At 37.9% G+C, this 144,179-nt stretch overlaps 1 pseudogene; it reads left to right on the forward strand.

Annotated features, from left to right (window-relative positions):
* The first annotated feature begins 33,400 nt into the window (after positions 1 to 33,400).
* On the forward strand, positions 33,401 to 81,424 carry LOC149147156 (mitochondrial carnitine/acylcarnitine carrier-like protein pseudogene; annotated as a pseudogene).
* Positions 81,425 to 144,179: the final 62,755 nt, after the last annotated feature.

Here is a 144,179-nt window from a genome sequence, read left to right on the forward strand (position 1 = left end):
TCTTCTCAACAATTTGTTATTTATGAGTTGTTTCATATACTCCTTGGTCTATATGTTAAATATGTTTTATTCTATGTGATATTCAGGTGCTATTTAATCGTTTGATTGTTATTGAATGCAGGTTTCGAAGGGAAGGAGGAGCTCATCCGGATCAACGAAGCTGGACTACTACAACAGCGTTGGATTACAGGTAGGATCTAAACACTTGATTTCTCATATTGTAAAAGCATATTTAGGGAAGGATTGCTCTTATTTGTCTTGTTTGTCATTAGAAAGTCTTAGGCTTCTAGGAAGGTCGGTTGTGTCCGCACTAACGACTCTTTCCGCGTGACAAAATGGCGACTCCACTGGGGAATCCATGAATGTGTTTGAGTTCTTTTTTATTTGATATTTTGGTCTGAGAAAAATCGCTTGTTTTCTGATTTTTGGCTGTCTAGCTGTGTATTTGGGTGGGTTAGCTTAGAGTCAATTTAGATTTTTATTTTTCTTAGTTTTGCCAGCAGTACGCAGTCTCTGAGTTTGACACAGTGCGTACTTGTACACACTGCGTCTTTGTGCACAGGGCGTACCCGCGCCTGTGTCAACAGATCACCTGCGTACCCCTGTCAAATTTGAGAAAATTCCATTTTTCCTTTTTTGCTCTTTAGATTTTGTTTTTACTTTGTTTTTACTGCCCAGATCCATTAGTTTACTGTCAGAGATCTTCACCTGAACTTGTCCCGTTAGTGTCGAGGGTTTTGGTGGAATTCATAGGGATTTTGCCTTAGGGTTCGATTTTTAACTGGTCCTGTAGTGACTTTGGCGTTAGAGGTTGTCAAACTTTGGATCTCCCTGGTTTTGATCAGTCCTCTTAGGAGTCAGGCCTATCGTAGAAGTCACCCTTGTGAGAGACCTACCTTTGTGTCTTCTCTTTGCGAATCTCGAAAAGTTTGTTTGTTAAAGCCTTGAATTCCATTCTTGAGAAAAAAGAACAAAAAGATTTCGATTTTGTTTTTTGGTTAGTTTATGATTCTGCATGAACTGATCCTTAGTTGCATTTTGACTAAGTAAAACATCCGGGAATCATCCTTGTAGGCTTTTGTCCTCATTATTTTTTGCTTTTAGGTAAATTTCCTTTTAATTTGCTTTTGAGTGAATTTGATTTGATTGTATTAGATTTGTTAAATTTGATTTGATAAAATAGTTTTTACATGCTTTATTAATATAGAAAAAACACAAAAATTCTTTTGGAAAAAGTTTGCTTTGGTAGCATTTGTAGACTTTTGGGAGAAAAAGGAAATTTCGTAGAGTAATTAGTGGTCATGAGTTGTGTGTTTTGAAAAGATAAAGAGAATTGTTTCTTTGATTGTCTTTACTAAGAAAGTTGTTCTATAAAATTTGCATTTTCCAACTCTCTTAGTTAGGAGATTCATTGAAAAAAGGAAAAGTAGTGTAAATCATCTTAGGTGCATCTTTGTAGTGGTTGCGAGTCGAGTCTACACACCACAAGTTTCATCTCCACTACCTTTTGTCTTTAAGAAAAACCATAAAATTAACGCTTAAAGTAAAATCAACTTAGTAACTTTTATTTACTAGGGCTCTGAAACACCAATTTAGATCAGGCTAGTGTCTTGGAGTAGGAGAGTAATTAACTCTCCAAGACAACAAAACCAAACAAGTAGCTTATCTTGTGATAGAATAAATCCAATTGTTTCATTTGTACTCTGGGAAAGCTCCTCTTAAAGGAGAAGCACGAGCTCGTGTCCGAACCAGTGAGGGGATCAATCCTCCCTCGTTCGGAACGACGCCAGACACGCACGTATTACAAACGGTAAACCTCGGATTAACCATTATCGAGGAGCCAGGGGTCACTTGTCGGTAAACCTTGGATTATTGTCAAGGAGCCGGCAAGGGTATTGAGCTTGATACTCTGCCCTTGCGTGCTGTCGGAGTGTAGACGGTTCCCCCAGGTGCATTTGTTGCGGTTGGTAACCTTAGTGACCATTATCTTTAGGATTCTACCGAGGTGACGGTGGAGGGAAGATCCCACTGTACCTGGAGCAGACGTCGGCTAGACTCGTATTTTCCGGGGGGTTCACTTCACTTGAGACGGTTAAAGTGGAGGAACTTGTGCCGGTCTATTCATTAAGCAGGTTGCCGGGGTAACTGTTCCACCCGCCACTTCTGTACTGAATCCGGCGATGTTGGGTTTCATCTCCAACTAGAATTTTCGGTCTGGAAGGCTACTTTTTGTGCTTGGTTTGATGCCCTAGATTCTTTAGGCGTGTGATTCAAATTTGTTTGGTTCTTTAGAGACTTTAGGTGGTTTGCTTTGAGATTTTACTTTGTTTGCGTGTGCAGTAGTTAAAAGTTTTTAACTGTGGCGGAATTACCGAGACAGTCCCGTCGACTTCGGGGCAAGTCTCCTGAGGTTGTTTCTGTGGCCGAATTGTTGAGGAAATCCCGTAGACTTCGGGGTGAACCTCCTCAAGACGTCCCAAGTCATTACGAAGGTTAAAGGTCCTTGTAACTCCTCCTAGTGGCAGTAGAGTAGGTTCACCTGAAGAAGGAGAGTCTTCGTTGGTAGTCCATCAAGATTACCAAAGTCTAGAAACAGGTTATAATCCTGAAGCAGTTGCAGTTTCTGAGCTTGCTGGTAGTTTTTCATCTACTAGTGATATAGGCGAAGAACCTGAAATATCTGAACCTGTTACTCCAACTTCTAGTGTACCAGATTCACCTAGGGTAGAAAGAGTCATCACCGAGAATCTTCCTACTGGTTTGATAGCTATTGAAGAACTTGCTCCAGAGGAAGAATTAGGCGTATCTATCCTTGAAGATCAACCCACTATTGATCTAAGGGAGCGTGAATCTATCTTTTACAGTCCTCCTAGAAGTACTACTTGGTACCTTTCGTTAACCAATTATTTAGACAACTCAGGGGTAGGTTTTTCTCCACCTCGTACTCCTTTTCCACCTGGAGGTATTTATACTCCTGTAAATATGTCTGGTCAGTCGTCCGTGTTCACTCAATCTCCTGAATCTTTCTTACACGGCGGTCCTTCTGTTCCCACCGGGTATCAGTCACTTTCTGGTACCTTTGCGGGGGCATCTCCTCAACCCATTGATCATGGGTTATTAGCTGGAAACAATGGTAATAAACCGTTGGGTGTAGGGGACATTTACATGATGTCAGGTTCAGTTCCCGTTTCTCAACCTCAAGGTGGTCAATTACCGCCTGGGGGGCAACCTCAAGGTACACAAATTGTGTCTGGGGGGCAACCTCAAGGCCAGTATGTACCCATAGTACAATACATGCCTCAAGGTCAACCCCAGCCTCAATATGTACCCCAGGGTCAACCTCAGTATCAATATTTACCTCAAGGGTATCAACCCCAAGGGTATCAACCTCAAGGGTATCAACCTCAAGGTCAAGGTCAACCCCAGTATCAGTATTTACCCCAAGGTTATCAACCTCAAGGTCAATACTCGAGTCAAGGTTATCAACCACCTCAAGGTCAGTCATATGTTCAAGGTATGGGAACTGTACCTTTCAGTTATCAATCCTATCCTCAATCCGGTTATGGATCTCAGTATCCTCAACCTGTTACGGGTCAATACCCCGGAATGATAGTGTGGGATCCATCACAAGGTAAACAGGTGTTGCAGCCAAGTATATAGTTGTTACCTCAAACTGGACAACCCGTAGTTTCTGGTTCACCCCAGCAACCGCAACCTGTCCAGTCAAATGTTCAAACTTCTGTAACTTCGGTAGTTACTCAGCCGCCAATTGCACCTAGTACTCCATCTCAAACAACTGCTGCAACTACCGCAACATCTACCGCACTTACTTCTGGAGTATCGACAGCTCCGGTTTCTACTGTCTCTGCAACCACTCCTCAGACATCTTTACCGTTGTCCGGATCTACGATTCAAACCACAGTCCAGATGCCTGTAGGGCAGCCTGGTTTAAGTACTGTTGTAACAAGTCAACCTCAATTTACCTACCAACAGTACCAGGGACAGTACCAACTCGGTCCTGCTGTCCAGCAACCGGTTTACCAGTATCAACCGTATCCTGGGTACACTTATCAACAACCTCAGCAACCCCAGTACGGTCCGATTAATCCTGGTTTTCCAGGAGGATATAATATCCCGAATGCGATTCCTGTTCCAAGTTATCCTGGATATCCTCCTCCTGGGACTGGTCTTGTGACCCAGAGTTTTAGAGATCGTAACCGGCAGTTACCGTTTATCGCAACTTTGGATTTACCAGACTTAACGCGCCTAACGAACGATCCAATTCAATATCTTCCGTTCTAGCCACCAATGCCAAATAAGTTGCCCAGTGATATACCCAAGTTCGAAGGTAAGTCTGGAGAGGATCCGTCCAATCACGTGATGAATTACCACCTCTGGTGTGCTTCAAATTCTATCTCGGATGATTCGATCCGCTTACATCTTTTCCAGCGTACGCTCATTGGTCTCGCGGCCAAGTGGTACATTGAGTTACCACGGGCCTCTTTTTACAATTTTAGCCAGTTAGCTACCTCGTTCCTAACTCATTTTCAGTTGCCGGTCAGATACGATAACGGCACGGAGCTATTAACTTCATTAAAACAGTCGACCTCCACTTATATTTCTGATCATATTCACGAATGGAGACGTCGAAGACGTTTAGTGAAATTTTTTATCCCGAACCAAATCTTAGCTGAATGGTTTGTAAAATCATTATTACCGAAGATTACTGAAGATGTAGCTAAGGCCGGAGTAGTTACTGAGGAGCAAGTCATTTCTCAAGCTCAGTACCTTGACTTAGTTTACACTCAGTCGGGTACGTTGCACGAGAAGATCCCAGATCTTCCTAAGTCGAATCAAATCGTTGCTGCTCCTTCGGGGTCTCATGCTGCTGATGGCATGATTGGTACGGTGAATACTAAAAGTAAGAAGAAATCCTCAAAGAATTCTTCTCCAATAATAACCTTACCAGACTCCCCGACAGGAGAGTCTTCTCCTGAAATTACCGCTGACATTCACGCTGTAGAGTCATCTACGGCTAAATCAAAAAACGGTGGTAAGAAGAAAGGCAAGAAGAAGGATAAAGCAGACAAGGCTCCAAAGGAGAAAAAAGAGAAGTCGGAATCTAACGACGAAAAGCGCAAACCTCGCTATCCTTGTTTAATTTGTGAAGAAGATCATTTCACAAGAGATTGCCCTCATCGGGCGGAGGTTGTGAAAATCGTTAAAGGTTCCCCAACTCCTGCTGTTTTGAAAGATCCATTTCCGAAGCAGGAGAGTAAAATGATAGGTTCTTCCTCGAGTGCCAGTGAAGAACCCATATTGATGATGTCTCATGTACGGATTGCGACTCGATCGCAAGATTATGGTAGTAAGAATCCTGTTGATGGCAAAGAAGCAAAATCTTCTCATTCTAATCCATCAACCTCAGCTCCCGGTTCCGATCCACTACAGATCGAGAAACCTAATCCGGACTTGGTAATCAAACCGCCCGCCAAGGGTATACTTCGAAAGTCTGCTTTCAATCCACATGCGAGAGCAGCTCAGAATTATAACATTGTTGAGGATTTAGCTGTTTCACCCTCAGCAATGTCGGCTTTGGAAGTGCTACAATCATGCCCAGCACAACGAAAATTACTCTTGTCGGCTATAGGAGTTGTTGATACTCAGGACCCGAACCTGATAATCTTTGATCTAGAAAATAGTACACCGCGTCTCCCTCATCAAATGGCTTTCTAGATTCCAGTGATAGTCAAAAACAGGCCTATTCATCGGACTGTAATTGATGAAGGAGCTTCTACGTGTATTATGTCGATTCAGTGTTGGAGATCGCTTGGTTCTCCTTCACTGAACCAATCCCCGACGATGCTTAAGGCCTTTGATGGCCGTGGGTTCCATCCGTTTGGCATTCTACAGGATTTGCCTATAGGGGTTGAAGGAAAAACCGTTAGTCTGGATGTGGGGGTGGTTGATGCCCCTCTAGACTACAACCTTCTTTTGGGTCGCAGTTGGTCTTACGCTATGACAGCGGTCGTGTCATCAGTCTTCAGAGTTATAAAGTTTCCACATAATGGTAAGATCGTGACGATAGACCAGCTGGCTTACTTTTCATCCGACCCAGCCTCTTCAGAGAGTATCCAGCATGTCGGTAAAACGACTATCCCTTACAAGGATGTTGGTGTAGGATTAGTTAAAGATTCCGGTTTACTGGGAACTTTTCCTTTTCCTTCGATCAATGCAGACCCTTCATTCGCATCCGTTCATATGATTACTTCAGACACTATTACTTACGATGATCCTTGGATTGTCCCATCTGAATCTGAGATAGACTCATTCGGTAATGCAATGCCTTTGAGTCCATATGAAATTGCTTATGAGGCCGTGCAGTCTTTTTCCGACTCCAGTTCAACCCAATTCGACCAAATGAATGTGGTCTGTGAGGAATCACTTTTCACATCAACCTCAGAATGGATAACATTTCCTGAAGTCGTGTCATCTGATGAACAACTTCGCGAAATCCTAAGTGTAGACGATCTACCATGGGAAGATCTTCATCATAGATCTTCATTTTTACCTGAGGGTGATGACTTTGAAAATGATTTTTCATCAATTTTTACAGCTGAGTATGTCAAGGACGCTCAGAATCCCACGAAACATCCTGATTCAGAGTTGAATTTGGGAAACATTTCCCAAACTATTGCCATTGACATTTCAGTCAAAACCGGAATTATTGAAAACATTCATATAGGTGCCTCGTGTACAGATAACGAAATTCAAACATACAAGGTCCTATTTCAAGAATTCCGCGACGTGTTTGCCTGGTCCTATGAGGAAATGCCAGGAATTGATCCCTCCATTGTTGTTCATGAAATCAAGACTTACCCGGACGCTAAACCCGTTCGGCAACGTCTGCATCAGATACACCCTAGGAAAGCGGCTGCGATTAAAGCAGAAGTCGAGAAGCTGTTGAAAGCAGGTTTCATTTATCCGATCCCGTTAACGGATTGGGTATCGAATATTGTTCCGGTTAACAAGAAGCAAGGAACAATAAGAATATGCATCGACTATAGGGATATAAATCGTGCTTGTCCAAAAGACAACTATCCCACGCCCTATATCGATCAAATAATTGATGATTGTGCCAGCAGTGAAATATTTTCCTTTATGGACGGTTTTTCCGGTTACAACCAAATCAATATTCTACCTGCCGATCAACCAAAAACGGCTTTCATTTGTCCTTGGGGGACATTTGCTTACTGCAAATTACCTTTTGGACTTAAGAATGCCGGAGCCACTTTCCAACGGGCAATGTCTTACGCGTTTCACGACATCAAGCACATTGTGCAACCGTATCTCGATGATTTTCCTGCTCATTCTTTACATCGAGCTGATCACCTTGTCCACTTACGCACTATTTTTATGAGGTGTCGGCATTATCGAATTCGGTTGAACCCACACAAATGTGTCTTCTGCATAGAAGTGGGACGATTGCTAGGATTTGTCGTTTCAAAAGCCGGTATCCGCGTCGATCCCTCGAAGGTCGAAGCCATCATCAAATTGCCTCCTCCTTCGAGTCTGCGCCAACTCCAAAGTTTGCAGGGGAAAGCAAACTTTTTACGTCGATTCATTCCTAACTACGCCGAGGTTACAAAGGGTTTCACCCGGTTGTTGAAACAAAACGCTCAATTTTCTTGGGATGAGATAGCTCAGAAATCTTTTGATGCACTTAAGCACGCGTTAACCCATGCACCGTTGCTGCATCCTCCCAACTACAACCAGGATTACTTTTTGTATCTCGCCGCCTCCCACTCCACCATTGGAATGGTCTTAGTTCAGGAAGACGAATTCGGAACGGAACATGTGATATATTATCTTAGTAGGACGTTAAATCCCACTGAGCTAAAATATTCGCATGTGGAGAAATTGGCCCTGGCAGCTGTTCAGGCTGTCCAGCGTTTTCGTCATTACATTCTTCTCCGTAAAACTACAGTGATTTCGGATTGCAACCCTATGATCTATATTTTGACTAAACAATTGCTAGGGAGCAAGTACTCCAAATGGATTGTTATCCTGCAGGAGTTCGATTTGGAGTTCGAGAAGTCCAAGTCTAAGAAATCCTTAGTTTTTGCGGAATTGATGTGTGACTTCCCGCGTGCTGACACGGAAACTGTGGCAGAGGAACCCATTGCGGACGAATCTCTGTTTCTTATCAGCACTTTAGATCCGTGGTATGGGGATATAATCGTCTATCTCCAAACCCAATCCTTTCGGCCCGAAGCTTCAAAGTCGGAACGCCGGAAAATTCGATTCCAGTCCCAACAGTACAGAATTATTGGAGACACTCTTTATCGTCGTGGGGCGGACTTGGTTTTTCGTCGTTGCTTAACTCATGAAGAGGCAGAAAGGGTTCTGAATGACTGTCATTCTGGAGCATGTGGCGGTCATATGTCTGGGTATGCCACAGCTCAGAAGGTGTTGCGTGCTGGCTATTTCTGGCCGTCTATGTTTAAAGATTGTATCATTGCGGTCCGGAAATGCCACAACTGTCAAGTGTTTGATCGCAAGATGCGCGCACCACCTGCTCCTCTCCACCCTATAATTTCCGTTGGTCCTTTTGCTAAATGGGGTATCGATTTTATTACATGTAACCCTCACTCGGCCGGGGGGCATGCGTATATCATCCTTGCGGTTGATTATTTTACTAAGTGGGCCGAGGCGATGCCTACATTCGAGGCAAGCGGCAAAACAACAGCGATTTTCGTATTCAATCATATTATTGCTAGGTTTGGTGTCCCACAAGCGATAATCACTGACCATGGGCACCATTTTCGAAACATTATGATGACAGAACTTACAAGCCAGCTTGGTTTACGCCATGATAGTTCTACTCCTTATTATCCTCAAGCAAACGGTTTGGTTGAATCCATCAACAAAGTTCTAGTTATCATGATCCGACGAATCATTGGTATTCATCGGTCGAATTGGCATAACATGTTATTTTCAGCGCTTTGGGCGTACCGAACCTCAGTGAAAACATCAACAGGGTTCACTCCTTTCCAACTAGTTTATGGTTTGGAAGCAGTGTTTCCCATTGAATGCGAAATCCCATCACTTCAAATGGCTATCGAATTACTCCCAGCTACTTCCGAAGAGGAGAAGCGTCTGTTATACTTAGCTAAATTAGATGAGACTCGACGTGATGCTGCTTTGGCAATCGAGACTCACGCAAAAAGGATGAAAGCTCAGTATGATCGTAACGTGACCCCTTGTAATTTTTCGGAAGGAGACCTAGTGCTATTATATGATCAAGCTAACGATAAATTAGGTGCTGGAAAATTCGTTCCCATGTGGCATGGGCCCTACATTGTCAAGCGAAAGCTACCGAAAGGGGCCTATGAGCTGGTAGATTTTGATGGGGACTCTTTGGGTAAGCCCAGAAATCGACTTTACCTAAAGAGGTATTATGCTTAAATGGTGGGTATGGAGATTTAGTTAGCTCTAGTTAGGTTAATTTTTCTTTCTAGCTAGTATGTTTGCTTAGTTTAGACTGTGTGCTTAGTTTAGAGAGTGTGTTTTTCGTCGTTATTCTGGCTTATCTTGGTTTTACTCTTGATATTGCAGATGTCGACGGCTCTCCAAATGTACATTGGATTTGCTGATGGTGCTTGTCGTAGTACACGGAATATCTCTTCCGCAACTTGGGTTATCTATTCGCCCTCTGACGAGTTAGTTTCTATGCATGGGGTGAGCCTCGGTCAAACAACAAACAACATTGCAGAATACAGTGCAGTGATTGAACTATTATCTGAATCCATTTCATTTGGGATTCGGAGTTTGATAGTGAGGTTAGATTCTGAACTCGTTGTATTACAGCTTAATAGAGTCTATGCCATTAGAAATCCGGTGTTATTAAGTTTGTTTTTGAGGGTGCGTCTCTTGGAACGTGAATTTGATTACATTGAATATCAGCATATTCCAAGATCTTTAAATACATTAGCAGATGCAATGGCGTCTCGAATGTTAAATAGACATTTGTAACAATCATAAATGTAAATTTATAAACATTTCATCACACATGTTTAACAAAATAAGCCGGTAATAATGATATATATAGATAGGAGTGTGTCAAAAATATACATCGTCTTCGATCATAGGTTGAAAAACACCTTATGATCGGCAAAAATGATAAGTACAAAAAACCAAAAATGTCGCATGTGTCTACAAAAGTGGCTAGCCAATCACTGGTGGTGCTCTCTATACGAGACCACTACCCGCGCTACCCTACACAGGAACCTCCTGAAAGGTCCTGGGACTGCGACCACGTAGCGCTGAAGTCGGATAGGAATGTCATCTATAGTGGTCTCTAGTATACCCGTCGTCAGACGCTCTAGATCATGTTCCAGCTCGGCTAAGGTCTCTGCGGCCGCATCCTGTGGGGCCGGTGCTGGTACAGCTGGTACTCTTCTCTCAAAAGCCCGGAGATTGGCCGGACGCCGTGGACCTACATCTGCATTTTGAAAATTTGTGTTGTCAGTTTTGAGACGATATATAAAAAACAAAAAAAATATAGATAATTTAAAAAACTTGTGAAAAATGAAATACCTCTGTCGTCCCATTGTTCTCCCTGTGGAAGAACCATGTCCGGATCATTGCGAAAATCCATTCCGGCATAAGGAAAATCCTGAATCGCAAAGACCTGGCCCTCCAGCCAGTGAAAGTAACCATCAGGAAATCAAACAACTGCTGCTCCCTCATCAGGATGCCGGGCCATTACCGCAACCCATCTCGTCAACTTAGGCTCCCGAGGAGCCCCAACTGGAACTGTAAGATGCTGGGGGATCAGCATTGGAACTCTCTCTAGGGCAAAGCTCACAACTAAAGGCCCATATCCAAAAGTCTTTAGTTGTCCGTTCTTTGCCCTGGTTAGTTGGCCCTTCATATTGGCCAACACAGCATCGCACCAGTTGAAAATGGTGCCTCGGAAGCAATCTATAGCCATCCGCATTTGGGAACCAGTGGCTATGTGCAAAGCGGCAGCACCGCAAAGTCTGGTAACTGTAAAGGCAATTACCATAAGTTTAGGTTGGGATATGTATTTGATTTCTATCCCCTTATCCTGGTTTTGATTGTTGCACCACTCTAGCCGGAGACTAGCAAGGGATTGGCCACCCGGTCTAGTCCCGAATAGAGAGAGTTGCTCGCCCCTGTTAGGCAAGCCAATGAGAAAGTATATGTCGGAGGAATCTATCTCGAGCTGGTGTTCTCCGATGTAAAAGCATTGATCCTGAATGTTCCACCTTTCAACCAGCCACTCTAAGAATGGCACCTGGGCCCTCATGCCAGGTATGGCCCAGTACTTGTAGAGACCGCATGCCTTTAAAGCATCAATGGAAGGTTGATGACCTATTGCGGCCAAATCGACATCTTCGTGTTCTCTTTTACGCCAATCTAGCATGGTGGGCAATCTGCACACCAAAAAACATTGATTAGAATTCATAAAATTAAAATTTGATGGTTGATTTTTGTGTTTGGGGTTTGAAAATCCGCTTTGCGCGGAGTACGCACCCCACGTTCAGAAAACAGAGCGGCGGTACGTAGCTATTCTGAAGGTGGGTTGCGTACTCCGACCTTTTTCCCATATACGAAAAAGTCGGGGTACGCAGGTTGCCCATGGGGCACCTGCATCCCCCGAAAGGCGGACTCTAAAACCCTAAACCTCCAAAAAATCAAACTAAAACTTGAAATGAAATTCTAAATGGATGAAATTGAAGAGGAGGATGTTGTGAAATACCTGAAAGAGACGACGCTCGATTCTGACGGTCGGATTCTCCGCAAAGTCCACGGGAAGTTTCTTATCAAAAGCCCTTTTCTCGACCTCAACAGTAAAATGGTAAAAATGACATGGTAAAAAGTCTTTTTATAGGTTTTTTGGATGAATGAATGCTAAGTTTGTTTATTTTTCACCATGAAAGGATGTTTTTCAATGTATTTTTGCCCATCTTAAACAGGTATGAGTAATGTGTTGTTTTTGTGCAGGACAAAAAGGACTTTAGGTAAAATCATCATTTTTCACGAACCAAGACATCAGAGTCATCTTTTAAGCCCTTTTCTGACTCCTAAAACATGAAAAGATTGCCGAGCGTTTCTTTTACACTCGTTAAAACGGAATTAAAAGACGGTCCTCTTACAACCCTTTTCTGACCGTAAAAACACGAAAAGATTGCCGGATTTTTGTCGTTTCAAATTCGATACTGGAAATAAAACGACATGCCTCTGATCGCTTTTTACTTTTCAGGTCAAAGGCATTAATCATGAAAGTACTCCTTGGTCGCAAGACTAAGAGGTTCTCTCAGGTATTATTTTATACTTTTTCGGGCTTGAGAGACACAAACTTACGAAAAAGTTCACCTTGGAGTCTTCTTTAGTTTTTTCAGACTCTCTAAAAATGAAAAACGCCGAGTTTCTCCTATACTGGACTCGTTAAAATTTCACAGTAAAGGACCTGTTTGATTACAAACGGGAACGGACCACTCCTTCTTAGGGTCTGAAACTAAACTAAGTTGGTTTATAATCAAGCATATGTTATCCTCCTCAAGCTTGTAAAAAATAAAGAGGTACTTGCCAGAAATGGTGGGGGAAAAGAGAGAAGAATGAACCTATTTGTCATCCTTTGTTACAAAAGAACCTTATCACCGCTCTTGAACATGACACTTTTCATTCACCTGGGTTGGGAAATCCTTTGCCTTAAAGTTGATCAAACCACTTTGAAAGTCTTCTACCGTTTCCGGGTATTAACTTTGGGTCAATCGTCACCAAGCCATCTGTCGTGTCATTATGTGTTCAAGAGGTCTCTGCAAATAAACCATTCATATGCAAAATACTTGTCATCCATTTGGCCATCCCTGAGTCAGTCCTTACAGCAACATTTCTTCAACTTGAACAATGATTTCGTGTTGTGGGCTTGCCTGCAACGGGTCGCTTTCTATCGACATCATCACATTATCTAGAAAGATGACTTAGAAATCGTCAGTACCTTGAAGTCTGCATGCATCAATGGCAGGTTTCTCGCCTTTGATGACAGTTTACATCATTGACTTTCGATCAAAGGATTCCGTGACGTGTTCGACATCAACCTATTCATTCACATTTCATGGATTGTACTGGGTACTTTGAGAACCATTGACATTACTGGTGGTCTCTCTCACACTTGTTAACGGTTTACATCATTGACTGGTAATCAAGTGGTTTCTACCATGCTCGACATCAACTCATTTATTCGCATGGATAGAATCGTACCAATTCCGGAAGTAGAAATGAAGACCCTGGATCTAGTTTCCACCATCCAGGCTGCGAGGAGTTTTGTATTCATTATATAGTAGACTAATCATAAACAGATGGCTACGTCCATACTGTGTCTACAAAAGTCTATGATTGTGATGTACTGCAAAATCATTCTTGTATCAAAGCAGTAGTTAGATTGTTAGTTAAAGTTTTCAATCTGAGTATGGGAATGCCTACCTCAGCGATGATATCATCTTATATATGTATTTTGTGTTGAATATTTGCAGGTTCTGACCAGGTCCTCCGCAAGATACTCCTTGAAATGATAAAGTACTTCACCCTTCCTAGATCATAAAAACCCTAATCTACTACAGGCTTCGCACTTTAGGGGGCAATCTGTTACACTAAAAAATGTCACCATGACTATTTGCAGTTAGTATGGCTCCATCCACTGTCATACTATCCTCCTTGGCAAGTCTCATGCCTCTGCTCTCCATGTCAAACTTCAAGAAAGAGAGAAAGTCATTAAAAGTCAATTATCTCTGGTACGCAGTTTCTCTTAGCCTTACCTGCGTGTACACAACCCAAGTTCACAATACCTGCGTACTTGTACGCTCTGTATGTAAAGGGGTGGGTGTGTACTCCTGTAAAGGTCAAAAGGCGCAAGTTTCACTCCAAAAAAGTTACTTGTGGTCATTTCTAGAGTCTTCTAGAAGCTTGTTTGACGTGTATGAAGCGCCTCCAGATGGTTCATGTATCCCTACCTAAGAGGAACTTATCCCACCAAGAGGGGAGCTATCCCATCCAAAGAGGGGCTTATCCCATTGATGGTGGACCTGAATAACTTCCTCTAGAGCACTATAAATACAGGCATTGGGCCAAAGGGAGAAAAGGTTGAAAGTTGAACATTCCTAAGGGTAGATGTTGCTGGAATTAGGACTTCCTTGTAGAAGCTTGTGAGGAGAGATTACCATCTTTACTTGTTTCCATTGGGAGGTGGGTGAGCTGATCAGAGTAAGGGAGAACTCTTGTGGACCCTGGGAGGAGCTTGCACAACACCAAGGCTCAGGTTGTAATGGTTCCTTTTGTTACCTTTTAATACAAATTAGTCCATTCTTCTCAACAATTTGTTATTTATGAGTTGTTTCATATACTCCTTGGTCTATATGTTAAATATGTTTTATTCTATGTGATATTCAGGTGCTATTTAATCGTTTGATTGTTAGTGAATGCAGGTTTCGAAGGGAAGGAGGAGCTCATCCGGATCAACGAAGCTGGACTACTACAACATCGTTGGATTACAGGTAGGATCTAAACACTTGATTTTCTCATATTGTAAAAGCATATTTAGGGAAGGATTGCTCTTATTTGTCTTGTTTGTCATTAGAAAGTCTTAGGCTTCTAGGAAGGTCGGTTGTGTCCGCACTAACGACTCTTTCCGCGTGACAATGAATTATCGAGATTTCTAATTCTCTCTTTATATGGGAAACAATGTTTTATTTCCTTATATGGTTGATCATGTGGGATATTGTGCTAGTTGTCTAGGTACAAGCACCTCCTTTTCAACCATTGGTCCCACTATCAGTCCATCATTCCACCTTACCTCGTAATAATCTCCCACTTCGTTCCTCCGTAACTTAACCATTTTTGGCCTTATCTCCTTTTTATTCTGATTTGACTGCTGCCACGTGTGGAGTGGTCTAACTGTTTTCTCCTCATTGACTGGATGAAGGTGGCCAAGTTAACTGGCCACCTTCGCTTATAAAACCAACTCTTACATAATCCTACATTTTGTAGTATATCGTGCTAACAAGAGAGCATGAGTAAGATGACATACCTGTGGGTAATATGCTTTGATGATGATGCATGCTGGAGAATGATTTCATTTGTTGTGTATTTGTTGCATATCCTTCTTTGTATTGGCCTCTTTTGATGTTGGTTTCTTTTGATGTGCAGGTGCTGGAGAGTGATGTGGTGATCTTCTTGTTGTTGTTGAGTTCTGGAGGAGCTTCCTCAACCTTGGAATCTTTTTGCTAAAGATGGATGCAACCCTAAGAAGTTTCCTTTGTGGGATAGGCTGCTACAGGATTTCCTATAGGAAACCTACAGGATGTCCTGTAGTTGCCTCTCCCCTAAACTTTCATACTTTTTTTACTTCTAGAGCATGAGGATTGTTGACATGAGTAGAGAAGGGTTCTAGTGAATGGTAGGTGAGAGGTATAGCCTTCAGGTATTGTCCCTCTGTCCTCTATTCTCACCTTCTTCTATTTTTTTTCTTTTTTCTTTTTGAAAACTATATATTTTTTTAATTGACTTATTGGATGGATGCAGGGGTAACATGGTGTTGAAAGGCATGGGGATGATGAGGTGGAGTGAATGTTTTATTTTCTTGACATAGGCTTGTCATCCCCTTTTCTCTAGGATCACTTTTATTTAGATTTCAAAGCCAATGTAATTACTACAGGAAACTCCTGTAGCTTTTCAAGGAATCCTGTAGGATTACAGGGAATCCTGTAGAAAACACAAAGCCTGTGTAAACTGAGCCAGAGGAGTCCATAAATGGAAGGATGGATGAAATAATGAAGGATATGAGATGGAGAGATTAAAATATGGTTTTTGTAGGTCCTTATGTTCCTCTCAAGTTGCGCTGATCCTCCTCTTGCTGACCTACAAACAACATTTCCAAAATTTATCTTTTCTCTCTCTTTTTTTTTTCTTTTCTCTTTTTTGAAAACAACTAGTCTGCCTCCAAGGAGGTTTTTATCCTAGGTGCCTTCCCTAGGTGCCTCAAAAGAAATTTTCACCCAAATATCTTTTTATTTTTTCTTTTATCAACACCATTGGGCTGCCCCAAGAGTTTTTCAACACAACAGTGGGACTCAGGTGCCTCATAGAGGTTTTCACCTGAGTCTCTTTATTTTTTCTTCTTTTTTTCTCCTTTTTTTCTTTTTTCTTTTTATTTTTTCTCTTTTTTTTTTAGGGACTTGATGGGGTGGAAGTTGGGACTTGCTCCACCACCATCATTGTCTTGCTGATTCCATTGATAAATTCTTTCTTTGACAAGGGATTCTTGTAGACCTTCAATCTATACCTATTGACAAGTAAAGGGATAGCCTCTACATCGATGGTTCTTATATGTACTGAACCATTATCATGACATTTTTCTATCACATAATGCCCTAACCACCTAGTCCTTAACTTGCCTTTAAAATCCTTGTATCTATAATCATACAACACAGCCCAATCACCTTCTTGAAACTGTTTGTCCTTTATGTTCTTGTCATACCAAATCTTCCTTTGAACTTGAGTCACTTCTGTGTGCAGGAGGACCTGCATCCTAAATTCATCTAACCCATTCAGCTGGAGCAATATTTCTTGTTGTGCCCTAGTGAGATCTAGATCCAGTTGTGCTACCATTCTTAAGGTGTTGTATTTAAATTCAATGGACAATAGGGCCTTCTTCCCATAGACCAGCGCATAAGGAGTGAACCCAATGGTGGTTTTCCAGGTGGTGTTTTAGGCCCAAGTGGCCTCAACTAATCTATCGGCCCAATCCTTTCTACTACTGCTAATCACTTTGGTTAGAATGCCTTCCAGCGCTCTATTGGTTACCTCCACTTGCCCATTAGCTTGTGGGTGGTAAGGAGTGGATGTTCTATGCTTGATCTTGTGCTCGCTTAACAAATTTTCAATCATGTGAGATGTAAACTGACTACCTTGATCAGTGACCAGTTCTCTAGGGTACCCAAACTTATAAAATACATTTTCCCTTAAGAATTCAGCCACTTTTTCGTATGTTGCTGCTTTGATGGCCTTGGCTTCAGCCCACTTGGTTAAATAGTCAGTTCACACAATGATGTATTGATTTTTCCTGGATGAAGGGTCAATGGGTCCAATGAAATCCATGCCCCACTTTTCAAATGGCTCGAAAGTCACTTGAGGTTGCAGAGGCATTTCATCCCTTGGGGTAGGTTTCCCCATCCTTTAGCATCGATCACACTGACTAGTATACCTCCTCACATCTTGGTGAAGAGTGGGCTAGTAATAACCAGCTCGTAGTACCTTGAATGTTGTTCTTTTGGCTGCAAAGTGACCTCCACAAGGCCCATCATGATAGGTCAAAAGGATGTCAAAGACTTCCTCTTCCTTGACACATCTTCTTAGAATTTGATTCGAGCATAGTTTGAAGAGGTTGCCCCCAATCCAATTAAATGGGGCACTCTTCCTTACAATCTTGCTCTTTTCCTTGGAGGACATATTTGGTGGAATTGTGCAGACAACAAGTAATTTTCTATGTCAGAAAATGATTGAGAGAGAACTGAAATGGCAAATAAGTGTTCATCCAGTAACTGATCATCAACAATTCCTTCCTCCCGTGCAGGCAAAGTCAATATGGATAAAAAATCTGCAACAACATTCTCCTTGCCAGGCTTATCAATAATAGTTAAATCAAACTACTACAATAAAAGTAGCCATCTAATAATCTGGGCATTTACATCATGTTTATTCATCAGGTATTTAACTGCAGCATGGTCAGTATGTACAAATTTTTGGTAACCAGTAATGTAATGCCTAAATTTATTCCATGAATGCACAACAACTAGGAGCTCTTTTTCAGTCAGTATGTAGTTCAGTTCGGCTTTTGACAGATTCTTACTGACAAAGTAAATGGCATAAGGTATCTTGTCATCTATCTGGTCTAGAGTTGCTCCTATGGATTTGTGAGAGGTATCGGCATGTATATGGAAAGGAAGAGCCCAATTTGGGCCTCGGAGAATAAGTGTAGTAGTCAACTTGTTCTTTAGGGTGTCCAAGGCCTCTTGATAGCTTTCTGACCATAAAAATTCGGGGTCTTTGGCCAGTAACCCAAATAAAGGAGAATCCAACTTTCTAAAGTATTTTATAAATCTCCTATAGTATCTATCTAAACATAGAAAACTTCTGACATCCCTCAGTTTTTGCAGAGCTGGGACCCTTTGGATTATGGCTATCTTATTTGGGTCTACCTGCAGTCCTTTCTAGGATATTGAATGACCTAGAATAGTCCCTGCAGTCATCAAGAACTCACATTTTTCGGGACTAGGGGACAAGTTAATTTCAATGCATTTGTTCAGCACCTTACCCAAGTTGGAGAGAACCTCCTGGAAATCAAACCCATACGGTGTAAAATCATCCATATAAATTTCCACTGCATCATGGACTAGCTCGGCAAAGATACTCAGGACTGCCCTCTGGAAAGTGGCAGGGGCATTGCATAGACCAAAAGGAAGGACCCTATAAGAGAAATTACCCCAAGGACAGGTGAAGGTGGTTTTATCCTGGTCCTCTAGGCTAATCTAGATTTGATTGTACCCGTTAAACCCATCTAAGAAAGAGAAAAACATTTTCCCTGCCAGGCCATCTAACACTTGGTCGATGAAAGGTAGAGGGAAATGGCCCTTCTTTGTTGCTTTGTTCAACTCCATGTAATCAACCAAAATCCTCCACTTCCCATTTTTCTTTGGAACCAACACCAAAGGAGAAACCCATTCACTGTCTGAGATAGGGTAAATGAATCTTGCATCCAGTAGCTTTTGCAGTTCTTCTTTGACTATATCCTTGAGAGCTGGATTCATTCTTCTTTGGCATTATTAAACTGGTTTGGAACCTTCTTTGATATCAATGTGGTGAGTACACATCGAGGGGTACACTCCCTTCATTTCTTTGTAACTCCAAGAAAAGGCATCCAAATGTTCCCTTAGCATGTTGCATGACTCTTCTTCTTGGTGTACAGAAAGAGAGGGGTCTATTTTCAAAGTTTTGTCAGGGCAAAATTCTATTGTCTTGACACGAGTCTGGTTTGAATCATCTAAGCATAAATCAATCTGACGGTTGCTCTTGGTTTCCTTTACTACTTACTCTAAAGACAAGGTGTTGGGAGTTGGATTTTGGAGTATGTGTTCAATCAAATCATCTTCATCTGGATGTACTCCTCCCATGGCAACTTCTACGGTATAGAGTTGGGCTGATTAGACTTCATCTTCTTCCTCCTCTTCTAGACATAAAGGTAAATCATGTTCTAAAGATGGCTGAGTAGGAGGGTACAAGACCAACTGCTTGGACAGATGCCCATTTTTTATAGTCATGTTTCAAGCCCTGCAGCTGATGTAGGCATTGGCAGTGGCTAACCAAGGTCTCCCAAATATGAGAGGATAACCATTAAGCTTGGCCTTAAGATGGAGAACTAGGAAGTTTGTCGGGTACTCCCAGGAGTCAATGGAGACCATCACATCCTCAACAATCCCCTCAAGGGCCACTGTGGAATGGTTTCAAGCTGCAAGACTGTTGTGGTCTTTCTTAATGAACCCTGAAGATTTATCTTGAGCATGGTGTCCTTATTCATTACATTAATGGCAGCACCAAGATCAATCAAAGTGTGTGGGACAATGGTTCCATTGATGTGCACATCTACTATAGGGCTTCCACGGTCTAAATACTTTGGGCAAATTACCTGCCCCAGCATTAAGTCAGATAGTTGTCCAATGACATTAATGGTAGGGGTGTCTCTTTTTCGCCTCCTTGTATGTTTGAAACACTTCTCTTTAATCATTTTTTTGTAAATAGGTACATCCTTAATGGCTTGGAGAAGTGGAATTTTGATAGATAGTTTTTTCAATTCACCCAAAAGTTCATTCTCTTCTGGGTTAGGCTGGACTGGATGAGTTAATCTTTCAGGAACGGGTGGTGGATTCACTCTAGGTATATTTTCCTCTATTTCCTCCTCACTCTCCTTTGGTGGATATGGAGGTTGGATGTCCGGGAGTACTCTCCCAGACCTCAGGTTGATTTCTTGAATTTCCACAGCATAAGTAGGGTAGGATGTCTCTCCACTATATACTTGTTGTTTTGGTCTGTTGTTTAGGTTCGTATTTGGTTGGGCAGGCATCTGAGGTTGTTTAGGTGGAGCAGGGTGTACAATATGTGGTTGAGTAGGAGGTGAAGGCAATAAAGCTGGAGCATTGTTGTATGGGGGCCTCCACCCCTGGGGTGGTGCATTCCACTGAGGCTGTGGAGGAGTATATGGCTGAAATGGCTGATTGTTTGACTGGGAATGGTACTGAGGTGCAAGAGACCAATGAGAAGGTGTAGAACAGGAGGGATTAGCAGTGGGACCCCAAGAGGGAATGGATTTGTTTTGGTTAGGGTTGTAATATGCATAGGATGACCCTTGCATGCCCTACTGGTACAATCGAGGTCCATGAGGCCTCCTTTGATTTATGTAGTAGAGATATTCAGTCACCCCTTTAGTTCCCTGATACACAACTTTTAGTCCATGTAGAGAAGTGCACTTGTCTATGGAGTGGTTTTCTTCATAGACCGAGAAGATTTCTATAAGGTTTAATGGACAATCATTCCTAGGGTGCCTCTTTGTGCATCTAAGGCAAAAAATGGCTAATGCTCTCTCTACTTCCTCCTGCTTTCTCTTGATGTGCATAGTGTCCATATGTAGGGAAAGGGTTTGCAACATTTCACTCTTGAAATCTTCCAACATATTTCCAATTTCACCTTTTATGGATGTGTTGGAAGAGGATGAGCTGGCCATTGGTTGACTACCCCTACCCTTTTTCCTAGCTTCCATAGAATGGTTCTTAAAGACAATCTTGATATCTTCATAGGGTAGCTGGTAGATGTCCCCTCCTGCTAGCAGGTTTAGGGTATCCAAAAGATCTTCCCTGACCCCCCTGAGTAGGACTAACTTCAGTGACTCAAGATCAAGTGTGCACCTGGCCCTTTTGTAGCTAAGATAGAATATTTCCTCATAATATTCTAAGGACTCATCATGCCCTAAGGTCATTCTAAAAATTTCCTCTTTAGTGTCTTTGGACCTACATTAGTCCCGATAGTTGCTGTTAAAGTCTTACTGCACCTTAGCCCAAGTTGTGATGCTATCCTCAGGTAAACCCATGAACCAGTGTAGCGCTGCATCCTTGAGAGTGGATGGGAATAATTTCAACTTCTGATCATCAGTGGTGTAATCATAAGTTTTGCATATGATAGTGAACTCAAACAAGAAAGTATCTAGATCTTCTAAGGTCAGGCCATGGAAGTGAGGAAGAGAATAGGGGCTTATGTTTTTCATCTTAGCATCCCCATTGGTTTCTCTGATGGGAAAATCACCCTCAATTCTTTCTCTATCTCCTCTGTAATTTCTATTTTCAACCATTAGGTCAGTTGGAATGGGTTCTCCTTCTTCTTCTCCCCCTGTAGGCTCTTCAAAAATCTCTGGTTGTTCGCCTAAGGGGTCCTCCAATTCACAACTACCGAAGAAGAGGGAATGTTGGTTGTTTGAAGTGGTGGGGGTATTTGGTAGAAATTTTCCGAAGAAGAGGGAATGTTGGTTGTTTGAAGTGGTGGGGGTATTTGGTAGAAATTTTCCTAAGTTATCCATATTCCTACGAGGCATGAAAGAAGTTTTTTTCTTTTGTTTTATTTTTCAAGCTTTAAGACTAATTGCAGAATTAAAATAACAAACTGAATGGAAACTAACTGCTGAATGAAATCTTACTTGCAGAATGGAAAGGAAAGAAAACCAACTTACAATTACTTTTGCAGAAATGAAGCTAATAGCGGAATGAAAGAGATAAGAAATGGAAGAAATAAAGTAGAAATCACATCTACTCAGACACCTCCCCGACAATGGCACCGAAAAGTGATGAGCACAAGTATTGCAGCAAGAATGCTGCAACTCCTGGGGCTAACAACTTTACTTTATCAACCTGGGGTACGTACAAACTTGGAGGTGACATTGTTATATACACAAGCAGGTGCAATGCGTCCACTCTTTGTCACTGCTAAGCTGGCGATAAACCACTATGGTTTCTCAAACTAGCCTTTTATTGATTCAGAAGAAGTTTGATTACCAATGAAGAAAGGGAAATTTTACCCTAATTGGAAGAATGGAATTATTGTCTACTGCATTAATGAAAGACTGAAATAAATGATTTAAACACACCTTTCATATAACTATATGTTAAGAGATCTTGCTTCAAAATAATTCTAAGATAACATGTGTGTAATCCTAACTATCCTAGGCATGCAATTTGAAATAACCAAACATTTTACTATTGTGCATATGAACGAACACAATAACTCGTTTTTTCTTTTTTTGTCCTTTTTTGTGAAAATGTGAATGCTAAATATTATTGGTGATGTGGCAGGTGGATTAGGGTGGTTTTGAAAGTTCATATGGCTTGGGAGGCAAGTGGGGGTCTTCTCCTATCTTCCTGTATGCTTGTTCCACAAATCAGCCTCAAAACAGGCCACTACAGGTCATTCTACAAGATGTCCTAATGCTCCTAAAGGATCCCCTGTATTCCTATAGGATCCGGATGAGAGAAATAGGAGTGATTTGGAAGGTGGTATAGGGCTTAGGGAAGGTGAATGATGGAAGAAACAAGGCAAGGGAGTGGCTAGGACTTCCTCAGAACCCAAACCAAGGGTTGTAAGATGGTTGGATTTGCTCAACAAACCTGGAAAGTTGTTCTTATGGAATGATGAATTAGTTGATGGACTTAGTGGCATTTGATGATAATGGATGGATGAGGTTAGGTTGGGGCTACTGACATGAGATCTTCCTACACTATTGAAAGCTCCTGCAATACATACATCACTAGCATTTACCCATGAATCATGTCAAACAAAGAAGATTTCTAATCAACATAAGAAACAGAATTCCATTATTTATTTGCCTAGTTCATGCATGGGAATACTTGCAAAATATTTTGAAACACCATGAGATCTAATACAAAGCTGAAGATATCAAAAACAACAACTAAAACCTATTCTTGAAAACTGAAAAAGATGTTGGCCTAAGTAGCAGAAAACCCTAAATTCCATAAGAAATCAGAATTCTGTCTTTTTGGGGCTGAATAGGAGTTTTTCCTAAAACCATGGTCCCTAAAGGGAGAAGTGAGGCCAAATCCACCTACTATCAACCTTTTTGGTATTCTTTTGTCTCTCTAAATTTATTTCTAAAGCTATGTACAAATGGAAGCAAACTAATCAAATTCACCACTATTTGCAATGAAACAATGCTAAAATGAATTCAACAAACCTAAGAATACAAGTACAATAAGAGGACCCTTTGCTACTAGGGTTGGGCCCTAACCCAAGAGAGTCATCCCTCTTATTTAGCTCAGTGTTGGAGCAAGGAAATGCTCATTCTCATTATCGTATCAAAAATTACATAACAGTGTTTTGCCACAATCCTTTAACTCGAAAATGCTTAGTGCTCTTACATAAAAAATCCAAATCCTAATGAGGCTCTAGGCCTCATTATTTATACAACTGAAGTCTCCAAAAACTTCCTTAAATATAGGGATGCTTGGCTCCTAAACTCAAGATGAACTGGTTCTTAACTGTCACTAGCTCAGTTGCCCATGATCTCCATGACTCGGCTGCTTACAACTCCAAGCTAGTGTGATTTGATTAAGGAATATTCGAATGAGTGGGGATTTAATGAGAAGGATCTATCTCCTATAATCTCTCCTCCTTGTCTCATTCGATTTCATGCCCTTAATTAGCCAAAATTTCCATGATTTTCTCCCAAAAACCTGCAATCAATGCACATTAGACCACAAGACATAACATCTTACTTTTACTCATCTCATTAAGCACAATATAATTAAAACATGTAAGGAATTATTAGAAGAGTTTATTTTAGTAAGATTGGAGGTGTATTAAGGTCCATATAGTTAGCCAATGATGAGGCTCATCAGGATGTTAAACTGAAGTACAATATTCTAGACAAATAGGAATATGCTTTAATCAGAGCACTAAAATATTTTAGAGTTTTATTCTACATTCTCATGTGACTATGTATGTGTCAGATGCTTCAATAAAGAGTATTTTAGTACAGCCAGACAGTGATGGCAGAAGAGGCACTTGGATTGCTAAAATGATAGAGTTTGACATGGAAATTAAACTTACCAAGTTAATTAAAGGATAGGGTCTGGCTAGACTAATGACTGAAACAAATCTTAAGCCAAAATTCTGGTGAAGAATGAGTTATTAAGGCTTAAGATTGTTTTAAGCAATTTCCATGGTATGTTGATGTTGTTTACATTTTGCAGAATTTACAAGTACCACCAGGAATAGATAAGACACAGGCTAGATTTTTTAGATTGAAATATGTTAAGTATTGTCTTTTGAATGGTTATTTGTATTGGAAGGATCCTTAGGGTATTTTATTGAACTTCCTACTAGAAGACGAAGCTAAGAAAATGAGTAAAGAGTTTCATGAAGGAGCATGTGGGGGACATCATTACTAGAAGGCCATAGCAGATAAAATCTTGAGAGCTAGATTTTATTGGCCTACTTTATTTTTTGATATTAGAAAAGAAGTAGCAGCTTGTCACAAATGTCAGTTGTTTTAGGGTAAGTCAAAACTAATGTCTTTACCTTTGAAACCTATCTATGTGGAGGCACCTTTCCAGCAGTGGGGCCTTGACTTCATAGGTGAAATTCATTCGACATCATCAATGCAACATATATGGATCTTGACAGGGACATATTACTTCACAAAATGAATTGAGTAACTTCTGAGTAGGAAAGCTACTGATCTTGTGGTTATTCAATTCTTAGAAAATATTCTTTCTAGATTTGGTTGCCTGAAGAGGATTATTACTGATAATGCACAATGCTTTAAGTCTAAGAGATTAGTAAAATTCTGTGAAGACTACCATATCAAGCTTAGCCATTCCACAACCTATTACCCTCAAGGTAATGGACTTGCAGAATCCTCCAATAAGAGTTTGGTCAAAATTATTAAAAAGTTGTTAGAAGATAACAAAAAGGCTTGGCACACAAAACTCAAGTTTGCCTTATGGGCAGATAGAGTTAGTACTAAGAGGTCAATCAACACTTCTCCTTTCTAGTTAGTGTATGGTGTTGACACATTGTTTCCTGTTTCAATTGGAATGCATGTTATGAAATATTTTCAAGAGTTGGGAGAAGAACCAAATCAGCTACAGAGAAGGATAAATCAACTAATTGAAGTGAAAGAAACCAAAGAAAGGGTGTATGAAAAATATCGGGAAGTACAAGATCATATTAAGAAATCTTTTGACAGAAAAACTAAAGAGGACGACTTCAAATTCCAAGACCTGGTTTCAAAATGGGATGCCCGCATTGAGGATAAGGGTAAACATGGGAAGCTTGAGAAGATTTGGAAAGGGCCATACAGAATTGCAACTTTTCGGGGTAAGAAAACTTTCATCTTAGAAGGTCTGCAACGATAATTCCTACTAGGAGGTCCGGTCAATAAACGTTTCTTAAAGCATTATATCTCCTAAACACATAATGATTTTCAACTTTCATTGTACATATCCATATAATTTGAAAAATATCTTGCAGGTGTGGATGAATATTCGAAGGGACCTAAAGACTGAAGTGAAGGCACTGAGGTTTTGCCGATATTCATAGGAAAATAAAAGTTTTTTAGAAATAATTATATTTTTTCAAGTTCAGAATATGTAAAATCATCTCTTAAAAGATGAATTTCTTATTTTTGGGTCAATTTTATTTTGAGCTAGTGTTTGTAATGGATGCGGCAACTAGTCTATGGGGAGTTCTTGTTGCCATTATTGATCAAAAACATCCCCATGGAGCCAGTTGTTATCACAATAAACCTCATTTTTTAATTTTTTTAGGAAATGCTGACAGTTGTAGTGTCAGCCTTTAAATTGTAATAAACAATGAAAACTTCTGATAGTGGGGCTATCATCGTTTTTGGAAATATGATATGGTCTTGCGTAGGAATTCACTGACAACGAGTGTAGTAGCATTTTTCATTTTGGTTGATAGACCAATTGTCAGCACCAAAACCAATTTTTAAATTCAAAAATGATGATTATGTTGACCACGTCAATGTCAGCATTTTCACTTAAACGTGTCTGCATTTGGTTCGAGAGGGTAAAAGTATAGGTTAAATCATTTTTCCTCTGCTGCAATGAATGAACATCATTTAACATCACTTTACCATATGATACGAATTTATTCGTAATCATAACTTGAAATGATGTGATTATTCACGCGCCAACTATGTTATCTCAACTGCAGGCCAAAGTTACTTCACCTTGTCCCGTAAGCAATGTTTTGGTGTTAGTTCGGGATTCTTTACACTTGTCATTGGGAATTATTTTGTTCACAGGGATTTGGGATTGAATCCCGCGAAGAACATGCAATGAAATGGGAAGAGGAGGTCAGATGAACCGGTCCAAGCCCAAAGCACCATTTGCTGGACATTTACAATGAAATTCTTCAGTTGTTTTAGAAGGTAGGCTGGAGCGAATTTTTCCACTGTTGTACCAACTAACATGATCTTGTGGCTCAATATTTTTCATAGGGGTTTAATGGGAACCATGTGGAGGTGGGAGGCTTGTCATTTGCAGTTACAGAGAAAACCATTGCTGAGGTCACAACCTTACTAGCAGACGGTGAGAAGATTTTTCACAGACATATTTTGGTAGGGATTAATGTCCCTTTATTCTTCAAAGAATAATTCTAAGGGAAAACTTGGAGGGCTGGAGTTTGAAAGGAGTGGCTTTAGGACCAATTTCATGTCCCTCTACGCCTCTATCAGCAATATTTTACATGTGAAGGTTGGTTTAATCGGGTAAACCTCTACCATTTTTACTTTCTCGCACATCTTGCTAGTCAAATCAAAACCAATCCATGCTTTTATCTGTTAGAGAGCCTTAAAAATTTGGATTCTAGGTTCAGGGACCACACTAATACCTCTTCTCACTTTATATACAACAAATCCCTGATAAAATTGATAATAGAAAGCTAGCTAGTTAAGGCAGAAAGAACATGTAATCATTTCCTTTTCTAGGGAGGTTTTCAACCTCAACCAATTAAGAGAAGAAGAGGTAGACCAGAGACTGCCAAAAAGGGAAGAAAAGCTAAAAATAAAGCTCCTATTGAGCCCCCTCCCAGCCAAGAAAACCTAGTGGTTCCATCTACATCATCTGGTCTGAAGATCCCTAAAGTTTACCAAAGGAAAAGTGATCAGCTTCATAAACCAGACCATGTACTCCCTATGAACTCACCTATTGATGTTGTCTCTTCCCATGCTGCAACTCCACCTTCCAAAACTTCCCCTGCAAACACAGCTAAAAAAGAGGACCCTAAGGGCAAAGAACCAGAGGTGGAAAGCATAGAGGAGGAGACATTGCTTAAGGTCTTCAAGAGTGGAAATAGACATACCAGGCCAACTAACAAGTTAAGATACAAGATCAAACTCAAAAATAACCTAGAGTTGGCCAAGGAGGTGATTGACGTTGACAACATGTTGCTGAAGGACCTCATTATTAACAGGAAGAAGGCTACAGGCTCTAAGAAGAGCCGAAGCAGAGAAGTTGTGAAAACGGGACCCATGGAGACAAGGCAGAGAAAAAAGTAGAGATTGGAGAAGGTAGATGTATTTTTCAAGGCTTTTAGTACCCTCAGCTAAGCTGCTTGGGTATTAAACTTAGATTTTTTGCCTACCTATCTCATGAAACATAGTTTTCACTTAATCGCTAACAGTGGGCCTCATAGTTTTTTCTAGCAGCATAACATTTGGGATAGATGACATTCCCATCATCAACATTTTTTATAAGGTTGACAGAGTCACGGTCAGTTATTTTTTGGCAAAAACTATGTATGTCGGTTGATAGAAACGATACAGGGAAATATTGATAGTTATCCTATCAACATTTTTGGAACAAAGATGCAGTGTTGAAATCTCCATTGTCAACGATATTTAGACATGTAAAATTGTTGACCCTCCAGTTCTTAACGATTTTGAAATCAGGCAGAAACGAAAATGTTGACAATCAACCTGCTAGCAAAAACCACAAATAGAAAACCATTGAAGCCGATAACAACAATATCAACATTTTTTCCAGGAAATCTGAAGGAAAGAGGGATGAATAGAAAAGCGGTTTTGGAGGCGTTTTGGGCCTAATTTGCAGAGGGACCTATTTTTCCAGCTAGGATGTTGAGCCACCAGATAAGGACCTATTTTCTTTTCCAAGGAAGACAGTTTGAGAGATATTTTGCTTCACCTAGATATCAACATATTTTCCTGTGGCTATTTTAGGAAAAACATAATATATTTAAGTTTTATATTTTACATGCATGAACTTGAAATATATTTAGATATCTTAGAATTTTGTAATTAATATGGAGACAAACAGTTTATGTAAGTTCTATAAACAGTTTATGTAGAAGAAGAAAAGGTTGGAATTTTATAAAAAACATATTTTGTATTCTGATATATTTGAGCAGTCTTGAATATATTTGTAGTTTTTAATGAGAAATTTGTATGAAACTCATGTGTTGTAGTTCCTTGTCAGTCTTCCTTTTTGTAATACAATATTTATTACATGTCTGAGAATGTTAGTTTATAATATTGGATTTCATTTATGCTCCTTTCTTGTATTACTAGGCATTAGTATTTGTTATTTCAGTCAGCTATAAACACTGTCTCACTCCACTTTTCTTCTTCCAATTTCTCAATGAGTCAAAGGATTTGTTGCTATCATGCTTTTTATAGCTTGCTCATTAGATATATAACCTCACTTTTTTAGAAATGAACTCCATGCCCAATGGTATGTTTTGTAAACTACCCATCCAATTTCATTCAATGATATAAATCTGGCCACTGAACTCAATTGCAGAAAACCTTCTACTACAGTGACCATAGAGTAGTTGAGTTTTTATGAAGAGATCCCTCTCTGGTTGAAGGGCCATATTTCAACCTAAAAGAGGTTAACTTAGGCCTTTTCCCACAGCCAGGGTTTTCCCTAAGTGATAACATGTCCATTCGAACTTCTTACCTTTCCTCTGCAAGGATGTCATAGGATATGCAATGCGTGAGAAGTTCCTGATGGACCTCCTGTAGTAACTTGCTAATCCCATGAATGATCTCACCTCCTCCACATTCTTAGGAGTTTCCCACTCAATGATGGCCCTTATCTTTTATGGATCTACTATTATGTCTTCCTTGGAAGTGACATGTCCCAAGTAATGCACCTCTGTTTGAAAGAAGATGGACTTTCTAAGCTTGGCATACAACTGATGCTCTCTCAACAACCTCAACACTACTGCCAAATTCTCTGCATGCTCTTCCTCCTTTTTAGAATATACCAATATTTCATAAATGAACACAATAACAAACTTATCCAAATACATACGCAACACACTATTCATCAAGCACATAAAGGTAGCTGGAGCATTAGTCAAACTGAATGGAACTACAACAAACGCATAAGCCCATACCTGGTCCGAAGGAGTGTCTTGTAGATGTCCTCTTCCTTGATGTGTACCTAATGTTATCCTAATCTCAAGTCGATATTCGAGAACACTGTTTCTCCCTTCAGTTGATCAAACAAGTCATCAATCCTCGACAATGGATACATGTTCTTGATGGTCACTTTGTTCAACTGCCTATAGTCAATGTACAATCTAAGAGTACCATCTGTTAGTGTCTATCAGTCCTTCTAGTCACCAGTGATCAAATGTACTCTTTCAAAGTTGTTGATAGGGTTATTATGTCAAATTTTTATATTTTCAAATAAAATTTGATCATTGGTCAATTCTAGGTCATTACTACTCTCTCCATTCTCAAGATCAATTAATGCCATCTTGGTCTTGTCATCACTCCTTGTCAATAAAAAGTGTCTTGGTCATATCATAAATGATTCATATAGGGGTTATGTCATCACCTTATGTCATCATCATGGGATTAGTAATAGGGAAAAATGATGCTCAAGGAGATTTCAGCTTGTTTCAACATCCTCTTTCATATTTCATATACCTCCCTCAACTTCCCTCATAAATCCTCTCATTCCCTTTAAAACCCATTTTTCCTTGGAAAAATTCATACTCCATATTAATTCCCAAACTTTATGTGAAATCCCTTTTAAATTCCCAAACTATAGTCGAAATTCCATTTGTTTTAACTCTAGCCGCACCCATTTAAACTATATTGATATCCCGCAATCGGCCTATCCTGCAACCCGTCTCGCTTGATAATATTGCAACATTCCCCGATTGCGATAAGACCTGGTTCTCGACTGTGATAACAGTACTGACCCTCGGCAATTTCATCAAACTTAAGTCTCTTTCTCCTGCATGATCTTTCCGCCGATTGTGATAACACTCCCGTAGGGCGATTGTGATTAAGTCCCACATCCCCCCGGTGATAAGTCCCAACCCCGGGCTCCCGATTACGATTAAGTCTTGCAATCGGTCCTATCCCGCATAGTCCTTCCCCGACGATAAGTCACTCCTTCCCGATTGCGATGTACCACATCCCATATTAAGTCTTGCATCCCGCATTAAGTCATGCATCCCGCAATAACTCCCACAATTATAACTCCTACAGTTATTAAGTCTCAGCCCTCGTACTAATCTAAAGTCCCTTCCCCCACATGGTCTTCTTCCCGGTTGCTATTGTGATTGCGATACACGACCTCCTTTCTGGACCCACCGAGATTATTAATTGGGTTTTGAAAAGTTTCGGGTCCGGATTTATGGTCCCACTCTCGTTACTCCATTTTGTGTTGTGATTGCAATATGGAAACCAGCCAGCCCGATGTGATATTTTATAAAGTTATTCCTGATAAAGTTTCGGGTCCGGTGCAATGACAAAACACTATGAAACATTGTAAAAGGCCCCTCTCTCTATTATGATTGTGAGATACAAAAACTCGAATCAATGGCCCAGATTTAATCAGCCCGTATCACGCAACTCAGATCAACAATAGAGGAAGAATTGGTCCCCCTCGCTTGCTTTTAATAGAAAAAACAACAGCAAAAGAACAGAGAACAAAAATGCGTTTTCAGCAACTACAATCATCAAAATAGAATGCAGAAAAAATGGAACAGCAACACAGTTCATCAAACAACAAGACTAACAAAAGTGTTTATTCAAGGCCTCAGTTACACCAGAATGCCCAGAATAGCACCAAAGCTCAGACAAATGATATTTTTAGTAGTTTCAATCTATTTTTATGATTTTTTGTAATAAATATTGAAATTTGTTTCAAGATATTTTTCTGTAAACCATTGTATAAATACTTCAGATTTCAAAGTATTGTGGGTTAGACATCAAAGAGTGAAAGGCTTGGAGCTTGTATTCAATTATCCTTTTACAGGACATCAAACGACAGTTGCAACTATTATTCAGGAATTCTTGTGTTGTGAGTTTTTGAGAATGTTTTCTCTCTGTTATAGTTTTATATGAATGATATACAAGTCTTTTTTCCATATCTTCCTTCTTCAGTGATTTTCCTAAGAGGTTTTAAGCAGAATCCTTTTAATTAAGCTCTTTTTTGGTTAGGAATATCATTTTGTGTACTTAGTATTTTGATAAATGAATTCATGCTTTCCATGCTCATTTTGAATCTTTGTTTTTCCACCCTACACTACATCGAACAACTTTTAAATTATCACAAAAGAATACCTACCATGCTCCTCTATATCTCTTGCAATTGAAACCTTTGCTCCTTTGACCTAGTTCCCTGATTTTTACTCCTAATCCAGGAAAATCCTAAATTTCAAAACCCTAGAGCTAAACATACCTAGCCTAATATATTTTTCCCACTCCAGTCATATTTGGCCGTGAAGCTTTATAGAGAGAGCCCTCTCTAGTTTAGCAGGGCTAGTTGCTAAACCCTAAGTGGTCTGACGTTACCTCTGTCGATCTCCTTTCTCAGCCTTGCGATATTGTGGAGGATAAAATTTTGGCGTTGTTGTCGGGGAACTCAAGATCATATATTCCTTGGGGAAGAACTACAAGGATCAGATCTGATTTGTTGATGGTGGACAATAGTCAGACACATATGGAGGTTGAAATCATTCACCTGGCGACTCCAAATTAGTTTCAAATTTAATTCAAAGACTCCACTAGAGGATGAATCTTACCAACATAAACATGAAAGGACAATATGGGAAGATCAGGTTTTCAAGTTGGAATTTCATCCAAGACTTCATGTTCTTTGTCATAAATTATTTATTTTCTTTTCCTAAGAATTTCAAGAAGGTTTTCCAGAGTATATTGTATTTGAGAAAAGATCCCAGGCCCATATTTGATTCCTTTCCTTTGAAGATTGTGAATACAAATTTTGATCTTGGTCAAGACCCTTCTTCTGAATCTTATGATGACCATCTTCAACTTAATGAGCCTCAAGAGATCAAGACTAATCCTACTGCTTCTATGCATACTCCTACACTTGGTAAAATTCTAGATAGATACAAGCCACTCATATTACCTCCTATACTCCATGATTTCCCTTAAAATTATTATAAACATCTTCCCAGGTTTGATGGAGAATATGGTTACATCATTGCTGAAAAAAACATTCAGAATTTTGAAAATTTTCTCGACCTTTTTGAGGTTGAAGAAGATGATGTCAGTATTAGGATTTTTGCTTTACCGTTGCAAGGCAAAGCCAAGAAATGGTTCAAAAATTTACCAGCTACAAGCATTTTCGATTTCCATAAGTTTGTGAAAGTTTTTCTTGATAAATGGGTGATCAAGAGGAATCCTTTTCTGATTTGAGAAGAATATAATCATTTGAAAAGACATCCAGGAGAAAAAGTGCAATACTTTTCAGCTAGGTTCAATCAAGTATACCATTCAATCCTTGTTAATATCAAACCGTCACCCAGTTTAGCTCTCTTACACTACCTAGATTCCTTTGATCCGGAAATGGAATTTCAATTGAGAGAAAGGAACACTACAACACTTGAATAAATGTAGGACAGTGCAATAGCTGTGGAAGCTAATCTACTGGTCAAAAGGTCAAAGTTGAAAGAAGCAACAGAGAGGGAGAACATAGAGAAGGAACACCTAACATCTTCAGAAGTGAAGCTCGACATTTTGGTAAGTACAATGGAAGAAATGATGCAAAAGATCATCATGAGAGATGAATTTGTTGTTCAGAAACACCATGTCCCACTTATTGCATAAGAAGAAAAGGTTGTTGGCCCTAATCATTTTCTTGCTAATTCCAATTACCATAGATCATAAAATGATTGTTTTATGTATTCATTTATGGACAGTCATGAAAATTGATTTGTAGATCAACCTATGGAGAAGCAATATGTTGATCTAATGTGTATGCTTTATGTCATTCCTTATATTGATGAGTTACCCAAGTATGATCAGTATGATGATGATTATATTGTTGAAATAGAGGTTGACTCTTCAAGGCAATCAATGGCATGTTGTTGGGAGGAGGAAGTTCAGTTACAGCAACTCAAATATAGCACTCAGCCTATGCATATCAATCATGACAGCAATGAAGAGAATCCAGAAAATTTCAAAGCAGGTGAAAGGTCTTTGCCTTTATGTTTTACTTCATTTCAATTACTGAGAGAAAACTTTCCTAAGATTAGAAATCAACAGTTTTTCAGTTGTGATATTGAGCACAAAGAAGACAATGAACTTCTTGATCAAGACTCCTTACCCTTGTGTTTCTCCTCATTTGAAAAAATACTAGAGCACTATAAGCAAGAAGATAAGTGAGTTATCAATATCATAAATGGGCAACCTTCTCATGAATTGGTTGAGGATGTCACTTGTGATATGGAAGCTTCTTTCGCTCCAGAATCCCAGCCACTGAGTTACATTGAGTTTCAAATCACAGATGAAAGTTTAGAATCTGAAACATATTGTGAATTGATGCAGGATAATTCTATACCATTAAGTTTTGATTCATTTTAGTTTTTGAAGAAAAAATTTGATAATATCTCTGAAGCAAAGAATGAAGAGCTTATAGAAAATCATGTAGTCTCATTGGAACCAATGTATGATAAGTTGCAGCAGTCCTCTCAAGTTCTCCATGATCCAATAGCTGATGTTTTGGATGATATCTATGATCAAAGTCCTTCTCCATTAGTTAACTATGAGCTTCAAAACAAAGATGACACGAATTTTATCAGGCAGATGGCTTCATTGTCTTGTTCAACAAGAATCTCATTACAAAACTCATAAAATTTGTAGTCATATCAGGAGAGTAATGAAGAAGATTATTCTCTTGTTGTTGATCATCAAGAAAAGGTAGTCATTCACAAGTTTCAGGATCCTTTTGTTAATTTTCTTCAGTCATCAAGGGAGATGAGATTTATTGAATTTATGGATCATGTACACATGTTCAGTGGATACTTGGAGTTGCCTGGTTTTTTTTTTTTTTTTTTTTTTTTTCTGCCTGCTCAAGGAAAGTGTGAGCAAGATTCAAGTAAGAAGCCATCTGCTGGATTGGTTACATTGGAGGGATCATTTCACATGATTGTATATATATATCTTCAGCAAGTAGGCAGTTATCATCAGGGCTTGAAGCACAAGGTGAAGGCCCTAAGATCTTGATGGTCTGCTGCCATAAGTAAGTTCAGTCAGAAGTCAGTTTTAGAGTTAAGTCAGTTTTTTCCAGTGTGTCAAGTCAATTCAGTTTTTTGGTGAATTTTCAGTTTTGAGTTTGGATTTTTTATTTTTGACTCCATTCCCAATGGATCAGACTACTTGGTCTACGGTGTTCTTGACACCTCTTAAAGGATCTGCCATCCCCAGAAGGAGCCAATGTTAGTGTTTGTCAGTCCTGCCAGTCACCAGTGATCAAATGTACTCTTTCAAAGTTGTTGATAGGATTATTAAGTCAAATTGTTATATTTTCAAATAAAATTTGATCATTGGTAAGTTCTAGGTCATTACTACTCTCTCCATTCTCAAGGTCAATTAATGCCATCTTGGTCATTTCATCACTCCTTGTCAAAAAAAAATTATTGGTCATATCATCAATGATTCATAGAGGGGTTATGTCATCACCTTATGTCATCATCATGGGAGTAGTAATAGGGAAAAATGATGCTCAAGGAGATTTCAGCTTGTTTCAACATCCTCTTTCATATTTCATATACCTCCCTCAACTTCCCTCATAAATCCCGTCATTCCCTTTAAAACCCATTTTTCCTTGGAAAAATTCATACTCCATATTAATTCCAAAACTTTATGCGAAATCCCTTTTAAATTCCCAAACTCTAGTCAAAATTCCATTTGTTTTAACTCTAGCTACACCCATTTAAACTATATTGATATCCCACAATCGGAAATATCCCACAGTCGTACTATCCAGCAATTGGTCCTGCTTTCTGATATCACAACATTCCCCGATTGCAATAAGCCTCCATTCCCAACTGCGATAACAGTCCCGGCTCCCAGCGATTGTGTCAACCTTAAGTCTCTTTCCCCGCATGATATTTCTGTTGATTGTGATAACACTCTCGCAGGCCGGTTGTGATTAAGTCCCACATCCCGACCCCCGACGATCACATCGATTTTGAGTCCTTCCCCTGGATCCCGATGATAAGTCCTGGCCCCGGCTCCCGATTTCGATTAAGTCCCATAATCCGATCCTATCCTGCATAATTGTTCCCTTGGCGATAAGTCACTCCTTATCGATTGCGATGTTCTGCATCCTGTACTAAGTCCCGCATCCCACATTAAGTCTCACATTCCGCAATGATAACTCGCAGTTATTAAGTCTCGCCCCTGGCACCAATCTAAAGTCCCTTCCCCCGCATGGTATTCCTCTCAGTTGCGATTGTGATTGCGATACACGACCCCCTTTCCGTACCCGCTAGGATTGTTAATTGGGTTTTGAAAAGTTTCAGGTCCGGATTTATGTTCCCACTCCCGTTACTCCCTTTTGTGATGCGATTTTGATATGGAAACCAAACATCTTGGATGCGATATTTTATAAAGTTATTCTTGATAAAGTTTCAGGTCCAGTGCATCGCAAAAACACTATGAAACATTGTAAAAGTCCCCTCTCTTTGTTGCGATTGTGATATACAACAACTCGGATCAACGACCCAAATTAGACAGCTTAGATCAACAGTAGAGGAAGAGTTGGTCCCCTTGGCTTGCTTTTAATTGAAAAAACAATAGGGAAAGAATAGAGAACAAAATCACATTTTCAGCAGCTACAGTCATCAAAATAGAATGCAGGAAAAATGGAACAACAACACAGTTCATCAAACAACAAGACTAATAAAAGTGTTTATTCAAGGTCTCAACTACACCAGAATGCCCGGAATAGCACCAAAGCTCAGCCAAATGATATTTTTAGTAGTTTTGATCTATTTTTATGTTTTTTGTAATAAATCTTGAAATTTGTTTCAATATTTTTTATATTTTATTTTTTGCCTGTAAACCATTGTATAAATCATTCAGATTTCAAAGTATTGTGGGTTGGACATCAGAGAGTGAAAGGCTTGGAGCTTGTATTCAATTATCTTTTTACAGGAAATCAAATGACAGTTGCAACTATTATTTAGGAATGCTTGTGTTGTGAGTTTGTGAAAATGTTTTCTCTCTGTTATAGTTTTATATGAATGATATACATGTCTATTTTCCATGTCTTCCTTCTTCAGTGATTTTCCTAAGAGGTTTTAAGAAAAATTATTTTAATTAAACTTTGTTTTGGTTAGGAATATCATTTTGTGTACTTATTCTTCTAATAAATGAATTCATGCTTGCCATGCTCATTTTGAATATTTTATTTTCCACCCTACACTACATCGACCAAATTTTAAATTATCACAAAAACATACCTACCTTGCTCCTCTATATCTATTGCAACTAAAACCTTTGATCTTTTGACCTAGTTCCCTGATTTTTATCCCTGATCTAGCAAAATCCTAAATTTCAAAACCCTAGAGCTAAACATACCTAGCCTAATATCTTTTTCCCACTCCATCCATATTTGGCTGTGAAGCTTTATAGAGAGAGCCCTAAGTGGTTTGAGTTTACCTCCGTTGATCTCCTTTCTCATCCTTGGGATATTGTGGAGGATAACACCATCCATATTCTTTACAAACAATACCGTTGTGCCCCAAGGTGATACACTTGGCATAATGTATCCCTTGGCAAGGATATCTTTCAGCTACAACTTTAACTCTACCAATTGAGGTGTAGTCATCCTATAAGGTGCTTTTGATCTTGGAGTTGACCCTGGCACTAACTCAATAGAAAATTATACATCTTGAAACAACTATAGAATTGGATACCTGCTCAAAACATCTGCATCCTCAACCTCCTTAGCTTTGTCACTAGAAATATGCACTGCAAATAACACACACCCTTTTCTGTGACTGCGCTTTTCGTGCATAACTGTTACCATCCTAACTGATGTGGCTTTCTTATTTCCCTGTAAGACTCTTGGTTCCCCATTTTCATCCAAGCACTCAATGAATTTGTTATAACAATCCACCTTAGTCCTATGAAGGTACAACCAATCCATGCCCAAAAACATATTGTATGATCCCAACTCTAATACATTAAAATGTGTTTTTGCAGGCATACAATTCAAATCAAATGCACAAGCTCTTACCCAATGATGAACTCGCTTTTTTGTACCTGTAGCCAACTGAGCTAACCAAGATTATGCATGCACTTCTTTATTCAAACCACACTTATCCACCAAGTCAGGACTAACATAAATATGATTAGATCCAAGGTCAATCATAATATAAACAACTTGATCACAAAGCTTACCATCCATCTCAATGGTATATGCCTGATGGTCTTCCTATCTGTTGTCTAGTGCTGCATAGATGCGAGGAACGCTCTGACCAACATCCCGAACAGTTTGCACCTTCTATGCACTATATATCTGAGGCCTACCACCCTGATTCTGTGGACAACCTCTCTTAAGGTGTTCCTGACCGCATGTCCAACACTCCACTCATCCAGTACCATCACCTCTATGCTGCTAATGTGATCCATGCCCCTATCTAGCTACATTGAAGTTATTTTGTGGTGCCACATTTTCTTTCTCTTATGCATTCTAAGGCCTTATTATTTTTGCTCGCCATTTACCCTTACCTTTATCCTTATCCTTTCCTTTCCATCATGGCTGAGATTCATTTTTATGCTTTAACTGTTCATAGCAATGTTTCAATTTTCAATTTTCCAATTTTCCAATTTTTTCTCGCCATTTACCCTTACCTTTATCCTTATCCTTTCCTTTCCATCATGGCTGAGATTCATTTTTATGCTTTAACTGTTCATAGCAATGTTTCAATTTTCCAATAACCTCCTTAAGTGACCAAGACTCATCATACTCAATATGGTCTCTAAATGCTAATGGAAAACCACTGACAAATTATTGAACTTTATCCTTCTCATCTTTAAGATACGTAACATACCTCAATAGCTCCAGGAACTTGGTCATGTACTCTTCATATGTCATTTATCCCATCTTTAGCTCATAGAATTCTTTGGCCTTACTCTCGTAGTACCTTTCTGACAAGTACTTCTTCCTGAAAATCATCTTGAACTCATGCCAACTCAATTCTTCCATCCCGATGTCTTTAGGCCACTTCACATCTTCCCACCAGATATTTTCTTTACCTTCCAGGCTGAAGATAATAATTATAGCCTTCATGTTTTTTGTGTACTTATGCTACTCAAAGAACGTGTTCATCCCAAGTATCCAAGCATTTGCATCTTCTGGTTTCTTCAAGTGTCCATCAAAATTAGGTGGATTTTCTTTCCTAACCTCATCTGACAAGTATCCCCTATCACTCCTTCAGTAAGGATGATAATGATTATGATCATGATGCCTATCATAAATAGAACTAGAATAATACTTGTATCCATCACCTCTCCTATCCAGAGTATCCAACGATCTTCCATCTCTAACCGTGTAATCTCTATCCAACCTGTGACCACCATGAGACCTACTGCCATATGCCCCATTAGTTGTGTCCTCTTGTCCATGTTTGATCTGAAGTGACCCATGTCGCTGCAATTCTGACAAACTCTGAAGGAGTATTGCATTAACCTCTGCTTGTTTCTCTTGTGCCTGCATGATTTTGTCATTGTCCACCTTACAACTCCTTATTTCTTCCTTCAAGATTCTCAATGTTCTAAATCAAAAGAGTTCCCAACACCACGTTGCTCATCTGAATCATAGGGAGAATCTTTGTAGTCTACCATCTTTCTAGTCATTTCTGATCTCTTCCCTGCAAGGCATATTATGTCATATAAACCAAATCACTATAAACCAATGTACCTTAGCAAAATTCAGGGAGGATATCTCATTAACAAGATCAACCAATCAACACACTACATGTATAACATAATCATGACAGCATATATACATATAATACATAAGCATATAACCATATAACCATCATTCTAGCTAGAGTATAGTCATCAATGCATGACCATATCAACTACACATACCATGACCTCATGCATGACAAAAACAACCATACCAATGTACACTGACAATACGCAAGCATAAAAAACATGTAACCAATCATACACTCATGACGAAACACTTCACAACAACAACATCCTCTTTCACATGGCGACATCACTACAATCATGACTAACACCATGCATATGAAACAAGTATATAGACCATAAGGATGATTAACACATGTGCAATTGACATGAATGCATGACCAACACACACCACCCATCCAGTTCAAGGGGTGAACCATGATCTGATACCACTTTGTAACACCCTCCTCCAATATATACCCAAGCAATCGACCAACCAAGGTAAACATGTGATGAGAGGCTACTATGATGGGATTCAATATCCTAGGTGACCTTAAGGAAGTGGAATCGGCAGAAACACACCATACATACCTTCCACATCAACAACAGAACTCCCAGGAGCCATCCTATCCCTTCAGGTAACAATCCCCTGAGAATAACTAAATTTTTATAGCACTAAACCCCCAGACACTCCCTTGATATGGACAATCATGTGTCCATGAGGCTCTAGATGCTCCCACAATATGGGGTATGCATGCGTTGAGGTACTTTTCTACCTAGTGTTATGCATGTGTATATGTGATTTGAGCCACTTTCAGGCCCAGAGCCCAAGTCACTACCCAGAACTCAATGACACTTTCGGAAATGAATTTACACAACATAACAATGACGCATTTGCAAAACAAGGACAAGTTCTATACTGGACCCCTACTAGCCATGACAGGCATTTCATGAAACATGTCACAAATATGTAATCTACAGGTGTAAACAACAAATCTGAGCATAGGGGTCTCATACTTATCTGACAATCGCTAAGAAGCAATGTTCCCTTATATCTGTTTGGGCGGTTTTATCACTTCCTAAAGTAACTAAACCACAATCATTAATTATCAACCAGCGTAAGTCTTTTTATTTCAAAGATGTCTACACTGTCTGTGTTGATACATGTAACGACCAAGTAAAACAGAAGAAATATCGTTGAACACGCTTGTAGAAATTACAACACTCTTGGAGAATGGAAATATACACTTGCAAGAATTAAAAGACATGCTATAGAAATGAAACACACTCAACAAGGAAATAATCCACACTTCATAAAAACTTCAAAATAAAGATAGGCACACCATACACTATCAGCCAAAGATATAACACGAATTACATAACATGGTATTGATTAACCTGTCTAAGAGCAAACAATAAATCTGAAAGCAGAAGTGTATTTATCCCACAATGAACATGTACAACAATAATAAGAAATCCACACTTAACACATGAAATAAACAAATATCCTATCAACATTGCGATCCCTACTAAAAAGGAGGGCCCTTCCTCCCTAATATGGTGCATGAGTAAAACAAAAACTTAGTTAAGAATTCAACATTTTGATCTAGTGAAGAATACAAGATCAAAATGTCGGTATTATCTATGTTTCATCCCCCTTCTTATGAGACTAAGTTATTTTATAAAGTCTTTACAAAGCCCCAAAATTAGGAAAACGAATCAGCCATGAGAATCTGTGATTCTCGTGCTGATTAAGCTAACAAAAATAATAAAAAGATATAAATTGTTACAAACTGCATTTTAATAAATATTTGTTGTGACTACACCACTCTTGTTTAGACACAATTGTTACCACTTAGATCTTCTTAACTATCTACATGCAATTACTTTATTTGGCCCTTAACAACTTGTCTTTGAAAATGATAGCTACAGTCTTGACAATTCGCAGTGTATCAACAACTTCGTGGTGTAACAGCAGAAAATGGCAAACCCGGGGTGTAACAGTAACTCACACCATGTAACATCAAGTAAGAGCAACAATTGTTCACCCATGGCTATCTATGTTTATGGAAACACCTAAAATAAAAACATTCAAAAGAACTCTTCCAAAGAAACCTTGGTTAGTCATCCCAAAGAAAGCATCGTTTCATTCAATACTTAGTAGAAAATAGCATAATAATATGCCAAAGAGAAATATTGCTTCTTTATCAGAGGGAGTGATATTGTACTAGGGAAATTGTAGGCTCAATGAGGGAAAATGGCAAAAAATGGGGAAAAGGATGCTTGAAATATCCTTAAATATTGCACCCAACATCTCCCCCCAGCTGAAGCCACTGCATGTCCTTATGCAGATTCTTCAGAATCTTCAGGGTCCTCATCTATTGTGACACTAGCATGTTTTTGATGTAGTCTTGTGAAATCATAGGCGTCAGTAGTGCCTTCATCGTCTTTCCTATATCCCTGGGTAGACATGAGTCGATGTGTCCAGGAACGTTCATCGTACTTGTTTAGGTGGAAGTGAGGCTAGTATTTCTCAACCGGGATCCAAATCAGAGGAAACTTGAATTTGAGCCCCATCCAGAAAGCTCCCATCATTTTTGACAATTTGTACATATTCAAGGACTTGATTAACACTATCATGAAATTTGGGTATCAAAAGGGATCCCCTACTTTTAATGTGTCACTACAAGCTTCCCATCATTTCAGGATCCCAAATAATGTTTTACTTTTCAATTGTTCATGAATATTGAAGCAAAACTCGACAATCCTACTCCTATAGAGGGATAGTTGTTCTATCATGCCAGGGTTACTGAGAAACTTTTTGAATTCATGCCTCATAGTAGTGGCCATACCAAGTTCTTATCTTATCATCAAGGTTGCCTTTTCTTCATTCATAGCAAATGATTTTGTGGCAAGGTGCCAATCAATTTGATTTCTCATAAAAGATTTGAAAGCTCATAGATGCAAATCTCCAACATAGGGGAAAGGTTTATAGCCATCTGCAAACTATAATGCTCAACAAATATATTATGCAGGAAGAGTTCGCATAATAAACTCTGCTCATCGAAATCGCATTAGCGAAATACATCTAAAAAAGTTTTAGTGGAATTTCTCTTGTAGGGTTTGTTCTCATGGATGGCTCTCAACTAGAAAAACATAAATTTCTCCCGCAAGAATATCGGGTAGGATGGAGATGATGACCTACAACCTAAAAGTTTTAGGGCTAACTCATACATTTTACCTTTCTCTTTAGTCAACCTCTTGACCTCTTGTTATAGTTGTTGCCTCTGTTTTTCTTTTTCCATCTCAGCTTTCCTCATTTCCCACTTTTTCAACTTTTCTGTCAGCAATTCTTCAGCCCACTGATCCTTGAGGGTATGAGTAGCCTTATCATGTTCTTCCAAAGAAATCACTCCTTTTTTCAAGGAAAGTACAATTTGCTTCCAATTATACAATTCTAATACCAAAAAAAGTTTTTTCTAAATGCCACCCTACTTCAGGGTCCTGTGAAATTTCTTGTGCATTAGCAGTAGAGGGTGTAACAGTGTCTCGTGTTTTGATCTTCTTTGCCTCATCTGCTGGTTCATGTGTATCAACATCATCGTTGACAGGTTCTTATGGAACAACTCTCAATTTTTCTTCCTTGAAAACCTCTGTCTCAACTGATGGTTCTTGTGTATCAGTAGCATCGTTGACAATTTCTTGTGTATCGGTTTAGAGCTTAAAATCCATGGGTTGCTCCATTTCAACGATTAGTTATTATGTGTCAACAACAGCGTCAATGGGTTCTTGTGTGTCAGCCTCCCATGGTTCTATTTTGGTTCCTTCTCAGATGGTGTCTGCAAAGCAAATCTTGTACCTTGTTGTTGCCAAACCCTCAATGGGCCTCTAAATTAGACATAAATTAAGGCCCATGCCTCTAATTTAAAACATAAATTAAGGCCTATGACAACCCTTCAGCACATTAAACCTCTCTTTTTGCATTAGATAATTTATTTTTAACTTTAATATATTCATTAGGAAGGTTTATGAATAATTGAATATTTGTGCCTAATATTATTTATTTTTTGTGGAATATTATGAGAATATTGGGCAGATTATGAAGAGTTGGAGGAGGAGATAATTTAGGGACTTGTTCCCTACTACTGGAGGATCAATAATAAATAAATAGTCAACAAGATATTATGGAATTATGGCACAAATTGTGGAACTCCAATGATTGAGAAAATCTAGGAATGTGTTCCACTAATCAAGGGAGCAGATCCACCAATCAAAGGAGCAGATCCACTAATCAAGGGATTTCGGTTGGGAAAGCTTCCTCATCCATGGGGAATGATTCTTAGTCATTTTTTATAAGTACTAAGTCGAATTTTCCTCTAGGGAATGATTGAGAAAATCTAGGAATGTGTTCCCTGCCATTTAATGCAAATTCCTAGTATTTGGGACTAGATCCACTAATCAAGGGATTTTGGTGGGGAAAGATTCCTCCATTCATGGGGAATGATTCCTAATCATTTTTTATAAGTACTAAGTCGAATTTTCCTCTAGGGATATTTTCATTAGTGTTATTGTGGAGAGAGCTTGTATTCTTGCAGCTCCATTGTATTTTCTTGCAGGGATGTAATTCTATTAATGAAAATAATGAAGATTGGTGTCATGTTCAGCTTCTAAATCGTATTCTCCTCCATAGATCTCTAATTTTCCTTGGGCTTGGCCATCTCAGGAACCTCAGAGCCCTTTTGTATCATCTTCTTTCCTTCGTTTTATTTCTTATTCACATGCATCTCTAGTTTTTATTTCTTTTTATTTCTGCATTTAGTGTTAATGATTTCTTGTTGTAGGATTGAGTAAATGGTTGATGTAATTTATTTTGCAGGATCAAAAGCATTATTTAATCCTTGGAAAAGCTTTTGAAGTTCATAATAATCATTGAGTTGCTTGGATTAGTCTTCTTATTCCCAAATCTAGATTGTTGGACCTCCTTTTTAGCAAAGAACAGTAAATTTCTGCTATTTTTTAGAGCATGCTAATGAGATTCAATCGAATTTATTCCACTTGCATTAGATCAAAAAAAAAATTCTAGTTCATAACAAAAATCACCCCACTGCATTTTCACTTGATTTGTTTAGGCATTTTTTAGATTTACTAGCTCACTAGTTCTCAAATTTCTAGATTTTCGACTAGTAATGTTTTTTTTTTGCATGGGTTAACATAGGTCTTTTTGTGTGATTCCAGTTGGAATAGGGACCTAAGACATCCTAGTTAATAAAAAAAAAATCCCATCCAATTTGTATTTGATTTTATTGGTCATTAAACCCTCACCAATTTCATCATTTCACAAGGAAACTTCTCCAAGCTTTTTTAGCAAATCCATCCATCTCCCAACTTTGGTTTTGAGTTCTGAGTGATCCTAGGAATTTTCCCACTCCATTCCACCTATCACACACCTTTCCTAGGCCTCCCATCACCTCCAACACCTCACATTTTTCTCTCGGTTGTATCATGTAGGTTCACTGTAATTCCTACAGGATCATCCTGTAGGTTTCTAGTACATACTGTAGGTTTTCCTGAAATGGCCTGTTTTGAGGCCGAATTGAGAGAAAAACTCTAGGAAGTCACCAAAAGCCTCCCAAGGGTATCCGACACCATCCAACCATCTCCTAACCTTTCCATCCAACCTACAACATCCTTAATGCACCTGCCACATCCACAAAAGCAATTAGTTTGCATACTTGATTTTGCATAAAAAGACAAAGAAGAAAAAACAGATTTAGTTCGGTCTCTTTACTTGCACATTAGTGATGTTTGATGCTTCTTACTTCCATGCTTAGATTGTAGCATTTGGTTCATGATAATTTATCATTATTGCAAAGCATAGTTTCTTGGCAGTTAATTAGGAAATGGTGTGATTTAGCATTGAATTTATGTCTCTTTCCTTGTACTTTCTTTTTTGCAATAGGTTAAGGCTCCATTTCAAACATTTAATTTTCTGCAACTAGTTTAGCATTTGACTTTAGTACATGCACTCCATTACATCATGACAGCAAAGGAAGGACACATTGTATGTCGCACATATAGTGTCGACACCTCTTAAGTTTGTACGAACCCCGAGTTGATAATTAAAGTCGGTAGCTTTGGGAGTTGCAACATTCTTGTTGCAATACCGAGGCGCATCAAGCACATGCTATACATAAAGGCCCCTGTGTGGGTTCTGATCCTAACTTATCAACAACCTTAGCCAACGTATCGAGACCTGGAACCTTTGTTTTCATTCTTCTACCTCCTAATTGTCACTTTAATTCCTTATTTTCTACTTCTAGCTTCTTAATTTTAAGCCACAAGATTCGGGTTTCGTTCTTACCTAATGAAGAAGCGTCCTCCTGATTAGTCTGTTTCCTCTTCTTCTGCTTCTCCTTTTTTTATTTTTTCTTGCCTGGTTTCATCTTGGATGGCAGCGAGGGTTTGGTTTCTTCTTGGATGGTGGTGAGGGTTCTTGTTTCTTCTTTGACGATGGCGAGGGTTCTAGTTGAGAAACAACCTTAACCATTTTCTTCGGTACTCTACCACCCACCAGTTTCTCAAGTGACCTCTTCTTAACTCTAATTCTCGAAGATTGTCCCTGCTCTTTATCTGCATCAACTTTCCTCGGAGCATCTGTAGGAGTTTCAACTTGTCTTTGTAATGGGGCTTTTGTGCCTTCACTAATAAATTTTTCCCAATTTCTTCCTTGTTGCTCCAGAGCTTCCAGTTACAATCAATTTTATGAGGCCATGATTGGTAATGAAAATCTTTGGATGCGAGGCTAACTTTTTCGAGGCAGCCATATGTTTTAAATTTTCCAACATAAAATAGGGAAGATTAACCAATTTCCCATGCCAAAGATGGTTCAGCAATGGAAAATGATAGTTGGAAACTATCATTGAGGGCCCCTCACATGTAATGTACTTGATAATGAATAGGGCAACATTGTTCCACGACTGAGGAAGGAAAAGGTATTCAATTCCTGTTCCCTTCTTGACCAATTGTTCTTCTCCCTACAAGAATTCAACTTTAAGGGTTGGGTCATTAATTTTCTGGTTGAACCACCTCTTCCCTTTGGGTCAAAGTGTTGTTACTCTAGCAATCGCTTCCTCCACAATCTCTAGTCTTAGGCCTCTGACCTCTATTTGATTCCTGTTTAATTTTCGAGAAAATTCCAAAGCAACACTTTCGTCCGACCCCTTGAGTCGCTCGAAAAAATTGATCCACCCTGCTTCTCTGAAAATTTGGTATGCTTCCAAGAATTTTTCCTAAGCCTCGGTAGAATCTGGTTCATGCCTCATTGCTGCTCTCGCCATCCTTCATTGTTACGGAACCTTCACTAATTGTTGCAATGATCACTATGAACTTTCACCTGCTTGTCATCACAACTCTTGAAAAATATGTGCAATGAGGGTGCAAAGCTACATCGAGGTAGATATCAAGGCAATAGGAAAGGATATCAAGTCGGAAAGTTGTGCGATATGGGTTTCATCATTAATTCAAAGGTGTGAAAATATGACTTGGATACGATTCGAAATAATGAGGTAATCAATCATGCAATGTGGTAATGATTAATGGGTATTGTCACTTCAATAACCTTGTTAGTGCTCTCCACTTGACCATTTGCCTGAAGATGATATGGTGAGGTAATTCTCTAATAGATATTGAATTTCTCAACTAACCTATGGATAAAATGAGATGTGAACTATGGTCCTCCATCTGTCACTATTTCTCAAGGTACTCCAAACAGAACAAAAATTTCTTCAAATAAAAAATCTAAAACAACTTGTTCAGTTTCCCTAGTTAGTGCCTTTGCTTCAACCCATTTTGTGACATAATCTATACATACTAGAATGTAGGACTTCTGCTGAGATGAAACATTAATTGGTCCTACAAAGTCTAAGGCCCACTTCTCAAATGGTTCTAAGACTATTTGAGGTTGTAAATACATTTCAACTAACTGGAGTGGTTGGCCCATTATTTGACAACTGTCACATCCCTTCACAAATTTCTTTGCATCCTGGAATATGGTAGGCCAATAATATCTTGTTGAAAGCACTTTATGCCCTGTCCTTTTGTCAGCAAAGTGTCCTCCACAAGGTTCCTCATGGCAGGATCTGAGGATGTCAAAAATTTCATCCTCTTTCACACAGCACCTGATTTGATGATCTGGCCCTCTGTAGTAGAGGTATCCTTCTACCCAAGAGTGTCTTGCACTTTGTTGAACAATCTTTTTCTTTTCTTTCGAGGAAAGATGTTTTGGAAATCTCCCTACAGCAAGGTAGTTAGCTATGTATGCATACCACGGTGAGTGAGTTGAAATAGAAATAATATATTCATCTGGGAAAGAATCCTCAATGGGCATGCAATCACTATTACTAGTTAGCCTAGAAAGAAAATCAACCACTACATTACCTTTTCCAAGGTTATCTAAGATTGTTATATCAAATTCTTGTAACAGCAGCAACCAACATGTAACCCTACCATTTGTAACAGGTTTATTCATTAAGAAACGAATGGCAGAGTGGTCATTGTGCACAAATACTTGAAAACTTGTAGTGTAGTGCCTAAATTTATCAATGGCATGCACTACTGCAAGAAACTTTTTTCTGTAACTATATAATTTAACTCTAATGGAGTCAGATTCTTTTTGATGTAGTAGATGGCATATGGATTCTTGTCTTCTAGTTGACCCAAAACAACTCCTACAACAGTATCAGATGCATCTGTTGCTATGTGAAACGACAGGGCTCTGTTGGGTCCTCACAAAACAGGGGTTGTTGATACACACTGCTTTAACTTTTTAAAGGCACGTTCACATTTCCCTGTCCAAAAAAATTCCACATCTTTAGTAAGCAGAGAAAATAATGGGGATGAAATTTTAAAAAAATATCTATAAACCTCCTGTAATACCCTGCATGTCCTAAAAAACACATACCTCCTTCTGTGTTTTGGGGGATGGAATTTTCAGAATTACTTCTATCTTAGCAGGGTCTGCTTTTATTCTTGCAACAGAAATATAATGCCCAAATACAATTCATTCATTCATCGTCATGTGTCATTTTGCAGTTCTTAAAGCAACATTAGTTTTCTCACATCGTTCTAGCACTTTTTCGAGATTGGCTAATGTTGGTTCAAAATCATCACAATAAGGTGTAAAGTCATCCATGAATACCTCTAAACAGTTATTTATAAAATATACAAATATCCCCAATATTGCCCCCTGGAAGAATGCTGGCGCATTATAGAGTCCAAAAGGGAGAACTCTATATGCAAAAGTCCCCCTAGGGAAAGTAAAGGTGGTTTTATCCTGATCCTCTAGGGAAATCTGTATCTGATTATAACCACTAAACCCATCTATAAATGAAAATATTTTTTTCCTCGATAAGGTGTCAAGGACCTGATCTATAAATGGCAAAGGAAAATGGTCCTTTTGAGTGGCTTTGTTAAGTTCTCTATAATCTACACAGATCCTCCACTTGTCATTCTTTTTAAGAACATTAACAAGTGGAGATACCCATTGACTATCAGAGATGGGATAAATGAAGTTGGCATTTAGAATCTTTTGCAATTCTTCTGTTACTACTTATTTAAGTGTTGGGTTCATGCATTGTTGTGGCTGCCTAAATGTATTGCAGTCTCCCTTCAAGTAGATGTGGTGGGTACACAGGTTGGGGTGAATGCCTTTCATGTCTGTGTAATCCCATGAAAAAGCCTTTTTATGTCTCTGTAACAGTTGTAACAACATCCTATTATATTTTGGAGTCATATTATGATTAACATATAGATTTTTTCCTAGCTCTATTTCAACTGGGCTACTCTTGATATTAGGGGAGGTTTTCATATGTTCTAGACTCAAGTCTTCCATGGTATCTTCTACCCCTAAATCATCAATAGAAGTAACAGTAAGGGAATTACTGATAAATCCATTGATAATGTCATCCTCTGTTTCATTCTTAAAATATTGGGCTTTGCCAAGAGTGAGGAGTGGCTGGGAATGATCTGATTCAGGTTCAAATTCATCCCATAAGGGATTTTACAAATCCTTACATTGTTTTGCAGGAGGATAAAGGTTGAGGTTCTTTCTATCTTGTCCATCTAAAATCGCCATGAAGCCCAACCTACAACCTATGAATGCATCTGTAGTAGCCAACCAAGGCCTTCCTAATATCAGGGGATGTCCCCACATATTTGATTTGGTTTGCAAAATAAGAAAGTTTGTTGGATACCTCTAGGAATCCACTGTGATGACTACATCCTCTACCACTCCTTCAGGTTTAACACATGACCTATCTGTTATTTCTATCACTGTAGGTGTTTGCCTCAACCCATGCATCCCTAAAGTGGTGAAGATTTCCTTAGTCATTACATTGATTTATGCCCCTAAATCGACTACCTGTGTTCGGAATGAGCTTCTCATCAATCTAAACAGTGACTATAGGATTCCCTAGGTCATTGTATTTAGCCAAAAGAGGTTTACCAATCATTAGTCCCAACAATTTTCCCATAACATGGATGGTAACGGGTTCTTTGGACTTCCTTCCAGGTTTCTTAACACATAGGTCTATTACTGTTTTCGCATAGATGGGGACATCCTTAATGGCTTGCAGCAAGGGAATCCTTATGTGCAAATTCAGGTTGTGGAATCATCCTAGTTTCAACCAACCTTTCTAGATATGGAGGTTCCTTAGTTACTATAGCAGTTGGATTGGTTGCTACAGGTGTGTCAGCATTATTTGAATCAGTTGTTACAGGTGTAGTAGTTTCACCAAGATCCGTACGATCATCCCTAGGTGATTCACATTCCTCTTTAGTAATAACAGGGGAGGTTTTTGATTTTACTACTTTTCCTGATCAAAGATGGATCTCATTACATTCAACGGGGGTAATGTAGTAAGTCTAGAAAGAAGTGGGGGATTCTATATTCTGAGATGGCTTATTATTTGGGTTAGGGTTAGATTGTACAGGTAATTGGGGATGTATGGGAGGAGTGGTAGCAAATGATGAGAGAGGTGGAAGTTTCAATTGTTGTTGCACTGGTAATGAAGGAGGGATTGGGCCTAAAGAGTTTCCCCTCCAATTCTGAGGCCAAGAGTATGATTGAGATGGAGGATACTGAAAAGGTGGAGAAGGAGACCATTGGTTCCATGGTGAAGGAAATTGCGCTCGAGGAGGAGGGGGATATTTCCACGGAAATTTTTTATCATTATATACATTATTCCATAGATTGAAATAAAAATATTGAGACATACCTGGTGGTCGTGGTTGTCAAGGCTTGCTGGACCAAATAAAGTAAGAAGACTGAGCCTCCTTGCCTGATTCCTTAAGTGTTGCCTTCAGTCTTGGGAGCTCTAGATAGTAGCCAGTAGAATGCTCCAGGTCACAAAGATTGCACAAGTTAGTGATGTCCACTCTGCATTCCTTCATGGAATGTTTCTCCTTACATTTTGGAAAGAACATGGATAAGGCCTTATCAACTTCATCCTGTGATTTTTTCACTTGTGTTGTCATCAATTGGGAAGATAAGGTATTGAGAATATCGGTCTTGAGATTCTCGAATAGGTTTCCAATCTCAGCTCTGGTCACACCTCCATTCATGGATTTCTGTATTTTAACAGAGGCATTTCATGCCATGCTTCTCCCTCGTGACGATCCTCGCAAAAACCTTATGCAAAGTTTTATTATATCATCATATGGCTCCTGAGATATATCTCCTTTTCCTAACAGGTTCAACATATCAAGGAAATCATATCTCATTCCTTGAATCAATATTATTTTCAAAATATCTGGATCCAGATCGCTATGTTTGGACCTCTGTAGATTATAATGGAACCGTTCCATGTAATCTTCCAAGTTCTCTTCTTCCTTTTGTGTCATTCTGGATATCTCCTCTCTTATTTCTCTAGTTTGGAAATAGTCCTGGTGTTTTATTAGAAATGTAATCTTCGTATCTCCCCATGTTCGGATAGTGGTAGAACCTAGTCCCATAAACCATCTTAATGTTTCTCCTTTCAGAGTGGCAGGAAATAGTTTTAGCTTCTGAGCATCTGAAGTGTAGTCATAACTCCTACACAAAACATCAAACTCAAACAGAAAAGTATCAGTATCTTCTACAGTCAATCCCTGGAAAGATGGAAGGGCTGATAGAGGGATATTTTTCATAGGGGCTTCTCCTCTTATATCACTTATTGGAAATTCAAAAGTGGTAATAGTGGCATCTGTCCCGTTATTGTTGTTGTTATCCCCCATTGGAATTTCTCCTGATTCTTGTTTTGGTGAGTATCCTTCTAAAGATTGTTCGGACAAATGTTCTGTAGATGAGGATTCTTGTGATAATTTCTCGGATTGTTCTGGGGCTGGCTATTTTACTGCACTGCCTAAGTCTAGGTATTGGAAAGTAAAAGAATGTTCTTCTAATTCTGGTTCTTGATATTTCCCACTGGTTTCCCCTTGTCCTTCTAATCCAAAATCTTGGCCACTAGTTTCTCCTTGTTGTTCCTGAGTTGAGTTTACAGATTTGGGAGTTTGTAGGCTAGTTTGAGGAAAATGGGGTCCTAAAACAGAGGAACCAGATACTCCTTTTTTTATGTAGAAGAAACAACTTTCTGTGGGCCTATTTTTATCACGTCCCTATGTGGTTTTGACTGCTCTCTTTCTTCTTTTGAGATCAATTATTGGATGAATGTTTTTCTTCCTTGATCAATATTTTTCTTGTTCATTTTGTGACCCCTTTTGCATGTAGATTTATTAGAGTTCCTACATTTTTATTCTTCTTCACTCATACATTCTACACATGTACCCTATGCGTAATTATTTGCACACCCTAAGTGTCCTAATTATTACAGTGGTGAGCTGATCCAAGTTCAGGTGTGACGAAGGACCCTTCCAAGACCTTTTACTTTCGTGATGTGTTAAATTGCATTTTTAAAAGAACATAAATGAATACATCTTCATGTTGTAAATAAGAGGAACATGGAAATCATCAGCAAATGAAAACATAAGACGTTGATAATGGAGTTCGTCTAGGAGGGACTACGTCTCCGGGCCCCGGTGTCAATATGGTGTAGGCCGCTTCATTAAGTGTTGTCGATAGTGATGATGTACATAGAGGTGATGTCGCTATCATACAAGGAAATTTCCCTCACGTATGAGTGGCTCCAAGAGATGTTCCGCTACAGGAACTCTCAGACAAAAGACTCCTATCAGTATGACACAAACTCACGCATGATGAGTATCCTGCCAACATGGCATAAAATGGATCTCAATGCAAACATGCATGAAGAAAACATGAGTATCCCATCAGCATACAACAAAGGGATCTCAAAACATAACATGACAAATCATGACAACAAGTACATCACATAGACGATTCCACGTCACATCAAGCAAGAATCATGAAAACAAGTAATAAACAAGATCCCTCATCAACATCAAATAGGGATCTGTGCAGCACAATGCATGGAAAAAGTACATGTACACACTGCATATACCTCACAACCAAGGGCCATCTGAAGCAGCAGATGTCAAACTGCTGAAGCTATTCGTGCCATCAATCTCATGAAATCAATCGCATGGAAATGCCTGCTCGCACATGAACACTGACACATGCATTCCACTTAGAAAAGTGGTTGAAGAATAGAATCAGAAAATGAGAAATCTGAACGAACCATCAGATTTGTGGCATCGAATAGTGTAAAATAGACTATCCAAAATCTGAATTCTGAGAAGTTGAGAATCTAGGGCTCAAGGAATCTTTTAGATTCCCCCTAGATTCCTCAAAGATTTTGCTCCATGGGTGGACTGGAAATTTGAAACTCAAAAGGCGAATCTGACCTTCCCATTGCAATCCCTGTGGAAAACCATGAAAAACAACTATAAACTTGACTATATTCCGACATGGAGAAAAATTACCTCCTTGGGAAAATTTCAAGGATCATGGTTCCGCTTCCTGTTTTTGTAGCAGTGATGGTTCCACCTGCATACTGAAAAATGGCCAAAAAATGTAGAAATATGATGGATAAATTGACAGTGCCATTGCGTTCGTGGTGTCGAGAAGTGCTGAAACCATATAAAATTTGTCAAATTCTGACAAAATGAAATTTCGGCCCTCCTACAAAATTTTGTCTCGAACATCGTGCACTCCCTCCTCCTGCCTCGAAATCCGAGTCGCTCTCCCTGTGAAAATGAAATGAGGAAGGTTTATATAAATGTCTTGGGCGGATCTCTCAAAGTGTTGGCCTTTGGCGCCATGACAATTTTCGGAAATGACAAGCATGGGGTCGGGGGATCAAATCTCACTCGTGCCAAACTTGGAACTTGTTTCTTTTTAATACATAACCGTTTGAATTTTTTTGGGTTGCAGTCGGAGCGAGCAGGTCGGTGGGGTCATTTCCCTGACCTTGCCATTAAATATTTGGTTATGTGGTTGGGGAGGGCAGAGGTCATGGCGCGCCCTCCCCAACCACATATTTAAAATATTTGAAAATATTATTTTTTAAATAAGACATATTTTTAAGATATTCAAAAATAGGCCAAAGGAGTACTTTTTAACGAGGCCACAAATTTTCCCCGAATCCAGCCCAGGTTGGCTGGAATCCGGTAGTCGGTTTCTGTCCAAATTGTGGCCTCCTTAAACCTACCCAGTGAGCAAAAAGTCAACCAAAATTTGACTGCTTCTAACTTTCGCATACGGACTCGGATTGATGAACCGTTCACACCTCCACGATCAAGACGACGAGATCTACGCTCTGGTCCTAGTTCGATCATAATCCAAACACTTTGATTTTTGAGCTTCCCTCAGTCCTCCATGTCTTGTGTGGGTCTATGGAGCCACCTGGATCAATCCTCCCCACTGAAGAGCTTTTGGTCCTCCAAAAGCATGAAAAACAATCTGTAACTTTTATGTACCTTGTCTGCATCACAAGCATCCTGAAAGGTCTCGCTTCCATCTCCTTCACCTATGTTCTTCGGAGCCTTAAGCGATGAGCATCCACCTGCACCCTCGCATCCTGTAGTACATTGTTCTGCAAATTACATGCTTGAATTTCATGACCAACTAATGACCTAAGCATCCCACACTTGCCATGAGTTTATAACACATACTTGGTGGCCAAGTTTACATCAAGATGGACACAATACCCCAGCTATGAAAACAAGGCCAACATATCATTGTTGCTTCAACAAGTGATAGAAACACATCATCACTGCAACACATGATTTACAAACATAAGGCCAAACACTATTGTTTTGACAAGTGATGGAAACACAACATCACTTTCACAGTTTATCATGCAACACAAAATAAGACCAGATATCATTGTTGCTGAACAAGTGATGGAACCCACATCATCACTTTTACATTTTAAAATGCAACAAATGATTTACAAAAGCACGAAATGACAACATGTCTAGAAACCATTTTTCATTTATCAAGGTGAATGGGTCGCCTCCTTGTGGTGCAATCGATGGTTAAACAACTGCTTCACCTGGTTCATGCACCGACACTTTGTCTTTAAGGCGCTACTCTGGATGGAGCCTCCAACAAGTGGCTCTTTGATGGCCACTTCTATCGCAATGACTGCAATAGGTCTCCCTCCTCCAAATTTGCTTAACCTGTTTCTTTCCATGTTGTTGAGAGGGTCTTTCATACCTCACCCTTTTGTGTGATGCCATTCTTTTCCAACACTTAGAAAATGTATGGTTATGTAATCCACAAAAGGTACATGTTTTCCGATGCCATGTTTTGTGTTCATCATTAAAAACATGATTATGATCGAAATGAACATTCGAATATCAAAACTAGTTATACCTTTCCTTGCCGTCTCTGGTGTCAGTAAGGCGATGAGAGCTGGCCTCAGCTCTTTCCCTATGATGGAAACTGCCATGCGATGATGGGGATGTTTTCCCATCATTCTCTTTCCTCGACGATTTCAATGATGCCTCGTCGAATCTGACACCTTCGAGCATTCTCTTTTAGTGTATCTTGAGCCTGCAAAACGATGTTCATGCACAACCTCCAAAGGCTGAGTTATGCCTTGGTTATTATCACCAAGCTCTTTTTCCTCCTCGTGCCTCATCCTGGTAAGGAGCCTCATGTTCGTTCTTGTAATTTGGATCTCCAAATCTCCAACAAAAATCATACTATGTGAAGATGAAACCGAAAGGAAATCAACATCTTTTACCTCCTTTGTTGATTTGGAAAGAACTGTTGATGGCTTCTCATCATCTGTTGTTGGTGATTCGCTAGTTGTCTCGGCGCATCCCCCAACTTCCTTTCTGACATACCCAAGTCCTACCTGACGGGGTAATTCTTCTACTTTGATGGGGTTCACAATGCCTTGGCCATTAATGCCCAAGCCTTTTCCTTCATACCCCATTCTCTTCAACATTTTGGAGCCAATTCCTGTGGTATGATTTTCAAAAACAATGAAATCATCATCAGGAAACATACATGAAGATGGACAACTACTTTTTACCTCACATGGGTCATGCTGCAACTTTTCCAAGGCCTCGTCCTTTGCTTGCAGCTGTCGTAGAAAACTATGTTTCTCCTCTTTCTCTTCTTGTAGACGCATCTTCAATTCAACGTTCTCTGTTTGAAGATTTTGTTTGTTGTGCTTCAATTCTTCCAGGGCCTCTTCCGTGGCTCGCAACTGAAGCTACAATTGCTCCTTTTCCACTATCTATTTCTGTAGAGTTTCATACATTATTTCTACCCTTTTATAAATGTTGAGCATGGTCTCGTACATCGCCTTTTCATCCTTTGTTGCTGCACGTTCCATTGTTCACACTGCAATTCACATCAACGCAAAGACCGCTCTGATACCACTTGATCCAGGCTCGGGTGTGACGAAGGACCCTTCCAAGAACTTTTACTTTCATGATGTGTTATATTGCATTTTTAAAAGAACATAAATGAATACATCTTCATGTTGTAAAGAAGAGGAACACGGCAATCATCAACACATGAAAACATAAGACGTTGATAACAGAGTTCGTCCAGGAGGGACCACGTCTCCAAGCCCCTGTGTCAAGATGGTGTAGGCCACTGCATTAAGTGTTGTCAATAGTGATGATGTACATAGAGGTGATTTCACTATCATACAAGGAAATTGCCCTCACGCAGGAATGGCTCCAAGAGATGTTCTGCTACAGGAACTCTTAGACAAAAGGCTCCTATCAATATGACACAAACTCACGCATGATGAGCATCCTGCCAACATGGCATAAAAGGGATCTTAATGCAAACATGCATGATGACAACATGAGTATCCCATCAACATACAACAAAGGGATCTCAAAACATAACATGACAACAAGTACATCACATAGACAATTATGCGTCACATCAAGCAGGAATCATGAAAACAAGTAATAAACAAGATCCCTCATCAACATCAAATAAGGATCTGTGCAGCACAATGCATGGAAAAAAAGTACATGTACACACTGCATATACCTCACAACCAAGGGCCATCTGAAGAAGCGGATGTCAAACTTCTGAAGCTGTTCGTGCCATCGATCTCACGACATCAATCGCATGGAAATGGCTGCTTGCACATGAATGCTGACACCGGCATTCCACTTAGAAAAGAGGCTGAAGAATAGAATGAGAAATTTGAACACACCATCAGATTTGTGGCGTCGAATAGTGTAAAATCGACTGTCCAAAATCTGAATTTTGAGAAGTTGAGAATCTGGGGCTCAAGGAATCTTTTAGATTCCCCCTAGATTCCTCAAAGATTCTTCTCCATGGGTGGACTGAAAATATGCAACTCAAAAGATGAATCCGACCTCGCTATTTCAATCCCTACGAAAAACCATGAAAAATGACTGTAAACTTGACTATATTCCAACATGGAGAAAAATTACCTCCTTGGGAAAATTTCAAAGATCATGATTCCGCTACCTGTTTTTGTAGCAGTCATGGTTCCACTTGCATACTGAAAAATGGCTGAAAAATGTAGAACTTTGATGGAGAAACAGATAGCACCATTGTGTTTGTGGCGTCGAGAAGTGGTGAAACCATATAAAATTTGTCAAATTCTGACAAAATGAAATTTCGGCCCTCCTGCAAAATTTTGTCTCGAACAGCGTGCACTCCCTCCTCCTGCCTCGAAATCTGTGTTGCGCTCCCTGTGCAAATGAAATGAGGAAGGTTTATATAAACGTCTCGGGCGGATCTCTCAAAGCGTTGGCCGTTGGCGCCATGGCAATTTTCGAAAATGACAAGCATGGGGTCGGGGGATCAAATCCTGCCCATGCCAAACTTGGCGCTTGTTTCTTTTTAATACATAACCGTTTGAATTTTTTTGGGTTGCAGTTGGAGTGGGCGGGTCGGTGGGGTCATGTCCCCGACCCTGCCGTTAAATATTTGGTTATGTGGTTGGGGAGGGCGGAGGTCATGGCCCGCCCTCCAACTATATTATTTATTTATTTTTTAAATAATATATATTTTTAAAATATTCGAAAATAGGCCAAAGGAGTGCTTTTTAACAAGGACACAAATTTTCCTGGAATCCGGCCCAGGTTGGCCAGGATCCGGTGGCTAGGTTCTGTCCAAATTGTGGCCTCCTTAAACCTGCCCAGTCAGCGAAAACTCAACCCAACTTTGACTGCTTCTAACTTTCGCATACGGACTCGGATTGATGAACCGCTTACACCTTCGCGATCAGGACAACGAGATCTATGCTCTGGTCCTAGTTCAAGTATAATCCAAACACTTTGATTTTTGAGCTTTCCTGAGTCCTCCTTGTCCTCTGTGTGTCTTTGGAGCCACCTGAATCATGAGCCCACTCAGGTATGTTAGAGCAACGCACAGGTTCTTACCTCTCGTCTTACCGCCCAGTGCCTATAAAAGTAAAGACACTCTATCAAAATACAATTCAAAATTTTACACACCATAATTGTTCTAATTATTACAATGGTGAGCCTGCTCAAGTATATTTGAGTGATGCGCATTTTCTTACCTCTCGTCTTACCGCCCAACACTTGTAAAATTAAAGACATTCTATCAAAAGAAAATTCAAAAGTTTACACACCCTAAGTGTTTTAATTATTACAGTGGTGAGCCCGCTCATGTATATTAGAGCGATGCGCGGGTTCTTACCTCTCTTCTTACCGCCCAACACCTATAAAATTAGATACATTCTATCAAAAGGAAGTTCAAAAGAAAGCATTCGCTGATTGTATCATTGATATCCTTCGTCGACAACGACACCAAAATGTTTGGTCAGTTTTATCACTTCCTAAAGTAACTAAACCACAATCATTAATTATCAACCAGGGTAAGTCTTTTTATTTCAAAGGTGTCTGCACAATTTGTGTTGATACATGTGACAGCCAGGTAAAATAGAAGAAATATCGTTGAACACGCTTGCAGAAATTACAACACTCTTGTAGAATCAAAATATACAATTGCAAGAATTAAAAGACACAGTGCAGAAATGAAACGCACTCAGCAAGGAAAGAATCCAAACTTCATAAAAAATTCATAATAAATATAGGCACACCATACACTATTAGCCAAATATATAACAAGAATTAAATAACATGGAATTGATTAACATGTGTAACAACACATAATAAATCTGAAAGCAGAAGTGTATCTATCCCACAATGAACATGTACAACAATAATAAAAAATCCACACTTAACACATGAAAGAAACAAATATCCTACCAACACTGTGATCCCTTCTAAAGAGGAGGACCCTTCCTCCCTAGCAAGGTGCAGGAGTAAAACAAAAACTTAGTTAAGAATTCAACACAGAAATTGTAATAACATCACTAGATATATGCTTATATTAAAAATAGTTGAAGGGTACAAGATCAAAATGTCAGTATTATCTATGTTTCATCCCCCTTCACATGAGACTAAGCTCTTTTATAAAGTATTTACAAAGCCCCAAAATTAGGAAAATGAATTAGTCTTGAGAATCTACGATTCTCATGTTGATTAAGCTAACAGAAATAATAAAAAGATAAATTGTTACAAACTGCCTTTTAATAAAGATTTGTTGTGGCTACACCACTCTTGTTTAGACACAATTGTAACCGCTAAGATATTCTTAACTTTCCGCATGGAATTATTTATGTGGCCCTTGACACTTGTCTTTGAAAATGGCAGCTACAGTCTTGACAATTCGCAGTGTTAGAGTAGCTTCATGGTGTAATAGAAAAAAATGGAAAACCTAGGGTGTAACGGAAACTCACATCGTGTAACAACCACAGTTGTTCACTCATGGCTATCAGTGGTTATGGCAACACCTAAAAGAAAAACATTCAAAAGAACTCTTCCAAAGTTACCCTTGTTAGTCATCCCAAAGACAACATCATTTCATTCAATACTTAGCAAAAAAGAGCATAATAATACGTTAAAGAGAAAGATTGCTTCTTTATCAGAAAGAGTGACATTGTACTAGGGAAATTGTAGGTTCAATGAGGAAAAATGGCCAAAAATGGGGAAAATGATGCCTGAAATATCCTTAAATATTGCACCCAACAATATCATTAGCTGCATTATCATCTATTAGGTCATAGATACATTGTCCCTTCATTTACAAATCAAAACATGAGGAGATTCATACATCATCACTTTCATAAAACATAATTATAAACAACATAATAACAACAAAAACATCAAGGATACATCAGCCATAAAATCCACATATACGCCACTACATTTACACATATGATGTCAAGGAAAGAACTTCTTATTCATGAATGCAAAAGCCAACCCGGGATGGGACTACCAGATTCCACCCGACCATAGAATGGATGAGCCATTTCTCTCTTCATCCACTCACCCTCGCGTCATATTCCAATCATGAATGTGGGACTCAAACCAAAAGAACTAACTAGGGCATCCTGAGGCTAAACCACCTCACCCTCATCAACAGAAGCTAGGCTTTACCATAATCCATCTCGAATCACTAGGCTAACACAATCTAATAACAGGCTTTACCGTGATCTCCACTAGATCACTAGGCCAAAACAAGCATGGATATCACCATATTTCTCCACCTACACCAAGTAATTTTCTTGTCTCCTAGTCTCTTGGGATGTACTGCAATCCACAGTTTGATCCAGGGATCACTAGGCTCTAAACTGAGACAACGCCCTCTAGGCTTTACCGTATATCCTGCCATTCACCGACAAGGATTCCTAGGCCTAATCAAGGGCAACCACCTCTAGTCTTTACCGTATATCCCGCCATTAACCGATTGAGCATTCCTAGGCCCACCAAGGCAACACAAAATTTGTCTTTACCGCAACCCACATTCCGGTTCAAGGGTTACTAGGCCATGTGTTCTATTATTCAGAGATCCATCTCACTCAGCTTTGAATCCATCCGACAATCCAGCTCAACAAAAACATGAGAACCCAATCACACCATGGATACCCAGAAATGGAAAGGCTAGGTTGAAAACACTATCACACCTAGCAAAACCCATGCCATAACAACAAAGAACGATATGCAATACCATGCATTCCAAATCTGGAAAGGAAAACACACATGCAAATCAATACATGCAAAGAATCTTGATGTATCTTCTTGATCCTGCACTTCCTTGCTTGCTCCCTCCTTCCTCTTTCCTTCTTTGACTTTCTTGATCCAATGCCAAAGTGCTCCAATAAAAATGTAAGTGTTCAAGAGTGAGAGAGAGAGAGGTTAATGAGAGAGCTTCAAAATTGAACTGACAAAAAGTACCAACTGATATTTAGAAGCCTTTTTATTAATTAGGCTTCTATTTTCTTAATTTCCATTATTTTCCTTCATTTTCTTCCTCGCATGCAACATGTGACCTTTCACCTCCCTTTTCTCCTAATTTCCATTATTTTCATAAATAAATGTGCCAAAAATGTCGTTTTTCCTTTCCAAAGCCTTAGCCATTGCCTTTTTCCAATTTCCTTAGCCATAATAAACCAATGAAGACCCACATTAGGATGTTTTGCACAACATTCAACTTGGAATAAGTGCCCCATCAACCATGGTTATTATTTTGCCTTTATTAAATTTTATTACATGGAATTTTCACTAGGGTTGTTACAACGGTATTGGATGACAATGGATTGCTAGAATACTTCAAGACAAATGTTGCAAAACCATCAGAATTTGATGCCCAGAACCTTGCTCAGTGGAAGAAAGGTGTAGCCAAGTTGAGGAGAATAATCTTGGAGTGAGTACGGGATCACATTGTCTCAAATCTCCATGAAAAAAAAAATTGTTCGTAATGTGGAAAGCACTGACAAAATTGTTCGAGAATAATAGTGACCATGGGAAGCTGGCACTTAAGGATAAACTTTGAAGTATCAAGATGCAAAAGAATGACGCTATTCAGATTTGGTAAGCCTAGCCCTTCTAAGCCTTCCCAAGAGTTGGCATAGCTATCAATATTCAATGAACACGAGGGAGAAACTAACGAATCAGGAATGCTTATGGTCCAATTTGGTATAGGAGGAAATAACGCGGAATACCAGATATGGAACCTCATCCAAAGAAGAAGAAGAGGACTTTGCTCTAGTCAGCAAAGGAATGAAGACCAAGGGAAATAAGGCCCAAGTTGAGGCTAAATCCAACCAAGAGGGAAAGAAGAAAGGCTTTTCCAAAATTAAATGCTTCAAATGTCATGAATTCGGGAACGATGCTACTAAGAGTCCACACAAATAGTCTAGCAAGAAGGAGTTTGTAGTAGCAAGCAATAGGGGAAGCTTTGGCTTCACAGTTTGAGCTTGACTTCACCCTTATCACATGCATGGTCAGCACTATGATGGGGAGTGTGTGGTACTTGGACTCTGGTGCCTCATTCCACATGACTGGGTGTAGAGAGTTTTTTAGTGACCTGGAGGAGAAAGATCTCCAAATGAATATTAAGTTTGGAGATGACAAAAGGTACAACACGACCGAGATGGGTACAATCACCTTTGAAAGGTAGTTGAGATCCCCTCTCAGACTCAAGGATGTCATGTTCGTTCCAAGCCCGAAGAAAAATCTCATCTTTGTTGTAGTTTTTGAAGACTGTGATTATGATGTGATATTTGGCAAAGGAAAAGCATCATTGAGACACATAGCCACGGGACATATGCAGCAGATTGGGGTTCGAGTCAAGAAACTATATGCACTTGAGGTAGAAGATGCGTGCACAACCTTGAGGAGAAAGGCAGATATTAGATATATGGTGATTGAGAGGGAGCATGATAGTCATCTCAAAATGGAGACTTAGAAGGGACCTTAGGAAGTTAGGATCAACCACAAATGGAGAGGCGGAGAGGAGGCAGAGTGGAGACATGCACTAAGCTAAAGACCTCTAGTAGGGGAAGAGTTGGAGCTAAGTGGGCAGAGGGAGCACATGCAACCATACCTCCAGGTGTGAGGTGGGGCGATGTGAAGCCTTAGTCCTGAAATTGCAGAAATTTGGGCAGGGTCCATTGAGGTGTTCTCCTCATGGACCATTACCTTGCTACAAGGGCCCATAGTATTTAGTTGCATGAGGATTAGTGTCAATCATATACTCAGGAGTGCAGAAGAGTGTTGATAGCAGAGCAGGAGGCTCAGTAGCAAAGTCAGCAACAACATAGCTTTCCCAGCAAGTAGTTGCATACACAGTTGATTCAGTTTTTTCTTTTATGATTTCTCAGTTGCAGATGTTACAATAGCAACAAAAATGGTGAGAATTGTTGCATCTAGTACATTCCACATGTGCAGGATAGGGGTCGTTGATAATACCTTTCTTTTTGAGAGGGAGTGTTGAAAAATGCAACAAGAAATTCTCAATTGGATTTTGCCTTTAATTAAATTGAGAAAAATTGAAATTCTACATCAATAAATAAATTGGATGAGTTAATTGAGGTGACATGGCTCTTGTCACTCATGTAGCTCAGTTAATTCGAGTTAAGAGCATGAAGTTCAATTTTATGTAGTGATTCTTATATTTTAGGAGGCTAGGTTGAGTTAATTTCAGTTGTAATCAATTAAACTAGTTCTAACTGTTAATAGAACTAGTTGATGGTCAGTTAAGTAGTGGGGCATTAGTTTAACATAGAGATCATCTAGTTAACTAATCAACCAACTAATAATTATCTCATGCATGCAAAGAATATGAGTTTCCCAGCTGTGGTGGAGTTTCCAAGGTAATTAACCAACAGTTGTAAATTATTTGAGTGTACAGGTGTTGCATGAGGTCAGGTGATCAACCCTGAGGAATTGTGCAAGCATTCCTAATTAATAGGAGCCTATTTCCTAAGGAATTGTGCAAGAAAATAAGGGCTCAAGCAGAGGAAAAAATTGACTATGGGTCAAAGCTTCTCAATGAGTAGAGAGATAGGTTATGCACTTGCAGGTTGTGCTTAGTTGAGCAAAGAAATTGTAATACATCTCTCTTCATTAGATTAATACAAGCAGAAATTGTAGTTTTTATAAGATTTCTTTCCCAAGAAAAATATTATTTGCATGTGTGTGATTTCTTATTGCATGTGTGAGATTTTTGTTCTAAATTGTGAATTAATGTTCGCAGAGCAGTAGAGTAGGTATGTGTCTTGTGATTTTGATTAAAACTTCATGAGCAGTTGCAAATATACACCATAATTTCTACAATGGTTGTGTGGAACGTGGAAACCCTGTAACTAGCCAACATCCTTAATCAGACAAGTATTCATGCTCATGTGTTGTGTTGTGTTGAAACCCTAGGTTCGGGTTCTGTGCTTAAGTATATGCAATGTGTATTTTTGGGTCATATCCTCCTATACCAAGATTTATATTATGGGCATTTTTATTGTAAACCCTAGATGGGGTTCTATGTTAATTTATCGTTAATTCTGTGGTGTATATTTGTATTTTCATGGGTGTTGTCTGATATAATTGCATGTTTTTGTTGCAAAGCCTGGTATGGTTACATAGTCGATTATTGAATGTGTCAAGCTATGATTTCAAGGTTATACATTTAAAATAGTTGATTACTATGCATGATGATTGAATAATAGATGTGGTGAACGTAATTGCTTCACTTGATCCTAAGTTATTGTTGGAACAACCCCTAATTCTGTCAGTTAAAATTGTATGCCATTCAATGTCCATGAACTCAATGTAGGGGCTTATTTATGAAAATTACAACGTTATGTGCTTTCACTGAATTATTGGGTCATTTAATTAGGAAAATTTGATTTTGAGTGTATAATGTTGTTCGGTGGGTGGCTAGGGACAATATCTAATAGTTTCAGAGCCAAGTTTCAACACTAGGTCCAGACTGGGCCAAAAATTACTGGTCATTTGCCAAGTGTTTGACAAAAAGACATATGGCGGAAATAACAAAATAATATTATTATTTTTTCAGAGTAAATGTCGACATTTGATAGTATTCACGAAAATTTTAAGTTAAAATTTGAGGGTTTCTAGACTTGTTCGGCCAAATTCAAAGTAAAATCTAGGAATTGTAGGTGGTTTGTCCATTGTTTGACGAAAGCCCACAGGACTAGAATAGTGAAAATTCACCTTGAAATCATATCATTGATGTCAAAAAAATAAATAGTGACAATTAACTGATATAATTATAAAATCAATTTAAGGAGATTGCATGATTTTTTTGGCCTCGGAAAGCTGAGGGATTTTATTTCTAATATGTTTTCAAATGTCAATGCATATATAAATATGCATATATAGGGAAACATATATGCATATATAGGGAAACATAAGTGTCTTGTATATAAACCCCTGAGAATATAAAAATGGGACACAACATTGCAAGGTGGTTACAACGAGAACAATTAGATGAAATTTCGAATGAAGGTAATGTGTGAAAGTAATTGATTGAAATTCTATTGGAGGGTACGATTTAATCACATCATTTAGACAATTTTCCAACTCAAGAGTCTCCATTCAATGTAAAATTAAGTGCATTGCATTGATTGTGGTCGTAATGGGTGCAATCACATGAAAGGTTGGATGTAAAGTTGAAAGTCGAATCGGGTTTATTAGCGTGGGTATAATCCGAAGGTTCAAGATACATGTATAACCTGCTTTATATATATGGAGATTTTATGCAGTGTCATGTACATCATGTTTATAACATAAGTATGTTATATATTTATATTTATAATGAATTACATTTTATTTTTGTAAATCCTCATATATATGTATGTGGTTTTGGTTATAAATTAACCATGAACTTTATATTATTCAAAGAGTGTTATATATTAGTAATGGTCTCAAAAAGTGTAAGGAGTGTAAGGAGAAGCTGATAGGTAAAGTTATATTTTAATTTTTATAATTAAATAACAATTAATGATTTAAATTTAAGTTTTTTTAGTGTAATTTTTTTTCTAATGTTTATAGACTATAATTTTTTGTTTCAAAAGTAATCATTGCAAGTACAATAATAGTTAAGATTTTATCTTTTGGCAATGTTCATTTACAACATGAAATTGTCATAAGATTTTATAAAATTACTTATACATATTAAAAAAAAAAAAGTCAATAAGTGCAATGTCCACTTTAACTAAAGATTTAAATTTCTATATATTTAGTGAGTAACATGAAAAAAAATTAAATTTCTATATATAATAAATCTTATTCATATTTATTTGGGGAAAATTTTCTTATACATTGAAATAAAATATTTATTTATTTTCAATAATTTAATGAAGGCTATAATTTTGCTATCTTGATTCATAATTTTATACTATTTATGAAAATCTTCTACAAGTAGAGATCAATGTTGTAGAGATCAATCTTGGATCATTTCGAATCATTCCAAAATTGAAAATGATTATTTGTGTAAAAACTCATTAAGAAAATAGTTTGCTATTTACCTAACTTCAATATATATATTAAAAAATTTAACAAAAGATATTTAAATGATAGATATTGTTTTTCTATCTACATTATAAATTTTATTTATATTTTAATAAATAAAATAATATATATTTTTAATTAATTTCAAATTAATATTTTCAAATTTTAAAAATTATTTAAATTTTCAAAATAAATATTATTATATAAGCAAACTTATTATAGAAAACTAAGAATATATAAAATTTATGTATTCAAATTTCTATGATCCATAATGAATTAAAAAAAGTCTTTAGGTAGAATTCACATGAGAGAATTTTGGCTAAGAATGAAATACACGGATTATACGATGATGAGAATCACAGAGTTCTGGTATAATTTATTTAATATTGTTTTTTTTATTACAATTAATATTAGGAATTTAATTTTTGTTATTTTTTTATTATTTAAATTTATTTATTGGTAAAATGAAATTTTATTATAAATTGTTTAATAATTTTTATTTTAATAATTATTAATTTTTATTTTTATTTTTTTATGAATTATAATCTTTTTACAATATTTTCAATTTAAAATAATTTATTATTATATTAAATTATATTTTAATAAATTTAAATATAAACAATTATATATATTAATAGAAATAAAACATAAGCATAAATATATGTGTTATATAAACAATATTAATTAATCATATTTATCTTTTAATTTTCATTAATAACAATACAATATTTTATTTTTGTGATAAATTTATTTTTTGTTTAATTATATTATATTAAACAAAAAAGTTATATTTAAGGTAACCGTACTAGCTAGAACAAATTTCAGCGAAACAGTAAAAAAAAATAAACAAAAGTTAACTTTACAATTTTCAAGGAGAAATTAACTTCAAAATATTGAAGTGTTAGTTATATATATGTATGGCTTTCATTTGCATGTAAAGAATGGACATGAACAACTTCGAACGAATGCGTGGGAACTCCAGCCCGAAAGCATTAAGCTTGAATGGCGAAGGGGTTGAAATTTTATCGCGTCACCTGAGAATATAAAATGCTTTCTGCGGACGTTATATGTATATATAGTTTCAATTTAGCCAGTTTTATATGCCAAACGGCAGAATATCTAATTCCCAGAGGGGCTTATCATGTATGCAAGCACTTAGGTTTTTTAATATTCGCTTATATATGCAAGTATTTAGACTGTTTTAGTTTTTATATGCCGTTATTTAGATTTTTTTTTGGTTTTTATGGTTAAAATGTTTAGAATTTTAATTAGTTTTAAAAAATACAAAATTTATTAAAATTTTGAAAAAAAATTATGAAAATTAAATATTTTAAAAATAAAAAACAATTTTTAAAATTTGAATTTTTATTTTTCTATTAGCTCATATAGATGAAATGACTAATTTTATAGAGCTATAAATATAATTTGAGAGAAATACAAATTATCTAAAAAATAAAAAAAATTCTATATGTGTCACCAAATGTCATAGTGGTACACACATCAAATAATATTTATGAAAAGTTCATTATTTATAAAAATCAAAAATAAAAAAATATATATATGTCACCAAATGTCATAGTAGTACACCCATCAAATATCAATATTTAAGAAAAATAGTACACATATCAAATCTCAATATTTATGAAAATTTCATTTCTAAGTGTGTTAAACTCATAAAAATAATTTACAAAGTTTGTTTTTGAATTTTTTTAACAATAACATTTTATTTTATGATATATATTCTTAATTGGTGGTTATATATATATATATATATATGATATTTTAAATGTGAAATTACTTTATATATAGATTCATTTTTATATATAATATTAAAATGTATAATTTATTTAATAAAATTATTATGTCAATACTTAAAAAAAATATTCTTAAGTTATAATAGGAAATCTTTAACAAAAATTCTCTTAAGCATTACAATTAGAACTCCAATATTATTTCAACAACCTCAAAAAAATCCAATAAACACATTTGTGATTTTTTATCACTTCCTATATCAATATAAACATATTTTTTAAAATGCAATTTAAATTCTTCCTCTAAACTCTTGTTGAATTTGACTAACATACAACTTTTTTAGATAGATAATCAACATTTGAGTTGAATTATATATATATATATATATATATATATATATATGGAAAAAATATAAAAAAATGTTTTTTTACTTTCTGTAATTGATTTCTAATTGGAAGTGATATTATAGTCTCAATTTTACATTTATTGTCTCTCTAATCTTTTAATAAAAGTCTCACAATACTTATAAATATTTTTCTATTTTTTTATAAAAATATAAAATGCCTAAAACTTAAGTATTCATTTACTAACAACATATTTCAAAATAATATAATGTATTAATAAAAAAAACAATGTCTCCTCCATTACAAATCTTTATAGCTCTTTGGTATACCCCTAAGTCAACGTGTCTTTTCATAATTAATTATGTCTTCATTTGATATTATATAATGTTTTTTTTTCAAACATTTTTACCCACCTTTAATAGCTAGCTTGATTTTATGATATTAAATATTTTTCTTTTAAACATTTTTACCTACCTTTAATAGCTAGGTTGATTTTATGGGCAACTTGTCTAAAAGTCATATAAGGCTTTGAAATATCAAGTTGTCAAATAATGCAAGGTAAAAATTTATAAGCATTTGTAAATGCATTAGCTATTCAGAAATATAGACAACAAACAAAAGCCAATTGATGTCATTTGTTGTGTAAATCTTTGTTATAAATGATTTTAATGCAAAATAGAAATTCCCTTGTTTTAACTAAATACATATTGAATCTTAACTTTGTGAATTCAACTATAAAAACTCCTTACCTAAAAACTTTAATAATTTTTATTTGTTTTAATATTTTGAAAACGTGTTTTAATATTCTAAAATAGAATTTAAATCCAAAAATTAAGAAAATTTAAACTATTATAATGTTGCTTACAAAATAAAACCTTGCTAATAATAAATTTTAATAATTAAACAAAATTAAAATCTTTGTGCATAAGTATGATGGAATTTGTATATTTTTACTATGAATTATTTTTTGCAAAATACTAAATAACAACGCTACACATTAAACTTATTTTTTTTAATGTTATATAACTTATAAATATATATATAAACTAATTTACGGAGAGCATTATTATATTTTGCGTAAATAATAGGAATAAAGGTGTTAATATTTTGGGTAAAGCATCGACATTATATTGAGTTACGATGAACCCTTAGAAATTGTTTAAGTTATGGTAATGTATACATATGTGAAATCGACTAATAGAGGTTAAGTTTTGTAAAAATATCGCTACATATAAATCCCCCTTCGCCAAATGGAATCCTTACGCAAGCGTTCGTTATAGAAGAGTGAGTTGACAGCAATGCCATGGGTGGTAGGCCGCAAACAGAGCTTAGCTCGAATCATTTACATGGTCGATTTCATGTATACATATCCATATCTATAACGTAGAATTGAAGTGAATTATTTTATGTATTTATATATTAAAATAAATAAAATAATAATGAAATATTTTAATGGTGTATATAGTGATGATGGTTAACATTCATTGAGATCAAACTCTAGTTTATTGGACTTAAAGAACCAAATTGTTTAGTTTGATTTAAGATTTTATACCTATGCTCAAAAAGCTTGGAGAGAAGTCTTATGAGCTCACTATAATTTTGACATCATAAAACGCTAGGAAGGTCAATATTGCAACAAAGATTTTGAAATTGAGATCTAATGTGGTTGTACGCGGGGCACTCTAAGAGGAAGTGATTTTCATCTTCGATGTTCGTATTCTCACAGAGATGGCAAAACCTTTCCATCCATGGTGTTTTAGGAACTACCCAACGACCCGTTTCACTATGGAGCTCATGAGAGTTCGTTCTAATCTTGGCTATATTAATTTTCTTCTTTGAGCTAATTAAAACAGAGAGATACTTTTGATCTTCTAGGGTGGGGTTGATGACCTCCTTATAATATTTTAATTTTCTTTTCGCTGCTAAATCTTTCTCACACCACATTTTTTCTTTGAACTTAGAAGTAACAATATTTTTAATGTTATTAATGTTTTGCAATGCAACATTCTCGTCGATCCTCCAATGGTTTAACCAGGCCCTGGTGTCTTTATACTAGCCTTGCTTGAGTCTTAGGTGGGTTTAGTTGGAATTTAAAGCTAGTTTAGGAAGTTTATGGTCCTATGTTATTGAGTTTGTGCTTGTACAACAAAAGCCTAGTCATAGCTAGGATCTCGATAGGGGAAATACCCACTTCTATAAGGAGAATAGGATAGGGTGTGTTGCTTTTAATTTTGAGGTTATACATTATAAAACGCTTCTGGATTTGCTCAATCTTTCTCCGGGATTCTCTAGAGATGCTACAACCCCAAACCTCACATCCATATAAGATAACCGGAGTGACTAAAGTTTCAAAGAAGAACTTCTTTCTATCCCACATTATGAGGTTTGTCGTTTTATAATTATTTTCAAGACCAAAATAAGCTTTCCACCCCCCATTAATCCTTTTCTCAATGCTATAGTCCCAGTTGAGCTTGTGATGAATATCAATTCCTAGGTACTTGTAGGAAAACACTTCCTCCAAGTTACTATTGTCATAGATAATATCAGCGCAAGTGTCCTTCTTGGATTTGATAATCATAACTTTTGTTTTGTCAGTGTTATCAATTATACCCATGTTAGAGCAGAAATCCTTAAGAAGTCTAAGTTGCTTATCAAGATCAGATGGGCACCTTGCAAGAAGAACAATATCGTCAATGTAGAGAAGAAGGATGATGACTATCCCAACTAAGATCGTGCCAGCACATCCTGCTTCCTCTAAACAACCTTCTAGCTTGTCGATGTAAATTCCAAATAGGGTAGGGGAGGGGGCAACCTTGTTTAACTCCGATATTACACTTAATATTGTTCGACCACCCCTTCTTGCTCTTTAACTTGGCAATTATATTCTCGTATAACCTTATAGCGACAACTCTCAACTCAAAAGGAACCTTTAGCTCTTCTAATCTATTCCATAGCTATTTCTAGGAACCGTATCGAAAGCCTTTCTAAAGTCCATAAAGCAACATAAGAGATTGGATTTATCATTGCAACATTCCTCCACAATGATCCTAAGCGTAACGAGGTGGTCTGTTGTTGAGTGTTTCCTTCTAAAACCCGCTTGGCCTTTATCCTGCTTACCTTCACTTTCAAGCCATATACTCAACTTCTTATCCAAAATAATACCATATAACTTGGCTAGTAGAGGGTTGATCATAATTGTCTGCTAATTAGAGGAGTTATTTGTATCCCCACTTTTAAAAATAGGGATAATGAGGCTTTGAGTCCAAGGTTTAGGGAACCCCTGCTTGACCACTTGATTGAAAAACTTGTGGATGTGGGGGATGAGGACAGGACCTCCAATTTTTAGGATTTCCGCCTGGTAAACTTCAATGTCCTTAGCTTTCCCATTAGCCAAACGATTAATCCCAAAATCAGTGTCTTCTAATGAGAAAACTTCTTTTGTAGTGAGTAGGGTTTCAAAGTTATCCATGACATTTGGAGATTCATAAAGCTTTTTAAGATAGGAATTCCAATCGTGTAAAGCAATTTTATTATTATCTTTAGTTTTCCTAGTTAGAATCTGCCTCTAGAATTTCTTAGGAGCTACCTTAGAGAGGTGTAAGATATTCTCTTGCCTTTTACGAATATACTGCCTTTTTTCCCTTTTAGTTAGGGCTTTGTATATTTTTATCTTGTCAATTTTAAGAGATTCATCAACAACTTCCTTAATTGCTCTCCTCACATTTTTACAATCTTTGTCATACCATGGGTTGGTTTTGCTATTTCTTTTATTACTTGATACTTCAATTGAGAACTTGTTAATAGAATATGAGAGGGTTGTAGTAAAATTATGATAGAGTTCTTCTATGTTGTCTATACTAGATAAATGAATCAAATTAATTTTTAATTCATTTAGAAATAGAACTTTTTTATTTCTATCAAAGATTAAGTCCTTTTGGCTATAAGTATTATCTTTTATGGGATCTCTATGCATGATAAAATTGAGAGTTATAAGTAAAGGCCTATGATCAGATTCAGGCTCGTGGTCGTTTAAGATGTCAAAATTTATTATTTCGTTGTATAAAGGGAGATCGGAGATAACATAGTCTACCACGCTACTACCAAGTCCATAGATGCAGGTCATCTGGCTAGAATTGGGCCACTTCTTTAGATCATTGTTGAGCACTACAAAGCTTGACTAGCTTTGACCCAAACAAATTCTCCCCGCGGTCTTCAGAGCTCCTTTTGTACTGGCTAGCAAGAGGAAGATCTTCGTCTAACCAAAGAGGATTAGGGTTGGAATGATTGCTTAAAAGGATAGCTTGGTCGCTTAAAGTTCGAGCATTAAAGTCACCCATTAAAAGGATATTACCTTCATTTCTTAGGTTAGAAATATCATTCTCTAAACCATTGTAAGGACTATTTTTATCTAGATTCTTTTTCTTATAGAAGTTAGAATTGATGGGGGGAAATAACAAATTGCTATGCATTTCTTTTTATCATAAATGCCAGTAATCTCTGTCCAACTATATTGGTTGTAAGGGTTGTTTTTATAAATCCTAACATGGGCAGAGATGTTTTTCTTAATGTAACAAGCTATACCCTCAATGCCTCTACAGGAGGATCACTTGTTCCAGGTAGACAATAGTGTAAAGTCATCTAAGTTAGGGACCTTAGATTCTTCGTGTTCCCAAGTTTCAACAAGCAAAATAATATCAACATCATTCGAGATCCAACTTAGCTTGGGACCTTTGTTCCATGGAAAGCCCTGACAGTTCCAAGAAATAATTCGGGGCATGTTGAATTGCTATTTATTATTATATTTTTGGTTTCTATCCCAAATAACGACTTTTCTATTTCTGATTATTGTCCATTTTCCTTTCTTCCTAGCTTTCTTTACCTTTTGAACCTCCTTTTTTAATTCTGTTTGATCTTCTAGAATGAGATCTTCATTTATAAATATTCTCGTTCCTTTTAGACTTGAGATTTTACTAAGTATGTCATACTTATGGCCAGTAAAGCTCACCTTTATTCGGATCAACCTTTCTTTATTCTCAGTTAGTTTCCCCAACCTTGTTGCTTCTGTGAGACACATTGTTTCAATTTGTAATCTGTTATGTAATTTTGTCTAGGCTATGGCTAAAGTATCTTCGTCTACCTCCTCTTTTAAACCGAAGATTATAAGGTTCAAGGCCCTTTTGTTACGCTCATGGTCTAATTCTATCAATTTTTTCATTTCATCTTTAATTAGTTTGATATCTAATTTACCTGCCATACTATTTAGGGTGAAGCAACTATTAACTTTTTCTTCTAGTTCTTTGATCATGTCCTTCATTTTAAGACTCTCTAAAGTATCATCATCTCCTTGTTGGGATGTTTGGTTCATATCTTGGTTTTGTTTTTTTATAACGTGCAACCTAATTTCTATTGCCTCCATTTTATTCTTCAATAGTTTTATTTTATTTTCTATTTGTTTTTGGATCTTGTCTTCAAGATATGTGAATTTATTTTCTAACGTGGTTGCTAACTCTTTTTGTAACTTGTCTTCTCTTTCTTTTCTACATTTCTCTAAAAACTCTATATACTCATAAAGGCTCTGTAGAGTAACTATGTTAGGGCGACCTTTGGTAATCTTTGGTAGCTGTGGCGAATTATTCATACTTGAAAATATATGAGCAGATATGTATTAGAAAGAGATAAAAAATGTGTGCACCTGATATCAGCAAGCCGGACCGCAAACCCACCTGCCCCGAATTGGATACCGCAGCCTGCTGAACAGATTGGATCTCTGGTCTCTGGTTGACAAAAATTGATACCGAATATTTTCAATGAATCTTGGGAAAGATTCGAATGTAAACACCCAAAGTTAAATTGATTTTCCTCGTAGAGGTTTTTTCCTTCAAATTGCTCGCTGTCCAAAGAATTTTGGTGCAGATTCAAATTATGAAGCCGGCTCACCAAAGTCGATTCTACTTAAAAAATTGAAAATGACCCCAAAAATAGATTTGAAGATTTTTCTAAGATTTAAGAAAACAAGCGATTTTAAAATTTCTCAAAGAGAAATTTATTACGCTTTCATTTCCAAAAGGATTTTGATTCAGCCGCAAAGAAAATGCCTTAGAAAGTTCGCATTACAGTGAAGAAGCTCCTTTTGTGTTTACGACTGATCCAAGAGAAATGTAGACGACTTCCAGAAGATTTCAGGTCTAAATTTGTTTCAAGCTTTAAATGATAGATCTTTGCAAAATCTTAAATGATAGATCTTTGCAAAATCGAACTTGAGATCGCTGTAAAACCCTAGACGCTGCAGATCTTCGCAGCACCCGTTCAGATTTCAAGTCTGAATTTCTTTCAAGCTTTAAATGATAGATCTTTGCAAAATCGAACCTGAGATGGCTGTAAAACCCTAGATGCTGCAGATCTTCGCAGCACCCGCTCAGATTTCAGGTCTGAGTTTGTTTCAAGCTTTAAATGATAGATCTTTGCAAAATCGAACCTGAGATGGCTGTAAAACCCTAGACGCTGCAGATCTTCAATGATGAAAATTTCTGATTATTTGATGATCGGGAGCCCTACTAGTAAGATGAAACTATGGCACAGTGCTATTAATTCAGGCGAAAAAATGGAATCCCAAAATTCTAGGAGGGAAGAACCATTTTGCACATTTTAGTTCTTTTAGATTTTAAATCATTAAACAGAGAATAAATGATTTGAAGGCTTGAGAGAAACCCGCAGCGGAAGAATGGACAGGAGAGGACGCCATGGAAGAATGAATTCTGAATTTTTTCCGCTTCCTCCCTGACCATCATTTTAATTCCCTGACTACTTAAATCATTTTAATTTGGGATGATAAAATGTTTGTATATACATGTCATTTAATGAAAATTATGTATATATTATATATTATTTAAAAAAAATTATATATATATATATAATTATGTATATATTATATATTATATATTATTTAAAAAAAATTATATATATATATGATGTTAAAATATTTATTTCATCTTATATAATATATCTATAACATTAAAAATGCATTATATTTTATATTTTAAATAAATTTATTAGTGAATAAATTTAATGCATATCAATAATTAACATAGATCTATTTTATATTAACCCTGGAAGTGTGTGCCAGGTTACGGAGCTGGTGGAATCACGTCATAAAATGGGCCAAAGCCATGAAGTCACCGTGGGGCGCAGCCACGAAGGCGAAGGAATAGGGATGGCGTGGAGGTGGTCGCATAGCAGTGCGAAGAGCCGGGACTTGGACGAGTCAACGGAACTTAAATCGGGTGGCGGGAGGCTTGTTAAACTCGAAGCATGTTTTGACCCGAAGATGAGCCCGAACCGTTGATCAAGCGGCGCAGGAGATGTTCGATCTTATTGGGCCGTAACGTCGGGTTAATGAACGTGCAAGTTCAACGTCCGAAGACTTTTCTTGATCGTTTAATGGAATGTAGGGTCATGTGACATGCATGCTACTGGTCCCGTGGTGCCAGAGGTCCAGTGGGCCATCAAAATTTTTATATACATAATATTGGGAGGAAAGGCTGATGGCTTAATCGGTTTTTGTCCCTATTATATGTTTTTCAATGTGAAATGGTGGGATATATTTGTAAATAAAATTTGATTTTTAATTGTAATATAGTTTTATATAATTAGATTATAATTAATGTTACATATAATTATAATTAACAATTAAAAATAATTAAATGATATATATTTAATTTGTCTTTTTAATTAATTGATTATATATATGAAAAGGGGTTATTATGTATTAAAGTTGTATAATAATATATAATAGTATGCGAATTATATACATATATATCTAATTTCAAAATCATACAATGAGTGTATATGCTTAGAAAGTGAGTTTGTTTAAAGAGAAGCCACTAAGCTAGATCACTTCTAATGGGGTCCGGAGGAATGCTCATTAAAATAAGGAAGAATTTGTGAGCTAGTAAAATTATCCATATGCCTTGAATGGTTAGTGATCACCTAGGAGAGGGGTAATCATGGCTTCACGGGTTGTGGCATTTTACAGGGTTTAACTTGGAGTAACAAGCACATTCAAATTTTTGAAGAAAGAGAGATCCTCTTTCTCGATATGAATTTTTATAAAAAAATTGGCAGCCTTGCTTATATTTATTTTTTTAGAACGAAAAAGCTTATAATATATGAGAAATATAAGAGTCCAAAAATATCTGGATATATTCAAATTGTTCTAAAATAGTTCAATATGTTCATATTGTCTAATATGCTCCTATATTCAAAGAAAAACCAGAGTATCTATGTAGCTATATAGCTATCTTCTGTAAACAGAACAGAAAAACATGATTTATATATTTACAACATCATCTCATCCTACATCATGGTTCCTTGAAGCTCAGTGACAAGGGGGTTTCTCTGGTGTTTTAGCAAACTTTAGCCGAGCACATATGCAGAAATCACTCCCTGTAAGCTGTTACAAATTTCTGGGTTATTTATTATGAGGATTTTACAAGAGACTGGTTACTGATTTTGAAAAAGCATTTTTTCTGTCAGTTCTTGCATTTGCTACTCCAATCTCTGAGTTTTTAATATTACATTGTTGCAGATACAGAAGTTATTATCATCAGTCTATCTAGCTTGGAATTTTAAAATTAAAAATTCATCAAAATTGGAGGTTCTCACTCTTTATTTGAGGTTTTGATCTTTTAGCATTTATTATACTTAAAAAAACAAATCACTCCGTAAGCTACAATTTATCCGGCAAATCCCATCCCTATTTCCTTCTATGGCGACCTACTTCCTGTTCGTTCCAGTGAGCTCTGCTCAGGTTAGGTTATCAGAGGAAAAGGGTTTGAGGCCTGCAATGGCTTGTTCATCTGTCAGTGTTGTTTGCTCTTCTTTGCTGCTTCAGAGGTATAGACAGCCTCGATTGACTGAGATTTTGGATATTAAAATTCAATAGGGTGCTTGAATTTGATTTCCTACAGAGTTCAACATGGAGAACTCTCTGTAGGGTATTTGTTTCAAACAAGCCAGTGAAATGCTAATCACGGGACTATAATTAATAAACACTGCATTTTATTTGCAATTGTCCCAACTTTTGGGTGCTAAACAGAACAATTACAATTGAGGAAACCACAATTTAAAGTTTAGATTCTCCTACATGTACAAACCAAAACCTTTTTGAGTTCGAATAAATGGAATACATATTGCTTTTACAACCGACTCCCGAGTCGGTGAAATGCGACTTGAGTGAGATGAATCATTAAAAAAACGTTGAACTACAGAAGTTGCTATCTTCCTATTAGCGAATGGCAAATGGATGAATGATTAAGGCCTGCCCTCAATTCAAAACACAGGACAGGCAGATCAGGCATAGTTGAACCAATGTCCTTTTAAGGTTCACCAATCTCTTAAGAACTGCGTAATCCCTCAAATAAAGGCATACAATCAGTGTCATCAGGGCATGGCTAAACCTGTAATAACAAAACACATTAATAGTTTTGAGCACATGAACAAGAATGATGACTCCAAAATCGCTATAAGTGTTCCAAATCAAAACAGAATACAGAATTCAACCCTAAACTGGAGGCAGAACTAACCATGCTAGGTCCAAATCCTTAGGAAAAAATTCGAAAAATATGCATAATGTGTACAAGGCGAGGGAAATCAAACTTATTTTATGGCGAAGCAAAGGCTATAGCTGAAGACTATCTTACAATGTATTCAATTATAAACAATATAGCGGTATTCCAGAGAACTGCAATAAGGGGCAAAAAACTTATTGTTGTTGTCATGGCATCTTCTGGCCATAGTGGCCCTGGTACCTATTCTCCTTCCCCATCTCCTTTTCATTCAGGAGTGGATGTTAACCTCCATTGATTTTACACAAAAGCTACCTTGATTTATGGAATTGCAGCTTTTCTTAACTTATGGAAACCAACTGCAGTAGTTTCCTTAAGTTAAGAAAATCAACTGCAATTACTAAATTTATAATTGGGAGCTACTAAAGTGGTCCATCACTTTGATCTGATCTCTACCTTGATTTGTGGTTTTTCTAACACATAGCTTTTAGAAGCTTGATGGAAGCTTAGCTATATGTTCATCTGTTTGGTCCCCAAGCTCATATCTCAATCCCCTTCAGTTCTACACCATCTAGCTGAGATAGCAGAGCTCGGAAGTGCCTTCAGACTAGTTGTCTTCTTTCCTTTTTGCATGCGCAGCTGGAGCGTGGTGTTTCAGAAGGAAATTGCATCAACAGTTTCACCAATGGCTGGAGGTAATTCGTATCCCTGGGCATTAAGTTTCAGTGATTCTTTTCAGTTCTTTCCGCATGCAGAATCGCTGTTTAAGTTTATTAGTTTTCTAACAGTGGATAATGGAAACAATAGCACTACAGCTTCTGTTACTGCTACTAGTATTAATGTCCATAGTGTTTACTTCAGTCTTGTCTTTGCTTCTATAACATGTGTCTCAGCATTTTGGTCAGGCACTTTTCCTTAATTGTTCAAGTTTGGCATGTTTTTCTAGCAGTTTTTGTTTGGGACTGCTTCCAATTGGGCATTGTTACTTCCTGTGTTGTATAAGAAAGCTTTATTATTAATGAAATTATGTTTTATGTTGATGCCAGTAAGAGCCATGGTTATTCTTGAATGATGGAGTACACGAGTTTTATGACATGATTTTATTTTGTATGGTGTTAACGATTGAACCATCTTTGTTCTTTTTTCTTCTAAAGAATAACAAGATGGTTCTCTGTTTATAAACAGTATTTTGTTCTGTACTCAGTGACTGTTATGTTTTGTTGGGCATGTGAAATGCTCTGTTTTTCACATCTTCTATTTATCTGCCACACTCTAACAACTTTCTGGAGCGACGAGGGATCTAGACACTAATACTAAGCTTTCTAGGGTTTAGAGTCTTGCAACTTTTCTAAAGCCTGCTTCACTGTAGTCTATGACTTTAGAGTCTTGCAACTTTTCTGAAGCGTGCTTCACTGTAATCTATTACTCAAGTGCAGAGTTAGAGATACTTTGGAGTATTAAAGGTCTACTCAAAATTCTGCCAGGCTTATTGGTTTAAAAAAAAACATAGCAAGCAATTAAAGCCTGCTCAAAATTTTGCTAGACTTACGGGTGACTAAAAACATAGAACCCCTTCCAAGACTAAAGATAGGTGTAGCTGTGGGGAATACTGAGCTTTTTGAACAAAAAGAACTTTGTGGTGGAGCTTACTTCAATATGACGCAAGCAAAGATAACTTTAATGTGATGCATGCATAGAAGATTGATTATAAATTATGCATCAATCTTTCCATCCAAAAACTAGAGGGGAAGGTGTTATTACCCGAAACTAAGACCTAAGAGCAATGCAGGGCATGCTGATTTGGTTCTATTTCCTCTTTGATTGTTTTCTTTTCGTTCCTATGAAGCAAATTATTTGTGCTGTTACTAGTTATGAAAGAAGCAGGCTTTTCTTTTCTTTCTCTTTTGAAGTACCTAAGTCCTTGTCATTTTCCTTTCTGTTCTATTTCGTATCTTATAAGGGCCATCTTTCTGTTCTATTTAGTATCTTATAAGGGCCATCTTTATGCAGGTTGTAGCTTCTGGCTATGCAAAGGACATGGGAATTGACTTTGCCTTATGTGTGTTGGATGTACTGAATTTGTTTTATGTTTGCATAGACTTTACTTTAAGTTTATTGGATGTTTGAATTTACAATAAACATAAATTTAAAATTTTCGATTCTACAATAAACATGAACTCAAAATTTTAAACTTCTCAATCTATTGTTGCACTTCTTTGACATTTCGATCATCTTTTTAGCTGTCATCCAGTGTCTCTTCTACATTGTTATGTGACATAGGTTGAGTGTCTACGGTGTTTAAATTGAAGAATCTAACCAGTATTTTATTTAGTTTAATAATACTCGATAACCTCGTCTTAGAGGAAGATGGCTTCCCAACATGTGGCAATAAAATAATTCTTCAATTCATTCTAAGTAAGAAGTGTATTGTAAATTCCTGGAATGTTTTAGAGCAAAGTTACATGTTTGATAGTGCTAACTATTCAAAACAAACTGATTAAATATTCACCTGTGCGTGCCTAGCTCTGTCTAGATTAGTCGTTTATTTGTATACAGTGGCAGCTTCCAATGCAGTTCTCTTCACTGCAAGAGGTCAGATGGAAGCCTTGGTTAGGACTAAGCTTGGTCTGCCACTTTCTGTAGGGCAGCAGGTGGTCCGTGGAGCAGGGGCAGGTGTTGCGGTGTCCTTCTTGGCTTGTCCGGCTGAGCTTATCAAGTGCAGATTGCAAGCTCAGAGTGCCTTGGCTACCACATAAGTTGCTTCTGTTGGAACTGCTGGGGTAATAGGTGTTGCAGTTTCTATTAAATACTGTGGCCCACTTGAAATAGGTAGGCTTGTGTTAAAATCGGAAGGTGGAGCCAGAGGATTGTTCAAGGGCCTTGTTCCTACTTTATCAAGGGAAGTACCTGGAAGTGCCGCTATGTTTGGTGTGTACGAGGGTGTGAAGCAGTTCATGGCAGGAGGGTGAGATGCATCTCAATTCGGTAGGGGTGCCCTGCTTACAGCTGGTGGGATTGCTGGTGCTGCTTTCTGGTTATTTGTATACCCAACTTACGCTGTTAAGAGTGTTATTCAAGTTGATGATTTCAGCCAGCCCAAGAATTCTGGGACAATCGATGCATTCAGGAAAATTGCTGCTTCAGAAGGGGTTAAGGGCTTGTATAAAGGATTTGGACCTGCTATGGCTAGAAGTGTTCCTGCCAATGCAGCATGCTTCCTTGCTTACGAGATTAAAAAGTCAAGCTTGGGATGAGTGTGTTAGAAATTCTTCAATTTCAACAACGATTTTTCTATATGCGGAATAACTGAAAAGAATCATTAAATCTTAATGCCCAGGGATACGGATTACCTCCAGCCATTGGTGAAACTCTTGATGCAATTTCCTTCTGAAAAACCGCGCTCCAGCTGCACAAACAAAAGGGAAAGAAGACAAATGATCTGAAGGCACTTCCAAGCTCTGCTATCTCAGCTAGATGGTGTAGAACTGAAGGGGATTGAGATATGAGCTTGGGGACCAAACAGATGAATTTATAGCTAAGCTTCCATCAAGCTTCTGATAGCTATGTGTCAGATGTCCCACAGATCAAGGCAGAAAACTCCAGATGGGAGTAATGGACCACTTCAATAGCTCCTAACAATAAATTTATTAGCTACAGTTGATTTCATTAACTTGAGGAAACTACTGCAGTTGGTTTCCATAAGTTAAGGAAAGACTGCAGTTTAAATTCCATAATTTTAGGCAGCAATTTTGCATAAACTAATGGAGCTTAACATTCTCCCACTTGGTCCATACTTCCAAACTTAATGTCTCAACTTAAAAACCATTGATAATCTGTATTAAGTAATAGATACATGAATCATGGCGATAAGTCCTCTTATGACGAGTATTATCTTCCATGTATTACTATGTATTTATTCTTATTGTAATTTATGTGGCAACAATTTCTTAATGAATAAACCCTATGTTTATTCTTGGTCCTTCTTAAATGAATTTTCTCAAATCAACTTAAGGTGCACATAAATATGAGAAAAAACATCACAATAATTAAGAATTTCATTAAAATAACATTGTCCATACAATGAAAAACTGCATAATGGAACCAAGTCCCATATTCAATACATGATCCTTGAATTTAAACGGTGGCATGCCCTTAGTCAAAGGATCAGTGATCATTAACTCAGTGCTGACGTGCTCAATGACCACTTTCTTTTCTTTAACACGTTCTCTTATAGCTAAATACTTAATGTCGATGTGTTTATTTCGACTCCCACTTTTTTAGCCATAAAACCAGCAGCTGAATTATCACAATATATTCTCAATGGCTTAGAGATAGAATCCATAATTCTAAGCCCAGAAATGAAATTCTTAAGCCATACACCATGTAAAGCAGCCTCAAACAGGATATACATAAGCATGTAGTCTTTGGTCCCTTGAAGGTACCTCATTACTTTCTTTGCAGCTCTCCAGTGGTCTAAACCTGGATCACTCTGACATCGTCCCAACATTCCCAATGGGAGCTACACTTGGTGAACAATCCTTCATCCGAAATCTCTCTAAAATTTTATTAATATAGGTTTCCTGTGACAGACCCAAGATGCCTCGAAATCTGTCTCTATGGATCTTAATGCCAATGACATAAGATGCCTCACCTATATCCTTCATATCAAAACTTTTAGAGAGGAATTGTCTCACCTCATGTAGCAAACCCTTATCATTGGTTGCTAGCAAAAAGGTCATCCACATATAAAACAAGAAAACAAATTTTACTCCCACTAACCTTCAGGTATATACATTGATCCATAATGTTTTCTACAAAACCAAAAGAAGAAATTACATTATGGAATTTCAAATACCATTGGCAGGATGCTTGTTTTAAACCATATAATGACTTCTTGAGCTTGCAAACCAATTGCTCACCATGATTAGAGGGGAATCAATGAAGATGTGTTATTAATGAAGAAGTGTTGTCAATCATTAATGACGAAGTGTTATTAATGAAGAAGTGTTAATAACCATCGTCTTTTAGTGCCAGTGTGAACATGCATTGAATCATATGTGACATTGTTTTGTAAATTAATGCAGTAAAGACCATTAGACAAAATACCATTCCCAACATAATCAGATTTATAGAATAGACTGAAAGATTCTTTTCTGAAAAGTTTTAAAGAATATCCAAAAGGTACAAGCCTTGAAACTGAGATCAAGTTTCTAGAAAAACTTGGAACGTAAAAGGTCTTTTCTAACTCCAAAACAAAGCCACTACTTAAAGTTAAATAACATGTTCTTATAGCTTCCACATGCGAGCCCATCTTGTTTCCTGATAAGATGCTTTGCTCACTTCCTACTGGCTTCCTTAGGTTTTGCAAACCTTTGCAAGGAATTCGAAATGTGAATTGTTGATCCAGAATCAATCCACCATGTGTTAATATTAACATTAACCATATCAGATTCATAATAAACAAACGAGATTACTTCCTCAAGTTCGGGAATGTCAGAACGAATTTCAGAGAAATTTGCAGGTTGTACTACTGCATCAAAATAAAGAATCACATGCTTATGTTGAGGCTTAATAAACTTTCATGTTCTACCAATGTAAAACATGGTAAAAAGAATTGAATCAAATGACATGAAAATTGCCTGTTGGCTAAATTTTCAATTCAAACAGATTCAATAAAACTTTATGAACTTTCATGTTTTACCAATGTAAAACATGCTAAAAAGAATTGAATCAAATGACATGAAAATTGCCTGTGGGCTAAATTTTCAATTCAAGCAGATTCAATAAAACTTTATGAACTTTCACGTTTTACCAATGTAAAACATGCTAAAAAGAATTGAATCAAATGACATGAAAATTGCCTGTGAGCTAAATTTTCAATTCAAGCAGATTCAATAAAACTTTATGAACTTTCATGTTTTACCAATGTAAAACATGCTAAAAAGAATTGAATCAAATGACATGAAAATTGCCTGTGGGCTAAATTTTCATTCAAGCAGATTCAATAAAACTTTACGAACTTTCACGTTTTACCAATGTAAAACATGGTAAAAAGAATTGAATCAAATGACATGAAAATTGCCTGTGGGCTAAATTTTCAATTCAAGCAGATTCAATATAACTTTACGAACTTTCACGTTTTACCAATGTAAAACATGCTAAAAAGAATTGAATCAAATGACATGAAAATTGCCTGTGGGCTAAATTTTCAATTCAAGCAGATTCAATAAAACTTTACGAACTTTCACGTTTTACCAATGTAAAACATGCTAAAAAGAATTGAATCAAATGACATGAAAATTGTCTGTGGGCTAAATTTTCAATTCAAACAGAGTCAATAAAACTTTATGAACTTTTATGTTTTACCAATCTAAAACATGCTAAAAAGAATTGAATCAAATGACATGAAAATTGTCTGTGGGGTAAATTTTCAATTCAAACAGATTCAATAAAACTTTATGAACTTTCATGTTTTACCAATGTAAAACATGCTAAAAAGAATTGAATCAAATGACATGAAAATTGCCTGTGGGCTAAATTTTCAATTCAAACAGATTCAATAAAACTTTATGAACTTTCATGTTTTACCAATGTAAAACATGCTAAAAAGAATTGAATCAAATGACATGAAAATTGCCTGTGGGCTAAATTTTCAATTCAAACAGACTCAATAAAACTTTATGATGATGCTAAAAAGAATTGAATCAAATGACATGAAAATTGCCTGTGGGCTAAATTTTCAATTCAAATAGATTCAATAAAACTTTATGATAAAACTTATTAATTCATAACCCCTGTGGGTAGGTTATGAAATTTTATCCTAATTAATCACATAAATATAATAAAAATTCATGTGGGATAAAATTTATTATATTCAGTGTAATTAATTACAATTCAATGTCTAAATAATCTTTATGTGATCTTGCCAATCAATATATAATTTTATTTAATTAAAGATGCTGTGGCTATTCTCTAATTAATTAAAATCATATGGATCACTAGACATTATTTTGTTGCATAAACAAAACTTAACCAGAGAGAAAAATAATGTTTACTGAAAGGAGTAAGTCAAAATGACATTTTAATAAACTCCATATAACTGTAATATTTTTCCAGCAAAATCAAATTTACATTCCTTAGTCTAACTGCCCCATAATTTATTTAAGACTAATTACAAAAATGGGCTCTAAAAAGTTATAATTATTTCTTTAAATAATTTGCAAAAAACTGCAAATTTGAAATAATTTGAAACAAAAGACTAAACCATTTCAAATATTGAAATATTTAAGAATGCATAAACTATTTCCTTTAACATGACTCATATAAAAAAGAATAGACTTCACAAAACATTTCATGTTCATACCTGAGACTTTGTGGAGAGCCTTTATGTCATGAATGTTCTTGAATGAATCAGGTCATATATTGACCTTTCCATTTACTTTAAATATACATTTATAAAATCATCTAAAGTTATATAACCAAAATATATATAACCAAAGTTAAAACCGAAACATATCTAAGTTTATAAAGTTATATAAATAAAAAAATATATAACCAAAATTATAACCAAAATACTGTATAACGAGCATTTTGCCTGTTAAATCAAATTCTAATCCTCATAGGCATAACATAATTACGGGTCGAATCTCATTCTTCCTTAACAATATTATCGGTGATGGCAACTGTAAGTTTGAAGCTCTCATGATATCTCCTATAAAAATTCTATATTTATTAGATGCCATATTTATTAGTTTGCAACAATGATTCTGCACATTACAAGCTTCATTGTTCCTGGTTTCCTTCAATTTAAATATTATCAATGAGATAGCCGTGTTATGTGCTCATGCTTTTCAAAGCAAAAGGCAAATTTATTACATAAATGCAGCACATATTCATATGTTTATATTTAGACATGTTCCCATAACTTAAATATGCAGGCTGTGTAGAAATTGCTTAGAGGAGTATTTCCATTTAATATTATTTAAAATGAATTTCACGTTTTTATTTAAAACAAACCAAACAATATGGTATATCATCAAAAGTAAAAAGAGTTTATACAAACCTAACTCTTATAATCACTCAACGTAGTTATATAATTAGAATTTAATAATTATATTATTTTATGGAGCCCACTTTGGGATCCTTGAGTTAGTTGAGTGAATCATTACTCAAAAGAAAACGTGTGTTTCAGTGGGGAACGGTTTGTCCGAACTTGAGTTTCGATTCTTTTATTCCCACACGAAACCCTTTGTTTCAACTATGCGTAGACAACCATGTAACTCCATTTGCTATTGCAAAAATTAACAATGCGCCTTTATATTGCAATCTTAAACTTTACGCTTCCCCGGAAATAAAATCGGTAGGGCAACATACAATTTGTACTATTAATAACATCTTTAGATTTTGAAGTTTTGTTATCCCAGCGTGCCGTATTTTAGAAACTGTTAAGAGCATAATTTCCTCTTGCGTGGGCTATAAAAATAGCTATACACTTGCATGGAGGTGGGCTATAAAAATAGCTATACACTTGCATGGAGATAGAATAAACAAAATATAAATCCCGCTTCTGGCTTCAATACACTAACTGGACCTCATACACAGATTAAAAACACAAGCACACATAAAAGCTACGCACTTTTCAGTCTCCAGAAAACAATATGCAAGAATAGAATGTACAGAAACCCACGGTTGAGGCGTCGAGGGGAAGACGCAGAGTGAGGATATGGAAGCCGAGCCATGGGGTTGAAGGTAAGTATTTGCGGCACTCCTTTTTCTCCTAGAATTCTTTACAGATCTTGCGGCCATGTTATAGTCTCAGAGTGAGTTTAAACGAGTAAAATATATGTGCCATTTATTTGACATAAATATTATTTTCCCCAACATGCATTACAAATCAGATTCCAAATATATGCAACAAAAGCTAACTATGCAGCCAATCGCAGAAAAGAAGATCTATACGCAAGCTATAGACTCCAGCAAAATCAAAATTATAGGTTCGAATCCAATGGAGACTAGGGTTATAGACCAGAAAATCCAGCTGAACCGCCTGGAAGAAGAGAATCTCACGTTGAAGGAACGACTGTTTTAATGGAGCAGGAAATGCAGGCTTTTATAGGGCTTGAAGCCGAGAAGGGAGCGGGGAACATAAGGTTGACCAACGATTTTTGAACTTTCAGTTTCACGTGAACACAAAGTGAAAAATGAATTCAACAATTTATTTATTTGCGCTTTGTTTGATATAGTATACAAAGGCTACAACAGTAACAACGCTCAGACGTTTTCTTGGCCAACACACAACAAGGCAGAGGTAAAAATCTCCGATACCAAATGTTAGAAATTCTTCAATTTCAACAACGATTCTTCTATATGCGGAATAACTGAAAAGAATCATTAAATCTTAATGCCCAGGGATACGGATTACCTCCAGCCATTGGTGAAACTCTTGATGCAATTTCCTTCTGAAAAACCGCGCTCCAGCTGCACAAGCAAAAGGGAAAGAAGACAAATGATCTGAAGCCACTTCCAAGCTCTGCTATCTCAGCTAGATGGTGTAGAACTGAAGGGGATTGAGATATAAGCTTGGGGACTAAACAGATGAATTTATAGCTAAGCTTCCATCAAGCTTCTGATAGCTATGTGTCAGATGTCCCACAGATCAAGGCAGAGAACTCCAGATGGGAGTAATGGACCACTTCAGTAGCTCCTAACAATAAATTTATTAGCTGCAGTTGATTTCCTTAACTTAAGGAAACTACTGCAGTTGGTTTCCATAAGTTAAGGAAAGACTGCAGTTTAAATTCCATAATTTTAGGCAGCAATTTTGCATAAACTAATGGAGCTTAACGGAGTGTACTATTGTGTTCTATTTCCTGGGTTTTAAATGATAACAACAATTCGAGAAATGGTATGTCGTTTACTTTGAACGCTGTTGGAGGCTCTTTACTGATCATCTGTTCTTTGTTTGGGTGATCAGCCATCCTTGTTTTATGTTTCTTGATGAATATGAATGTCTGTGCCGGTGCCTGAGCAATTTACAATCGTACCGCTACTCAATTTACATGCTTAGATCATTGCTAGTTTCTTGAATTGCATTATCAACTATAGATCCTTGCAAGTTCACTTTGCCAAATGACTACATCAGTAACTTGCAATGGAGCGAAAGCAAAATGCAGTATGCCATACTATCAGGTAGGGTTAACAGTATAATTTATAGGTTGCGATGCTACAATTTGAATGCTTATTGCCTGCTGAGAAGGATTGTGCAGGATGAATAGGAATTTGCTGACGATCAATCTGGTGCTTTTTGGAGCAGACGTTGGGTTCAAGTATTGCAAATGCAGGAGAGATCCAAGGAAAATCATGGAACCCAATGTTCACTCCAGGAAAGGTAACAGAAATGGAAATGAAACATCAGGCGTGGCCGCCTGACTGAAAATGAAACATGAGGCAATAAATGCGATGACTCACCATCGTCGCTAAGAATGAAATACACGGATTGTATGGAGATGAGAATAACAGAGTTCTGGTATAATTTATTTAATATTGTTTTTTTATTACAATTAATATGAGGAATTTATTTTTTTTTATTTTATTATTATTTAAATTTATATAGTTGTAAAATGAAATTTTATTATAAGTGGTTTAATAATTTTTATTTTTTTATGAATTATAATTTTTTCACAATATTTTCAATTTAAAATAACTTGTTATTATATTAAAATATATTTTAATAAATTTAAGTATAGACAATTATAGATGATGACAATGATGATGGTTAACGTCCGCTCAGACCAAACATTGGTCTATCGAATCTAAAGAAACAAATTATTTATTTTGATCTAAGATTTTATTCCTATGCTCAAAAAGCTTGGAGAGAAGCCTCCCGAGCTCACTATAATTTTGACATTGTAAAAGGCTAGGAAGGTCAGTGTTGTAACAAAGATTGTGACATTGAGATCTAATGTGGTTGTACGCGGGGCACTGTAAGAGAAAGTGGTTTTCATCCTCGATGTTCCTATTCTCACATATGTGGCACATCCTTTCCATCCATGGTGTTTTAGGAACTGCCCAACGACCTGTTTCACTATGGAGCTCATGAGAATTCCTTCTAATCTTTGCTATATTAATTTTCTTCTTTGAGCTAGTTAAAATAGAGAGATACTTTTGATTTTCTAGGGTGGGGTTGATGATCTTCTTATAATAACTTAATTTTCTTTTAGCCGCTAAATCTTTTGCACACCACATTTTTTCTTTGAACTTAGAAGTAACAATATCTTTAATGTTATTTATGTTTTGCAATGCATCATTCTCATTGATCTCCCAATAGTTTAACCAGGCCCTTGTGTCTTTATGCCACCCGCAATTGAGCCTTAGGTGGTTTTGGCTAGAATTTAAAGCTAGCTTAGGAAGTCTATGATTGTCTATGTTATTGAGTTTGTGCTTGTACAGCATAAACCTAATCATAACTAGGCTCTCAATAGGGGAAAGACCTGCTTCTATAAGGAGAATAGGATAAGGTATATTACTTTTAATTTTCAGGTTATAAGTTATAAAACGCTTCTGGATTCGCTCAATCTTTCTCCATGATTCTCTGGAGACGCTGCAACTCCAAACCTCACCGCCATATAAGATAACAGGAGTGACTAAACTATATGTATATATAGTTTCAATTTAGCTAGTTTTATATGCCAAAGGGCAAAATATCTAATTTCCAGAGGGGCTTATCATATATGCAAGCACTTAGTTTTTTTTTATATTTGCTTATATATGCAAGTATTTAGACTTTTTTAGTTTTTATAGTTAAAATGTTTAGAATTTTAATTAGTTTTAAAAAATTAAAAATATTTTATAAAGTTTATTAAAATTTTGAAAAAAATAATTATAAAATTAAATATTTTGAAAATAAAATACAAGTTTTTAAATTTGAATTTTTGTTTTTTTATTGGTTCATATAGACGAAATGACTAATTTTATAGAGCTATAAATATAATTTTAGAAAAATAAAAATTATTTAAAAAATAAAAAATAAATAAACAATTTTATATGTTACCAACTATAATAATAGTACACACATCAAATCTCAATATTTATGAAAATCTCTCTCCCTCTCTCTCTCTCTCTATATATATGTGTGTGTGTGTGTGTGTGTGTGTGTGTGTGTGTGTGTCACCAAATGTTATAGTATTATACACATCAAATCTCAATATTTATGAAATTTCATTATTTACAAAAATAAAAAATAAAAAATAAAAATATATATTTATGTCACCAAATGTCATAGTAGTACACCCATCAAATGTCAATATTTAAGAAAAATGGTACACACATCAAATGTCAATATTTATGAAAATTTCATTTCTAAGTGTGTCAAACTCATAAAAATAATTTACAAATAAATAAATTTATATGTCACCAACTATAATAATAGTACACACATCAAATCTCAATATTTATGAAAATCTCTCTCCCTCTCTCTCTCTATATATATATATATATGTGTGTGTGTGTGTGTCACCAAATGTTATAGTAATATACACATCAAATCTCAATATTTATGAAAATTTCATTATTTATAAAAATAAAAATATATATTTATGTCACCAAATGTCATAGTAGTACACCCATCAATTATCAATATTTAAGAAAAATGGTACACACATCAAATGTCAATATTTATGAAAATTTCATTTCTAAGTGTGTCAAACTCATAAAAATAATTTACAAAGTTTGTTTTTGGAATTTTTAAACAATAACATTTTATTTTATGATATATATTCTTATTTGGTATATGATATTTTAAATGTGAAATTAATATATATATATATATATATATATATATATATATATATATATATTCATTTTTATATATAATATTTTTTTTTTCTCTGTAAAAACTATCTAAGTAATATATTATATGTACAAAAAGATTACAAACTGCATGACATGCCTTCCAGAGCCTGAAGAGTAGCCCTGGGACTCCTGACTGTAAACCTTATAGCTCCCTCGCAGGGGCAGCTTCTCCAAAACCAAACTGAATTATCCATGAAAACAAAAAACCCATACAGGGGCAGCAACGAACCAAACTCTCAAGACAATAAACTAGACACATGATTGCCCACGCAGGGGCTAGCAGCAGAGATAGTCTGACCTTTATATCTGACAAATGTAAGCGTGACTGTGTTACTGATGTCAGCTATCCAATTCGACTTCCCAATGATGAGGCAAGACCATAGACATGACCAAAGACTCAGAATTAACCAGGACCAAGAAGTAAGAAGCGAATGCCAAAAGACTGAGACAGAGGAAGCAAAAGCCAGAGGACCAAAAGACAAAATCAAGGCGTTACCCGCCACAGCTTCAATCTTGGGGACGAACTGAAGATGGCCGGATGGACGCGAAGTATGCATCTGCCGCCTCAGCCAGGCTCGGATCTTCCACAACATAAGCCCACCCGTCACCTTCCGCGCGCCCTTCCCACATTTTCCGCCATGTATCTTCTTCCACACTTGGAGGAGGTGGCCCCATCGGAGGGAAGCGGTCTTGCAGACTTGATTCCCCCTTGCTTCCAACAACAGACGCTGGAAGCACCTCAGCAGCGTTCTTTTCCACAGACGAGTGTTCTTTTCCAAGACTGATCTCTCTGCCCGAGTCTTCCAGTTGTTTTTCCTGCGGGTCCTGGAGATGTTCTTCATCTGGAATTTTTGTAAACATGATGGAGATGTGGGCGTTAACGCCTGCATTATCCTCAGTGCTCGGCAAGGTGAAAACCACGGAACCGAAAGCCGGGAGCTCCGTTTTCCTTTCACAGGAACCCCCAACCTCCACATATTGTCGAATGGGAAGCGGGGTTGCTCTAGCTCTCCTGTGACAGTAGCAGCAGCAGCAGTGGTGGTGCTCATCTGCTGCAGGTGATCTTGAGGAGGACCCTCTAGATGGGCCTCTTCTGCATGGCTGTCGTTCGCGAAGTTTAGCCATTGTAAGTCTAAAGCTACCTCTGTATACTCGATGGTGAACCTGGAATTGGTAGCAGCAGCAGTTTCCTTCCAATTCACTCTCAGATGTCCAGCTTTCCCCTTGGCTACCTTCGCTTGAGAGCCAACATTTTCTTTTCCAGACTTGATGCTGCAAAGCATCAAATTGCCATCTCCTCCCAACCCAGCAACCAGAATGGCCACCAAGACAATTCTCCAGGCTGCAGGGGAATGAAACGGTGCTTGGCCGGAGCTTGCTATGCTTCCACGACCGCCAACTTTCCTCAGGCCAATATGCCTTGAACGAGCCATCAAACCTGTGATATTTTCCCCCAAATTCTCGTTGCAGGTGCACATTAATGCCGCCCTGCTCCTCCATCTACCCCGCCTCTTCTTCATTGAATGCATTATCAACTTGGGTGGCTTAATTGCCATACGACGGCCTCCATTACACGAGGCAGCTCATGCGCTGCATGTGGCGTGCCTGTACTTCTTGACTCGACACCCGCATCCGGGGATTTTTATATATAATATTAACATATATAATTTATTTAATAAAATTATTATGTCACTGTTAAAAAAAAAAAAAAAAAAAGAAAAAAAAAAGAAAAAATATTCCTATTTATAAAAATAAAAAGTATAAAATATAAATATAAATTTATGTCACCAAATGTCATAGTATTACACCCATCAAATGTCAATATTTAAGAAAACTAATACACACATCAAATGTCAATATTTATGAAAATTTCATTTCTAAGTGTGTCAAACTCATAAAAATAATTTACAAAGTTTGTTTTTGAATTTTTTTAACAATAACATTTTATTTGATGATATATATTCTTATTTGGTGGTTTAATATATATATATATAGATGATATTTTAAATGTGAAATTACTTTATATATAGATTCATTTTTATATATAATATTAACATATATAATTTATTTAATAAAATTATTATGTCACTACTTAAAAAGAATATTCCTAAGTTATAATAGGAAATATTTAACAAAAATTCTTTTAAGTCTTACAACTAGAACTCCAATATTATTGCAACAACTACAAAAAAATCCAATAAACACATCTGTAATTTTTTATCATTCCCTATATCAATATAAATATATTTTTTAAAATGCAATTTAAATCCTTCCTCTAAACTGTGGTTGCATTTGAGTAACTTCCTACATTAATACAACCTTTTTAGATAGATGATCAACATTTGAATTGAATTATATATATATATATATATATATGGATGGGGAAAAAGTATAGAAAATGTTTTTTACTTTCAGTAATTGATTTCTAATTGGAAGTGATATTATAGTCTCAATTTTACATTTATTGTCTCTCTAATCTATTAATAAAAGTCTCACAATATTTATTATTATTATTATTTTATTTATTTATTTTATTTTTTATTTCTTTTCATAAAAATATAACATACCTAAAACTTAACTCTTCTTTAACTAACAACATATTTCAAAATAATATAATGTATTAATAAGAAAAAAAAGTGTCACCTCCATTATAAATCTTTATAGTTCTTTGGTATACCTCTAAGTCAACATGTCTTTTCATAATTAATTATGTCTTCCTTTGATATTATATAATGTTTTTCTTTCAAACATTTTTACCTAACTTTAATAGCTAGCTTGATTTTATGGGCAACTTGTATAGAAATCATGTAAAGCTTTGAAATATTAGGTTGTCAAATAATGCAAGGTAAAGACTTATAAGTATTTGTAGATGCGTTAGTTATTTAGGAATATAGACAACAAACAAAAGCCAATTGATGTCATTTGTTGTGTAAATCTTTGTTATAAATGATTTTAATGCAAAATAGAAATTTCATTGTTTTAACTAAACACTTATTGAATCTTAACTTTGTGAATTCAACTATAAAAACTCCTTGCTTAAAAACTTTAACAATTTTATTTGTTTTAATATTTTGAAAATTTGTTTTAATATTATAAAGTAGAAACTTAAATTCAAAAGTTGAAAAAAATCTAAACTATAATTTTGCTTACAAAATAAAACTTTTCCAATCATAAATTTAATAATTTTAATAATTAAAATAAATTAAAATCTTTGTGTATAAGCATGACGAAAATTTTTATACTTTTACTATCCATTGTACTAAATAACATTGTTGCATATTAAACTTAAACTTATTTTTTGTATTATATAACTGGTAAGAAAAGAACTAGATAAACTAATTCACATATAGCATTATTATATTTTGTGTACATGATACCCGGATGCGGGTGGTAGGAATAAGCATTAATGCTCAAGCGAGCGAGGAGGGCAGCTGGCTTCACGACGTCATCGATGGTTGAATGCATGGCAGGACATTTAATACTATTAATGAAACATTCGGCTCACGGCAGGCGGGATCAGTTTATCAAGATGGGTAGAAGGATCAGTGGTGCATTTGTCAGGAAGGCGACATTCTTTCTGCAGCATTCGGGCAGATACTCTCCTGGGCGAACTGGTTTGCGATTTCCAGAGGCAGAGTTGCGCACCTGGAAACCACCCTGGTTCCAGAGGCGCAAACTCCTTGCCAGCTTAATTCATCGGCTCACGACTCATCTGACCTGTATCTGGTATGGTTATTCTGTTGTCTTTTGGTTTCTCTTTGGAATAGCTCACGTCTCTGTTTTCGGGGAAGTCGACTATCCTCAATTTGGGCCAAGGTCTGAAGGTATTAGGATAGCTTCAGAGGTTCTGATTCATAGTTGGGTGAAGTCTTTCCTGGGCGTCTATTACTCCGGGTACTGTTATATTCTGTGTCTGTTTCCCTTTTGCACTCTAAGTCTGGTCAGCCCCTTTGCAATGGCTCCCCGAAGACGTGGAATTCCCCGAAGGGGCAGCAATTCAGGGGTTCGTGGGGGTATTAGAGGCAGAGGAGAACCAACCCCACGTTGTATTGCCCCGCTCGCCTCCGTCTCTCCGACCTCCCCTTCTTCTGATCACTCCGACCCTTCTCTGCACAGTTCCCTTCACTCCTGTCGCTTCAAGTTCAAAAGCAAATTAAACAAGCCCTCCATTTCTGCCCTTATCACTGTTATTTTCTCTGAGGAAGAAGAGGATTCCTCAGGCTCAGATGAACATAACAGGGACAGTCCTATCTCTCAAAATCCCAGTGACTCTCAGGGAAGTGAAGCAGGTGACATTCTCAATGTCCCAGACCCGCAACAGGTTGAAGAACAACGCGAGGATTCGCCCCAACAACAAATCTCTTCTTATGAAGATATCATTCCTTGTGCTCCAGCGTCTTCCTCAGGCAATCTGTTGCACATGGTGCTTCCTCCGGGCCGCACAGAAAGGGATGACGAGGATAACATGATGGTCGAATGGGTCCGCTCTCCTGGCCGAGACAATGATGCAGATGATGATATGCCACCTCAGGCATAAGCCTTTCCGTCACAGCACGAATTCTCAGAATGGCGGCTTTTGATTTTGAACCTGTTCACAGTGGTTTTTCCTCCAGAATTTTCAGTATGGTACACTATAGTCTTCCAGCTTATAAATCTGCTTTTCTAGTTTTTTGTAATAGATTCAGAATATTAGGATGGCGGGAATCGCAGTATAGATCTATTTTGGTGTTAATGTCTTTTGAACCCTGGGTCTTCATGAATGTAATCAGACATTTCAAAGCTGTATGCAGCAGACTTTTTGGTAGAGGGTAGGCTACAGCCCCCTCAGAGGTTCATACCTCTCTGTAAATATTTTTTTCCCCTTTTTTATATAATAGAATAGTCTTTACTCAGGAAAAAAAAAAATTTGTGTACATGATAGGTATAAAGGTGTTAATATTCATTATATTGAGTTACGATGAACCTTTAGAAATTGGTTAAGTTATGGTAATGTATACATGTGTGAAATCGATTAATAGAGGTTAAGTTTTGTAAAAAATCGCTACATGTAAATCCCCCTTCGCCAAATGGAATCCCCATGCAGCGTTCGTTATAGAAGAGTGAGTTGACAGCGATGCCATGGGTGGTAGGCCGCAAACTAAGCTTCGCTCGAATCACTTACATGGTTGATTTTTTGTATACATATATATCGCATTGAATTTATTTATGGTATATATTTATATAAAATATTTGTTAAAATAAAATATTTTAATGTTGTATATAAAAATATTTAATGAAGATTAAATTAATAAAATATTTTAATATGGATTAATATTGACATATATTTAAAAGTATATTAATAATAAAAAATTATTTTAATTTAATATGGTAAAATGTTTCAATATATATATCATGTAAAATATTTTAATGACAATTATATATATATAATTCAAAAATATATTTAAAAAAATGAAAAATACATTATATTTTACATTTTAAATAAATATTGAAAAATACATTATATTTTATATTTTAAATAAATGTGTAAGTGAAGAAATTTAATTCTCTCCCCTCAAGTCAGATCAATAATTAACCTAGATCTAGGTTGATGTTAGCCCTGGAGGTTGGTGTGTGCCACGTCATAAAATGGGCCAATGCCATGAAGTCACAGTGGGGCGCAGCCACGAAGGCGAAGGAATAGGGATGGCGTGGAGATGGTCGCATGGCAGTGCGAAGAGCCGGGACTTGGACGAGTCAACGGAACTTAAATCGGGTGGCACGAGGCTTGTTAAACTGGAAGCATGTTTTGACCCGAAGATAAGCCCGAACCGTTGATCAAGGTGCGCAGGAGATGTTCGATCTTATTGGGCCGTAACGTCGGGTAAATGAACGTGCAAGTTCAACGTCCGAAGACTTTTCTTGATCGTTTAATGGAATGTAGGGTCTTGTGACATGCATGCTACTGGTCCCGTGGTGCCAGAGGTCCAGTGGGCCATCAAAATTTTTATATACATAATATTGGGAGGAAAGGCTGATGGGTTAATCGGTTTTTGTCCCTATCATATGTTTTCCAATGTGAAATGGAGGGATATATTTGTAAATAAAATTTAATTTTTAATTGTAATATACTTTTATATAATTAGAATATAATTAATGTTACATATAATTATAATTAACCATTAAAAATAATTAAATGATATATATTTAATTTGTTTTTTAATTAATTAATACAAGTAATTAATTGATTATATATTTATATATGAAAAGGGGTTATTATGTATTAAAGTTGTATAGTCATATATATTATTGTTATATGTAATATGTTTATATAGTAATATAATATTATGTGAATATATATATATATATATATATATATATATATATATATATATATATATATATATATATATAATTTTTATGTCTAGAAGATGAGTTTGCTTGATAGTCATGTAAGAAAGAGAAGCCATTAAACTATGTCACTTCTAATGGGGTCCGGAGGAATGCTCAGTAAAATAAGGACGAATTTTTGAGCTAGTAAAATTATCTATATGTCTTGAATGGTCAGTGATCACCTAGAAGAAGGGAAATCATATGTCTGACTTGTAGCAGACATATTTGAATTTTAGATATGGAAAGAATGGGAAAACAAGGGAAACTTTAGAGGGGCATAGTTTTCAGATGTAAATCATATTTTGACTTATGACCATTCGAAAGAAATAATTTTTCAAACTGGTTTCAATTAACCCCCAACAGTGTGAGGAATTTGGGAAAAGTTGAGAGAAAACTACAACACTCTTAAGAGAGGCAAAAATGGCTTCGCGGGTTGTGGCATTCTACAGGGTTTAACTTGGAGTCCCAAGGTCAGAATGATGCAAATGAATAGTCAATAGAGAGATATTGATGAAGACGACATTATAGAAAACCCATAATCTGAAATCAAATGAGAATTATGAGGAAAGATCTCACAGGAAATTGCAGAAATTGGAAAAGGGGCAGTTTGCCTAAGACTTCTAAAGGGCATATCTTTCAACCCAAGAATCATAAATCGACAACTCAATAGTAAATAGAAATCTATTGATTTGCAGAAAAAGATGGTGAACCCAAAAATGGAATTTGACAGGAAATATCAAAGAGAACATATCGGGAAGTTACATGGCTATGAGGATTTGTAATAGTGACAAGGGAATTATGCAAGAAAGATTGGATAAATAACTCCCAATATGACATGAGAATGAAAGAAGGTACAATAGTAATAGTGACATCTATGGGAGGTACAAGTGGCTATTAAATTAGACAAGAATAATGGGGATCAACTCGAAAACCAGACAACCATGCTATGGACACCCTGTTATGAAAGAAATTGAACGTGACAATTTTCTCAACTTTCCCAATGATGTTGTATCTTTTGAAATTGAATGTGATTTAAATAAGCATGTGGGTTGTATAGGCATACATAAGGGTGTTACATATATATACAAATGTTTGAATCTAAGTGGACAACAATCGTATGCGACACGGGCCTTGTAGGTCTGCGCTCTCGATTCACATGGATGCCTTAGCAAGATGGATCGCTTAAGGAACTGTTGATCAGAGAAGGGGATTCCTAAGCCTAGAAGGGAAAGTGTAACTAGAAAACATGATTAATGCATTTGAATATAAAGTGGATGGTTTAAGGGCTTGCAGGGTACCTAGAGGCCCTGGAAAAGTAATAGGTAGGAGGTTGTTGTGGCTTGGTACCCTAGCCGATGAGGAATACAAAATATGTATTCAGTAATGGGAAAGTAGATGCCCATGAAGCTAACGACATAACAACTCATATATATAAGTGTTGTCTGATATATATTGTGTTTGAATATATGTTCTTTAACTAGGAAATCAAACTCTTATGGATATAATATTTCTTATATAAACATAACTATACCATGTCGGTTTATCTGTTGAATACTTTGGATACTTGCTAAAGAACTAATACCTTGGGGTATCCCAAGGTAGTGAATGTTCAATAATTGATTAATTAGTTATTTCAGAGGTTGAACTCTAAAACTGACAAAACTCATATTATTTAGCTAGTCATTGGATGCATTTGGTTTTATGTGAGCTCTAAAGCAACTCTGAGAGCCTAGGTGGCTCTAGTTTATGGCTTGGACAATTATGGAGTCTACATTCCATTGAATCTTACAAGATTAGTATCGATTTTGTACATACTTCATTCTTGCACATTGGGATATATGGTTTGTGATTTGAAATTTGTAAGAGTTGAATATTTTATTATTATCAATTATTGATTTTATAAACATGAAATTATTATTATTATCACAAAACTCGGGATTGGTTCTACTAAATATGTCGATCAAAATGTTGATTGGGTGGTCCACGGTGAAATAATATAAATTTGCCTGAGCATAGGATTAGTGTTTGAAAAGCAACACGATGGATAAAAAGAAAGTACAAAATCCTTGTAAGATTTGATAGAATCATAACAAGAATTGATATTGGTATCGCAGTTAGCGAGGCTACCATGAATTAAACGTATGTACCTTGTGTCGAGATTGTGTACCAGTTTTATTTTGGAGGATATGAGATGTAGGTGGTATAACCAGGTATAGGTGATATTACGTGGGACACAAGGGGTTTAATAAACTTTCTACAGGTCGAAGGGTATTTGACAGGATTGTCACAAGCATGTGGTAGACATAATATAGTCATCACAAGATGTGATAGCAGGTACCACTCAGGTGTGGCAAGATCTAATAGGGTTGTAATCACTATTGATAAATTGGCCATAGAAGCATGAAAGGTCCTAAATAGGGTTACAACATGTGAATTGAATGCAAGTAACAGGTTATACCAGGTGGTCACGGGTAGGTGAAAAAGGTATAACAACCATGCAAGTTATAAATGGTGAACTAATAACAAGTAAGTGACTGTAGAAATTCTCACTGTAGATCACCTGATAATGCAATGTAACTAAAGCAATTTACTTGATTTACTAAATTACTTCTACAAACAAACTTGCGGAAGCTTAATCGAATTTGAGCAAGATCAACCAGAATACATATAACAGAGAAGAAGATTCAATCACACATGAAACACAGAAGAATGCTTTGGGGAAAGCCTCAGCTAAAAACCCCGCTATCTGTATTATCATACAAGTGTAAATATCTCAAGATTACACAAAGCTTTAACTCACAAGCTATCCAGCTCTCAGTCTAATCCCTCACTACTGCTCATAGACAGAATAGACAACACATATGCCTTCCTTCAGTCCTCCAAGCCTCCTATTTCCTTGCGCAGTTTCTCCTGGGTCCTCCAGCTGCAACCTGTGTGATTCTCACCTCACACGCAACACTAACCTCTGAAATAACTGCGCAATCCTGAAGGAGATGAATTCCTTCTGCATTCAAGAGATTTTCTTATAGGAAAATTTTTGCAACTGATAGTGCACTGTCCTTTCCTTTAATCTCAACTGGGTCTCTGTCTGAACTGACATGCATGAGTTATTTATGAGAGAATATTCATTTATCTGGAGAACACTAGTTGCATGCATGCATGCATTAACTGACTCAACTCACTATCAGTTCCACAAACTGTTTGGAACTAATCTAACTGGACTTAACTCAGTCAACTGAGCTAACTAATTACAAATCAAATACAACTCATCCTTATCTCCTTAACTAAGGGATAATTGTTGCATGTCTTCACAAAGACTTCATGTTTGATTTTCACCAACTAATTAACTCAAGATGAATTAATTAATTATTTTTCAAACAACTGGTGAGACTAAATTCGAATTTTAATTCTCAATTTTGATTCAAGGACAAATAAAAATTGGAATATATCCTGAAATGCTATCTATAGCAATGCTATTTTTATCATTTCTATTTTTATCATTTCTTGATGCTATTTTCAACAGAGTTGGAGTATATCCTGAAATGCTATTTATAGCAATGCTATTTTTAGCATTTCTATTTTTATCATTTCTTGTTGCTATTTTCAACACTCCCTCTCAACAAGAAAGGAATTCAACTCGATCCCGATCTTGAACCTTTGGAATGTTCTGCATGCAACACTTCTCACTAGTGTTGTTGCTTAAGCAACTCAGAAACAAAAAAATATCCAACCTAAATCAGAATGATGCCTCTTTCATCAAAGTCTTTGACTGTTATTGCCTCTGTCAACTGAAAACTCTGCACCTCTGTTCTCTTTAGTGTCCGACTGCTCTAGCCTCTGTCACTTTGATCTCTGATTGCATCAATCACATTGACTCCTCCTTCTGCATCCGTGCTGTTGCTGGTCCTATCTCCCAACATGCATCTACATTGCACCTCCTCTCATCATGTTGCACCGTGTTGCCCACTACTGCACTACAACGCAGTTACTGAGAAGTAAGTAACTGATCTCCCAACTGACCTCTCCGTTGGGCTAGAAACACCCTCTAATGCTGAAGCTCCCTCTGCCGCTCCATCCGCATCTGTCTCCACCCACTCAGCCAGTCCTGCTACTCCTCGTCAGGGCTCCCGTAGCAAGGTCTAATCAAAGAGGTTGGGTACCTCAAGGATCCTGCCCCTATTTCAGCCTTCTTGGGACTATCTCTTCACATCGACCCACCTCACACCTGGAGGTACATGTGATCCTTCTACCCACTTGGCTCAAAATTTCCCCCTATTAGAGGTCTGTACATGAGTGGATGCCTCCACTCGGTCTCCTCTCGGCTTCTCCAGTTGTGGCTGCTCCACAACCTCCTGAAGCTACTTCACCAATTGTGGCTCCTCCACAATTGTCTGAGACTTCTTCTGGCGCTGCATGTTGGGAGGTAATATACTCCCTCTCTCAACCATAAAGTCTCCAACATTTTCCTTACTTCTCAAGGCTTTGCATGCATCTTGAACCTCAAGAGCATACAGGTTCTTGACTCGTGAACCGATCTGCTTCACCTGTCTCATGGTGATGTGTCTAAGGAAAAACTTTCCCTTACTGAAGACAACATCGTAGCCTTTGTCCTCCAACTTCGTGATTGATACCAAGTTCTTCTTCAGTCCAGGCACATACTTCACATCTGTCAAGGTAATGAGAGCTCCATGCTCCCTCTGAAGAGCAACCGTGCCTACTCCTAAAACACTATACTTTTCATCATTACCCATCTCTATGCACATTTGGAGGTCTTTCTCCTCCAAGGTACTAAACAAACTCTTATCGGTCATGTGGAATGAGGCTCCACTGTCAAGAAACCAACCACAACCCATCATCGGTGAAGCCATCCATGCGATGAGGGTAAAATCCAATTCGAACTGAGAGGCAAATGCCTCACCTTTAGATCCTTCCAAGGATCCCTTCTTGGATTTCTTCAATGGACAATTAGTTGCATAATGGCCCACCTCATGACAATTAAAGCATCACACTTTAGATTTGTCAATCTTCTTCCCACCATGGGAAGAATTCGATTTGGAATGAGAATCCTTCTCCTTCCCTTTCCTTGCCTTACTGGCTAAGGCTAGATTTTCTTCATCCTCCTTGGATGAAGAACCATCTCTGGTGCTTCTCCTAATCTCCTCCTGCATCAGATCCGACCACAGTTGTTCCCAATCTGGCAATTTCTCTCTTCCATTCATTGAGTCCTGGTAGCTATGCAAGCTCTTAGGAAGACCGAGGAGAGTAAGACTCACCATGTCATCATTGGCTGTCGTGATTCCTACACTTCCAAGCTCATCTCTATAGGTGGTGAGCTTGTTCAGATATGTAGATATCGTGTCTCCCTTTTCACACTTGATTTTCCAAAGCTTATCTTTTAGCGCCAACTTCCTCTAATCGCTATTGTTCTGATATAGATCCTTCAATGTCTTCCACATTGAAAACAGTGTCTCCTTGCCATGGAGACTCGAGACAATATGGTCTCGAACTCCCTCCAGAAGAATCCTCCTCGTTCTCGCCACACATTTCTTCCATTCCGCCAATTCTTGGGCATTAGCTACTGCTGGCTTGGGGACTTCTTGATCAATGAAGTCCTTCAAATCGTTATCCTCTAATACCGCTTCCATGCGATCCTTCCAGGCTATGTAATTCGAGCTACCATCCAGGGCATACTTGAGTCTCAAGCCATTGAATGCCATTGGTGAACTTTGAGATGTGATAAGAAATCGATTTTGTACCTACAATCAAGAACTTCAAACTTCGAACTTCTCCCTTCTTTGTATATTGTTCTTCGCTTTGATCACCTTTGCTCTGATACCATGTAGAAATTCTCACTATAGATCACCTGATAATGCAATGTAACTAAAGCAAAATACTTGATCTACTTCTACAAACAAACTTGCAGAAGCTTAATCGAATTTGAGCAAGATCAACCATAACACATATAACAGAGAAGAAGATTCAATCACACATGAAACACAAAAGAATACTCTGGGGAAAGCCTTAGCTAAAAACCCTGCTATCTGTATTATCATACAAGTGGAAATATCTCAGGATTACACAAAGCTTTAGCTCACAAGATATCCAGCTCTCAGTACAATCCCTCACTGCTGCTCATAGACAGAATAGACAACACATATGCCTTCCTTTAGTCCTCCAAGCCTCCTATTTCCTTGCGCAGTTTCTCCTGGGTCCTCCAGCTACAACCTGTGTGATTCTCACCTCACACACAACACTGACCTCTGAAATAACTGTGCAATCTTGAAGGACATGAATTCCTTCTGCATGCAAGATATTTTCTTATAGGAAAATTCTTGCAACTAATAGTACATTGTCCCTTCCTTTAATCTCAACTGGGTCTCTGTCTGAACTAACATGCATGAGTTATTTATGAGAGAATATTCTGTTATCTGGAGAACACTTGTTGCATGCATGCATGCATTAACTTACTGAACTCACAATCAGTTCCACAAACTGTTTGGAACTAATCTAACTGGACTTAACTCAGTTAATTGAGCTAACTAATTACAACTCAAATACAACTCACCCTTATCTCCTTAATTAAGGGATAACTACCTTAATCAAAGGGATAATTGTTGCATGTCTTCACAAAGACTTCGTGTTTGATTTTCACCAATTAATTAACTCAAGATGAATTAATTAATTATTTTTCAAACAACTGGTGAGACTAAAATCGAATTTTAATTCTCAATTTTGATTCAAGGACAAATCAAAATTGGAATGTGTCCTGAAATGCTATCTATAGCAATGCTATTTTTAGCATTTCTATTTTTTATCATTTCTTGATGCTATTTTCAATAGAGTTGGAGTATATCCTGAAATGCTATTTATAGCATTTCTATTTTTATCATTTCTTGTTGCTATTTTCAATAGTGATGAGTGTATTGCAGGATATACATGTTGCAGCAGGTCTACGACATGTATCCTAACAAGTCTTGTATATAGGTTGTAACAGATCTACAAAAGGTTTTGTAACAGGTATTATAATTGGTTATTCAGAATTAAGATAAGAGTTATCACAGGATGGTAATAGATATGTTAGAGTTCCTGACAAGCCTTTGATAGTTCATGAAAATTTTTGTATGTAGGATATGATAGGCTTTCTAACAAGTCTTGACAGATGACAATGCCATGCTAGGTGTATGGTAAAGCTAATGACAGGTGTGGCAATGTTTTTTCATAGGTCAAACATGAATGGTACAACTTTGGAAACATACTTGAATAGAGTTCGACTAGAAGTCCAAGCTCTGATTAATCATCCTAATGAAGAAAATAGGTAGTGTGGCAAGGATTTGGTGAAACAAGTGCTTAAAATTGAGTAGAAACATAAGTAATTAGAGTGCAGAGAAGCTCTAAATGGTTTTAGAATATTGTAGATACTTTGGCAATCAGGTATAATGTTTGTGGTACTCAAAGTGCACACTTGTTAGCATGGGGCGTGGACCTCCAGATCCTGTTAATGTGTGGTTGGCATCAAATGTGTGGAGGATTCTCGAGGATGAAACCATGTATGAGGGCATGGACTTGCAGCTACAGAGTGGGAGATTTTGCATTAGAAAAATCAGATAATGTATATATATCATGCACTAAGGATAGTGCATAAAATAAGGGGGTGAGGAATGTAATACTCCCCTCGTTCATAATGTAATTGAATATTATTATTTAGGTTGGTGAGCTGGAATGCTATTATGAGGCCAACATGCCCATGTAATGGAATTAAATATATTGTGGGGCCACTGTACCTGGATATTTATAAGCTTGTAAAGGTTGTGAGGCCTTAGAGCATGAATAATAATTAATGTAATAAAATATCATAAAATAATAATAATAATAATAATAATAATAATAATAATAACAATAATAATAATAATAATAATATAAATAATAAAATAAGGCTAAATGTGGATCCCACTCCATGAAAAGAGTATGGGGGTGCAACTTCAAGTAAAAAGGCAATTGTTGGGTATTTTTGTGGAAAAAGTGCACTTGGGGCCCATGAGGGTTCTAGAGGGTGCCACATCGCAAGTTAGGGCCATGCATATGTAAGTAAGTGTAGTTTGGGATTCTAGGGGGTTAATATGGAAGGAGGTAAGGGGATTAGTCAATGAGTCCTTAGGAGGACTCTGAGATTGACTAATGACCAGTGAGCCCTAGGGTTGGACTCTGGACTGACCAGGGTGTCGTTATTAAGTTAACCATGTCATATGGATGCATATTTTTTTATGATGTGGGTCCCAGTGTTGGCTATGGGAGATTGGTACTTCAAGGTTTTGCTCAAATTGTTTATGGCTTGGCATCCATGGAGTTATGGTGGGAACTCGATGTCATCTTATGGCCTGGAGGGTGCTTGGAGCCTTGGGGCAACACGACTATTGGGTTGGCACCTTGGAAATTAGCCTAGAGCGTGCCTCGATCTTTGGAGTAGCGTGAATATTGGTTTGGCACCTTGTTCATGGAGGTACAAATATTTTTCGGTTATTGTTGCCTTTAGAGTTTTCGTCCCAGCTCGGGGGTGACCTAGTGGCTGAGCTTATGAACCACTAGGTCTATGGCTAGGTAGAACGTGGAGAGCCCATAGCTACTGAACATCCTTAATCAGATAAGTATTCATGCTCATGCGTTGTGTTGCATTGAAACCCTAGGTTCAAGTTTTGTTCTTAAGTATTTGGTGTGTTTTTTTGGGCTATATCCTCTTATACCAAGATTTATATTATGGACAATTTTATTGTAAACCCTAGCTGGGGTTCTATGTTAGTTTACCATTATTCTGCGGTGTATATTTGTATTTTCATGGGTGTTGTTTGATATAATTGCATGTTTTTGCTGCAAAACCTAGTATGGTTTCCTAGTTGATTATTGAATGTGCCAAGCTATGATTTCAAGGTTATGTGTTTAAAATAGTTGATTATTGTGCATGATGATTGACTAATAGATATAGTGAACGTAATTTCTTCACTTGATCATGAGTTATTGTTGGAACAACTCCTAATTTTGTCAGTTAAAATTGTATGACATTCATTGTCTATGAAATCAATGTAGGGGTTTATTTATGAAAATTACAACATTATGTGCTTTCGCTGAATTATTGGGTCATTTAATTGGGGAAATTTGATTTTGAGTGCATAATGTTGTTCAACGGGTGGCTGGGGACATTACATGACCTGACGAGCTTAACTCTTCTAGGCCTTCCAAAATCTTGGCACAACTACCAAGACTTTCTGAATGGAAGGGAAAAATTACCAAATTAGGAAAGGTTGCAGTCTGATTTGGTTCAAGAAGGGTTTAGGAGGAATACCATATATGGAACATCATCTAGAGCAGAGGATGAAGAACATTTTTCCTTGGTTTGGAAAGGGAAGAATGGTAAAAGAAGAATACCCAAAGAAAACCTGAATCCAGCCAAAATAATGGAAAGAAGAAAGATTTGAGCAAGATAAAATGTTTCCACTACCATGAATATGGGAACTATGCAACAAAATTTTCGCGCAAGAAGTTTAAAAAGAAGCCTTCAAGAGGAGCAGGAGGTGAAGCATTGGATTCACAATTCGAATTAGACTTCACCAATATAGCATACATGACCATCGATGTTATGGGGAGTGTGTGGTACCTTGATACAGGTGCCTCGTTCCATATGACAGGGGATAAGGACTTTTTCAATAGCCTAGAGGATAAGGATCTCCATATGCATATTGAATTGGGGGGTGATGGGAGGTACAATGCTAGTGGAATTGGTACTATCACCTTTGAGAGGGAGACAACCTCCCCTCTTCGCCTCAAAGATGTTATGTTTGTACCTGGTCTAAAGAAGAACTTGATATTTGTAGTTGTATTGGAGGATCAAGGATATGGTGTTATTTTCAGTAAAGGGAAATCCTTTCTGAGACACATAGCTACTGGGAAAGTGAGTTCGGTAAGAGTTTGAGTCAAGAACCTATATAAAATTGAGGTGGGAAATTGCATTGCATTGAGCAGCAAGGCTGAAAGAGTGCAGAGTTGATATGTTGGAGAAATCTGGCAAAGGATATTGAGTCATATACACCATGGTGCCTTAAAAATCATGCAGCAAATTACCACCTATCTCCCTAAAGGCCTCCTTGACTAGCAGGATGTCTGCAAGGGTTGCACATTGGGAAAATATGTCAAATCCAATTTCCATGGACAAGATAACAGAGGAGATGCAATCTTGGAGCGAGTCCATTCTGATGTTTATGGACCATTTTCTACAACCTCTACAACAAAACATAAGTACTATGTTATTTTTACTGATGATTTCTCTAGGAAATTTTGGATCTTATTCATGCAGAAGAAGGATGAAATTTTCTTGAAATTTGTTGAATTCAAGGTATTGGTTGAGAAGGAGTCTGGGAAGAAAATGAAGGCTCTAAGGTGTGACAATGGAGGTGAATTTGTTTCAAATTCCTTCAAAGATTTCTATGCCAAAGAACGTATTCAAAGAAAACTGATAGCACCCCATAACCCACAACAGAATGGGGTAGCTGAAAGGAATAATAAGAGAAAAGTGGGAGCAACAAGAAACATGTTTCATGATCAAGGGCTTCCATTATATCTATGGGAAAAGGCATGCAACATCGTAGTCTACTTGCAGAACCAGAGTCTTAATATAATACTTGGGATGATACAACTCGAGGAAGATTTCTCTGGGAGAAATTCTGATGTGTCTCATTTCATAATTTTTTTAGCTTAAGTTTATTGTCATGTCTCTAAGAATTTGAGGAGGATATTCTAAAAATCCACACAATTACCAAGTGTATTTACCTTCACTGAGGATGACAGTTGTGAGGAGAGATGTCAAGTTCGATGAGGAAAAGGCTATGAGATGCTCTCGGGAACAAGAGATGAGTATCCCACTAGAGCAAGAGCTTCTAGATCCAAAGGAGGAGCCTCAGGATGAGCCTTGGGAAGTTTTGGAGCAACCACAAATGGAGGAGCAGAGAGGAAGCTGAGTGGAGACACCCACTCAACCATAAACATTCAGTGAAGGGAGAAAGAGAACCATAGAAGCTGATAGATTGATATAGGATGCACGGGAGCACGTGGGAGATCCTACATCACAACATAGGTAAAGGAGGTCACGTGAGAGCTACACTAGTTACATGGATCTCATGATAGAGCTCATTGAGACAATGCACTCTTCATTTGAGGAAGAAGTTTCTCAACCTATTTGGGTTGATGCCATGGTGGAAGAATATTAATCCATCATGAAGAACAGTGTATGGGAGGTGGTGTCAAGGCTAGAAGGGAAATCAGTGGTTAGTTCCAGATGGATTTACAAAGTGAAGCATGTAGCGGATGGGAGCATCGAGAAATGAAAATCTAGATTTATGGCCAAAGGATTTTCTTAGGTAGTGATATGAAAATGGAAGAAAGCTCCTCTTATGAAAAACTGACCGTCCTCTGACACTTTGCAAGTTAGCAAAATGGGTCTTTAAAGATAAAACAAGTTTCACAACCTCTTCAAGATGATGAGTTATGTTTTTACATGAACTTAAAAGAGAAATACATTCACATGCAACTCAAGATGATAACATGAAGAGAAGAAACCAACATTTGATAACAAAGTTCACCCCTCTTGGGTGGGTCATTTACATGGGTGGGCGATGAGGAGGGAGTGATGGGCGAGGGAGAGCAACGAGGTATTGATGTCCTCGTTTAGGTGGAGGCTTGGGGCGACGGTGCAAGACAGGTTCGGGATTGAAGGGTATGCAGGGGACTGGAACTGGCAAGCTCTTTGGCTGTGGGATCTGAGAGAGCACTGAACAAACTACATAGACGAGAATTGCAGTCTTGGGGCTGGTGGGAGTGGGTGGTGGGCTCTTTCTTCCCCTCCTCACTCTAGGTCTTATTCCGGCAAGGAATTGCTCCTCTGGAGCGGCAGTTAGGTGGAGAATGTGGGGCGTGGCTGGTCTATCTTCGTGACTTGCAACATGCCACCAAACTCGTTGGCAGGCAGTGGAGAGGTGCATGGGAATTGCACTGGGAAATATGAGAAAGTCGATGAGGGGAGGTATGTTGTGTTTTTCTGTGTTTGGTTCATATTCGATTGGTGTGGTGGGTTGCTTAAGGCAGCCAGGTTCGTGTAACGGGTAGAGGAGGAGTCGGGTGCACGCCGCGGCAAGGAGGTTGTGCCCACAGAGGAGGATTCAATCACCGTACGGAGAATTGTCCACCACAGGACATACCTAGCTCAAGCTCGGAGTCAACTGAGAGCCACCACTCTAATGCAGAGGCAGCCATATCCCCAGATCGCTCCCAGGGCCACATAGAGGCCCCGACTACCTTGGACTCCATAGCGGCTCAACTAAACACTCTCCATCTGAGCATGGAAACTCTGAGGGAGCAGCACTACGATGATCTTAATGAATTGGTGGCTTACATTAACGACCTCCAACATATGCAGAATGAACCCCTGGACTCTCTATATGGCCTTCAGCGGTAGCTTCAAAGAACAAATGACCACCTTCGTGCATTGGAGACCCAGGTAGAGCATATCAACTACCACACGCATGAGAGGGAAACGTTCTTTGCAACCCCACCACCGTTTCCCCCCAACCCTCCTCTGTAATGTGTAATTCTGGCAAATTCTCTTCTTGTGCTACTTTTGTTTCAGAAATAACCAAAGACACAGGTTGTCTTGGCTTCCTTACAGGCTCAATCTTGTTCAGAGCAACTCTCTTGTTAGCTCTTAAGCCTGTTATTTTGCCTGGTGTGGCAGCAATGATGTATATAGTTCAACTGTTGATGTACGATGTTTTTGAAATTTTGATAATATAATACAATTACCTTGATCGACAAAAAAAAAATACATGGATTGTGCGGTGATGGGAATCACAGAGGTTGTTATTAGATAACGGGATAGATTTCCCTTAAATACTAAAGGGTAAATAAAGGTTGGCTTAACCATTTTTAAGAAAATATTCTTATTGGCGTAAAAATATTGAAGTATATATATATATATATATATATATATATATATATAGATATATATATATATTTATGGACACCCTTTCATTTGTATGTAAGAATGACATGAACCACTTCGAACGAATGTGTGGGGACTCTAGGCCGAAAGAATTAAGCTTGAATGGCGAAGGGGTTGAAATTTTATCCTGAGAATATAAAATGCTTTGTGCGGGACGTTATATGTATATATAGTTTTAATTTAACTAGTGTTATGTGCCAAATGGAAGAATATCTAATTTTTAGGAGGGTGTATCATATATGCATGCATTTAGTTTCCTTTTATATTTACTTGTTTCTTTTTATACCTACTTATAACAAGTTTTATTGTAATAATTTTATAGTCAAAATGTTTTGATTTTTAATTAGTTCTAAAAAAATTAAAAAGATTTTATAAACTGTATTAAAGTTTTGAAAATAAACTATGAAACTGAATCTTTTGAAAATAAAAAATAATTCTTGAAATTTGAATTTCTATTTTCTTATTGGCTCATATAGATGAAAGGACTAATTTTATGGGGTTACAAATATAATTTGTCAGAAATAAAAAAAAAATATTTAAAAAATAAAATAAAAAAAAGTTGTATATGCCACCTACTGTCATAATAGTACACACATGAAATATCAATATTTATGAAAATTTCATTTCTAAGTGTGTCAAACTCATAAAAATAATTAACAAGGTTTTCTCAAGTTTTTGAATTTTTTTAACTATAACATTTTATTTTATGATATTCTTATTTGGTGGTATATATATATATATATATATATATATATATATATATATATATATATATGTGTGTGTGTGTGTGTGTGTGTGATATTTTAAATGTGAAATTACTTTATATATAGATTCACTTTTATATATAATATTAACATATATAATCTACTTAATATAATAAAAACATCTAAAACTATTATGTCACTACTTAAATAAAATATTCTTAAGTTATAATAGGAAGTCTTTAACAATTTACTTATTTTAAGCCTTACTACTAGGACTCCAATACTATTGCAACAACTACAAAAAATTCCAACAAACACATTTGTGATTTTCTATCGCTTCCTTTATCATTATAAACATATTTTTGAAAATGCAATCTAATTTCTTCCTCTAAACTCTTGTTGTGCTGGCTTGAGGGGGCCTGACCCAGGTTCAACGTTAGTTAGCCAAACAAATCCCTACACTACTAGCCCTTTCGGCATCAACCAACGGAGATCGGATTGAAGTCTCACCCGAAGCAGTATGGGGGGATGCTGGAACCAAGTTTCCACACCCTTGAGATGGTTGTGATGTCGGTTTATTCCGGTTATACCTGCCTTCACGCAGGTTGCTTAGCCCTCTGTTCCACCCTTCAGTACCTTCGCGAAAGGGTACAATTGGTTTTCACGCAGCCCTAACCTACGGCTTAGGGACTTTCATGCTGCTAGGGCAACAAATTGCGATATCTCCCAAACTAGGCTAAGTGTCTCACTTATCTTATTAACCGATCTTAGTTAGCTTCGCGTAAACAAATGTTCTTACTTGCGTTCACTTAACCAACACATTTACATATATTCGCGCATCATAGAAGCATTATAAGTGAATTTCAACATGACAAGATGCATAAACAAGAAATAAAGACACAAAAATTGTAGAATGCTTATCTTTATTGATAATTTCGAACGATTATAGACTCGACCCATCCTATGCACTCAGCTGCAAGGGTCTGCGCACTCAGTTGCGGACTTCTAGGCCTTTGCGCACTCAACTGCAGGGGTCCGCGCACTCAGTTGCGGACTTCTAGGCCTCTGCACACTCAGCTGCAGGGGTCCGTGCACTCAGTTGCAGACTTCTAGGCCTCTGCACACTCCGCTACAGAGCCTCTACCTACGCTACGACCCAAACTTATACTTCTGTTCTAAAGCTATGACTCACTCCTTCCTTCATTATTCTAACTACTTAGAGCTTAGCTCTATTTATACAATCCCATGGTCCACGGACCACGGGTAGATCTTTTACAGCCGACATTACATTTCCAAAATAAGGGCAGACAACCCTATGACTCTTTAACACCTACGCGCTTTGCGACCACGAAATGCTGAGTCTTTACACTTGGATTGCAAAATTTGACCAAAATATAGGCTTTTAGCCCTAAAACGATCCTTGGGGGATCCCACGCCCAACAGGCCCCCAACAAAAACATCGAGACTCACCCTTGAGTCACTCTGCAGGCGCAAAGATCTTAGCGCGAAGACCTCCTAGCTCCGTCTGGATGACCACAACCTCGACAGCACACTGAGTGGCCGCCTACTGGACTTCTTCTAGTCTTTGCTTGGTGACTGCCGCTGAACTACTGCCCTAAATCTTCTGTTGAGTTGCCTATAGTGTCGTGAGCTTTCCTTCAATGGAAGCTGTGATCGTATATGCCTCGTCTATCCATGGCTGTAGGCACGCTTTTAGGATCACTTCTTTGTGCCGAGCGGCATCCACCTGTTCCTTAATCGTCTTTTCCTTTTGTATTCGTGCAAGCCTCTGTGTAAGGGCGACTGTCTGCGCGATCCCTTTGACCTCGTAATATCTTTGTTGTAGCTCGCGCGCCTCTGTCTCCAAGCGCTCTACATTCGGGCCCTCCTGTAGGGCGGTTAGGACCTCAAATGATTGTTCAAAAAGTCACGTGTAGACTACTACTGCACCGTCAACTGCCGTTATTGTTGTTGTAACAACGGTGGTACATTGTTCCCTGAATTCAGGCGGAGTTGATGGCTAAGCACGCAAATGAAATTCTGCGGTCTGCAGGTTCAGCTCCAGCTGAATCCTGGCCATCTTTGTTCGAGCGTCGTGCACCCCTGTGGCCAACTTGCAGATGCGCGCCTCAACTGGTTCCTCTGCCTGAATGTCCAACTCTGGGACCATTCAACAGGCTTCTTCCACTACATGCATGATCTGCTTATTCTATTCTACTGCCTCGTTGCACTGCAGGCCCAACTGCTCAATATTGATGCGATGCTCGCTCATCACCTGCAAAGTGCGATTCTCCCAGGCCCTAAGTTCTGCAGTGACTCCATCCTGCAAGAGGTAGAGCATCTCTCGAGGGAGCACGGCCATATTCAATCCCACTCCTTTCAGACTGCTAACCATGGGCATTTCAACCTCATTTTTTGTAGTAAGTGCCCCATCTGGTAGCAGTATCACGTTGGTCACCCTTGTGCGCAACATCTCCTCGACAGCTGAAGTGCCGATCGCGAGGTTGGTGGACACTATCCCAGCTTGTGGAGTGCGAACCTGCAACTCTTGCAGCTCTTTCCGGAGAGCCCCCAATACCAACTGCTGCTGCTCTTCGAACTATTGGAGGGCCTTCATGGTGACATCCCTCACCGTTTCTTCGATATCGTGCAAATCCCCCTAAGTCAGGGTGATTGGGTCCAAGGATGTCTTTGAAGCCTTGGTTTTCTTCCGTGATACTGCCTTCTCTTGTGGGCGCTAACGCTTGAGTTGGGTGGACGTCGTCTATGGCTCTGCGCCACCTTTTTTGGTCAGCTCCTCTATTTCTGCCTCAGCCTCAAGCGAAGGTGGCTTCTGTCCTTCACGCTCTTATCCTCCTGTCTGCTGTTGTTTTGCCAATTTTGCGGCATCACGCACTGCCTGGGCCTTAGCCTCCGCTTCCTCCTTTCTGTGCTTCTCAGCTAGCTGCGCCATTCAGAGCTTTGTTTCTTCCTTCTTACGCTGCGTGGTGGACTTGTCTGTTTCCACCGCGGAGCCTGCTAGAGCATGCCACTCCAGCGGCCAAGACTCGAGGACTGCAAAGATAACATCATCAGTCGCCAGATATGGTAAGTTATGCCATGTCTTCGCGGGGTCCTTCCGCGCCTTGATAAAGACATGGTGGAAATCCGCTTTGAACTTTGCAAAGCTCTGCAAACTAGCGTATACTATGGGTGACAACCACGGCTTGCGATTGATCCCCATCCAGATACTCATCTCCATCAAGATCCAAAAGATCTTGCTTTCTTTTATGCACTGTGCATCCTTGGTCGCCCACAACAAAGCATACTTCGCTGCCTCTGGAAGGTCTGGTGCAACCGAAGGGAATTGGCTGTCTTTTGGCAGCTCCCATGCCACCAGTACGATCGACAACAGGAGCCATGCGTAGTGAAATGTCTTTCCCTACTCCTGTGCCTCACGACAGTTCGCAAGGAACTCGCCACATAGATAATTCGCCCAGTTGAACTGGACTCCTTCAGCGCAGTGGGCCGATAATGCAATCATAGTTGTGGGTACCTCATCCGTGTGACACTTCCGCATCACCTTCCCTACTAAAATTTGTGTTGCTACCTTGACTGTAGGGTTGTTAATGTTGGAGATGGAATATCCCCTCTTCTTCTTCTCCAACTTGAATTTCTTCTTCATAGCTTCCGCAAGGGCCAACTCACCACCTTTTCCTTCTAATATATTGGCTGGATCCTCCCCTGAGTAAGGCAGTTGTGTGATCTGATGGATCAAGTGGTCTGTGATGGGAATGGGCTCCTCCAGCCAAAAACACCCATCAAGCACCAAGTAGAGTAGCTACCTAATGACGAAGATGGTCACTGGGCACGGTGGTAATGTGGCACCCAGAGCAGGTTGAGAAACCTGGCTTTCTCTACACCCTTGAGCCATGTTTGCAGCTCCAATTCAATCGTTCTAGTAGTCACATCAATCCATCGATGCATTAGCTGCTCAGTCGCTAAATGCGGGAATTTCTCGTGATCTGAGAGATCCCAATCTTGAAAATTTAGTACAGGAACCCGCCCTAATTGGAGACCCTCAAAAACAATGCCATCCAGGAGCAACAGAGTTTGTAGGGAGTTCTTGCTCTTGTCTATGTCCTTCGGCACCTTGGCTTTGTCGTTGCGCGGAGGAACATATTTAGGTAACCTGGAAATAAGGTCCACACCCTAGGGTTCAACTTCCATTTCCAAATCCTCCTCATCCGCCAGGATGTCATTATATTCTTCCTCGTCTACCTCCAGATTAATAGCCTTCCCCTTTTCTTGCAAAGTGAGCTTGGTCCTCTGTGGGTTTCTTGGTGAGACGCGAACCAGGATTATAGTCTGCTTATCCTTCTTTGGTCTTCGTGTTCTGGGTGATTTAGGGACTTCAATTATCACTCCGGCACTCTTTGGGGTAGCTTTTACTACCTCAATTTCCTGTGTGGCTTCCTCGGGTGTCAACATCATTCTATTCAGGAGGTCCTGCATCTCTTTTGGAAATTTCTCAAATGCTGAACTTGCTCACAAAGCCTCAAAATTTGCATGGTCCATACACACATGATAGTGCAACAAATGAATTTTTACAATGCCAAGTGTTTTTAACTGAACAACCACTTGTAATTTGTAGGGCCTTTTGAATTCAAATCTGACCGTTCCCCCCACATTCGACCCATTAATGCTAGATTGGGGGCAAATTTTCAAGAATCTAATCCATAAAGTTCACCTTAAATGCTTGTTGCCTGCTCCATTTGGCCATAATCCGACCATCAAATTGTGAACAATGACTTTAACGGTCACTTTCCAGTGGACCTGCGCGTTATTTCCATGAGTAGCGCAACTGCCTTTGTGCTGTTGCTTACCCTGTGATGCTTCGCTGCTTCGCGCAATTCTGAAATCACGCAGCTCCCCGACCCGGGCAATGTAATTTATAGTCCCATGCCTCCTTTTAGCTGCCTGGAGTGCTAAGACTGTGCTACTTTTATTTAGTTACCAGACCGCCGGTGTATGGCTTCAAGAGATTGCCATTCACCTTTCCTGGGAAGGGTTCTCCATTTAACTTGACCAGTTGTATCGCGCCTTCGTCGTAATCTCCTTAATAACATACGGCCCTAACCAGTGCATCCTAAATTTTCCGGGGAATTTATCAAACTTACTATCATACAACAAAACTAGATCGTTTACCTTGAATGTGCAGAGCTTGATGTGTCGAACGTGCCATGCCTTTTCACACTGCTTTTGGACCTGCTGGTGAAATCCTGCCAAAAATCGTTCTTCTTCGAGGCCATCCAGTTGTGCGAGCCTCTCTTCTAGGGCTCCACGATCCGTCATACCTGTGAGCGCTACTATGCGTAGACTAGGCATGATGTATTCCATAGACATTACGGCTTCCACACCATAGACAAGCCTAAAAGGGGTTTGTCCCGTCAGATTTTTGCATGTCCTTCGATAAGCCCATAATACTGTAGGTATGTGTAGATCCCAATCACTTTGCTGAGTGTTTAAAACCTTGGTTAGCGCTTTTTCAAGCACTTTTTTGAATGCCTCCATTGTCCCGTTAGCCTGTGGGTGATAAGGTGTGCTCTTCTGGTGGTACACCTGAAATTCCTCTGTTAGTGCATTGATTGTCTCATTCAGGAAGTGCGTACCACGATCACTCATCAAGATCTTTGGACATCCAAATCACATCAGTACATGCTCAAATAGGAACTTTGTGCCCATCGTGCCCATGCAATCCTTCACTGGTTGTGCTTCTACCCAACGAGTCAAGTACTCCGTCGTAGTGATAATGTACCTCGCTTCTGTCTTCCCTTGTGGCTGAATGGGTACTACAAAATCTATTGCCCACTTTTTGAAGGGTTGCAACGTCATTTGTGGATTCAAAGGCATTTCATCCCTCCGCGATGGCCTGCATGTTCTTTGACATACATCACACGCCTTGCAATATGCTTTTGAATCTTGATGAAGGGTTGGCCACCACAACCCGACGCATAGAATCTTTTGCGCGGTTGCTCTCCTTGCATAATGTCCTCTCGCGGTGCCCCCATGAGCATCCGCGAGGATCCTGCTTCGTTCAGACTCGGTACATACCATCGCAATATCTCATCAGTCCCCATCTTGTATAGATGCCAAGCAATGACAAAGAAATCTGCTGCGTGCACCACTAATTCCTTCTTTTGCTGGATAGAGTATCCTTTCGGTGCAGTTCCTATTGTTAGGAAGTGTATTATATCCTCGAAATGACCATCCGCGACACGCACTGCAAATAGCTATGCGTCAGGCAATCCTTCTTCCAAGTTAGTAGGTTCCTCCCCTGTTTCGATGCGCGATAGATGGTCTGGTCCCGTGTTCAATCATCTAGGCTTCACAACAACTTCAAAATCGTACTCTTAGAAAAATAAGAGCCATCTGCAGATTCGCCCCCCAACATAGGCTTATTGACCAGGTACTTTAGCGTGGAGTGATCTGTATACATCTTAAAGTGGCCTCCTAGCAAGTAGTGTCGATACTTCTGGAGCGCATACACCATAGCTAGCCCCTCGCGCTCAGTGGTGGAATAGTTCTTCTCTACTTTGGATAATCTGCGGCTTGCGAATGCGATAGGGTGGTCCAAGCCTTCTTCACCATCCTGTGTTAGTACTTCCCTTAGCGCTATACATGACGTGTCAACATGTACATGAAACTCTTTCTTCCAGTTCGGGAAGACTAGAATCGACACGATAACCATCTTTTCTTTCAATATATCTAGGATTTTCTTGCAGTCATCGTTCCAGCAGAATGAGACATCCTTCTTCAACAATTTTTCCATCGACGTAGTGATCTAGGCATAGCCTTTGATAAACTTTCTGTAATATCCCGTATGTCCTAGAGTAACGCACAACTGTTTCATGCTCCTCGGCGCTTCCAAGTTCAGAATCACCGCGATCTTCGCGGGGTCTACCATCATCCCTTGTCTGCAAACCACATGCCCCAATAGGTTCTCAAAAGGAACGCAAAACAGAAGCTTCTTGAGGTTGAGTGTGATCTGGTATCTTCGACAGGTATCCAACATCAAGCACAAGCTCGCTACATGGCACTTAACCAGCCCAAATACAATTCAGTCATCAAAATAGACCTCCAGGAACTTATGAATAAATTCATTTAATGCCGCGACAACCTCACGCGAAAAGATAGCAGGCGCATTCTTCAACCCAAATGGCATTACAGTGTATTGAAAGCAACCCCACTCAGTCACGAAGGTTGTCTTGCTCCTATCGTCTGGTGTGATTTTGATTTGGTGGTACCTAGAGAACTCATCAGTGAAGGAGTATGCTTCCTCGCCACCTACATTGTCCAACACTTCATCCATGAACGAAGTTGGGAAAGGATCATGCACACAAGCATCATTTAGTTTTCTGAGATCCACGCATATCCTTATTTCGTCCTTCTACTTCTTCTCTTGCACCACCATTGGGCTTAGCCAATCGGATTCTTCCATGGGCTCAATGATGCATGTTGCTAGCATTTTGTTTAGCTCTAAGCAGACCCTCTCCTTGCATTTCAGATTTAGGCGGTAAGGCCTCTGCTTAACTGGCTTCATGTCAGGTTTTAACGTGATCTTCAACACTCCTAGATCTCTGATTATTCCTTTCAAATCCGTAAACTTGGTATGGAATAAGTCCTGGTATTCACGGAGCAATTCAACGACCTTATCCAACGTCATGTTGTCCCATTAGTCTCCAATATTTGCGAATTTTGGTTCTGCCTCCATACCAATGTTCACTTGTTTAGTTCTCACTAGCGCGGTTGTATCAGGGTTCTCAATCTGTGGTCCTTGAACCTCGCGGTGGCCTTCTGTTTTTGGAATGTTAATCTTCCGCGGATCTTTGTCCTCCTCTTCAGTAGTTACATTATAACATTCTAGTGTGCGACTCAGTTGAGTAGCCCATTCAGGATGAATCAGGTCTAAAGGATCCTGCGGTATCCTAAAGATGGTTGCTTTCACCTCTTGTAGCGCTTCATCAATACTGTCAAACCCATCCTCAAAATTGAATGTCATCATGAATCCTTCACGCAGGATATCCCATTCACCTGTCCCATGGCGGAGCTCTGTTTCTATATACCAATTCATTGGGATAACATCCAGGGTATGATAGAACAGGTGCACCCACTCAGGTTGTGGTTTTTCTCCATAGGCTTGCGTCCATTTGGCCAGATGCGTGCGCAGATCATCCTGCCCATCATACTTGTCTGGCAGTCGCATCTTAAGCTTCCCAAATCATGCTCTCATCATCCTCCTACATTCATGCCAATCATCAAAGCTTCCCTTGTGTGTACCCCACCATCTTGTGGGCATAGCGTGCAGTGCCCAGTCCAAGGCTTGGAAGCGTTGCTTTTATGGCACCTCTCTTTCAAATGCATCCAAAAAGGTATCTACTATTGGGTGTGGAGCCTCATTATCTTCTGTATTCAAAGGTATCACCACATTGGACCCCAGTTCGTAATGTGGTGGCAATGTCGCCCGCAAAATATACGCTACAGGGGGGATCCAGGGGGGTAGGGCCCCCAAAGCTAAAAATAGATGTAAAATTGCCTTGTAAAATGTTGTAATTTCGTAGTCAATCTGGGTCGTTCATTAGCTGGAGATCTGACGGTAGAAGTTATGTTTAATTTAGGTTTTTTGCCTTAGAAGGCAACCCCTCGCTATATATGAGGGAATTGTATTGCATCTATGTATATCTGTATTCTGAGTGAGGAAGAGAGAGGAGATTGAGAGTGAAGAGGGAATTACAGCGGATTTGTTGTAGGTTGTATCTCTTCAGTTTGTTGGATAATATAAAAGGAAGGACTTTCTGTTTCTTCATGTACGTAGCCTAAACTAGGTGAACCACATATATCTGTGTCTCTCTTGTTTTATGCATTTTCTGTGTTTATATTTCTACAATGTTTTATGTGTTCCATTGCTCTATAATATATAATTTTCTAACAACTGGTATTAGAATCGAAGGTCTATTTGGCTGATAAACTTGCAGGGGAGAAGAGTTCCTGGTTCGAGTGGGAGCAATGGCAGAAGATGGTAGGTTTAGGGTCGAAAAATTTAACAGCCAAGACTACCAGCTATGGAAGATGTAGATAGAAGATTATCTGTATCAGAGAGATCTGTACCAACCATTGAGTAGAAATGCAAAGAAGCCGACAAGTATGACAGACACAGAATGGGATATTCTCGACAAAAAGGCACTTGGAACAATACTGCTGTGCCTAGTGGCGTTGGTAGCGTTTAATATTTCAAAGGAAACGACAAGAGAGGGTTAATGTTGGCATTGGCCAAACTATATGAAAAACCCTCGGCCTCAAATAAGGTATTTCTTATGAAGCGTTTATTTAATATGAAAATGTCAGAAGGTGGATCTGTTACTGATCATTTAAATGAATTTAATACAGTTATCAGTCAGTTAAGTTCTGTAGGGGTAACTTTTGATGATGAAGTTAGGGCTTTGTTATTTCCGTGCTCATTACTAGAAAGTTGGAATGGTTTAGTTATGGGCATTAGTAACTCTATCTCTGGATCTAGTACTTTAAAGTTTGATGATGTTGTCGGTGCAATCCTTAGCGAGGAAATGCGATAGAAAAGCTCCAGTGAGACATTAGGTAATGCTTTCATTGCAGAGACTAGGGGAAGAAAAATGGAAAGAGGAAAGAGCCCTGGATATCGCAATAAGTCAAGAAAAGAAAGGTCCAAGTCCAGATCGGGGATATTGTGCTGGAAATGTGGGAAGAAAGGACACCTAAAGAAAGACTGCAATTCTCGGAAGGGAAAACAAGGAGACGCGCAGCAAGAAAATTTTCATGAAGCGAATGTAACAGGTGATGTGTTGCAAGATGCTTTGATTCTTTCATTAGAAAATATTATTGATGCCTGGGTGGTAGATTCAGGGGCCTCATTTCATGCCACACATGATAGGAAACATTTTCATGATTATGTTCAAGGAGATTTTGGACAGGTTCGATTGGGTGATGATAAACCCTGTAAAATCATTGGAATGGGTATAGTTTTCATAAAACAACAAAATGAAAATCAATGGCTGTTAAAGGAGGTAAGGCATGTTCTAGATCTGAAGAAAAATATAATTTCAACAGGGCAGTTGGGAGGTGAAGGCTCTGTAACTGCTTTTACAAATAAACTTGGAAGGTCACTAAAGGAGCCCTGGTAATAGTAAAGGGAGAAAAGGTTGGTACATTGTATTTATGCAATGGTATTTCTAATTCTGTTAATGCTTTAACCTCTACAAGAGCAAATACGACATTGTGGCATCATAGGCTTGGGCACATGAGTGAGAAGGGGATGCAGATTCTTCACACAAGAAATTTGTTGCTAGGTTTGAAGCATGTTTATTTAAAATTCTGCGAGAATTGTGTTTATGGAAAACAGAAGAGAGTCAGATTCCTCAGAGTTGGGAAAGAAAAGAAGAGTGAAAAATTAGAGCTTGTGCATATAGATGTATGGGGACCTGCTTAGGTATCATCTCTTGGTGGCTCTCGTTAATATGTTACTTTTATTGATGATGCAACCAGAAAAACCTGGATTTATTATATTCGAAATAAATATGATGTATTTGATACTTTCAAGAAATGTAAATCTTTGGTTGAAAATGAGATAGGAAAAAGGTTGAAGTGTCTTAGATCAAACAATGGAGGTGAATATTGCAGCAAAGAGTTTGATAGGTACTGTTTAGAAAATGGAATTCACAGAGAGAAGACAGTTCCAGGAACACCACAACAAAATGGTGCGTTAGAAAGGATGAATGGGACAATCATGGAGCATGCAAGGTGCATGAGATTCCATGCAGGATTGCGTTTACAATTTTCGGCAGATGTTGTAGATACTATTGTTTATCTGATAAAAAGAGAGCCTTCAAGTTCCTCAGATGGTGGTATTCCAGAGGAGGCATGGATAGGTAAAAGGTAAACTACTATTTTTTAAATACTTTTGGTTGTGAAGCCTTTGTCCACATTAATAAATAAAATAGAACAAAGCTTGAGGCAAAATCAAAGAAATGTACCTTTATTGGTGTTAATGATTTTGGTTATCACTTTTATGATTCTGAAAAATAAAAAATCATTAGGAGTAGAGGTGTCATATTCAATGAAAAGGTTTTGTATAAGGATTAGCTGCAGGAAAAGAAACAGGAAAAAGAAAACAGAGAATACACAGTGCTTGAAGAGATCACAGAAAAAGTGATGGTGCCTAAAAATCATAATGATCAACAGCCAGAACAACAACCACAATAGCAAAAAGCACCTGAAACACCTGAAAGTGGTGTTAGAAGATCTACCAGGATAGGTAGACCCCCTGAACGATACTCTCCTTCATTATATTATGTATTGTTGATATATTCTGGTGAAGCAGAATGTTATGAAGAAGCAGTGCAGGTAGAAACCAGGAAGAAGTGGGAGAAAGCCATGAAAGAAGAGATGGACTCCTTAGCACATAACCAGACTTGGGACTTAGTTAGGTTGCCTGCAGGTAAAACAACATTGTAGAATAAGTGGGTTTACAGGTTGAAGGAATAAGATGGAGGTAGACAAAGGTATAAAGCTAGACTTGTGGTGAAGGTGTTTGCACAGAAAAAGGGTAGAGACTTTGATGAGATATTTTCTCCTGTTGTTAAAATGACTTCCATCAGAACTATTTTAAGTCTAGTAGCACCTGAAGATTTTCATCTTGAGCAATTAGATGTAAAGACAAATTTTCTCGATGGGGATTTTGAGCAAGAGATATATATTGAGCATCCACAAGGATATTGTTATATACCTAGGGGGGATAATATGGGGTACCAAGGGAGGTACCCAAGGTAATAATGTAATAATTGGATGGGCCATAGTAATAAATAAGGTGGTTAACCCATGTCATGTAAGGGACCACAAGTAGTTAATAATAATGTAATGGGCCCATGGTATTAGTTGATGGTATGAGGGAACCATGGTAATGACCCATGGTATTTTATGTATGAGGCCTATATAGAGGCTAGAGACTCCACTTGGGAGATAGTGAAGTATTATTGTATGAACAGGCATATGGCTTGTGGAGTGTTCTCCTTCCTTAAGGAGTGAATGTATGGTGTTACCCTACCTTAAGGGTTTGATCAATAAAGAATCATTTCATATCATTTCTGGGTTTATTTGCATTGTCTTATATTTTTATATCAGATCTATAATATTTCTGGGTTAGATCTACAACAATTGGTATCAGAGCACTTTCTTGGGCACAAAAGTGGAGTTTTTTTTTTATTCTTTGCAGGGTTTCGGGGGCGGCGACTTTGCAGGTCAGGTCTGTACATTTTGGTGCAAGATCTGTAAAATATAATTTACAGATCTGGATTCTTTGTGCAAAAATAGTCGAATTCAAAAAAAAAATCAGTTGAATCGGAGTCCAGATGAAGGAGATATCACTGATCTAAAAATCAGTGGGGTTGCAGACAATTTTCAGGGCAGTGATTTTTCGGTGAAGATCTAGACGTCCTGGTACAATATATGCAAAATCTAATTGCATATCTGGATTCTTTGGGAAAAAATACCCAATTTCAAAAAAAAAATCAGTCGAATCGGAGTCCGGATGAGGGAGATATCATTGATTTAAAATCAGCTCTTTTTTGCAGAAATTTTGGTGACGGCGGAAGAGTTGCAGCACAGGTTGGAAATTCCAAGTGCCTGGATCAGGATTTCTATCACATGGGCAGATGCAGAATGGGTGTTCCATTTCCAAAAATAGGTTATAATAGAGATTCTAAGCAATATTGACGAAACTGTGACAATTACAAATTTTCGCCAAGTAAGTGAATTTTTCTCAAACCCTCTTCATGGAGGTTCTATTATTTGCAGGAAAAGATAATGGTCCTACTATTGAAGAATACATAAAACAACAAAAGTCAGCATGGGAAAAAAATTGGAGGAATTCATGGTGGTTGGGTTTCATATATGAGGCTTACAAATGGTATCTCTCACTTGATAACAAACAGTTGACCAAACTCTCAGATGCAGAATTTGAAAAAGTCCTTTTAGACAAATGGTCTCGTGCTAGACAAAAGGAGGATGAACCACGTAAGGGGTTATTTTTTACTGATGCTTTCTTATTGCAGGTTCATGGATTGATTCAGAAGGAGAAACTCATTGTGACTATAAATCCTAGTTGCAAGCAAAATCTTATAAGTGTTAATTTAGCAAAAAGATTGCAAGTTCCAGCAAAACACATTGAAACTGCACAAGTTGATAATGAGGATGTTCAAGTGTACAAGGATTTGAAGATTTCTATGGATAAATATGTGTTGCATGGTGATTTTTATGTTTCAGAGATGGATAATATGGATGTTGTTTTGGGATATCCTTGGATGGAATCCGTGGGTATTATCAATATTAATGTGCAGAAGAAATTCCTGAAGCTCTGGTATAAAAAGAAGAAAATTACATTACAAGATATTTCCATCAAGAAGCAGGTAGAACACATGGAGGCTGAAGCGGAAGATGTTCCAGGGACCAACATATCAGATGATGAGCCTTTGATGATCAATAATCAAACACAAACAAAGGCTGAAGAAGAAAAGGTTACAAGTGATGATACATCAAAGGAGAGCTCAGTGGTTGAAGTCATATTGAAAAAAAAGACACCACAACGGGCACCACAGCAGGGTGAAGTAAAGAAAAAGCTATCGTGGGTTAAAACTTCAACATATCATCACCCACATCACCCTGCAAGACAACCATCAAGATGGCAACCAATTAGCCACATGGACACCAACCCCCGCATGACAGATCGAGAGGAACGAAGATCCACCTACTACACATCCACACAGAAGCGCTACCACAGTCGACTTCCATCTCAAGCGAGCGAGGCACCAGCAAGATCGAGGGTTCACCTTTATCTTGGATGGCTAGATGCACGTGCATGGTATCAGTGGACTACTCTTTTGAGTAGATCTTATTATTTGTGTTCTTCCCATGTTTCGGGGACGAAACATGCTTAGGGGGGTGGAATGTTATATACCTAGGGGGGATAATATGGGGTACCAAGGGAGGTACCCAAGGTAATAATGTAATAATGGGATGGACCATAGTAATAAATAAGGTGGTTAACCCATGTCATGTAAGGGACCACAAGTAGTTAATAATAATGTAATGGGCCCATGGTATTAGTTGATGGTATGAGGGAACCATGGTAATGACCCATGGTATTGTATGTATGAGGCCTATATAGAGGCTAGAGACTCCACTTGGGAGATAGTGAAGTATTATTGTATGAACAGGCATATGGCTTGTGAAGTGTTCTCCTTCCTTAAGGAGTGAATGTATGGTGTTACCCTACCTTAAGGGTTTGATCAATAAAGAATCATTTCATATCATTTCTGGGTTTATTTGCATTGTCTTATATTTTTATATCAGATCTATAATATTTCTGGGTTAGATGTACAACAGATATGAGGTAAAAGGGAAGGAGAAACTAGTGTCCAGGTTGAAGAAGAGCTTGTATGGCTTAAAACAGGCTCCATGGCAGTGGTCTCTAAAATTTGACAGGCTTATGTCTGAACAAGGTTATACTAGATGTCACTCTAATCATTATGTTTATCTCAAAAGACAAAATGATGGTAGCTATATTATATTATTATTGTATGTAGATGACATGCTTGTTGCAGGTTCTAACATGCAGGAAATAAATGCGCTCAAAAGAAAATTGGCAAACTCATTTGCAATGAAGGATTTGGGTGCTGCAAAACAAATCCTTGGTATGAGAATAACTAGCGACAGGAAGAATCACAAATTAACATTGTCTCAGAGTGAGTACATACAAAAGGTGTTGAAAGGGTTTAATATGCAGAATGCAAAACCAGTTAGTATACCTTTGGCTAGCCATTTCAAACTAAGTAAGGAAATGTGTCCCAAGACACAGGAAGAAATGGCTGATATCTCTAAAGTTCCATATGCATCAACAGTTGGAAGCTTAATGTACGCAATGGTCTGCACAAGGCCTGATATTGCAGATGCAGTGGGAGTTGTAAGCAGGTACATGAGCAATACAGGAAAAGAACATTGGATGGCAATAAAGTGGATTCTCAGGTATTTGAGAGGTACCACAAATCAAGCATTATGCTTTGGTGGTTCAAACATTACTCTACATGGATATTTTGATGCAGATATGGCGGGTGATAGAGATAACAGGAGGAGCACCACAGGGTATGTGTTTACTGTAGGTGGAACAACTATCAGTTGGTTCTCAAAACTACAAAGTGTTGTTGCACTCTCAGCAACAGAAGTAGAGTATGTTGCTGCTACAAAGGCTAGTAAAAAAATGATTTGGTTACTAAGGTTTTTGGATGAATTGGGTAAGAAGCAGGAGTTGGGCGGGTTATACAGTGACAACCAGAGTGTCATACATCTTGTAAAGAACTCTGCATTTCATTCCAAGCCTAAACATATACAACTCAAGTACCATTTCATACGGTCAACATTGGAAGATGGACAGTTGAAGATGGAAAAGATACACACTAGCTAGAATCCTGCAGATATGTTAACAAAAGTTGTAACCAGGGATAAACTGAGAGTTTGCTCAGTTTCAATTGGTATTCAAGTATGATGAAGAAGATGAGAAACAGCTAGGTCCGAAGTGGAGTCATTGTCCAGCAAATAAAGCAACAGTGGAGTTGCTATAATCAGTGTCCAAGTGGGAGATTGTTGGGTGTGGAGCCTGATTATCTTCTGTATTCAAAGGTATCGCCACATTGGACCCCAGTTCGTAATGTGACAGCAACACCACCAGTAAAATATGCGCTACAGGGGGGGTCCAGGGGGGGCGATTGCGACCTTTGGGAGCCCCTTCTTGGCGGGGGGATCGAGGGCAGCGCCCCCGAAACTAAAAATAGATGTAAAATTTCCTTGTAAAATGTTGTAATTTCGTAGTCAATCTGGGCCGTTCATTAGGTAGAGATCTGATGGTAGAAGTTATGTTTAATTTAGGGTTTTTTTTGCCTAGAAGGCAACCCCTCACTATATATGATGGAATTATATTGCGTCTATGTATATTTGTATTTTGAGTGAGGAAGAGAGAGGAGAATGAGAGTGAAGAGGGAATTACAACGGATCTGCTGTAGGTTGTATCTCTTCAGTTTGATGGATAATATGAAAGGAAGGACTGGTTGTTTCTTCGTGGACATAGCCCAAACTGGGTGAACCACGTACATTTGTGTCTCTATTGTTTTATGCGTTTTCTGTGCTTATATTTCTATAATATTTTATGTGTTCGATTGCTCTTTAATATATAATTTTATAGCATCTACCTAATTTAGACCATCATAAATAGGCATATTTCTTACCTCCGAAGACACACAGCGCAATGACTGGGTCATCATGTTGCAATTCAGCGTAGTTACTTCATGTAACTGATTCTATCAGCGTTCTATTTCTTTGTCGGAATTCGAATTGCAGGAACTCTCGCGCTCCCATGTAATCTGTTCATCCGCGGTGGGATTCACCCAGTCTTGGTCTCGCACTGTTATCTTATAGATGCAGTCCAGATCATCATCACTCTCATAATTTTAGACCGGTTCCGTATAGTGCGATCCTTCAGCGAGATTCAGAGGTATTATTACATGCAGTGATTTCTTCTCAAAGATCATCTTTCGCTTCTTCAGATTGATTACCCTGTTCATATCAGTAGTCGAGTCACTTCCCAGGAGTGCAGGGTAGGGATTGCTGTCATCCACAATCTTTATTACTTCAAAATCTTCTAGCGCGCTTGCTCCCCCAATATCCATAGTCACTCCCTGTAGCCGCCCCATGGGTATGATTTTCTGTTGATTCACCATCCTTAGTTGAATTGGAGACCATTGCAGCGCAGGTCTCCCTATTTGCTCCCAAGTCTGCTTTGGTAGGACATTCGCATCTGACCCCAGGTCCAAAATGACTTGATCCATTTCATACTCTCCTATTTGTGCGGTCAGTCGCATCTCCTGTCCCGTCCTTGTCTTATGCTTGCCAATCTTTCGCACCACGTGCGGCTCACCTGGCGCAGTCCCATCACATCTATTGATGAGTTCTTGTAACCCTTTCACAGCCTTACTGTCACGCAGTAACTTCATACATGTTTCCAGAAAGTTGTGAGCATAGAGGGGTCCATATCCGACTCAGGCTTATCCTTACTTCCCGAAGTGGAGGCCTCAGCAAAGCTCTTCTTGGCTTCCATGAAGGCTTCACGAGCGCACTCCAAATCTAACTCAGCCTCTTTCGCCGGGGCTTTACGAACCTAGGTACTATCATCTGGTTGTTTCCCCTTGTCATCTCCCATTGTGATTCCACTCCAGAGCATTATATTTATGTTCAGATATTTCTCGCGCGGCTCAAACCTCATCATCTGCAGGTTCTAAGTTAGTGGAGGTGGTAGCGCTCCTTTTTCATGTATCCTAGCTATCAGGGTAGGACAGTCTTCTGTTTCATGATCAAACAGCATTCAATACTTGCACGAGGGATGTGTTGGATTAGTGCAATCGCGGGCATAGTGTCCTGGTCCTTTGCAATTATAGCAAATCAGCTGTCCTTGACCTCTACCAGGTCCTCCTCCACCTCAGCCTCATCCGCGCCCCTAAAATACTATCCGCGCCATCCCTGCATTCTGGTCAAGGGGCTGTGTTTCAGCCTAAACCCGATAGGCGGGAGTTCTGTCCATCATCAATTCATAGCTCCTGCGAGTACGCTCATCATGTCCTACTGACCTACAAAATTTGCAGAACAACTGTTGCGGTGCTTGAACATACTTCTGTAGCAAGTGATAGTTATCCATGGCATGTTTTCCAGCTACCTGACAGATAGCGCACCATAAAGAAGGCGCCATGCTAGGTCCTGCTTGAGCTTCCAGTCTTAAAGGCATTGGTCCTCCTCCTGTAAGGTAATTTGTAAAGACCAGGCAGTGGTCTTTGTCATGACCCTAACTCTTACATTTCAAACACCATACCTCTTCATGTACCTTTGGCCGAACCGTACTGTCTTGCTTCAAACTTTGCATCTCAAGGCATAGATTCTTGAGTTGTGCATGGATCCATTGGACTCCTAGATTAAGATCTTGCATCAGAGTCTCATGGAAATCTCCAAGGCCTCTGCATGAGTTGTTATCTTTTGCTGCGATAGTGCACTCCTTAAGTGTGGTAGTAGCGAAGCCACAAACCACTTGCTATGCTGTCCATCTGTTAAATTCATGTTGGCTTCACGGATTGTACATTTCAGCCTCTAATCCAGTTCCCAAGGCATCTCGCCTGGTTGCATCGCAATCTCTTTGAATCCCACAATCGACTACGCTTCAGAATTAGGCCTGTTAAATTCCCTATTTAGTGCTGCTTGGATGTTCGCTAGTCTAGCATTCGGGTTATCATTGGAGCACTTAATGTACCAGGTTAGCGCGCGATATTGCAGAGAACTAACCAGTGTCACCTTCTTTATATGATCATCTATAACATTACCATACAACCCTCACAATGAACCAGAATTGGTTCGGGTCCTCATTTCCCAAGCCTTTGAACAAAGGAAACTTCATTGTATTCGCCATACTGAATCGCGGTGGAGGTGGAGGTGGTACGGGTGAAGTTGGAGGCGATGGCGGTGAAGTCAGAGGTGGTGTGGGTGGAGGTCGTATTCGTGGGAAGCCTTGTCTTATCAACTAAATAGCACTTCGCGGAGAGATCTTTGCTATCCCTTATTTGTCCCTTCATGGAGGTGAAATCAAGGGGCTATGCTTTGGACCCTTATTTCCTTCATTTCTGTAAAATTTTCCACTTCGCGTAGTCCCGAACATCAAGGTAGCTGCATAACCCATTTTTCGCACAACAACATTTTAATCCAAGTATTCAAAGATTTTACGTACTTACCTCGCAGTCCTTTGAAAAAACGTCGCTCCGCCTCGCTATAGCTAACTGAGGTGTCGACCGCGAATTTAGTAACAAATCCTCCTATGACACAATCGATCCAATGATCGATAGCGCGGGTGATCTTATCCTATGATGCTTCCAACCTTCGCACTAGCTCTGGGGTCCACACAATAGGACTGTCAAGTTTCCACCTTCCTTGGCTATCTATTAGCTTCGCTATCCACTCGTATAGCTCAGTAGGAAAGGAGGCGAAAAGGATTTAGTGGATCTCTGTATACAGGTATTGATCCAACCACTGTTCTTTTGACAGTCACAGGTTTCTGTTCTCCTGTGACGCGAATTTGTGGATCTTTCTATCCAACCAGTCTCCAATATCCTTCTTAGTTGGATTCTAGTGATACAACATCACACATCTCTTATGCAGATTATGGTCCTAGCAACAGAACCATTTGTTGGCTTGAGGGGGCCTAACCCAGGTTCAACATTAGTTAGCCAAACAAATCTCTACACTACTGGCCCTTTCGGCATTAGCTCACAGAGCGCAGACTAAAGTTTCACCCGAAGCAGTATGGGGGGATGCTGGAACCAAGTTTCCACACCCTTGAGATGGTTGTGATGTCGATTTATTCTGGTTATACCTGCCTTCCCACAGGTTGTTTAGCCCTTTGTTCCACCCTTCAGTACCTTCACAAAAGGGTACAATTGGTTTTCGCGCAGCCCTAACCTACGGCTTAGGGACTTTCACGCTGCTAGGGCAGCGAACTGCGATATCTCCCAAACTAGGCTAAGTGTCTCACTTATCTTATTAACCGATCTTAGTTAGCTTCATGTAAACAGAGGTTCTTACTTGCGTTTAACCAACACATTTACATATATTCGCGTATCATATAAGTATTATAAGTGAATTTCAACATGACAAGATGCATAAACAGGAAATAAAGACGCAAAAATTGTAGAATGCTTCTCTTTATTGATAATTTCGAATGATTATAGACTCGAGCTATCCTACGCACTCAGCTGCAGGGGTCCGCGCACTCAGCTGCGGACTTCTAGGCCTCTGCGCACTCAACTATAGAGCCTCTACCTACACTACGACCCAAACTTAGACTTCTGTTCTAAAGATATGACTCACTCCTTCCTTCATTATTCTAACTACTTAGAGTTTAACTCTATTTATACAATCCCATGGTCCGTGGACCATGGGTAGATCTCTTACAACTGACATTACATTTCCAAAATAAGGGTAGACAACCCTATGACTCTTTAACACCTACGCACTTCGTGACCAGAAAATGCGGAGTCTTTACACTTGGATTACAAAATTTGACCAAAATATGGGCTTTTAGCCCCAAAACTATCCTTGGGGGATCCCACACCCAACATGCTGCCTTTCAGTCACTTCCTACATTAATACAACTTCTTTAGATAGATGATCAACATTTGAGTTGAATTATATATATATATATATATATATATATATATATATATATATAGAGAGAGAGAGAGAGAGAGAGAGAGAGAGAGAGAGAGAGGTGTGTGGAAAAAAATATATAAATTGTTTTTTACCTGCATAAATTGATTTCTAATTGGAAATGATATTATAATCTGAATTGGATCAAGAGCAATCTGATATCTTCCATCAGGCTTGGAAGACTGCCACCCAACTAAACCTCCCGCAGAGATGGCACACAGCCTGGCGCGAATACTGTGCGGCCCTGATAGAGTCCCACATCAGAATTATGGAGGGATCAGATGAACTTGTATGGCATCAGGCTGAAAGCGGGACATACACTCCAAAGGAGGGTTACATTCAGATAATCAAGCAGAGGAAACCTGAAGTCTTAGACAGATGGTGGCAGAATATTTGGAAGCTAACAGCCTCGCCTCGATCGAAACTCTTTACATGGTGTGTTCTCAGAAACAGAATCCCCACGGGAGATCATCTCATGCGCCGTGCTCAATATGGTCCGACGAGATGTGTTCTGTGTAAAGCCGACAGTGAAACTACAGAACACCTATTCCTGCGATGCAACTCTGTACAGCTCGTATGGAGTAATATAAAACCGTTTATACATTTCACAGGGGAATGGAGCGGTACTGATCTAATTAACGCTTGGATAGAATGGGGCAATCGGAACAAGGGCTCGAAAGCGGCAAACTTGCCCATTATAGTTAACTGGTCCATTTGGAAAGCAAGGAACCAAATGATCTTCGATGAGAAGGCTATTCATTGGCCCCTTATAGAGGCTGGCATTATCTCTGCTTTCAACGAGCTTCCGGATCCGCCTCCCCCAAAACTGCGCAGGCCAAATCCTCCCCCCATCATTGATCGGGGTATCCCATGGGCATTTTTGACGGAGCAGCTAATGTACAAAGCTGTGGGGGTGGCTTCATCCTGCACTTAACTGAAAATCACTCCTACATCATTAAAGCGGGATTGGGTGCTGGAACAAACAATTTTGCTGAGCTCATAACCCTGCGACACCTGCTACACTTTGCATTAAGCCATCACTGCACTAGCATCAACATTTTCGGGGATTCACAGATTATCATAAATTGGTTCAATAATATTTCTACATGTCACATGCACACACTCAGAGTCATTCTTGATGAAGTCTTTCAGCTCAAAGAGGCTTTTAACCATATCACTGTTTCACACATCTACAGGGAACATAACCAGGATGCTGACAAATTTTCCAAGGAGGCCGCGCTGATGGAACAAGGATATTGGGAGATATCCGAGATTTTGGACCAACAGGAACAAAATTTTTATCATCGCCCATATATAGACCCGGCATACCCTACAGTGGGTCTACATGCGACTTAATTTATATCAGCAGTATGACAGCAGCACTATATATGACAGTTTTTTGTACATGACAGTTTTTTGTATAATCTTTTTTGTAACAGACTGAAGGATGCCAATAAGGCATCAAAATCTATACAGCCTACATAGCACAAACCTGAGCGGTAAAACAAATCAGCATACTCATGCAATTTTTGTAAAATGTACAGAGAATCAGTGAACATGGCATATGCGATAAGCATCTACATATGTAATCTTTCATATTAATGAAATGTTACGGATTTTTCCAGTGGAAAAGATATTATAATATGAATTTTACATTTATTATCTATCTAATCTATTAATAAATTAAAGTCTCCCAATACTTATAAATAATTTTCTATTGTTTTTTTCATAAAAATATAAAATGCCTAAAACTTAACTATTCATTTACTAACAACATATTTCAAAATAATATAATGTATTGATAAGAAAAAACAATGTCCCCTCCATTATAAATCTTTATAGCTCTTTGGTATGCCCCTAAGTCAACATGTCTTTTCATAATTAATTATGTGTTCCTTTAATATTATATAATGTTTTTCTTTCAAACATTTTTACCTACCTTTAATAGCTAGCTTGATTTTATGATATTAAATATTTTTCTTTCAAACATTTTTACCTACCTTTAATAGCTAGTTTGATTTTATGGGCAACTTGTGTAGGAGTCATATAAGGCTTTGAAATATCAAGTTGTCAAATAATGCAAGGTAAAGACTTATAAGCATTGGTAGATGCATTAGTTATTTAGGAATATAGACATCAAACAGAAGCCAACTATGTCATTTGTTGTGTAAATTTTTGTTATAAATTATTTTAATGCAAAATAGAAATTTCTTTGTTTTAACTAAACACTTATTGAATCTTAACTTTGTGAATTCAACTATAAAAACGCCTTGCTTAAAAACTTTTTCAATTTTATTTGTTTTAATATTTTGAAAATTTGTTTTAATATTCTAAAGTAGAAACTTAAATTCAAAAGTTGAAGAAGATCTAAACTATTATAATGTCGCTTACAAAATGGAACCTTGCGAATCATAAATTTTAATGACTAAAACAATTAAGATCTTTGTGCATGGGCATGAGGGAGTTTTTTATACTTCTTCTATCAATTACTTTTTGCATAAGAGGCAGGTACTAAGCAACAACAATACATATTAGACTTTTTTTGTGTTATATAACTTATAAGGAAGATAAGTACTTGAATTAGAACACATGAGACATTATTATATTTTGTGTAAATGATGTGAATAAATGTGTTACTATTTTGGGTTACGATGAACCTTTAGAAATTTTTTAAAAAATCGCTAGATATAAATCCCCCTTTGCGAAATGGAATCCTCATGTAGCGTTATAGAAGAGTGAGTTGACAACAATGCCATGGGTTATAGGACACGGGCAAAGCTTAGCTCGAATCACTTACAGGGAAGTTGTCGAGCCACTCCATTGCATACATGGCTGATTGCTTGTATAGATATTAATTTATAGATATAAGGTAGCATTGAATTCCTGAGGGAAATAGAAAAATGATTGTATATATAATTCCATACGCTACCTCACCCTCAAGTACCTATAAAACGTAAATGACATCCAAAAATCGTCACAATAGAACAACACAGTGAAATGGGCAAAGGACCATAAATCCTTTCAATTGCTTCATCAATCCATCATGGTTGCAAATACGTTACTAAGTAGTGTTGCTGTTCTTTTTCGCTTCATGGCCATGGTGAACATGATGACTGTAGCAAGCAAAGAAAAATGCATGCATACCCGGTATCCCAGATGTTATGGATATGAATATGATTTCCCTGCTCACCGTCCAGACTCCATATAACTGCAACATGGAGTGCAATCCCTGCAAGGTTGTTTGTCTTTGTTGAGCCGAGATACTCATTCTATAGCTCAGTATAGGGGATGTGTAAGTCTGTCGGTGTCCGTCGAATTGACAATGCTCTAAATAGAAAAATAATGTTAGCTACAATTAAAAAAAAATGAATATGCTATAAAGTAATTAGAAATAAAAAAAAAATGTGTGATTAAAATGTTTAAACTTTATACTTTTCAAATATATTTCAACAAGAGATTTAAATAAACTATTTGAAGATCGATAACTAATTTATGTCGATATCAACTTCATATATATCTATATATAGAAAAAAAATTGTTAAAATAAAATATTTTAATGTTGTATATAAAAAATATTCAACATGGATTAAATCAATAAAATATTTTAAGACGAATTAATATTGACATATACTTAAAAATATATTAATAATAAAAAAAATCATTTTAATTTGGGTTGATAAAATGTCTTGATGTACATGTCATGTAAAATATTTCAATGGCGATTATGTATATATTATATATTATTTAAAAAATTATGTATATATCATAAAAAAAAAAAGTTTTTATCGCTCAAACGTTTATTTAGTCTCATATATATACTATATATATATATAACATTCAAAAATGCAATTTAAATAATAAAAAATTACACATTAAATTTTGCACTTTAAAGAAATTTGCACGTGAAAAAATTTGATCCTTCTTAACTCATGTTAAATGGATCTACGCTGGTGTTAAGCATGGAGGTGTGATCTGGAACGGGTAGAATGACGCCATAAAATGGGACAATGCCATGGAGTCACCATGGGGCGCAGTCACGAAGGCGAAGGCGAAGGAATAGGGATGATGTGGAGGTGGCCGCATGCCATGAGAGTTGCCATTTCAGTGCGAAGAGCCATGACTTGGACGAGTCAACAAAACCTAAATCGGGTCGCGGGAGGATTGTTAAACTCCAGACATGTTTGGATTCGAAGATGAGCCCAAACCATTAATCAAGGGGCGCAGGAGATGTCCGATCTTATCGGGTCGTAACGTCGAGATAACGAACGTGCAAGTTCAACGTATGAAGATTTTTCTGGATCATTCAATGGAATGTAGGGTCTTGTTTTATGGGCCACCATCACCATCGATTTCAGTGTGGGTGACATGCATGCGACTGGGACCATGGCCCTGTGGTGCCAGAGGTCTAGTGGGCCCATTAGAATTTTTATATACATAATATTGCGAGGAAAGGCCAATGAGTTAATCAGTTTTTGTCCCTATTATTTGTTTTTTTTTTTTTTTTTTTTTTCCGAAGGTGGCAAAACCTATCAAACTCAAGTGTCAAACCAACAGTGAGGACAACCATCTCTGGCTGCTATCCGCGAATGTCGGTTTGACTCATCACTGTTATCAAGGAAAACCACGCCACCTGTAATAACCCGCTGGTGGTCCGTAAGGGAGCAGGCTTTCACTCCTGCCAGATGCCTCTGGGTCTTGGGCCGTTAACCTGTTTTTCAATGTGAAATGCCGGGATATATTTGTAAATATAATTTTTTATTTAATTATAATATTTCTAATTAATTTTTTATATAATTATATTATAATTAATGTTTCATATGATGATGATGATTATGATTAAGGTCCACTAAGACCAATGCGGTCTATCGATATCATATTAAGTGATCATGATAAATCACATTGGTCTTAGTGGACCATTAAGTGATATATATTTAATTTGTTTTATTGTAACTAATTAATATAAGTAATTAATTGATTATATATATATATATATATATATATATATATATATATATATGAAAAGGGGTTATTATGTATTATAGTTGTATAATAATATATTATTGTTATATATAATATGTATATAATCATATAGTAATATAATATTATGTGAATTATATCTATCTATCTATCTAGAGAAGCCACTAAGCTAGGTCACCTCTAATGGGGTCTAGAGGAATGCTCACTAGAATAAGGAATAATTTTTTAGCAAGTAAAACTATCCATATGCTTTGAATGGTTAGTGATCACCTAGAAGAGGGGTAGTCATATGCTTGACTTGTGGCAGACAGATTTGAATTCTAGACATGGGAAGAATGGGGAAAAAGAAGGAAAACTTTAGAGGGGCATAATTTTCAGTGGTAAATCAAATTTTGACTTATGACCATTCGAAAGAAACAGATTTTTAAACCGGTTTCAATTAACCACCCAGAATTTTGATACAGTGAGAGAAAACTACAACAATCTTAAGAGAGGTAAAAATGGCTTAGCAAGTTGTGACATTCTACAAGGTTTAACTTGGAGTCCCAAGGTAGGAATGATGCAAATGAATAGTCAACATAGAGCTATTGACAAAGACAACATTCTAGAAAACCCATAATTTGAAATCAAATGAGATTTGTGGGGAAAAATCTCACAGGAAGTTGCAGAAATTGGAAAAGGGTCAGTTTGCCTAAGACTTCTAGAGGGCATATCTTTCAACCCAAGAATCATAAATTGACAAGTAAATAGTCAATAGAAATCTATTGTCTCGCAAAAAATGATGGTGAACCCAGAAATGGAATTTGACACGAAATGTCAAAGAGAAAATCTCAGGAAGTTACATGGCTATGAGGATTTGTAACAGTGACAAGGGAATTATGAAAGAAAGATTGGATAAATAGCTTCCAATATGACATGACCGTGAAAGAAGGTAAAATAGTAATAGTGACATCTATGAGAGGTACAAGTGGCTATTAAATTAGACAAGAATAATGGGGATCAACTCGAAAACAAGATAACCATGCTATGGACACCCTGTTATGAAAGAAATTGAATGTGACACTTTTCTTAACTTTCCCAATGATGTTGTATCTTCTGAAATTGAATGTGATTTAAATAATCATTTGGGTTGTATAGGCACACATAAGGGTGTTACATATATATGCAAATGTTTGAATCTAAGTGGACAACAATCGAATGCGACGCGAGCCTTGTAGGTCTACGCTCTCGATTCACATGGAGGCCTTGGCAATATGGATCACCTAAGGAACTGTTGATCAAAGAAGGGGATGCGTAAGCCTAGAAGGGAAAGTGTAACTGGAAAACATGATTAATTCATTTTAATATAAAGTGAATGGTTTAAGGGCTTGAAGGGTACCTAGAGGTCCTGGAAAAGTAACCACTAGGAGGTTGTTGTGGCTTGGTACTCTGGTCGATGAAGAATACTCAATATGTATTCAGTAATGGGTGAGCAGATGCCTATGAAGCTAACAACATAACAATTCATATAGATAAGTGTTGACTGCTGTATATTGTGTTTGAATATATTTTCTTTAACTAGGAGATCAAACTCTTATGGATATAATATTTCTTATATAAACAAAAATATAACATGTTGGTTTATCTATTGAATACTTTGAATACTTGCTAAAGAAATAAGACCTTGGGGTATCCCAAGGCAATGAATGTTCAATGATTGATTAATTAGTGAGTTCACATGTTGAAATCTAAAGCTGACAGAAGTTGAATTATTTAGATAATCATTGGATGCATTTGCTTTTTATGTGAGCTTTAAAGCAACTTTGAGAGCCTAGGCAACTCTAGTTTATGGCTTGGACAACTGTGGAGTCAAAATTTCATTGACTGTTATAAGATAAGTATCAATTTTGTACATACTTCGGTCTTGCACATTGGGATATATGGTTTGTGATTTGAAATTTGTAAGAATTGAATATTTTTTTTCTTTTTATCAATTATTGATTTTATAAACATGAAATTATTGTTATTATCATAAAAATCGGGATTGGTTCTAGTAAATATGTCAATCAAAATGTTGATTGGGTGGTCCACGGTGAAATAATATAACTGTGCATGAGCATATGATTAGTGTTGGAAAAGCAACATGATGGCTACAAAGCAGGTACAAAATCCTTGTATGATTTGAAAGGATCATAACAAGAATTGTATACTGGTATGACAGTTAGCGAGGCTAAAATGGATTAAATGTAGGTACCTTGTGTCGAGATTGTGTACTAGTTTTATTTTGGAGGATATGAGATGCAGGTGGTATAACCAGGTATAGGTGATATTACGTGGGACACAAGGGGTTTAATAAAATTCCTACAAGTAAATCGTAGGGTATTTTACAAGATTGTCACAAGCATGTTATAGATATAATATAGTCATGACAAGATGTGATAGTAGGTACCACCCATATGTCACAGGATCTGACATGGTTGTAATCAAGAATAGCAGGACATTATTGATAAATTGGTCAAAGAAGCATGAAAGGTCCTATACAGGGTTACAACATGTGAATTGAATGCAAGTAAGTAACAGGTTATACCAGGTGGTCATAGGTAGGTGAAAAAGGTATAACAACCATATAAGTTACAGATGGTGAACTAATCACAAGTAAGTGACGAGTGTATTGCAGGATATACATGTTGTAGCAGGTCTATGATAGGTATCCTAACAAGTCTTGTATATCGGTTGTAACATATCTACAATAGGTTTTGTAACAGGTATTATAACTGGTTATTCATAATTATGACAAGTGTTATCTCAAGATGGTAACATATATGTCACATTTCTTGATAGACCTTTGAGATATCATGACAAGTTTTGTATGTAGGATATGAAAGGATTTTTGACAGGTCTTGACAGGTGACAATGCCATGCTAGGTGTATGGTAAATCTAACGAGAGGTGTGGCAAGGCTTTGTCATAGGTCAAACAAGAATAGCACACCTTTGGCAACATACTTGAATAGAGTACGACTAGAAGTCCAAGCTCTGATTAATCATCATAATGATGAAAATAGGTGGCATGGAAAGGATTTGGTGAAAAAATGCCTAAAATTGAGTAAAAACACAAATAATTAGAGTGTAGAGAAGCTCGAAATGCTTTTATCAGATTGTAGTTACTTTGGCAATCAGGTAAAATGTTGGCGTTACTCAAAGTGCACGCTTGTTGGCATGGGGCATGGACCTCCAGATCATGTTAGTGTGTGGTTGGCATCAAATGTGTGGAGGACGCTTGAGGATGAAACCATGTATGAGGGCATGGACTTGCATCTACAGAGTGGGAGTTCAAGTCATTTCGCAATAAAAAATCAAATAGTGTATATATATCATGCACTGAGGACAGTGCATAAAATAAAGGTGGGAGGAATGTAATACCCTTGTCGGTCATAATGTAATTGAATATTATTTTTTATGTTGGTGAGACAAAATGATATTATGAGGCCGACGTGACCATGTAACGGAATTAAATATATTATGGGGCCGGTGTGCCTGGATATTTATAAGCATGTAAAGGTTGTGAGGCCTTAGAGCTTGAAGAGTAATTGATGTAATAAAATATTATAAAATAATAATAATATAAATAATAAAATAAAGTTGTTTGTGGAGCCCACTCCACGAAAAGAGTATGGGGGGCACAACTCTAAGTAAAAAGGAAACGACTAAGTATTTTGGTGGAAAAAGTGCACCTGGGGCCCATGAGGGTTCCATAGGGTGCCACATGGAAAGTTAGGGACATGCATATATAAGGAAGTGTAGTTTGGTATTTTGGGGGGTTAATATGGTAGGAGGTAAGGGGATTAGTCATCTAGTCCTTGGGTGGACTCTGGGACTGAATGATGACTAGTGAGTCTGGGGATTGGACTGTGGACTGACCGGGGTGTGGTTATTAAGTTAATTATGTTGTATGGATGCATATTGTTTATGATGTGAGCCCCAATGTTGGCTATGGTAGCTTGGTGCTCTAAGGGTTTTTTGAAAGTGTTTATGGCTTAGAATCCATGGAGTTCTGATGGGAATGAAATGTCGTTTTATGGCCTAGAGTGTGCTTGGAGCCCTGGGGCAACATGACTATTGGGTTGGCACGTTGGTAATTAACCTAGAGGGTGCTTTGAGCTGTGGAGTAGCGTGACTATTGGGTTAGCACCTTGGCCATGGAGGTATGGACATTTTTCGGTTATTGTTGCCTTTTGAGTTGTCGCCCCAGCTCAGGGGTGACCCAATGGTTGAGCTTATGAACCACCAGGTATATGGCTGGGTAGTACGCAGAGAGCCCACATCTAGCCACCATCCTTAATAAGATAAGTATCCATGGTCTTGTGTTGTGTTGTGTTGAAACCCTAGGTTCGAGTTTTGTGCTTAAGTATTTGCGATTAATGCATATTTTTGGGTTACATCCTCTTGTACCAAGATTTATATTATGGGCATTTTTATTGTAAACCCTAGATGGGGTTCTATGTTAGTTTACCATTAACTATGCAATGTAAGTTTGTATTTTCATGGGTGTTGTCTAATATAATTGCATGTTTTTGCTGCAAACCCTAGTATGGTTTTATAGCTTATTATTGAATGTGCCAAGCTATGATTTTAGGGTTATGTGTTTAAAATAGTTGATTACTATGCATGATGTGTGAATAATAGATGTGGTGAATGTAATTGCTTCACTTGATCCTGAGTTATTGTTGGAACAATCCCTAATTTTGTCAATTAATATTGTATGTCATTCATTGTCCATGAACTGAATGTAGGGGTTTATTTATGAAATTACAACTTTATGTGATTTCACTAAATTATTGGGTCATTTAATTGGGGAAATTTGATTTTGAGTTCATAATGTTGTTCGATGGGTGTTATGAGGACATTACATGACCAAGTGAGCCTAACTCTTCTAGGTTTTCCAAACTCTTGGCACAACTAACAGGAGTTTGTGAATGGAAGGGAAAAATTACAAAATTGGGAAAGGTTGTGGTCTGATTTGGTTCAAGAAGATCTTAGGAGGAATACCCAAGATGGAACATCATCTAAAGGAGAGGATGAAGAAATTTTTTCCTTGGTTGGGAAAGGGAAGAAGGGTAAAGGAAAGAAGACCTAAAGAAAACCTGAATCCAACCAAAATAATGGCAAGAAGAAAGATTTGAGCAAGATAAAATGTTTCCACTGCCATGAATATGGAAACTATGCAACAAAATGTTCGCACAAGAATTCTAACAAGAAGACTTCAGGAGGAGCAGGAGGCTAAGCATTGGCTTCAGAATTCGAATTAGACTTCACCCTAATAGCATGCATTACCAACAATGTTATGGGGAGTGTGTGGTTCCTTGTATCAGTGTCTCATTCCAAATGACAGGGTGCAAGGAGTTTTTGAGAAGCCTAGAGGAGAAGGATCTACATATTCATATTAAATTGGATGATGATGGGAGGTACCATGATATAGGAATTGGTATTGTCACTTTTGAGAGGGAGAAAGCCTCCCCTCTTCGCCTCAAAGATGTTATGTTTGTACCTCGGCTAAAGAAGAACCTAATCTTTGTAGTTGTATTGGAGGATAAAGGCTATGATGTTATTCTTAGTAAAGGGAATGCCTTTCTGAGACACATAGATATCAGGCAAGTGAAGTAGATTAGATTTCGAGTAAAGAACCTATACAAAATTGAGGTGGGATATTGCGTTGCATTGAGAAGCAAGGCTGAAAGAGTTTATAGTAGAGATGTTGGAGAACTCTGGCATAGGAGATTGGGTCATCTAAACCATGGTGCCTTAAAAAATCATGTAGCAAATTACCACCGGTTTCCCTCAAGGCCTCCTTGACCAGCAAGATGTCTGCAAGAGTTGCACATTGGGAAAATATGTCAAATCCACTTTCCATGCTCGAGATAACAGAGTAGATGCAATCTTGGAGTGAGTCCACTCTGATCTTTATGGACCCTTTTCTACAACCTCTACAACAAAATATAAGTATTATTTTATTTTTATTGATGATTTCTGTAGGAAATGATGGATCTTCTTCATGCAGAAGAAGGACGAATTTTTCTCCAAATTTGTTGAATTCAAAGCATTGGTGGAGAACGAGATTGGGAAGAAAGTGAAGGATCTCAGGTGCAACAATGGAGGTAAATTTGTTTTGAATGTGTTGTAGCGGCTACAAACACCCTCCAAAATTTTTCCTTAGCTTTGTTTGGAGCCTCCCTACCAACCATCCTCAGCAGCATGTCTTGCACCACCAAGCATATAGGCTTCAGCTATTTCTCAGTGTCTTGTCAGCCTGTGCATGTTAGTTTGCTTCACTCCCCTCATAGGTTGTCTTTCTGGACTTAGACCATGTGCTGGCCAAGTAGTTCCCCCAGAAAATTGCATAATTCGGGAGGTGAACCAACCTTCCCTCCATAAATTGCGCCAGCTAGCCAACCTGCTGAGCTCAAGAACTGCGCAAATCTGTTTTTCAGGCTTCCCTCAGAAAATTGCATAATTATAGATGAGAACCAACCTTCCCTCTATAAATTGCGCAAATCATCCTTGCAGCCTGCTAGACTCCAGAATTGCATAGAGCAGTTAGGCAGACTTACTCCAGAAAACTGCGCAATCTGACCTAACACTACTACTCAGCCTAGAAATTGTGCAATTCTGGGAGGCAGTCACCTATTAACCCCAGAAATTGTGTAATCCCTCTGGGACAGCTAGCCCAGCTTAGCCCAGGAATTTCACAAATTGTCATCCCAAGCTCGCAAACCGATGCATGTGCCTTCAAGTTGACCGGTTCCCTCCGGGACCGAGCAAAACTAATTTGCATGCATGGACTGCTTTTCCCAAGGCAGAATGCAAAGGCATCCCTAGATTTATTGATCTATTTTTAGCAGCTGGAGGTTACATGCAATGCTCGTTTTAGAAACCTCCCGCCAAGTGTCACTTTTCCTAGATTTGTGGCATGTGCGTCATAACATCAATTTTATCAAAACTTATGTACCGTACACTGCATAGCTCATTCCTCACATAGATCTTGCAGCTCTGACATCCCACATCACATTTAGGAGTTGTTGGCACATTCAACTCAGTTGTTTGGGCGTAAGCCCGCTTTTCATGTCTTGTGCTGTGTTTATGTCGCTTTTTGTGTTTCAGCTTGTGTGAGTGTTGTCTGCTTGATTTCAGTGAGCACTTGTTGTCATTTTGATGTATTTTAGCTTGGGGAAGCATTGTTTTAGTTTTCGTTCACATCTCACTGCTGTCGCATGCATCACATTGTTTTTGCACTGATTGTCACCGTTGCGGTGACTCGCTTCACACGCATGCATGTTTTCCTATTTTTTGAATCATGCACTTGTTGTTTTCATGAATGATCATTCAATCTTGTTTACACTTAGTATCACCATGCATTCATACTTCTCATGTTTTCAGTTGCCCATCACCGAGTCTGGGTTGCCTTAGACCAGACCTTGCCTTGCCCGGCTAGCATTGCACATTTATGGAAGTGAAGGCTTTGACTTCCCTCTAGAAATTACACATGTCTAGCCCAACATTGACCTCCAGGCTTGCATTGCGCAATTATGGGAGGCAGTGCCTTGCTCACCCCAAAAAATGTACAATGTAGTTTGCTGGTTTGCATGTCATTGCTCACTGAAATTGCACATTTCGCAGTTTCAGTCCTTAGAAGGTTAGTTTGGACTGTGCATTGTGGAGTTCTAGCAGACATTCAGCCTCCCGACAGCCCAAATTGTGCCTTGCACAGTTTTGGCAGTTAGTCTCCCAACCTCTTGGTGAAAATTGCGCAATCTTCACAGACAGTCACATAGGTATGTTGCATGTCAGTCCTCCATTTTGTTTTGGTTTTCGACTGATATATTTCTTGTCATGAGTGTTTCTATGCCTCCAGGTATCATAGGTGTTCATCTACCTCTCAGAATCACAGGTACAATGGCTTCCAAGAGAGCAGAATCGATGACACCGTTTAAAACATAATTGGGAATGTAGTCTATCAAGTGTCTATGAACTTTCCTATCTATGAAGACATCAAGTTGTTCATG

Source organism: Pinus tabuliformis, chromosome 9 (assembly GCF_031772625.1).
Source record: "Pinus tabuliformis cultivar Carrire ecotype Pingquan chromosome 9, CPIR1, whole genome shotgun sequence".
Taxonomy (NCBI): domain Eukaryota; kingdom Viridiplantae; phylum Streptophyta; class Pinopsida; order Pinales; family Pinaceae; genus Pinus; species Pinus tabuliformis.